General features: G+C 42.6%; 2 protein-coding genes across 9 annotated transcripts; both read left to right on the top strand.

Annotated features, from left to right (window-relative positions):
• Positions 1-5,192: 5,192 nt before the first annotated feature.
• On the top strand, positions 5,193-64,956 carry Fktn (fukutin). Of its 8 annotated transcripts, none has more exons than XM_057790555.1 (11): positions 7,120-7,236; positions 11,113-11,179; positions 11,288-11,425; positions 16,333-16,392; positions 17,905-18,108; positions 21,931-22,208; positions 24,199-24,331; positions 30,664-30,793; positions 33,216-33,349; positions 34,638-34,765; positions 63,125-64,956. In XM_057790555.1, the coding sequence occupies exons 5-11, from the start codon at positions 17,926-17,928 to the stop codon at positions 63,459-63,461; spliced, it is 1,323 nt and encodes a 440-aa protein (XP_057646538.1). In that variant the 5' UTR covers positions 7,120-7,236; positions 11,113-11,179; positions 11,288-11,425; positions 16,333-16,392; positions 17,905-17,925; the 3' UTR covers positions 63,462-64,956. The 8 variants fall into 8 exon arrangements, with proteins under 8 accessions (XP_057646536.1, XP_057646535.1, XP_057646537.1 ...); XM_057790556.1 differs by lacking the exon at positions 7,120-7,236 and adding an exon at positions 8,091-8,155; XM_057790553.1 differs by lacking the exons at positions 11,113-11,179; positions 11,288-11,425 and adding an exon at positions 5,193-5,241 and having other exon boundaries at positions 7,029-7,236.
• A 16,646-nt stretch (positions 64,957-81,602) lies between these two features.
• On the top strand, positions 81,603-111,979 carry Tmem38b (transmembrane protein 38B). Its single transcript, XM_057790588.1, has 6 exons — positions 81,603-81,828; positions 95,246-95,402; positions 101,592-101,776; positions 102,541-102,628; positions 105,580-105,697; positions 110,040-111,979. Exons 1-6 carry the CDS (start codon positions 81,717-81,719, stop codon positions 110,250-110,252), a joined length of 873 nt encoding a protein of 290 aa, XP_057646571.1. The 5' UTR covers positions 81,603-81,716; the 3' UTR covers positions 110,253-111,979.
• The last annotated feature ends 13,268 nt before the right edge of the window (positions 111,980-125,247 follow it).

Raw genomic sequence — 125,247 nt, 5'->3', positions numbered from 1 at the left:
ATGTACTAGTCAACTGAGATTTTAAATTTGTGTTAATGTAGAAGTGAATACATGTCACTGGTAGCTGTTGTTTTATACATTGAAGATGCAGTAGTTAGTGCATCACAGCCTAAGGTGCATTTTGATAGGGGCTCACTAAAAGAGTCAGACTCAGAACTCAGTCCTGGTACCAGTTTGTTCTCTAACCTGAAACAAATTGAAGGGGAAACAAAATAATAATGTCAGAATGACTGTGTTTAGGCTGTAGTTCCTGTACTTAAGAGTCTTGGTCACCAAGAGAAAGATAAAAGGGAAACATTGTACCATGAGGAGGAGTGTATGGCAGAGGTCTGCAGGGGCGGGCAGTCCTCTCGAGTGGAAAGACGGCCTATAGATGGGTGCAACTTAACAGTTTTAACAGAATCGAGATTTTTAAATGCACTTACCCTTGAAAAGTTAGGTTATTCTCTTGCATACATAGACACAGATGAAACAGTACTAACTGTAGCATTTGGGTATTAAAATAGAAGGTAACTGAAGAAAGGCAAACATGGATCCTTCATTCTTTTCTTTCTTGGTTGCTATGCAAAGAACTGGCCTCCACAGTTAAAAGTTAATTCAATAAAATCAGCTGTCAGAATTTTGAAGGTTCAGCCGGGCGGTGGTGGCGCACGCCTTTAATCCCAGCACTCGGGAGGCAGAGGCAGGCGGATCTCTGGAAGTTCGAGGCCAGCCTGGTCTACAAGAGCTAGTTCCAGGACAGACTCCAAAACTACAGAGAAACCCTGTCTCAAAAGACCAAAAAAAAAAAAATAATAATTTTGAAGGTTCATCTTTCTAACTTCTAACTGCAAACTAGTATTTGTGTATGATGGTGTATATACATTCTTCATATCCCTCCCTGCGGGTGATACTATACATATGTAGGCTGTTAGTTTTGTCACTATGACCAAATACCTGACAAGTAGCTTAAGGGAAGAAATATGTATTTTGAGGGGATAGAAATCTGTCATGTATGGGAAGGCATGGTGACTGAACTGGCATGCTGGTAGTGACAGGCATCTGAAAGGAAAAGGAATTGCTTTCTCACATCCTGGCAGATCAGGGAAAGAGACTGGTCCAGTCACAGACAGGTTGGTTGTGACCTTTAAGACCTGTCCTCAAACAACACACTCCCAGCAACTGTAGGTTCCACAGACTAAAGCAGCACCGCTATTGAATGGAAGAACCTGGAGGAAGGAGCATTTCACTGTCCAGCCATAACATAACCCTCATGGCAGTTGGCTTCCCCCAAATTTGGGTCTTTTCCTTAGTAAATTGTGTGCAGCTTCTGTTGACGTTCCCTGTATTAAACAGAGTTTTACACTTAACATTGCTTGGCACTAGTTGCTTCTACCCACTTTGCCCAAGGTCAGCACCAAAGGGATTGGTTTTATTACTGTGTTTCCATGTAACTGCACTAGTGATAAAGTATATGGTATTAAGGGGAGGGATGAATATATAAATATATATTCTATTATGGAACTTCAGTCCCAGGGTATCCAATGCCCTTTTCTGGCCTTTGAAGGTACCTGCTCTTATGTGACAGAAAATACATATATATAATCTGTAAAATGCTTAGTTAACTCTGCTTCATATGGCATCTTGAAACGTCATGGTGGAGATAAGCTAACAGCTTCACCCAGTGGAACTCCCTAAGGGTGTCTGGTGATTGGCTTTAATTGTCTATGTGACCCAAGTCAGTATAGAATCACATGAGAAGGGAGTCTCAGTGAGAGATTGTCTCAGTCAGGTTAATCTGTGGCCATGCCTAAGGAGGGGCTACCTTTGAATTAATGGTGGTGAGCAGACATACCCTGAATGTGGACAGCGCCATTTCCGCAGCTGGGTCCTGGACAACAGAAGAGAGCTAACTCTCACACATTAATTCTGCTCTTATGGTTTGGGATGTGATGTAACCAGCTCCTTCAAGCTTTTGCCTCTTAGACCCTAATGTGATAGGCTGTAATCTGGGACTGAGCCCAAATAAGCTCTTCCCTCTAAGCTGCTGTCAGGAGTGTTTGATTACAGCAACATGAAAGGAAACTAGAGTGAGATTCCTCAGGCTTCCACTGACACACCCAAGTTTAGATTACTATTCAACAGATGGCCAGTACCCCAGAAATCCCTTCCTAGTCATCCCTATGTTTGCCTTGAGAGCCTCTAAAGACCTGTTCCCAAGGTCCACTCAGAAAAGATTGAACCATAGGTATTTATATCACCATGGGTGGCACCTGTGGAGACTGGATGGTGCTTGGATGTGCCAACTGGAGTGTCTGCACGCATGTATACCAGGTCATATGGTGCTCATGCTGTCATGGTGTTGTTCGAGGAATCTGAGACTTCCATATTTGAATCTGGATTTATTTTCCTTAAGAAACATTACCTGTCCAGATGGATATTACAGTTTTTTAAATTTATTTTTATTTAGGTTTATGTACGTGTATATAAGTACGTCACATAAGTGCAGGTCCCTTCAGAGGCCAGAAAAGGGCACTGAATACCCTGGGACTGAGGTTCCATAATAGAATTTGGGTTCTCCAGGAGAACACTGAGTGCTCCTCACTGCAGAGCCATCTGTTGAGCCTGAGGAGAAGGCATTTTGATGGCTAAGCTCTTGGCTACTTAAGTTTGTTGGGGCTGCTACTTTATGCTGTTGCCTTAGAATACCACAAATGTTACAGGCTAGGATGTGTATACACATACTCCTGGATGACTCTCGAAAGATGAATGTTTACTTCTAACAAAGGCTATTTTTATTCATCTTTGTATCCTTTTTAACGGCTTTAAATTTAGTTAACCAGATTAAACCACTTTTATGGTGAACTAAAATCACACAAGTGTCTCGCTGACATTCTTGAGAAGTGCTATTTTTAATTCTCTGACAATATCTGATGGCAGTAACTTAGGGGGATAAACGTTCCCTTTGGCTCATAGTTGAAGAGGTTAAAGTCCATCATGGGAGGTAGGGCATGGCAGGGTTTATGGCAGCTGCGGCAGGTGGCTGAGTCTACCCACATCTAGATGGGCTGGACCTGGAAGTAGAGAGCAGACTAAAAGCAGGACTGGGCTAGAAACCTTAGTGCCTGTCCCCCCAAATGGCCCACTTCCTCCAGGGTTTTAGAGCCCTGCCTCTCCGTGGTTCTAAAACTGCCAGTAGCTGGAGAGACCAACAGAAGCCTTTGGGAGAGCGGTTCACATTTAGGCTACTAACAAGTACCATTGTGACTGGTTAAATTGTGTTTATCTTCTTATTTTACAACTTCCAGTGGTATATGGGGCTTTTACTTTTCAAAATTGTGTTGAAAAGAAAAAAGTTACTTGTAAGTGGGGGAAACTTTAAAGGTAAACTGCCAAAAAAATGTTCCTGACAAGTTATGTCTAAGGTAACCAAATGAAAAAGAATACCAATTTTCTTTTAGGGGTTCCAGAATCTTTCTTTGGCATATATCTTTAAATTCTGATCCATTTTACAGTAGCAGAAACTTGAAAATGCAGATGACACATTATGACTGTGTTTATGTAGGAAACACAATGAGATCTATACTTAAATTTAAATTAGAAAACTGGCTAGTTCTTTGCTTCTTTTCAAGGTTTATGCAGGACAAGATGTGGTACTGTAGGGTAAAAAGGCCAAGGAAAAACATTCTGATCCCAACTTGACCCCAAACCCAAGACCAGGGGCAAGAAAAAAAATGACATCAATTCCTCAGTTTGCTTGAAGATCAGGCCACAGAATCCTACCAATCCCTGGGTCTGCCAATGATCAGTACACAGAATCCCACTAATCCTAGGCCACCCTGGAAAGCTCCCTGCCTACCCACCCAAGAAACCCTATATAAACTCTGCGTTCTGCTCAACTGAGCTATCTTCTGCAGCTACCTTCCTGTATCTTCTTTTTCCCCTTGCAACAAACCTCTGTGTGAGGTTTGTTGTACTGGGACTTTGTGGTATTTGGACTCCAGGATACCTCCTGGAGCAGGAGCAGAGCTCTAACACCTCTGCTCCGGAAACCTTCCCCGCACTGCTGGAGCGGAGGTCTAACACTTGCACTGGGGAAGCCTTTCCCTTCAGAGCTACACTTACAGCTATGCACTTGAAAAGCACTCACTTGTAAAAACCCGACAGCTCTTCTTACTTATAATTTCCGCACATTGTTTAGCATAATAAACACTGCTCATTTCTTTTTAAATACCACCTCTTGTCACTCCAGTATGCATCAATTTTAACTTTCGTTGTTAAAAGATAAGGCCTGACTCCTGACCCTCCTACCTTGATGTCCCGAATGCTTGAATCATAGGCATCCAGGCTTAATAGTGACTTTTTGAAACGGTCACATTCCATCACAATTTTTAGGAACGTTCTGTTTTAAGCCAAGCATGACAGTGCAAATTTGTAATCCCTGCACCTGAGATGTGGAAGTACTAGGATCCATTGAAGGCCAACCTGGGCTACATGGAGAGTTTAAGACCAGCTTGAATTACACAATACAGAACGGGATGTGGAGGGTAAACTATTTTATCTTTTTCTATGGACCCTTAGTAATTTTCGTACAGAGAATTTAAAACTACAATAATTTGTTTGGTGCCTTTAATTCTCAAAACTTCTTATCAAAATCCACATTTGATCCTTACCAATAACTCTTTAAACTACACCATTAAAAGCAAAAGATGCCAGTCCCCAGAACTGTATGTTTGTTCTGAGCCCTAGACTGGAAGTCAGCTCTAGACCTGGATGTCAATTAGGCAGCCCAACCTCGTGAGCTTGTTCATCAATACACAACGATCTTTCCCACTCCAGCCCCAATCGCAAGCAATGGCATCCAAAGCAGAACCTAAGGAGTTATTCTGAATCTGCTTGCTTAGTGTGTGTGCTTACAGAAGGGCGGGGGTGGAGGGAGAACGAAGGGAAGAAATCCTATCCTCCCGAAGTTTGCACGTAACCAGCTTTCTGTACTGATGACCCAGCACACCAGGGGAGGCAGTTCTGATTTGTTCGCCAGAGTTTCTCCTACATTTTGAAGCAGCCTCGGTTCACTGCTGAAGGGATGGCTGCCTGCGGCTTTCTAAAGGCCAAACAAACAGCAGAGTTCCAAGAACTTAGACAACTGGCAGAAGACGAGGACGGTCCCCGGGCCAACGTGTGCGACTACGCGCCTGACGGCCCCTTTGCGACGACTGTGACTGCCGTAAAGCAAGGTCGCCGCCGCTGCTGTAGAGTGAGGTAAGATGAAGGCACCCGGGCTGGGTCGCTGGTCCAGGGCGGGCGTCCTCAGGCACCTGTCGCTGGTCGCCAGGTCCAGCCACCTTTGCAGTGCTACCCTACGGCGGTGGGGAGGAGGCCGAGGTCGGTCCGCCGGCGTGCTGCGGCCGTCCCGGTTGCAGATCTTCCCTGCATGCCGATGCTGTCCACTGATCGTCCTGACCCGGCTTCGAGTTTGGAGGTTGACGGAGACGCTCGTGGAAGCCGGGTCGGGGCGGTGTCGTTTGATCTGGGTGGTGAGAGCGGAGGATGCGGGGACAAGGATCTGATGTGAGGACCCGGGCACGGCACGATGCCTCGGCAGGGGAGGAACTGCTGCTCTGTACACCCGAAGGAGTGGCTGGAGGCGTGAACCACAGGGAAAGCGACCACGGCAGGGCGACTAGCCAGGGAGGGGCCAGCTCGGAAGGAGTTGGGTGCCCCGTGAAGGACTTGAGAAGTTCTGTATGCATGGGCCAGCGCACAGTATTCAAACGACATCAAAAAGTTTTCTACAAAGAAATCTTTATAAGTTGAGAGACTATGCAAAGGCCAAGGAAAAATGAATATATAGTAATCGCTGTCACTATATAGTCTAGGTCAATAAGGTAGGGAAATGTGTGATCCATTAAAACAAATCGTATTCCCTGTAGCTGGTGCTGTGGAATTGAATGTCAACCAAGAGAAAATTTAGCATTGCAGAGTATAGCTATAAACCCTGTACCTTCTCAGGGGAAGTAAAGTGTGACCTCACAGCCAAACTCTCCCGACACCTGTGTTTAAACAGCGCAAACAGTGAAAGTAAGCAGCGCTATTAGGTTCTTTTTTATAGAGCGGGCAGTGGGTATATAAGGTCATTGTGGGACACTGTACAAATAAGAGTAAAAGAACATAGTTATTGGACAGAATAAAATAACCAAGTAGAAATAAGTAGGGAAAGGAAAGAAGACAGAAGGTGGCATAGTTTGCCAGTTTCTCCTTACAACCAGAAAACCTAAGTCAGAAAACTTAGGTTATTAAGTAAAAGAGGTATTAGTATTCTTGAAGACCTAAAGCTAAACACTAGAGGACATTTAAAAATATTTAACCAAGATCATATATTGGAGAGGAGTTAGGGAGTACATACTAAATTTCTTATTCTGAAGAAATAATTGGAGGTGGTCGATACCCAGGATGAAAGACTAAAATGTTTACTAAGTTGTTCGCTACCCTTGCCGATACCAAGATCATTTATTCCTATATTACATGTGCATGTGCGCACACACACACACACACCCTCACCAAACAAACAGATACTGTGCTTCTTGACTAAAAACTTCTTTCTCACTTATGCCCCAGAAGTCGTTCTCATTACGGTCAGAAGTCTTGTCTGACATACATTCTGAGATCCAAAGGTCCCAGGCCTGGTCTGTTGACTCAGAAACATTGTAGAAGCCCCTCCCCTGCATTCCTCTTGGCCAAAGTGTTCTGTAGAACTGCAGATAGCCTTTTCTCTTCCAGTTTTGCTTTTGTTGTTTGTTTATTTGTTTGTCTGTTTGAGAAAGGGTCTTTCTAGGTCGCTCAACTGGTCTAGGACTCACTGTGTAGCCCAGACTGGCCTTGTACTTGTTATTCCCCTGCCTCAACATACCAAATCATAGCCATGTACTGCTATGCTTGGCTAAGTAACTTGTGTGTGTGTGTGCTATCAATGATTATTGAAGCTAATTTAAATTTTTTTCTTTTTTTTTTTTTTGCCAAATTGACCTTTTTTTTTTTTTCCTTTTCAGAAGTACCTCTTTGTTCACAGAAAACAAGATTATCTTCCTGTTTCATGAAGAAGATGATAACAGCTGGGTTAATGTTAAAGATCTGTGAGAACACCACAGACCAATGAGTAGAATCAATAAGAACGTGATCCTGGCCCTCCTAACACTGACAAGTTCTGCGTTCCTGTTGTTTCAGCTCTACTACTACAAGCACTATCTGTCAGCCAAGGTAATTCCGTGTTTTTCTTATTAGACGTCATTGTGGTTGCCTGCTTTCTTAACATGTAAATTACAGTACACCCAATTAATATAATATTTAACTTCTGTGGAAACATTTCTCACAGGGGTTCTCAACTTTGTAGGATGTAGCAGACAGTTCAAAATTACAATTAAATGCTTCTTTAATTATGCAATTAAACCAAAAGTAATGTTTAAATAATATTTAATCTATTCACATTTTCTGATAAATAAAAATTACTATTCCACAAAATAATATCACTTAAATTAAGTCACTGATAGGTAATTTTGACAACCTATCCAACTTATTTTATCTTACAGTGTATATTTTGATTCCGAATCTACAGAAGAGTTATAGTATAGCTTACCTCTTTTGCTGTTTATGGGACTGAAGGTGTAGCGATACTGATTTGGAGTCCAGGAGTAGTAAATGCCTGTAGCACCATGCTGGGATGACTGCACAGCTTTCCAGGCTCTCAGCGGAGAGGACTAAGTCGGCCATTGTCTTAGAGTAAAGAAGGCCTACTTCTGCTTATGTTTGAGCTTTACTGACTTTACTGTAGATGTTCTCTGGCCCTAGACGCTTAATTAGATGAGTTCATGTTTTCTGTGATCTACAAATGAAATCAATTCAGTTATCTAATAATTAAAGATAAGGAACAAATATACTATATTTCGTAGAGGGCTAGGCTTGTCTTTTCAGATTTAGGACTATCATTCAGGTTTTCAAAATGCAAACTTGATTTGTTCGGATGTTCTGTCAGAGAGCTCAGCTCCTCATATACCCTTGGTTGAAGAACAGTCTTCTTTGACAGACTCAGTGCTCAGCTTCAAGAGGGAAAAACTTGGAGCAGTGAGGGAAGAAGAGGACGCCTGCCTGGCCAGCCAAATTAGCCCTGACAGTCAGTAGGGTAGCAGATACCACAGTGTGATCCCCTCATACAAACTCTAGTAGAATGGTAGCTTTTTTTTTTTTTTAAATATTTATTTATTATGTATACAATATTCTGTCTGTGTGTATGCCTTCAGGCCAGAAGAGGGCACCAGACCCCATTACAGATGGTTGTGAGCCACCATGTGGTTGCTGGGAATTGAACTCAGGACCTTTGGAAGAGCAGGCAATGCTCTTAACCTCTGAGCCATCTCTCCAGCCCCTAGAATGGTAGCTTTGTGAGCATCTATGAACTCTAATTTTCAAGTGCAGATATTTTTCAACTTACAGTAAGGTTACATCCTGATAAACACATTTCATGATACAAATATTGTAAGTAAATATAATATGCCTTGCCTACCAAACACCATAGCTTGGCATAATGCGCTATGAAGTATGGGTACCTTCATCATCATGTGGCTGGTAGCTCCACAGCACCATGAGTGTTGAATAGCCTGTTGCTTGCTCAGGAAAAGATTAAAATTCAAAACTTAATGCATCATTCCTATTCAGGGTGTAATACTTTCACATCATTGTAAACTCAGAACATTGTGAGTCCACCTATTGTAAGTTGGGATCCATTCATAATTTGCTTACAGTTCACACCACAAAGGATATGTCATGTCTCTAGGGATTATTTTCTTCTCATTAATAACAGGTTAATGTGGTTTTAATTAGATGTGCTTGTCTGAGTTGTATTTATGATTACCTGTTAAGACACGGTATATTAGAAGGGCAAAGGTCTTACTCTCAATTTGATAGTTGTAGCAGTAATGGTGATTCGTGTGTGTGTGCGTGCGCGTGTGTATGTATGTGTGAGGGGGCTTCTGGCTGTCCTGGAACTAGCTCTGTACCTCAGGCTAGCCTCGAACTCACAGAGCTCCCCTCCCTGTGCCTGCTGAGTGCTGGGATTAAGGTCATGTGCCACACTGCCCGGCAGTGGTAGTAATCCTTGAGAATGGCTTCAGTGGTCAGGTCAAGCATTAGTCCAGTCATCTGCCTTTCAGCACGTCACTTCTTTGAGCTTTGATTTCTTTGACTGAAACTCTTAGCAGCACCGCCAGCTGAACTGAGTAGTCTAGTTGATGTGATACATCAACTACATCTCAGTGTTTTCTACATGTCTGTGCTCAAAGATGATAGCTTTAGTAGCTTGTTTCCCACTGAAGGCTTACATTACCACTTTAAAAATAAAGTGGAGAGGCTCGAGAGATGGCTCAGTGGTGAGGTCACTTGCCTGCAAGCTGGACAGTCTGAGTTCAGTTCCTGGAACCCACATCCTAGAAAGAGAACCAACTCCTGAAAGTTGTCCTCTGACCTCCACACATGTGACATGGCCCACCTCCTACCTCTTAATAGACAAACAAATAAACAAATAAATAAAAATGAAGTTGAAGTAAGTTACTATAGAGTCCTTGTGTGTCTATCTCTCACTGTTTAACAGGGATCTAGAGTGAGTGTTTCTTGCTCATGATTAACATGTTCAGGACCTAAAACTTGTGTCTTTACTTGAGCGTCTCTGGTGTAGAAATAACTCTGTCTGAATAGACTGTGTTCAGATTGGCAGGCATGAGGTGAAATGGCTTTCAGAATGCTGAAGACATTGAAGACGGTGGGGTTGATAGCTAAATAAAAGACAGAACAATAACTGGAGCAAGCTTTCTATGGTGCCTTGTAGCCAGACTAGCCACACCAGTGCCTTCAGCAATTGACTGTTCTCATTACCTCAAAGGCTGCGCACAGGCTCTTATTCCGCGCTAGCTTCTTGTATGTTCAGTAATTTGCTTTCTGTTAAAGAGAGAGATAGCAGAGAAGAATGGTGGCGATTATTCACAGTGAACGATTTCCCTGCCGTCATTAGAGATGGGAATTAGCCTTAGGCATGTAGGACATACATAGCAAAGGCTTCTGGAATAGTGTTGAGTTGGTTGCTTGATAAAATTGTGTAAAGATTTTCACTTGGTCTTTGACTTTTGGCTTGCTTTGTTTTGCTCTGAAGGCAAGCATGTTATTGCTGGAGGAAAAGTAGTTTTTGACAGTCCGGTGTAATATGGCAAATTTTAATAAATGTCACCCCCTTATTCTGCCACCCCTCCATTTTTCCATTATTCAGGAAAAAAAGTGAATTTCTTTTATTACAGTTAAAGGATGCTTTTTCATTCTTTCCTATATTCCCAGGCTATAGACTATAGGTTTTCAAACCAGATGAGCGATTAATTAATACAAATAGCTTTCTTTCCCTTGCTGACTTTTAACCCCGAGGAGTGCAGTCCATGGAGAACTGAGGAGTGACGGCCCAAGCTGCAGAAGAGTGCAGCACTCGGTTGGGGACTCACCACAGTGAGGTCTCTCAGCCTCAGGTGCACAGGTTTATAAACAACTGGAGAAAAAGCTGATATTGAAGACTTTATTTTTTTTTAAAACAAAGAATTAACCATTTGACTCTATTGCCATGTTAAATAGTCATACAAATTAAGAATTTGGATTTTGAGTTCCTGTAAGAACTTGATTATTGAATACTATGCTTGAGAAATAATAAGGTTTTTCTTTCAATCTTGGCATCCTATTTTTGGAATGCCTGTTCTTTAATGACTTATTATAATGGAGTCAGTGGAGTTCAATAGCCACCAATTATTTTTCTATCAGTCCTTTTTAGGATCTGATTCTGCCTGTCCATATATTTATGCCCCTCAAGTTTTCAATACAGCTTTCCAATAGGAAGTAGTTTGAAATATCTTTAGTTTTTTTTAAATTTTGTTGAAAATTATTTAAGCCAAGCATAGTAATAGGGTATAGAACAGAGGGATCAATCAAGTTCAGTCCTGACTTTCTAGAATCTCACAATATGATGAGCTTTGGAATTAAAGATTGAGAAACTTGTAAGGAAATAGGTAAATAATTTAATAATTATTAATAATTTAATATTTGTTTCTTCAGGCTTCATTCTGAATGCTTCACTAAAGAATTCTTCTGTCCCTTCCTGTTTAGACTCTGTAATCCTTAGGTACTGTACACACATTTTTTTGTAATTAGAATTCTAATCAAATTATTTGCATAGCATACCTAAACTACATAGCATAGTATGCAGGATCTTCTCTGTTTGCCTCTCCAGATCTCTCTTCACCATACTCTAAGCCTTGGAGGCTGACCTCTGGACTGCATTAGCTGAGCTCCCTTGCCTTTTGGGTTCCAGTTGGGTTCAACCAATGGGAAGCATCAGCTGGAGAGTGGAGACTAGGAAGAAAAAGAGGTCAGGTTATTTATTTCTTGATTCTCTATTTCTCCAGTTATTGGCTGGCAGTGGCTGTGTTCTTATTCATTTTCAACTGTAGCCACTGGGTGCCAGCAGCTGTTCCCATAGGTAGAGTAACTATTCAGATAATGAAATTTAAACTCTAGGACTCTTTGCTTTATAGGTCCATGGGGATATTTGCAAGACTGCATGTGTTTGTGACGTTTGCAGACTGTGCCTTTGCATCCCTTTTCTTATGAGACACCATTAAAATGGTATGATCTTTAAGCCTTAAAAAGCTAGACTCCCAGTGTTCTTATCTTTGACTCTTCAAGCTAAGTTTTCAGGGATAAAAAAATATGAAGAATAACATACTTGGGGGTCCTGGATTACTGGATATTTTATGGAGGCATAATATTTTAAGTTGGTCTTACGGGCTTAATAGGAGTTTTCCAGATGAACATGAATAGTGTAGAAGGTCATTATAAATAAAAGTTTATTCCAGCAGAGTGAATTATGTCCATGTCTATTGGAGGAGAGTCCTGTGTAGAAACCAAAGGAAATATAGTACAAAAACCTTGATGGATTAATTTGGATATTGATGTGTCTGGAGAGGCGTGAGAGATAAGAGGAGTAGGTAAGACCAAACAGTTATGTGCTGGTGAGAGTCTTCTAGACCATTATAAGAACTTCGGCTCTTAGTAGGTAAGATTGTGAGCCATAGGAAGATTTTGAGCTGCTAACATGGCATAATTGTGACTAATCTATCTGGCTCTTTTAAGAATAGATTATAGGAGCACAGACTGGAAGAAAAAAACTAGCTAAAAGGTTATTGTAATTTACACAAGAGGTGGCCATGATGTAGACAAGGGAGTGAGTAAGAAATGGAAAGCAGAGCTGCAAGGGTTTGTTGATCATTGGATGCAGGGTCTGAAAGGCAGAAGAGAGTCGAAAGTTACCGTGTTTTGACCTAGGCAATAGAAGGGTGAAATCGCAGTTTATTGAGATGAGAAGAACTGGAAAGCACAAATCTGAAACAGGATGAGTGGAAGGTGCCTATTTGATACTCACGCCAGCTGAAGGTGCCTATTTGATACCCATGAAGAACAGACAACTGGATAGATAAGTGTACTGTTAACGAAGCACATGGATGGTATATCAAGTCATAAGACTGGGGGAAGCAGCTTGTCCCTCTGAACCCACATGGTGGAAGGAAGGAACAAACTCCTACAAGTTGACCTGAGACCTCTAAATGCACAGCATGGTACATGCGCCCTCTCTAAAATAAGGAAATAAATATTCAAAAAGAGAGAAAGCTATGAACTGGAGACAGGTTAATAGTTAAGAGCATTTGCTGTTCTTCAAGAGGACCCAGGTTTGGTTCCCAGCACCCACGTAACTCCAGTTCCAGGAAATGTAGTGCTCTCTTTTGGCTTCTGCAGGCACTTCACACATATGACACATTTGTATGGGTAAAACACTTATAAACATATAGTAAGTAAATTTTAATAAAAAGCCACAACTCCTGCCAGGCAATAGTGGCTCACACCTTTAATCTCAGCACTCAGGAGGCAGAAGCAGGTAGACCTCTGAGTTCCAGAACAGCCAGAACTACATAGAGAAACTTTGTCTTAAAACACCAAAAACAAAACAAAAACAAAAACAAAGGCTACAAGACTCGATGAGACATCAAATATCAAATAAGTGTCTTGAGATCTGCTTTGGCCCCTTAAGCTCATTTCAGCCTTCACTCACTAGGCTGAGAAGGAATAGCCAGAGAGACATGGCAGGAGACCGAAGTATAGACTCCCGAGAGCCTAGGAAATGAAGGCTTGCAGTGAGGCAGACGTTACCACATCTTGTGATGAAATGAGATAAGAACTAACAACCAATGGAGCTAGCATTGTGGAGGTCAGTGGTAGCTGTGAGCGTTTGGCAGAGTGGGTTTGAGCTCAAGTGACTGATAGGAAAAAAATTTAGTCATTGAGACCAACATTGGGAGTTTTGCATAAAGGAGAAGAAGAAATTGTTGGAGGAAAAGAGCTGTAAAGAGGTTTTTGTTTCTTGTTTTAGTTATTTTTAGTGGAAAAAGTAATTTTGTGTTTCTATACTAATAGGAATGGTCCAACAGAGTGGTGTCTGGCCAAGCAGAGGGCATGCGATTTAGAAAGTAGAGAAGCGGTTATAAAGGAATGTAGCAGTTCATCTCTTAGGAGAAGAAGACTGTATGAATGTAATTTCACTAGGTAGTAAAGTAATTGGGAAGGCTTGAAAGTTCTCTGATTCCTCTTATGTTGATAGATATGATACAGAAAATGTGTTAAAAAGAGAAAGGAGCAGAAAAGGTCACCTAAGAGAGTGAGAGGATTAATGGTCAAGGGAATGAATGTAGCATTGCTCAGCAGAATGAAGGCCCTGCCCAGCATTCCTTAGAACCGGCTGGGACACTGGTGAGCAGTCACAGTTAGCTGTGTACCTGCTTTCGCAGACAAGTGAGGACTTGGGTTCCTCCTGCTTTGTTGTGCTTTGTCTTCAGATGAAGAGTCTCACTGTGTGGTCCAGGTTGGCCTAGAACCCACTAATGATCTTCTGGCCTCAGCCTCCCAAATGCTAGGATTATAAGTATGTTCCTCCATGCCCAGCTGTGAACGTGAACTGTTTGGTGGGTTTTGTTTTGTGGGATTTGTTTGTTTGGTTTTGGTTTTGGCAAAGCAAGTAAAATAGAGGCAAATTATGAGCGTGTAGGAGGCATGCGTGACAAAACATGGTGTTTATGAGAGTGTTGCTCAAAATGGTGGCACAGAGGGAGGAGATTGGGGGTGTAGTTTTGACATGGTGGAGTGTTCTAGGTGGAGGTGATAGTAACACTACTGTAACTACGTTTACTGCTCTAGTTAGAGGCTGGATGGGAGAGCAGGGCTAAAAATGAGGCGGATTAAAGTCTCATTCAGTAGCCACCTTTATTCAGAGCATCAGACAGTTTATACTCTGAGTGTGTAAATTGTACAATCACCTGAGTTATGAGTACAATTACAGGGACAAGCCATGCATGGCAAAAGCTTGTTTTCCCATCGAGGTACATGAGTGACGACAGCTGGAACAAATGCACTCCTCTCTGCTACACCTGGGAGGCGAACACATGCCAAGAATAATTCTGTGTTTTGAAAAAACAAGGTCATAAGACTCTTGCTTTCTTGGGGTCTTCTCAGAAACACTCAGAATTCCCCTCGAATGACTCCAATTTTTAGACTGTTCCGACACAGTTAACTATACATTGTAAAAGGGTAGAATTTACAATATATAATCTTAATTCCAATAAAACTACTATAAAAACAATCTACCAGCTCACTAGAAATTTACTTATTCCAAATTCAACCAATTCAGCAGCTTAAAACGCAGGTTCCACCTGGCGGTGGTGGCGCACACCTTTAATCCCAGCACTTGGGAGGCAGAGGCAGGCAGATCTCTGTGAGTTTCAGGCCAGCCTGGTCTACAAGAGCTAGTTCCAGGACAGGCTCCAAAGCTACAGAGAAACCCTGTCTCGAAAAATCTAATAATAATAATAATGCAGGTTTCTCTCCTAGTATAGGGCTGGAGTGAAAAACAAATGACTGTCTAGTTTCCATCACTTGTCAGGACTGAGGATCACAAAGTTACCTCTTTTTATTTTTTGTTGCCTGTTTCTCTCAAATAACTGCGATCATCTAAGTTAGAGATCTGTCGAGAGACTGAATCTGGCTCTCCCTTCATTACTCTTCCTCCCTTCTGTTCTCCTCCAGTTAACAAATTCTTACTAACATCTGTTTAACCAAGCACTAGGCCAGACATGGTAACACAAAGGCAGATTGGCCTTGGCACCTGCCCTTGAGTGCAGTTTAATAAGAGGACGAGCCTCCTTTGTAGGAATGTTGAGCCCATTGTGTTTGTAGGATGAGGCGATTCTCATTGTCCGTCAGCATCCTCTGTTATTTATATCTCGTAGATAGAAAACATTGGAAGCTTACGGAGTTGTCAGAGTTCTTTGAGCCTGAAAGCTTCTTCTTATCTCTAGACCATCCAGCATTCTTTCTCCTATTTAGTTTCCGATTAATCGGGGGCTTATCATATGAACAATATGACAATATTGCTTTCTTCCTTCTAACATTTCAAACCTGAACATTTAAAAAGAACTGTTAACTTACAAGTAATCTAAAACATTTGAAATAATAGTGCACATTATGAAAAGTGTGAGTGTTGGGGCCATCTCTCAACCAGAAATAATTACTTTGCTTTACAGTGTTGTTCTGTAAGAGTATGGGGGGTTGAGATATTTCATTTGGGACTGTCAAGCAGAGCCTGACACTTGTTATCTGCTCATTATTATACTTTTTTTGTTTGGTTTGTTTTTTGTTTCTTGTTGCCCTGCTTATATTTCCTGCCTGGCTAGTGGCCAGTCGGCGTTTTATTAAAACAATACAAGTGATAAATCTTTACAAAGTACAAGACCATTGTCCCACAGTGGCAGGGGGAGGGGGGTGACAGACAGGCATAGGAGTGTGAGTGCAGATGCTATTTCTTGATGGACATTAATCAGCTCAGAAATGCTAACCAGGTGCTGAAGAGATGGCTCAGAAGTTAAGAGCCTGATTGCTCTTCCAGAGGTCCTGAGTTCAATGCCCAGCACTCACAACCATCTGTAATGAGATATGGTGTCCTGTTCTGTTGTGCAGGCAGTACATTGTATACATAATAATAATATATAGAAATGCTGGGCATACCATTGATTAATATCAGTAACTTACTATATTCTGTCAATGTTCTGTATCTTGGATTATTGTATTATAAAATATATGATTTTTTTTTCTTGCTTCTGAGAATGAAATAAGCACATGGATAGTGAGTGCTTGGCTGTGAGTTTACCAAAATATTCTTCTGTTCTCTTCCAGAATGGAACTGGCTCATCAAAATCCAAGGGAAACCGAATTGGATTTGATAGCACACAGTGGGTATGTACTTATATCTCAGTTACAATGTCTGTGCTGTCTTTAGCTCATTCATTGATATACTCCTCAAGTATTTGTTGATTGATGGCAAGGACAATAACAACCTTGGACATGAGTAGACCTTATGCCCAGAGCTTTACATGGCTATCTCATTCTGTCCTTGTGGAAACCTTAGAAGTGTCAGTATGTCTGTTCTCGGTTTAGCTCGTCAGGGAGATTAAGGTAGTTGGTTAGTAAATATCTGAATCCAGATTTTAGCTTTCCGTCTCTAGAATTCTTGACTGCTGAACTGTAGTGCTTCCCCAAATGCGGGAATATATGAATCAGAATTGAGCTATGAATGTAAAGGGAAATCAATAGTCAGCAATACAAATCTCAGTGCTTCCTTTGTAAGATGAGGGGAACAGATAATATAATATATTCATTAGATTTTTTGTTTTGTAAAGTTTCAGAACCTCTATGTTTTAAAAATACATTTTCTTTTTTTCCTACCTAACTAAAAATAAAAACAGAGCTGAGAGGGCAGAGCTCAGATGTAGCTCAGTTGGTACAGTGTTTGCCTAGCATACAGGAGGCCCTGGGTTCAATCTCCGGCACTGGCACTGTGTAATCTGGATATGGTAGGTGTCAGGGACTAGAAGCTCAAAGTCATCCTCAGCTACACAGAGGCCAGCCTGCCTTCTTGAGACCCTGTGTCAACAGCAGTTTTAAAAATTTGAAGATAGTGCTGGTTTACTAATAAAAAACGGTGCAGCCATGTTATATGAGAACCTGTGTTGTGGAAAATGAGCAGATAGTCTTTATGAATGCTTAGATTTTTTTGCTCCTTAGTTTTGTTTTGTTTATGCTGTTATTTTGAGAACAGGATCTCACTGGTGTAGCCCTGGTTAGCCTGGAACTTTCTACGCATACCCTGGATTGCCTCAAACCTTGTGTCTTCTCCATTCTCTACCTCTGGAGTGCTAAAGTCCCAAGCATTCATCCACATGTCTGGCCATTCTTGGCTTCCTGCTTTTGCACTGGGTCGTTTGCATTTTGTGGAGCATATTTCATCTTGAACTGTAGCGTTTTGTTTAATTCCTTAGTAGACTGTGCTCCTCTTGAGGACAGAACCGTGTGTGTTATTCATTTGCGTATTCCTAGTGCAGTGATAAGCATGGTGTCTATTGGGTAGACACTCTGTAAATTCTTAGAAAATTAATTGATCAAAAATTTAATAAAAATAAGTTGTAATGAGGTAAGCCTAGTGGCCCAAGCCTTTTAATCACGCCTATAGGGAATCTTAGGCAGGAGGAATACAAGGTCAAAGCCTGCCTGGGCTTCATAGTGAGTCTAAGGCCAGCCTGGGTGACTTAATGAGATCTTCTCTCAAAATGAAAGCTACAGAAGGAAGGGTTAGAGCTCAGTGACAGAGCACTGTCCTAACATGGGTGAGGTCCTGGATTCAGTTCCCCAGTACTGGGGGGAAATGATGTTGACTTAGTGATATCAAAGAGATTCTTTTCCTCTCAACAGCGTGCAGTTAAGAAATTTGTTATGCTGACATCCAGCCAAAATGTGCCAGTGTTCCTTATCGACCCTTGGATTCTGGAATTGATTAATAAAAACTTTGAACAAGTGAAAAATACTTCTCAGGGCCCCGCTTCAGACTGCAGGTTCTTCTGTGTTCCGCGAGACTTCACTGCGTTTGCGCTGCAGTATCACCTGTGGAAGAACGAGGTGAGTCGGCCGCCGCAGCTAATGGAGACAATTACACCACTTAAAATGCAGAACACGAAAGTTCTTTGTGCAAGTTGTATCGGGAATATTTTTAGCTATAAATAACTGGATACAGCCTAGAGCAAATAAGGCACTCATTCTTTTCTAGTAAGAAGCTGAAATAATGGTTGGCATTGGTGTTTGCTTGTCTTCCCACTGATACCAGGGCTGGAGTTCTTGGTCCATTTCCATCCTCATTCCAGTGTAGCTCTCCTAGTGCCCCAGGACCGTCACATCCGTGCTCAGGGTGGGAGAATGGGAGGAAGGAATGGGACATCCATGTTTTCAAGGAAAAATTTTCTCAGAGCTTCTAGTAAATGGTTGTTCCTGTATTACTGTCTTCACTATAATTGTGGCCTTGAAAGGGTCAACATGAGTTCAACATCTGTCAGTGTAGGCAAGCTAAGAAGAGTCTTCTACTGAATTTCCACTCTGTTGCATAAGGTCCACCTCAACGTAGGATTTTGTCTATAGTACTGTTCTTCCATATCGCATTACACAGTATTAGTTTACTGATCACATGAAGTATATTTTTAAATGTGTCCACAAACTTGGACTTAAATTTCTTAACCACTGAACCATCTCTCCAGCCCTTTGAACTTATATTCTAATCTTGGTTTATGGTTTTAAGATGAGAGGCAGACTGGAATAAGGCGAGGAGGGTTCCAAACATGCCAAAATTTTGCTTACTTTATTTAGAATATTTGTCTTGATATTCATGTAGTTCAGATGTCCCCCAAGGCTTGTGTGTTGTAGACCTGACAACAGTGGGTGCAGCAATGTAGGGTGTGGGCACGAGTGCCCTCCTGTCATCACCCATCTTGTGGTTACGTGAGTGGGCAGCTCACCTGTTCTGAGTAAACACTCACGTGAAAGCACACCACTTTGCTCATGCTCCATTTCTCACAGTGACTCTCCTTTTTTCATATACTTGGAAACACTGCATCTGTGAACTCTGACCCACAACATAAAAGCTCAGGGGATCTAATTAATACACACAGTTTTTCTGCTCTTTGTTCCTTTGTTGGATTTATGGGTCTTCGATTTTGTGTTTTGTCTTTTTTCTGGTCCTTTGTTCTATTATAAGAAGATCATTATGTTTTTTATTTTTGTTCTGTGATTTTTTTTCTTCTCTTTTTTCAACCGTTCCATTTAAAAAAATAAAAAACTTTAACAATGCTATTGATTTAATAGTTTTGTCTGGTTGTTTTGTGTGTTTTCTTAAAGTCCTTGCACTCTTTTGTTCATGGCAATGGTTTTGCCTTTGTCTCTAAAGGCCATTAAGTTTTGATTTTTTTTTCCTTAAATGTTTACTCCCTGATATGTTGTGTTTTGCTGAAGTTTTAAATGACATATTCATTTTCTTTGACTTTTGTATTTTTCTGATGCAGGTTTTTAGCAATATGTTCTGACCCCGAAATAACCACACAAAAACTGTATTAATTAAATCACTGCTTGGTCCATTAGCTCTCACTTCTTATTGGCTAACTCTTACATCTTAATTTAACTCATTTCTAGTAATCTGTGTATCGCCATGTGGTTGTGGCTTACCGGATAAAGATCTGTCTGGCTCTGCGGGGCTACATGGGTTCCCCTGACTCTGCCCTTTTCCCAACGTTCAGTTTAGTTTTCCTCGCCTGCTTAAGTTCTGCCCTATCTACAGGCCAAGGCAGTTTTCTTTATTCCTTAATGGTAATCACAGCACACAGAGGGAAGTCTCACATCGAGTATGTGAGTTCTCAAAATAACCAGTAGGAGAAAGGAAATTCAGCAGTCTGGAGGCTGTAGTAGGAAGATTACATGTCAGCCTGGCTATACAACAAGACCCTTTTCCAATAACAATGTAATATAAAACTGTGTCTTCATTAATATGGTTGTTTTGTCTTGGGGGTAAGGGCTGAGATCATTGTAAACAGGGTTTTCACTGTTCTCATCTGATAGGATACTTTGAATTATGTAAGAAACAGTACAGATTTTCATATTTTAGGCTATAAAACACCCAGATGTTGCTAACATTACTTTCCAGAAGGAGACATAAATAATGGCTGCACCCATGGCTATCCCTGAGGCATGATCCCACCAAAGTTCCCCCTGGGAAGCCAGTGAGTTTCTTGGCTAATTTACAGATGAAGGGTTACTTTCAGGGTGTGGGTGATCCCCCACAGCAGGCCTTACCTGGAAAGCCTTTACCTGGTAGTGATCTAGCCCATGGTTCCACACATGGAGCCTCCTTCTCCTAGTTTCCCTGGCCTCTGTACTCCAGCACTCCCTGGAGGTGTCCCCTGGTGCAGGTAAGGCAGAGTCGCATACAGTAGGTTGCGGAGCTGTTGGATACTCAGTTCTTGAGGCCCTCCCGAGCCCTCCACAAGGGCTGTAAGCAGTCAACAGTCCCAACTGGGATGACCTTTTGCAAAAGGGCACAGCTTGACTTCCCAAGATGGTGATCTCTTGGCTCTGATGGTCACTCATAACACCAGTGTTCTGGCCTCGACCTCTAAATACCAGTATATTGTCATGGTAAGAAATATTCCTCCACATTTCCAAAGTGTCCCTTGAGTGCACTCTTCTTGCTATTTTAGAAGAAAGGAATGTGCACTGTTGGCAAGACTAATGTGACCAGAGTCCATGGGAGGAGCTAGGGAGCAGTGAGATGGCTCAGCAGGTGAGCTTGCTTAGCACCAAGCCTCACAGTCTCGGTGTGATCCTCAATATTTGTTTCTGAATTCTGTGGCCAGTGAAACACACTTTCTTAAAGCGTTTTATGTTCCAGAACTATAGGCTAGACATAAATAATACCTTCCTTGCTGGCCTCACATAGTTCCTGTGGGTAGCAAAGGAGCTATCAGTGTTCTTGTACTTGGTACACATTAAGTGGCTCTCTGTATTATTCCCTGTGTTTCAAAAGTTGTCTTTAAGTATGCTTCCTTATCTATAATACTTATGCTACTTCTTTTATAGGGTGAGTATCATATCCAAATGCAAATGTGAAAGCTCTTAGGAGATTATAAGTTCCTGTGAAATACAAGACCTTTAAGAATCAGAAGTTCACTGTAGCTGAGGCTGGCCTCAAGTTTACAGACTTTCTGCACAGGCCACTGTATCCAGCAGATAGTCTTTTTTTTTTTTCTTAATTTTTTAAATCAAAACAAAATTGCATCAACCATTTCTTTCTCAGCAGGTTTCCTGGTATGCCGGCTTTTACTGTCTTTTGGGCCTTCCTTCTGCAGTGTTCCCTGAAGCATAGATGCTTGAGTTGTAATGTGGACACATCTATTGGGCCAGCAGATACTCATAATAATATTTAATCATCAAATTCTCTATATCGGATAATCTTGATAAACGAGATTTAAATTCTAATGATCTTGAAAATGTTCATTGTGTACAGTATGTTGCAGTCTGTCTCCTGGTGTTTGCTCTGTGGTGGGAGTTCTGTTAGAGCATTTTGAAAGTGTTAGGAGATAAACATTGTCAGTTTGCTTTTCTGTTCCTACTACTAACATCGACTTCATAGAAACTAACGGGAGAGCACTAAGTGAGCTTCCTCATCCTAGGGGAGAAGTTCGCGTTAGTCTTCAGAGACCTTAGAGATATTCCTCACACCTTTGTTTGCTACTTCATTCTTTCAGCACTGCCTTCTGTTTACTACTCTCAGTTTTTAAAACATTCTGACAAAAAAGCAAATTAAGACAAAAATATGTCTTAACTAATGGTATAGCAATTGCTTTAGTTTTGTTACTAGCATTTGGTTTTAAATATTCAGACTTGATCTTTGTCTTACTCTAGGATGGCTGGTTTCGGATAGCTGAGAATATGGGATTTCAGTGCCTAAAGATTGAAAGCAAAGATCCTCGGCTAGATGGAATAGACTCACTTTCTGGAACTGAGATCCCCCTGCACTATGTGTGTAAGCTGGCCACTCACGCCATCCACTTGGTGGTCTTTCATGAGCGGAGTGGCAACTACCTCTGGCATGGTCACCTACGACTCAGAGGACACATGGACAGAAAGTTTGTTCCTTTTCGAAAGTTACAGTTTGGTCGTTATCCTGGAGCTTTTGACAGGTAAGTCTAAAACAAAGAACAATAATGAATGATAATATCATGTGTTTTGTATTTATATATATGCGTATATACTCATGCAATGAAGTATTGTACCTCAGGAAACCCCGCTGCAAGTCTGCAACAGCATGAATGAGTCCTGCAATACTGAGTGTCTCAAACACGGCAGAAAAGAATGATAGTATATAGTCATGCTGTGTTCATGGACATATTTAAAATTGAATAAAGGTACTAACAAGATAGAATGTGTCCCTAGAGAGTAGAGAAGGAGTCACTGAGTGGGGTACACAGAGACCTCCAGGGGAGCTGATAAGATGCAGTGTCTGTGATGAAGATGCAAACACAAATGCTTGTAACTCATTACTTTGTGCCTTTATGTCTTACATGCGTGTGCGTGTGTGTGTGTGCGCGTGTGTGCGTGCGTGTGCGTGTGTGTGTGTGCGTGTGTGTGTGTGCGTGTGTATGTGTGTGTGCGCGCGCGCGCGTGCGTGCGTGCGTGCGTGTGTGTGTGTGTGTGTGTGTGTGTGTGTGTATTTTCCCTGGGTCCTGAGGTGGTGACTCAGACAGGTAAATCCTAGCGCTGCAGGAGAGCTGCAGGTGAGGCTGAGCTAGCTAATGAGTTGCAGGGCAGCCTGGCTGTCATCGTGAAACCCTGCCTCAGAAAGCTAAGACAAATCACAGGACTAAAATTAATACTCCGTGTAGATGTCTGTCCTCAACTATCGCAGTAATAAACACTGCTGGCGAGAACAGGCACTTTAGGAGACGCGTGTGACACAGAACAGTGAACATCAGCTTTCTGACCCCGAGTTGTACTTTTCTCTCTCCTTGGAAGTCATTAATGTTGATGCTGTAATCTGCCTGGAACACTGGAACCTGACGTGAATATAGACTGAATGTTTGCCTTAAAGTTTATCATGCTTCTAAGAGTTTTCATGCCAAAGCCTTTTGAGAGCACTTTCGGGGAAATACTGCTTGTTGTCACGCTTTAGACCTGTAAGGCGTGCTTATTTTTGTTTCCTTATAGTGTTTAGTTTCACACGTGTGAGAAACGGCTGAAAGGATGTTCACAGCTGGAGTGACCAGGGGTGATCAGTGGGCTCTGAGAGACAGTCCTTGTCAGTGTTGCGTCCGTCATTTTTGTCAAAAATCTTAGCTGTTATTCATGTTTATGCACTTTTTTCCTAATTTTGTGTTTCAAAGGGTTTTTTTAAGGAAGTTATTTAGTTCTTTAAGGTATTAAAAGTCTATATCAAAGTTTAGTTAATAAGTTAGTTAAGTTCAAAATCACCAACCAGCCAATAGCTTGTAGGCATCATGTGTGCTAGTAGATAAAGCCTCTTGTACATTTTCAGCTTTACACAGAGGACTAGAACGTTCTTGAGAAATAATCATAGAAGGTGGGTTCCAGGTAGCTTTGCCGTCAATGAGGCTTCCAAGTTTCTGCAGTTTACTTGGTATTTCTTAGCTATAAGAACTATTTTCTCTAAAATTAAACTGATAACTGAAAATGATGATGTTGTTCAACTTTCACATCTACTTAAAATGTCAAAGTATCTATAAAACTATTTTAGATGCATTAAGCCAGGACTGGTGGCAGAAGCCTGTAATCCAGCTACATGGAAGACTGAAGCAGGAGGATTGCAAATTCAGTGCCATCCTTGGCAACTTAGGGAGACCTTGTCTCAAAAAAAAAAAAAAAAAGAGGAATGGGGTATGGCTCAGTGGTAGCGTGCAGAAGGCCCTAGATTCAGTCCATAGAGCCATTCCTCCCTCATCCCCAAATTTAGCTGCATTAGTGAAAAATATTTAAAACTAAGGTTCTGTGTTGCTATTGGGTGTTGGATTTTCAAGGCCCTAATAAAGCTACTGATTGGCACCTGAAGCATTGAAGAAAATTCACTTGATGGTTAGCTCCTTTGCTGATGTTCACTGTATTAAAAGTCTGCCTGTGTTCTGGATTAAATCTTGATAGTAAATCTTTTGTTTCTAGGCCAGAGTTGCAGCAGGTCACTATTGATGGGCTAGACGTGCTTATTCCGAAAGACCCAGGACACTTTCTAGAAGAAGTGACACGCTCCAGATTTATCGAGTGCAGGTATAAAGAAGCTCGGGCGTTCCTTCAGGTTAGAGACAACCAAATAATTACTTTTAAATTAAATTAATGAGAATATTACGCCTCGTTTAGTGTGTAAGAGGAAATGAAGATGGCTTATGCAAAACAGGCTAAATTGTCTTGTAAGTTGATCTTTCTTCATCCTGCCTTTTTTCTTTTCATTTAAAGTTAAAACCTTCATTTTCCCCCTTGTGCTTGACATGCACAAGGCTTGAGTTTTGATTTCCACTGCCACATAGATCAAGCGTGGTAGCAGGTGCCTATAATCCCAGCACTTGGGAGAAAGGGGCAGAGGGTTGAAGGTGATATTCCACTACAGAGTGAGTTCAGAGGCAGCCTGGGCCAACAAGACCCTATCTCAAAAAGGAAAATTATAAGTTCTATGGCTATTATGGTAGGTATGAAACCCAGCCTCAGCCAGCAAAGACCAAAGCTCTCAATTAGAAAGCAATCCCTGGGCTTCATACACACACAGAGACACACACAGACAAACACACACACACACACACACACACTTTTCCTTCCCTGAATGGGGAGTGGCCATGTATTTATTGCTTTGTTTTATTAGATCCTGATAGAATTAACACTGGCCTTATTCCACAGTTATGATAGCTCATAGGCTTTATTTTAAAAGTGGCTTTTTTTTTTTTTTTTTTAGAAATGACTTAGGATATAACCACAGAAGAGAAACCATGTGGCTTTAGAAAGACTTAATGAAAATAGGGATTTTTTTTTTTTTGGTCAGACATTTGGCACTAATTATGAGTATGTGAGTGTGTTTGGCAAAAATGTTAAACAAGTGCTCTACAAAGACCAGCTGAATTCTCAGCTTTTCCTCTGCTGTTCTAGCTTTCTGCCTTCTGACTGTAGTGATACACAAACCATTTTGATGGGTATAAACGTCCAGCTGTAGCAGTTACATGAAATCAGAGATCCTGTGAAAACAGTGTTTGACTGTGGGGATTTGGTTCCCTAATTCTTCTACTTGCCCTTTAATTTCTGGAGTTCCCTGGCCAAAGACTGGTCTGTAGGAGAGTCTATCGGGCATTTTCTTCACTAATGATCAATGTGGGAGGGTCCAGCCCACTGGGGGCAGTGCCGCACCTGCGCAAATGACTCTGGGTTGTATAAGAGTTAGATCTAAGCAAGTCAGTAAGTAGCATTCCTTCATGGTTTCGGCTTCAGTCCTTTTTGGTTTTGGTTTTGGTTTGAGTTTGGGGTTTTTTGTTTGTTTATTTGTTTGGTTTGGTTTGGTTTGGATTTTTTTTTTAAGACAGGGTTTCTTTGCCTAACCCTGGCTGGAACTTGCTCTGTAGACCAGGCAGACCTCGAACTCAGTGATCCGCCTGCCTCTCCCTCCCAAGTGTAGCATTAAAGATGTGAGCCGCCACCCAACTCTGTGTCTCAGTTCTTACCTTGAGTTTCTGTCCTGACTGCCCTCAGGGAGGGGCTGTGACTGGGAGCTGTGAGGTGAATTAAACCCCTCCCCAAGTTGCTTTTTGATCATAGTGCTTATCACAGCGGTTAGGACGCAAATTAGGACAAATCGAATGAGAAGTTGAGTATTAGCTTCTTTATTGCTGCCCAGTATCCAAGACTGAAATACAAGGACTCTCAGATGCTATACACTGAAGCCCAGGACCTAAGCCTGGCAGCCCAAAAGTGGTCCTTCTCTTCCTTAGAATTAGTTACTATAGGACTGTCAAGTCTCCTGAGCTTCCTGGGCGAGAAGGCAGAAAGCATCACTTGTGGACAGGCCTGTTCTGTAGTCAAATGCTGCCTCCACCACAGCGTAATAAGAAGTAGAAGTGATGGGGTTTGCTGCTTCCTGCCCCAAGGGCATTACCCACCTCTGCCATAGCAGTTACCACAGTGAACCGTTAGTGTCTCTCACCCTGTGAGACACCCTTAAATTTTGTGAGCTTAATATCAGGCCCCTTATTTTATGCATGGCAGTCAATTGCTCCCGTGCCATTGTGATGCCCAGCTTGTTTCTCCCTCCTGCCATGGTGCTGATATTACTGATGGGGATCACCTAAAGGCTTGGGAATGTTGTTTTTATCTTTATCCTATTACTAGATTCATTCTTTGTTTCTTATGTTAGAACCATAAGTAAATTTTCAAATTAAAGTTAACTTACACTCGTTTAAACACTTGATGGCGCCAAACAGTCTAAAATGAAATGAAATGCATGGTATGGTTATAGCAATGAATTTAATCCAATTTTTAAAATAAAACTGGTAATGTAGCCCCTAGCTTTCTCATTTACCTTAATAATATTTTTTTAAAAGCAGTATCAGACTTACATAACAGTTCCAATACACGGGTTTTGTTTTGTTTTGTTTCGTGGCACAATTGAGTGTGAGCTATAAAACAGCATCCTGAAACCTCAAATAGCTTAGTATTTTCTAAAAACCAGAGTATTCTCTATATCTGAATATAAAAATCAAAAATTAACATATATTGCTTTTCATCTCAATCTAACTATATGTGGTAGCACATGCCTGTAATTTCTACATTTGGGAAATCAGGGCAGGAGAATTACCAAAAGTCCAAGACTTGCTAAGGCATCTAGCAAGACCAGTTTTAAGCATCATCAAGAAGCTCATCCCTGTGTGAGTGACACTCAGAAAAGCTGACTAGCAGGAGCTCTTACACAGCTCCCAGGGAGCACCAGCAGTGCCCCACCCTGATAGCCTTGGGGCAAAGTCTGTGAATCTTGCAGCTTTGGGGATTTTCTGCATCCTTTAGGTTTCATTTACTTCCTGAGTCCCGTGGCCTCCATTTTCCCTCTGGTGGCAGTGTTTAAGTCCAGAGCACTGTTGGAGTTCACCTCATCCATTTAATCAAGTCGTAGATGCTTTTGCGACTTTGCATTTTCCCCTTTGTAACTAGAAGTGTTTATTTGCAAGTTACTTTGCAGCTATGTAAATACTACCATTCCTCATCAAATTTATTATTTAAATAAGAAACTCACGGCTTCCTGTTTTAATGAGTTATAGCCCCTTATTTTATTCTTATTTTAACCTTCAGACTGTTGCATGTTTGGCTGGTAGAAAACACTTCACCACAGCTTCTGTGTCTTCTGCTTATCTCCAGCTTTCTTCATTTTAGCAGAATATAGATACTCTACGTTCATCTTGTGATTTTCTTGTCCCAGCCATTTGTTCAGGCATTTCTCTGAGTCATGATCCTTGTAGAAACCAAGGTCTGGACAGTAGGTAGGATACCCATTACTGTTTGGGTTTTGCTATACGCAGGCCCTCTCTTAACAGGGACCTGTTTGCTGAAATCTATAAATTTTAATCATTCTCCCCAGCCCGATTAAGTTGTAAGATCTAACTAAACAAACTGGATACCCTATCAGGGGACCCACTACTGGAGAAAATGAATGGTCTCCCTCTTAGCAGCTATTAGCTGCCTGTAGCTCTTCATCTAGGAGCTGAGGCCTTGTAGAATTTCCCCCATCCACACTGTAATGTCGGCTGGTGCTGTCATTGTACAGGACTTGTTTATATGATCATATCATTAAGATTTGTAGATGCATATTCCTGCTATCTATAGAGGATTCTATCATAGCAGACATCCTGGTCCTTTCACCTTTAGCATCTTTCTGCCTTTCCATCATGTTTCCTGAGACTTTGATAGAAAGATTGTGTTGTAGATGTATTAACTAGAGATAGGCACCCCATGATCAGGTGTTCATTTCTAGCTTGATTCTGCTAAACCCCGTGTCTGAAGTGTATAGAGTCTTCAGCAATAAGGTCTTACTTACCTTCATGTTCTGGAACACAACCGAAGACGATATCTTATATTGTTTTGGGAGCTTCTTGACTCCTGACCAACAGCTTGAAGGGAGGTTTCCATAAGGCAAATATTCTTTAACAGAGGGGAAACTGTAGCTTTAAGATGCTTTTGAACACTGACAATCATTACTGACAGGCTTAGCATTTGGTCTAAGACCTAAGTCTAGGTCTCTACACGTTTAGCGCTAGGCATTCTCTCTTCCAGCAGGCAAAGGGTATGGCCCTCTCTTTCCATCGTGTCCTCTAGAAGTAGTGACTAACGAAAGGGATGTTTTATGTCCTGTACAGTTTATTTATCCGTAAAAGCCACTTTCCTACAGGGAACTTTCTGTCACAGGACACTCTTTCCTCAAGATCCATACGGCGATTCTGTTCCTTACAGTCCCAGGGACATATATTCTCTCCTGCTGTATTGGGGAAAAAAAAAAAGCAGTCACGCAATCTTTTGGGATACTGTTGGAATTAGTCATTTCTTCATTTAGCCACTCAACAGTATTTGTTGCTTGCCTACTGTGTATTGGGGGGGGGGCATTCCAAAGCTATAGATTCAAGGAGGGTGAATGCAGTACCGCTCACAAGTTTACAGCCTCACTCAGGAAACTGAAGCACAGCCAGCAGTTACAACTAAACACAAGAATTAAAAAGTGCTAGAGAGATAGCCCAGTGGTTCAGAGCACTGGCTGCTCTTCCAGAGGACCTAGGTTTGATTCCCTGCACCCACATGGCAGTTCACAACCGTCTATAACTCTATTCTCATGATATCTGATGTCCTCTTCTTCCCTTCATGGCTACCAGGCATGTGCACGGTGCATAGTGCACAGACATGCGTGCAGGCAAAATACCCATATACATAAAATATAAAAAAATTTAAAGACTTTAAAAATCTATGTAGGTGGTAACCATTGTAGGTTCCTGGAGGAGCTGATTTGCTTGGCTTTTTGTATTATAAATGTATAAATTAGCAAATGTTGAATGGAAACACTGGGAAAACAAACTCATCTGCCTTTTTAGGGAAACCAGGATATTTCTCAGAGGGTGGGGCTGAAACATGACTTTGTTAATCAGAGGCATACTGGGAAAAAAAGGAACATATACGGTCACAAAATGTAGGAAGGTTGTAGCATGTTAGAGAAGTTTAATTTTATTACTATAACTGGGCATGTAGAAAGAGGCTAGTGATGAGGTCAGACCGGTAGCCAGAGACCCTGGTCTCCTAGGCCAAGTAGTTTCTATTTCGTTCCATAGCGAAATATCACCGAGGAATTCATGATGTTTCTTCAGTTACAGAATAGAAGGTAGTAAATCAGGAAAGTAAAATGACTAAGTAAAAGATAACATTAGTATAAATCCTTATACTTTATAAAAGGGCTTTGATTCTGATCTGTGAAGTAGTTCTATGAAGCCTAGCTGTCACCTTTAAGTTACAAATGAGGACACTGACTATGGTGAATGTCGTTTCTTCCATCCTCTTGTTCATTTGTCAGGTGTAGAGACGCTGCTCTAGATGCTGGGGTATTTTATACAGTACCCCAAACAAACGTCCCCTCCTCATAGAGCTTACCTGCTTGTGAAATGGCCTGCCCATCTAAAAGGAAATGGACCTCGAGCCCAACACAGATGCTCTGATTCAGAACGCATCTTCCTGCTTTACCCAGTCTTTAAAGACAAGTGTATGGCTGTGCATCTAAAACATCATTTCATCTGTTTTGCTTAGAGAATGTTTCGAGCTCTGTAGTTAGCTCTTCCTTTCTCCCAGCTGCCCATCCGCTCAATTCTGATGGTCAGAGGAAAAGCATAGCAGTTTCAGAAGTCTCAGCATTGGGGAAACCTAGCTCTTGATATTTCTTCCTTTAAACTGGCTTCTCCTAGAGTCTGTTTGAGTTATCTGAATGTGTGACTAAGAAGTAACTAACTATAAACTTTGATTTCAGGGTTTGTGGGGTATATGCATGTGTGCCTGTGTGTAGATATCTGGGCACATTTGTGCACTGTGTCTGTGAAGCCACAGGGTGGAACTAGGTGTCTTCCCACTCCTGGGTCCCCTGTACTCCTGCCCAATATACCCCTCTCCATTTTCATGTCTTCTTCCGTCTTATATCCCACAGACGCTCATTAGTGCTTCCTACATGCACATGGTGTGGGGACATCCTCCAGAGTTTGAGCAAGTTAGCCACAGCCCACAATTTCTTCACCTTAGTATTTGAGACAGGCAGGGTCTCTCCCTGAACTTGGAACTGGTGGATTGGCTAGACTGGCTGGCGAGAGAGCTCCAGATCTGTCTGTCTCCGTCCTCTCCCACCCATGTAGCAACACCAACACCTCCAGACTTTACATGGGTGTTGGGAATCCACATCCAGACCTCATGCTCACATAGCAAGCACTTGACCCGCTGACCCACCCAAGCCCCCGAAATTTGGATTTTTTTGCAATAGAAAAAAGATATAATGTTAATAGCCAAGTTTAATTAAGATATCAGGGAAATGTTTCTAGCAGTTTAGGGATTGTTTTAATAGATAACTGTTTGTTCAACTTGCAGCAGTACCTTGAGGATAACACTGTGGATGCTATGGCCTTTCGGAAGAGGGCGAAGGAGTTACTGCAACTAGCAGCCAGAACGTTGAAGGAATTGGGAGTGCCCTTCTGGCTGAGCAGTGGAACCTGTCTAGGTAAAGATGCTTTGACGTGTATCTCTATCTCATCCTTGGCTTTAGGAGTGAATGTTTGAAGTGATCAAGCATCAGTAATATTGGAAGTATAATATTTATAAGCAGAATAGATATTATTAATGTATGAAGCAAAGATGTGTTGATTCCTTTAAAGAAAGTAATTGATGAAATACAAAATAAAATTTAAGACTTATTTATTTATGTTCTTGTATATATGAGTGCTCTATTTGCATGTACTCATTTGCATGTCAGAAGAAGGCATCAGATCCCATTATAGATGCTTGTGAGCTGCACTCAGTGCTCTTAACCTCTGAGCCATCTCTCCAGCCCTATAAAATAGAATCGTAAGGCCACTTGTTAAAAGTTATAATAATGTGTACAAATTTACATCAGACATGTAGATTGTATTTGGCTTTTAGGTAATCTTTCAATTAGCATTTTGCGATTACTGTCTCAGAGATTATGACTGCTTTAAATTAAATATTGCAGGAAACATTTCCAGTGAGAGGAAGATTGACAGGCTTGCTTAAGATCGTCCATAAGTTTTCCACGTCATTGAGAGCAGCTCTAGTTAGGCATCACTGTTTACCTGAGAGGGGAAAAGACACTTTTTGTAGTTTGAAGCAGCCAGCTCCTAGAATCTGAACAAGGTTTCTGGATTCATTACATCAGATTCTTGGACTTTAGAATTACTTAGATCCTTAAGATTGTTATTTTTTTTCTGTTCCTTCTCAATTATTATTATAGTTGATTATAATTGTATCTGGGTTTTTTTTTTCTGGTTGTGACTGTATTTGTACAAAAGTTAATTCCAGTTAGTAAAACTTTTAAAAAGTTACTGTAGAATTTATTTTCCAGTTGAGGATACTTTAGACTGAGAGGAAACACTTTCAATAAGTATGCATGTGCAACAGGTGCAGCCTGGGACTCGTGGCTGTCCTGTATGCTGGGCTGTGTGAAGATTAGGTGCTTAGACTTGGTGAGGCACAGGAGGAAGAAGAGGTAGGAGGGAGGCTCACAAGTTTAAGGTCATAGCAGCCTAGCAGATTCAAATCCTGACTGGGAACTGTGACACCCTGTCTCAACAACCAAACAGTAAAAGCATGAAAAAATACATGGTAATCTCTTGTGAATGCTTATTGGCTTTTAAACTGTTTTTTAGGAGCATGTTTGTTTCTATAGTCAGTAACCAAAACTGTGTAGTCATTTGTCGTGAGTTGAGTTTTTAACCTTGTGCTTTATTTCATTTACAAAATAAGAGAGTTAGCCGGGCGGTGGTGGCGCACGCCTTTAATCCCAGCACTCGGGAGGCAGAGGCAGGTGGATCTCTGTGAGTTCGAGACCAGCCTGGTCTACAGAGCTAGTTCCAGGACAGGCTCCAAAGCCACAGAGAAACCCTGTCTCAAAAAACCAAAAAAAAAAAAAAAAAGACTAAATAATCAAATACAAAATAAGAGAGTTATATTTGATACTGTATATTAACTGATGTTTAAAGACCCCTTTATTTTTAGGTTTTGATAGGGTTTTTATCTTTTTTTTTAATTTTTGTTTTTTGTATTTTAAGCAAGGTCTTACTATTTAGCCCTGGCTGGTCTAGAATTCTTTATGTAGATCAGGCTGGCCTTAGGCTTACAGAGATCTCCCTGTCTCTGTCTCCTAAGTGTTGAGTTGAGAGCTGCAACACCCAGCAAACCCTTCATTTTTATAATAGCGGTGCCTATTGGGATGACTATAAACACTTACATATTTTCAAACCCATCGGAATTGAAAGATTAGAAGCTAGTTGGGAAGACTTGGGAGTTAGTAATGTTCAGGAGTAAGCTTTCTTAGAACACTTTTGGGGCACCTAAACGGGATGTCGATACACAGGAAGCACAGTGTTGGGTGTGCACTGAATATCACACCTTAACCAGATCGTTTATGTGCCCCGTCAGTTAGGAGCTGTGGGAGCTCTTAAGTGTTATAGATTATGGACTCAGGAAAGTGTATTAACAGAATTAAATGTTCTTAGCACATATTTAAGCAATCTCAATCATTAAACGTTAATGATTAAACACTGAACAGCAATTGTTTAAGTGGATGGCTTAATTAACATATTATTAAAGCTAATGATCTATTCGGAAATTATTTTGTATCCTGAAAACGTGGTTTTTTTTTATGCGGGATCTCACTGTGTAGCTCTGGCTCTTCTGAAATTCACTGTGTACTAAAGGTGTCCGCCACCATGTCTGACTTCATCAAAACTGTTGAGGAAGCTGAGCACTCAGACAGGGGTGGGGGTGGGAGGTTGTGGAGGAGGGAATTGACTCTTCAAGGTAACTACTATAACCAAGTTCTTTAGTATAGCCGTTACTGTAAAGTTAGCTCATGGTGATAGCCAAGTTTCCAAATATAATCTAAACATGTTTGTCCCCCCCTTTAGGATGGTACCGGCAATGCAGTATAATCCCTTATAGCAAAGATGTCGACCTAGGGATTTTCATACAAGATTACAAACCTGATATTATTTTGGCATTTCAGAACGCGGGACTTCCACTCAAACACAAGTTCGGGAAGGTTGGTGACAACCCACTTAGTTTCATTAATAACGTGTCTCAGTTGTAAAGTTTACCTTAGCTTATATGTAATTCAAGGTGTGTGGCAAACAGTTTTATGACCCAGCAGCACTTCCCAGGATGGGCTGGGGAAGCTTGTCATCCCTTAACATTTCTGTACTACTAAGTGAAAGTTCAGAAACATGGCATTTTTTTTTAATTAATAATGATGAAAAGAGAATCGGGGTTTTTTGTTTGTTTGGTTTGGTTTGGTTTTTTTATCCCCCCCTTGAGGCAGGGTCAGGCTGACCTTGAGCTCACAGAGTTCTTCCCCTACTTCCCCGCCACCGCCGCCTGGCAGACTTGGGTTCTTAGTAAGTGACTGTATTACCATTCTGTTATGTCATAGTATGGTATAAAATTAATATAAAGATAGAATCCCACCCACTCTATTTGAAGTTACATTTTTTTCTGAGTCATCTAGTTAAATGCTCACTTCGGATTAGATGTCATACTAATCATGAGCACAGGTGTCCCATTGATCGCTAAGGACAGAGATACAGAGCCACGTGTAACAAGTGCTGGAGTTTCTTGTTTGGCTCCTGTGTGCCGAGGTGAACAACTTCTCAGAGGCTGACGTGGGCGAGGGCACCGTGGCTGAGATGAGCCTGACAGTTCGAGTGCCCTTCTGAAAGCGCACGATCCTTTGTGATAACCCTGCTCTTCGTTTGTCCCCAGGGAGGCAGCAACCTACAGAGCAAGCTAAAATCTTTTCCATTCCCGGAAAATTATTTTTTTCCCATCAGAAGTAGTCTTTCTAATTTATTAAAAAGAGTTTTCTGAGGCCGACGCAGTGGGACAGCCAGACGGGTGCTTTAGCCTTCGTCCCCTTGAGGGTCACAAAAGTGACTGTGTGGTGCTGTTGAAGACACGTGCGCCAGTCCGATGTCAACTTTACTTTTACGCTAAGTTTCCTTTCCTTTCCTCATTTAGTTAGAAGGGGGCTCTGGAATATGGTGCTTCAGTATCCCCCTCAGAGGGACAGTGTTAGCTACCATGAGGCGTTTACTCATGCATTGTCATCATGAATGTTTAAGAAACATGATTTTATATGCACTTAAGAAAAGCTACTGTAGTATCCCACTTTCACGGGGATTTAGGTTTAAAAAGCATGCATCCTAAAATTAATACTCACTATATAAAACATTTTTCCTTATTAAGTATGAAAATGAATTTCTGCTGTTTCAGGCTGTGATATGACAATATGTTCTCGTTGTTTCAGGCTGTGAAGGTTTTCTTTTTCCCTGCAGGTGGAAGACAGCTTGGAGCTCTCCTTCCAGGGACAGGATGACGTAAAGCTTGACATTTTTTTCTTCTATGAAGAGACTGACCATATGTGGAATGGAGGCACTCAGGCCAAAACAGGAAAAAAGTTTAAGTATGAATCAGATAAGTACTTACTAAACGGGGCGATGGGAGCAGTTTCAGAAAGGAGAAAGTCCCCCAAGGCTCCATCAGCAGCTGACATGCTCTCAGCTTACCCGGAATCCAGCTATCCTGGGAGGTTCTGAGGAGCGCTCGCTCTGAGCTGGTCTGAGAAAAGGGAGTCTCACCAAGGCTGTCAATCAAAGGCATCATGATCAAGGCCCTGAGTTACCATGGCAAACTGACAATGCTGTTTCTCTTGGGTTCATCCCATCCTCCTACGGTCCCTGAGTCTTCATCTGAAGAGTGGAAAGTAAATTTGTTCTGGAGGTTTGGAAGTAATCCAAACCTTCTGGAAGTTATTAACTATCCCGTAGTTGACTCTGATCCTAGAACATACTCTTGAAACTTTTGTTAATTACAAAAACAACTTAGCTTTATGACAACACACTCTAGTGAGTAAAATCTGAATACAGGATACATAGAAATAACAATTCAAACAGAGAGAAATGGGCCAGTGAGGTGACTTAGCAGGTAAGACACTTGCTGCCAAGCCTAACAACCTGAGCTGGCTCATTGGGGACCTCCACGGTGGAAGGAGAGACTGACGCCCAGGAATGGCCCTCTGAGCTCCACACATGCAGCCTGCTGTACCCTACCCACCTACACGTGTGCGTACAGAAATAAATTAGAAGTAGTATAAGATCTTAAATATGCCTAGAAATAAGTACATCAGTGAGTCTATGTGTGTCTTAGTTTGGGTTGTGTTGCTATGGTGAAGAACCATGACAAAAATGCAAGCTGGGGAGGAAAGGGTTTATTGGCTTCCACCTCCACATTGTAGTCCATCATTGAAGGACTGGAACTTAAGAAGGACAGGAACCTGGAGGCAGGAGCTGATGCAGAGGCTGTAGAGGGTTTATAGAGGGTGCTCCTTACTGGCTTCCTTACTCAGCCCGCTTTTTCCTTGGTTCTCTCATACATTACATTCCTACTGCAGTTTTCTCCTCCTTCCCCTACTCCCATCCCCCCTCTCTCCCCCACCCCCTCTCTTTCCCCCATGTCTCTTTTCCTCCAAGACCACCCACATTCCATCTCCCGTCAGAACAGAGTAGGCCTCCCAGGGGCATCAACCAAACAGGACATAACAAACCACAGTAAGACCAGGCACATACCATCACATCAAAGCCGAACAAGGCTGACCTAGTAGGAGAAAAAGGGTCCCACAATTAGGCAAAAAAGTCAGAGATAACCCCACTCCCCCTTTTAAAAGGAATCCCACAAGAATACCAAGCTACTCGGCCATGACATATATGCAGAAGGCCTAGGTCAGGCCCCTACAGGCTCCCTGATCTCTGCAAGCCCCCGGGAGTCCTGGTCAGTTGACTCTGTGCACTGGTCTCTTTGATGAAGGTTCTACTAGGCTTCAGTTCCAGACCACTCTGTAGGCAGGACAAACTGTAGGTTGAAGGCTTTGTGACTGGATTGGTGTCCCAATCCTTCTATTTGAGGCCTTTCCTGGTTACAGAAGATGATTGGACTGGCTCAGGCTCTGTGTTCCCCATTACCAGGGGTCTCTCTTTGGTAGAGTTACTCTTGTAGATTCCGTGGAGTTTCCATTCTACTGTCTCTACCTCGCCCCCAACATGACCCCAATTGCACTCATTTCTCTTAAATATTCCCCCCACCCGCCCAACACACACACCTAATTCCTCCTCTTGCCAACCCCACCAACTCCAGTCCTCTTGTAAAATCTATTCTATTTCCCCTTCCCAGGGAGATTCTTCTGTCCTCTGTCTCACCCCCCCTCCCTTTAGGCCCTTCTTTTTACTTAGCCTGTCTGGGTCTGTGGACCATAGCGTGATTGTCTTTTACTTTACAGCTAACATAATATCTTCTTATAAACGAGTGTACACCATGTTTGTCTTTTTAGGTCTGGGTTACTTCATTCAGGATAATTTTTTTTTCTAGTTCCATCCATTTGCCTACAAATTTCTGGATGTTATTGTTTTTAACAGCCGAATAGCTCTCCATTGTGTAAATGTACCTCACTCTCTTTATCTATTCTTTGACTGAGGGACATCTAAGTTATTTCCAGTTTCTGGCTATTATGAATAAAGTTATTATGAACAGAGTTGAGCAAGTGTCCTTGTGATAGGATGGAGTATCCCTTGGGATATGCCCAGGAGTGGTATAGCTAGATCTTGAAATAGATTGATTCCCAATTTCCTGAGAAACCACCATAATGATTTCCAAAGTGGCTGTACATGTTTGCCCTCCCACCAGCAATGGAGGAGTGTTCCTTGCTCCACATCCTCTCCAGCATAAGCTCTTACTTATGTTTTTGATCTTAGCCGGTCTGACAGGTGTTAGATGGACTCTCAGAGTAGTTTTGATTTGTGTGTCCCTGATGACTAAGGTTGTTTAACTTTTCTTTAGCTGTTTCTGTCATTTGAAATTCCTCTGTTAAGAATTCTCTGTTTAGATCTCTACCCTACTTTTTATTTGGATTATTTGATTTGTTTCTTGAGTTCTTTATATATTTTGGATACTTCTCCTCTGTCAGATGTGGAGTTGGTGAAAATCTTTTCCCATTCTGTGGGCTTCAATTTTGTCCTATTGATGGTGTCCTTTGCCTTACAGAAGCTTCTCAATATCAAGAGGCCCCATTTATTAATTGTTGATCTTGGTACCTACACTATTGACGTTCTGTTCAGGAAGTTGTCCCCCGTGCCAATGCATTCAAGGCTATTCCCCACTCTTTCTCCTATCAGGTTCAGTGTATCCACACAAAAATTCACAAAGAGAATTATAGACCAATGTCCCTCATGAGCACTGATGCAGAAATACTCAATAGAAAACTCACAGACAGAATCCAAGAACATATCAAAAAGAACATCTACCATAATCGAGTAGGTTTCATCCCAAAGATGCAAGAAAGGTTCAACAAATGAAAATCTGTCAATGTAATCAATCATATAAGCAATATGAAAGGAAGAAAAAAACAACACATGATCATCTCATTAGATGCTGAAAACCCTCTGACAAATCCAACACCACTTCATGTTAAGGTACTGGAAAAATCAGGGATACAAGGGACATACCTAAGCATAATAAAGGCAGTTTACAGTCAGTCGACTTTCTTTCAGAACACAGGACCTCCTGCCCAGGGATGGCTCCACCCACAATGGGCCTGGCCCTCCCCCATAATCACTAATTAAGAAAATGCCCTACAGCCGGGCGGTGGTGGCAGGGGCAGGTGGATCGCTGTCAGTTTGAGGCCAGCCTGGTCTACAAGAACTAGTTCCAGGACAGGGCCAAAGCTACAGAGAACCCCTATCTCAAAAAACAAAGAGAAAAAGAGAGAGAATGAGAGAGTGCTCTATAGGTTTACCTATAACCTGATCTTGTGGAGGAACTTTCTTAATTGAGGTTCCCTGCTCAGATGACTTAGGCTTGTGTCAAGTTGACATAAGACTATCCAGCACAGTAAGTAACAGTTGCTGTTGAAAATGTTTACAGCTTATTTATTTAAAATATGATAGAAATTCCAGAATTAATGTATAATGAGTTTTTTCTTTGTAAGATAGCATGCCATAGAAATTAAGATCATACAGACCCAGAAACACAAATATCATATGTACTCACTCATAAGTGGCCTTTAGACATAAAGAAAACTAGCCTACAAATCACAATCTCAGATAACCTAGACAACAATAAGGACCCTAAGAGAGATGGATCTCATCTACATGGGAAGTAGAAAAAGACAAGATCTCCTGAGTAAATGGGAGCATGGGGATCATGGGAGAAGGTAGAAGGGGAGAGGAAAGGAAGGGAGGGGAGCAGAGAAAAAATATATAGCTCAATAAAAACAATTTTAAAAAAAGATCAAAATAAGGCAAAATGAAAACAATATGCCTTTAGAATATTATTTATAAAAAGCACATGAATTTAGAAAACAAAGTAGATGGGCACTTAATGGACAAAGGAAACAGGAAGAAGTCTAAGGAAGGTGTGTGAGTCTAAGTATGTTTTCCTGATTCAGTTCTAAAATTCTTAGCAATCCCCAGTTTGTTTCAGTTAAATGGTGGTATCACACACACACACAAAAAAAAAAAAAAAAAAAGAAAGAAAAAAAAAAAGAAAAAAAATTAAGATCCTAGAGCCAGCTTTTACATCGCACTTGTACATGTTACAAGTGCTGTCTTCAGCAATTTTTAGTTAAGTTCTCTACAGTTTCTCCATTTCAGAGTGGAAACACTGTTAGACATTGTCGTGCAGCCTTCTTCTAAGGATTAAAGATAGTATTGTATGAAAAGGATTTTAAGGGTGTCAAGATGTCCAGAACGCTATTAAGCTGGTGTTAGTACCAGCACAGTAATAGAAAAAGTGATCCTTTTCATAGTCTTGTGAGAAATTCAGATTAGGTGCTGTCCTTAGCTCGGTATGAAGTCGCTACATCTGTTTTTCGGGAAGTCATGTCAAAGTGCCAGTCTTTTGTCTTAGGTCTCCTGTCAAGGGTGAATGTCTCTTCTCATTGGTGTGATCTAAGAACACAGCCCTCAGAAGAAGTGTTCATCTTAGCGGCGCGTTCTGGGTAGAGACCACTTGCGTTCACTCCCGCTGCTCTTTATAGTACATTGTTGGGAGGTGTGAAGTTCTCTGACTAGCGGAGAAGTGAGCAGTGAGGGAACTGTCTGGACAGATGGTGTGCGTCCCAGATTTTCTGTCGTGTTACTGTGACCTTAAAAGGCAGAGAAAAGAACAGGGGAAGGCTGTGCGGAGCCATTTCTTTGGAAGACTCCCCAGCCATATGTCACTGTCAGCACTACTTACTTTCAGGAAATACAGGCTGTGTCACACTGCCATTTCTAAAGGGGAGGACCTGAAACTTAAAACTAGTGTGAGAGTTTTCAAATTTTATAATACTGGCTTTTTTTGCTGTTGTTGTTTTTGTGGTTTTTTTTTTAAACCTATAAGTTATTCATATCTAATTTATCTTTTATCATAACCAAGGAAAGCTATAATTATAACTTCCTAGTCTTTGATTCCATCAAAGACCCTAGAAGGATATAATATCCTAAGTAAACAGGAAGTACATTATAAGCAACTTCCAAAGTTCTAGAATTGACAGAGACATCTTGCTGTCTGGACAGTCACCCCAAGTTCTTTTGTAACACTGGGGCATCCATCTTCAGCCTACGGGCCCATAGTGTCTGGCAGACTTTCCCATGAAGCAGGAGATTTGAAGATCTGTTCTACCTTGTACTGGCAAAGTTTATCAGTTGCTTTCTTCTGTGTCCTGCAGAATGTCTGGCATTTTCCTCTGTGAAGCAGGAACCCTAAAGGACCATACCATCTTTTGGAAAGTTAAAATAGCAGTCACTTTTCTGTGGGTCCTGCATGTCGAGTTCACACAACATACCATTAAACAGTCCAGGAAAGAGCAGTTTCTTGCCCAAATGGCTAGCCTTGTCACATTGAAGGCAAATTCCATAACAAATTTCTTCAGTGTCCATCAACCTGTCTGAAGTAATTGGTGCTGCCAGAAGCAGATATATCTCACTGTCAAGAAAATTCTAAATTCTAAATTCGTAAAACATTTTAAATGTTTTAAATATTTAAATGGAGGCTGGAGAGATGGCTCAGCAGTTAAGAGCATTGCCTGCTCTTCCAAAGGTCCTGAGTTCAATTCCCAGCAACCACATGGTGGCTCACAACCATCTGTAATGAGGTCTGGTGCCCTCTTCTGGCCTGCAGGCATATACGCAGATAGAATATTGTGTGCATAATAAAATAAATTTTTTTTTTTAAAAAAAAGCTCTTTAGCCTCTTTTATCCCCTTCATTTTGGGAATTATCTCAGAGAGGTCTTAGGTATTTGCTTGACTCTGCTGTGAGCATTGAAGTAGAGATTTCTGGGCAGAAGAAGGTTTATTTCATCTTGACTTTTATGTTTGAGTTATTTTTAATATTTTCCTGTAAATATTTTGTAATATTTTACTTGTAGTGAAACAGATTACAATGCCATTTCCTATTTTAAAGCAGAATATGTGGAAGGAAAATGTACAATTCTCAGATTAAAGTTATTTGCCATGGGGGAAATATTTAAGTGTTTTAAATATTCTGTAGGTCTTTGAAGTGTTGAAGATCATTTATCTAACTGAAATATATCTCTATATGTCTAGAAAGCTTAACTAACATGACTACAAGTTTAACTATTATAAATGACTACCTGTTAATCTGCAATTTTGAATTATACATTACATTTTTTTTTTTAGATTTATTTATTATGTATACAACATTCTGCCTCAATGTACACCCACATGCCATGTGGTTGCTGGGAATGGAACTCAGGACCTCTGGAAGAGCAGCCAGTGCTCTTAACCTCTGAGCCAGAGGTCCTGGAAGAGATATTAAGGAACTACTAAATATTTAATGAATTCAGCCTTGTGGTGCTGACTAAGGTCATCCACCAGGACAATTCTTGCCAGCAAATATCACTTACTCAAATACTTTTTTAAAGATAACAAGACTCGGTCCAGCAGGGTCTTATAAATTACCCCCATTCCTGATGGTGTCGTTTGCTGTTAATCTCTTAGGGAAAAAAAGCCTGAACCAAGGGGGTTAGCAACAAATGTATGGGCGCCATTTTGTAGGTGGAGACCGCTCATTTGTTTCCCAGCTGCCCAGACCTGAATAATCACACAGAAACTGTATTAGTTACAACATTGTTTGGTCAATGACTGTGGCATATTTCTAGCTAGATCTTGCATCTTAAATTAACCCATTTCTATTATTTTGTATTTTACCACAAGGCTCATGGTTTGTTACCTCTTGCTTCTTGGGCAGCTCCATGGTGTTTCTAACTCCACCTACTCTATCTCTCCTACTCTATCTCTCCTCTCTCTCTCTCTCTCTCTCTCTCTCTCTCTCTCTCTCTCTCTCTCTTTGTATGTGTGTATGTATGTGTGTGTGTGTGTGTTTGGATTTCCCACCTGGCTATACTCTGCTAAGACATTGGCCAGAACTGCTTATTCAGTAGCCAATAAAACAACACATAAACAGAAGGACGTCACTATAGGATATAAAGAAGTAAATATAAATGTATAGCCTTGAAAAAATACTCGTAGAACTGGGGTCGGGAGAGATGCTTCGTGATTAAGAGCACTTGCTGCTCTTCTAGAGAAGGACATGAGTTCCATTCCCGGAACCTGATTGGGTAGCTCACAACTGCCTGCAACTTCACTTCAAGGGATCTGACCTCCTCTAGGTTCTGTGGGCACCTCCCACGTGCATATACATATACATAAAGATAATTTTTAATACTTGTATAACATAAGGATTCGCATGAAGATAAGTATAAATGATCAATGAGATCACCTGGGGAAAATAAAGAAAGCAAGTCAAAAGAAATTAATAAATAAATAAAAAATATAAAAGATCAGTTCCACGTGCTGATCTGTTTAAAACTTAATTTTATCTAGACCAGCTCAGCCAGGGCTATATAAAGAAACCCTATCTTGAAAAACCAAAATAAATAAATATAAAAATTAATTTTAAAATTTATAGAACTAACAACTTTAGCATGATTGATCAAGGTGGAGAGAAGAAATGGATTAAATAAAAATAATATTTATTTCCCAAGCCCAAGATGTATGTATGACCTTTCATACTTCTCACTGTGTTGTACTGCCAATAAAAAGAAAATGCTGTGGGTGACCTTAGATCAACCAGTATAGCCACTGCGGGAAGATATGAAAATGGTAAAAATGTAGAAAAAGATCAATAAGAATCAACTCAGGAAGATCCCGACAGCCTATACCCAGTGAAGAAGCTGAACTAATACCAGAAAGCCTTTCTCTTCCCTTCCAGAAGTTACTAAGACATACATGGTTTATAGAGAGTAAACTGTCCTTCATGCCTTCACACGTAAGTTACCAGGCTTACGTGTAGACCCAGGAAGAGAGCAACTGAGTCACTCACTGCGTGAGACTCAGAAAGCCTGGACATGGAAGGAAATGACACGGTGAACATGTTAAACATGCCAAAAGCATAGCTCCACAGCACACGGGCAGTAGTGTGATCCTTGACCTTAGCGGATTGAAGCGAACACTTCCCAGGGCGCAGGGCCTCACAGTCCATCTCTAGCACTGCCGCAAGGGGGACAGGAGGGAAAGTGGCGGCTGAATTGATGACACAAATTCTCATAGTTAGCCAAAGATCTTTTAAGGAAATTTGAATTAAAGGGGATATGGGATTGCCTTGATTTCATGAAGGGGAGATGGTGGAAACCTAGCGTGAGCATCACGTTCAATGGTGAGACTCGAGAAGCTTTTCCACTGCAATCAGAAAAGCAGCGTGTGTTGGGTGCTTCTATTAAACAGTATGCTAGCGTTTAGGCCCTGGAATAGCAGATAAATTGGGAGGTTAAGCCAATATAAGATGCTAATGGGAATAAACTGTGTTTAGAGAGAAATTCGGGGGTGGGGCTAGGGAGTTTGGCTGTGCTCTTGCTACTGCAGTGTAGAAAGGGCAGGTCAGCTGTAGATGGCTTCTGTCTCGCTTAGCCTCTTGAATTAGCACCAGTAAACACACTGCGCTAGAGTGCCGGGGACCCTTCCTTCTCATTTAGCAATTATGTTCAAAGATTAGGCAGTTGAGCTGATCAAATTGTTCTAACCACTCCAAAGTGGCTCTATTTGTTTTAAAATTTTTGGAAGAAAATAAAAACATCCTGCTCTAGCCCCCTCTTCAATCTAGCCACTGTTCTAACTACTGCTTTCCGCAACAGTGGAATGGAGTGAAGTGGTTCAAGTTAGGAGACAGATGGGAGAAGTTTTTGCAATAGTAACAACTCTTAAATTTGTATCCTGATTTAGAGTGCCTTAGTCTAAATTTAAATCTGTTCGAATTTTGAGTCTCCCCCTAAGGCTTTAAAGTACAGACTGCTCTGTGCCAGATTTCATCATAGCTTTTAAATCCAAGGTAACACTGAGAGATTTAGTATCGGTCTTATTTACTGGTAACCCAGGCATAGTCCACACATGCCATGCGCCGTTCTGTGTGACTTTCTGCCCCCTTCCTCTTAATGGTCTGACTTTACAATTACCACATTTTATGGATTGTTTATCTTTCCTGTTCTCCTGGGAAGCCAAGGCACTCTTTTGCTGAATGGATTGAAAATGAGTAGAGAAATGAAAACCACAGCCTAGGGATTTGGTTAGGAACAGAAGTTAGCATTAGAGTTGGGTTGTTGGTTTTCACGTTGTTTCTATATTTTAAGTGTTTTGGGTTTGCTCTTAGGTTCTTCACTGTTCCAAGCTCTGCTTTTGTAATCTGTAGTATTCTACTGCGTGTGTCCTCAAGCTGTTGCTCTTCTCTGGGCTCTTAGATGAGACTAAAGGCTGATATTTAAGGGCGAAGCTTCCTGGTGGCTGTTACTAGGTACATCGTGTCTGTCTAAATTTGGGTTCATTGTGTCAACCTGATAGTGTGGGGCAGGTGGACATTCTGCTGACCAGCAAGCGGTTGTGGGGGTTGGAGGCTGAAGATGGATAGCTGTGCCTCCTGACAAAAAAGTCATTCCGTGGGTATGAGTGTGCACGGGGAAACTGGGCCCAGCAGGTGGTGGCTCTAAGCAGGATCTGATTTCTTTCTCGGCAATGAGATTTGCTATGGCTGTCTTTTCATAGATGCCAGCTGGCACTGCCCGCTAACTGTCGGTACCTACTGGCTTTTGTGGTGGACTTGTTGCTTTCTTTAGAATGTATTCAGACACACTTTCATGTATGGCTTTGTGTTTGCTTCATGGTGAAACAAGGTATTCAAAAGTAGAATTCATTCTTGGGGTTCACCTGGTGGTAAAACATGACAACCAAATGCAGTCAAACCCCTTTTCTCCAGTTCTTTACTCTCTCTTTAATTCTCTGGTATATTAAACTTTTGATCCCCATTATTGCCATTTCAGGTTTGATTACTGAAAGTTCTTTCTGAGTTATAAAGAAAAAAAGTTTCTCATTGAGAATCCAGCCCAGAATATAGAGCTATGTAACTAGAAACAGGCCGCTGCTTTTAACTTTCCTTTGTAATATGTCATATATAATTTACTTAATCCAAAGAATCTATTTAAATATTTTGTTTTTTGAGACAGTGTCTTATGTAGACCAGGCTGCCATAGAACTCATTAAATGACTGGAGCTGGACTTGAACTCCTGATCTTCGTTCCTTCCCCTCCCAAGAGGTTTAGAGATGTTCTTTAGAATTTAAGAGGAAAGAGGGGTAGAAAGTACCGTTTGATTGTGTCTAGAGCAGAGGAAAAACCTAGGGGATGCTGTTGGGATCAGTCCTTGTCCCTTGGAACACCAGATTGTGTGAGAGAAGAAAATAACCGCTTCCTCCCATTCTGTGGAAACGTTGTGACACCTCTTTCCCAAGGTTTCCTTAAAAAGTCCCAGGTCTGACTTCGATTTGCCTAATTTTGGTGTATTCCCATCTCTAAAGCGATCATCGTAACTTACTAACCAGGCCTGGGTTCTGTTTACGTTGGTTGGTTTGTATTTTTTCTCATCTCTGGAACTTATGGATGGGATTAGCTCCCCTTCAGATGGATGCAGAACTGAAGAGGAAGATCAGAGTGTAAACCCCGAAAGAAGAAAGGAGTGCTGAGAAGATAGAAAATAAATGCCAACTCTCTCCCCAAATCTGCTTAATAGGAAAGGGCTGACCCTCTGCCAAGAAGGCATGCACAGCAGTTGGTTGTTTGGCCTAATGCTCCCTGCTTGCCCTTGTTTTGCCGCAGGTACCTGTTTCCCAAGTTCACGCTGTGTTGGACTGAGTTTGCAGACATGAAAGTCCACGTACCCTGTGAAACAGTTGACTACATTGAAGCCAACTATGGTAAGACCTGGAAGATTCCTATGAAGACATGGGACTGGAAAAGCTCACCCCCAAATGTTCAGCCCAATGGGATCTGGCCTATTTCTGAGTGGGACGAGGTTATCCAGTTGTACTGAGAATACAAAGTTAAGGAGGGAGATTTCCCAACAAGAAGATGGGTAACTCTTCAAAGCACCTCTGTCTTTTTGCTGCATTTGAGAGCCAAAGAAGATAAATGACAAGTGGACCATCTAATCAGCTGTCATTCTACAATTTCTGAGGAGTTTCTACACCAGGTGAAATACTAGGTTCTGGTGGACAGGCAGAGATGAACGAGCAAATGCTGCCTCTCTCTTGTCATGTTGGTAAACACTTCAGTCTTCTTTTAAGGGAATGTCCCCCACCCTCTGAAGAGCTGGTGTACGTTACGATGTATTCCATAATGATTCTTAAAATGTTGAGTAATGTTTATGCTGGAAAGTGAGCTCATCATTCAAAGCTAAGGAGGAGTACATTAGTTAGGAATCATTCATTCTTGCCTGTCCTCTGGATTTAAGCTGCTGCGTTCATGCCACTTTTGAGATTGTAGAATATGAGTTAGTATTTCATGAGTGATCAGACTTTATGTCGCATAGAGAAAGATAGTGGCAGACTCATCTTACAAGCATTTCTACCACAGTTGGTTTAAAACACAGGAGGATGATTTAAAAAGGGAGATGAGAGCCAATTTCAAGCCTTGTCAGGATGCATAGCTTCATGTTTGAAGTGAGAAGTTGATGCCTACGTGAGGCTTATGTTTCTAACATCATAGGAACACCTCTGACCTGCAGCAGCACGTGCTGATGAGTCCCTCTATCTTGCCATCTGAAAGCTGTGATGTCCCAAGGCTTACTTTCCTTATTTCAGTATCACTCTTAGATTTGAAAAATAGGAGTAATTCATGAATATTTTTTATTTTCTGAACTTGGAACTCTTCTACCCTTTATTTTAATGTTGACACTAAATACTAATAGATACACCTCTGAGGTTTCTAAATAGACCCTTTATTTATTTATCAACCTTATCAACCATAACTCTGTTTCTTTAATATATAACCTACACACTAATTTATTTAAAATAAAGATACGACTGTTGTTCTCTCCGGTACTACTTCAGGTTTCCATAATGAAGGCTTAATGTGAACCTGGTAACTCTTCCTCGTTCCAGATCACGGCTTTTAAAGCCTGTGTCCATCCCTAGATTTTCCTTTTGTTGAACGTAATAGTACAAGGCTCAGACTTCCTTCCTACCAAGTACTACACCTGCTGGATCCTTGACCTCCTTCTTCTTCACAAAATACACTCGTGAGTAGGCTGGGTTAGCTGCACCCTTCTCTTTACCTGTACTTGAGCCATGTGCTCTAAGTGAGACATGCAGGGGAGTCTGTGTCGTAAATGCTGCCGCGAGAGAAGGGTCTCTACTCTCTGCTTAGGGATGCTTCCCATGGCAGCCTGACAGATTTCCCTTTGCAAAAATGAAAACCAGAATGTCTAAGGAAATGGGCTGGCAGAATTAAAAAAAAAAAAAAAAAACACCTTGGGAAGTCACTTGAAGCCACCCACTTTCAAATTTCAATCAAGGTGAAAAGTCTTTGATAGACAATAAGGAACAGTCTGTGAGGATGTGTTCTTTGTGCGGGGAACTGAGTCTCATCATAACCATCTTAATTAGATTTTCAGAGACCTTTATAATTATTAGCAAACGTATCCCCCAAATTACAGATCATAAACAGTTCTTTCCTAGAAAATAAGTCCACATTCTATGTACCCACATTTCAGATAGCCTACCCTGATTTCATTTTTTTGTTTGTTTGTTTTTTTTGTGCACCAGAAATACAGCATATAATAGTGTTCTTGAGAAACCCCCTGTCTGGAGAGGCCCACTGGGTTGTACTCAGTATCCAGAAGCAAGTGCGCTCACATTGTTTCTTGTGTTTCTTGAGAGCCCCCATCTCCTGCCAGGGGAGCTGGCCTAATCCTGTTCAAATTGCTTTGTTTGTATCCATCTTTGCAGTTCAAGGTTGGGAAGTGTCCAGAGTACAAGCTATCTTGGCCAAGGTCAGAGATTTCATATATTCTTTCCTACATGGAGGGCAGCTAAACATCTTGTCTTCCCTCTGATTGTCTTTAGTGTTGGGGGTTCCTTTCTACCTTGGAAAAAATGAAAGCCTTTCCCAGAATTTGAAGGTAAGTCCTACTTTAGAAAATGATCCCATGATTCAGTCACAGTGAAGCCTGTGCTTCTTACCCTTTTAACTCTGCTGAGTGTCCAGAGACCTTGGGTTAGGTGTGCTCACCCCCTGTACCTTCTCAGATCACTTTTCATTCCTCCCTGAATATGCCAACTGTTCTTCTGTATGACTACTTTCTGGTCTGATTGCCTGGTTTACTTGAAGATATCTCTTCTGTTAACTTGTTGGTAGTTATGTAACCAAGGATGTCTCCAGAGAGACCCTGAGAAGCAAACACTTTCTCAGTTTGCAACAGCCAGCTACTTTTCCAAACATGGAGCACATGCCCTGCTCTTGGCTGCCTTGTTGACATCTGGCCACCAAGATAAAATAATAGTAACCACAGCTGGCCGTCTAAGAATAGCTGAGCCGTTAGAGAACGGGCTTCTCAGGTTCCCTTGCTAGCCTGCAGTGTGGCCACTGTGTACTTAGTGAAGCATTCTTTCTGGCCCTCATTTCTCAGCTGGTCGGTAATCCCAGGAAGGAGCGAGCTGAGCAGAACAGCTGAGGCCAAGATGCAGCAAGCGTTCTGTGACTTCTGGTCTGCTGCTGTCTGCAGACCTGAGTTCAGCTCTCAGTGCGGCCTCGATGACACCTGACTCCAGTGTCTCGAGGAAGTGCCCCTTGGGGTGCTCCTGCCAGCCCCCGCTGAAGGCCTCAGGTGACAAAAGACGCTAGGGAGGAATGTCTCTTTCTTGTCCAGAATTCTTCAGCTGCCTTCTTACCTTTATCTGGGGGGGAAAAAAAGCCTTATCTACAAAAAATAGAACAGTTTATGTCTGAAGACATCAGCCTGTGTTTCCTGACTCTTGAAATGTTTTAAAGGGTTCTGAAACATAAGGTACTCCGGTTCAGGGCTAGGGTTAAGTACTTATGAAATGTACCGTTTCCTACTTCCTCTTTCCTTGGTAATCGTTTAAATTGTAGGTGAGGATACACTGCCTTCTCAGAAGGTTGCATGACAGAAGTTGCTTAGAAATAAAATTGGGGGTGGGGCACTGAGATGGCTTAGTGGGTAAAAGCCCTTGTCACCAAAGTTGACTTGAGCATGATCCCCAGGACCCATCCAGTGCAAGGAGAGAACTGATTTCCACAAGTTGCCTGTGACTCCTGTGTGTAGGCTACAGTGTGCTTGCATCTCCTCTCCAGCACACAGGTAAATGTAGTGGAACAGCCTATTGTGTCTGTGCAGTGCAGGTCAGATATGTCGTTTATGAACTGAGAGTCATTGCTGTATTACCTCCACCTGTAAACAGCTGCGTTTTCACTGAGCTGACCAAGCCGCTGTCTTCTGATAGTACCCATGTGCTACTGTTTTCTTCTAAGCCCGGCCAGTTTGCTCTCAGATTTGGTGCCTGATCTGCTATGGACTTGCTTTTCAGTATTCTAGTTTTGCGTGGCAAACATCACCGTATGTATAGATCTGCAGAATCACAGCTTTGGAGTGCTTAGTTATTCATTGCCTACCCTGGATGGAGATGTGGATAATGGAGACTTCTTGCCCAGCACGTGTGAGGCCAGGGTCAGTACAAATCACAAGAAATCTGAGCAGAAGGATTACCATGTTCAAGACCAGCCTGGGCTACACTGTGAAGACCCTGTATTGAGGGAGGAAGAAGGAGAGAAGAGAGACAGAGAAGATGAGAATATGCTCATGTCAATCATCTGTCCACAGATTTATATTTTTGTCTAAGCTAGGCAAGAAGCAGCATATGTCATGCTGTTTTAAGTTACTTCACGTTAGAGTAAAACACTAATTATAGTTAATTGTAGGCAAACAGACCAATTCAGTGTTTAGTCCTTTTGTATACAACCAGTAAGCAAATATAAATTTTCTGAGAATTTTTGTTTCTGTCCCCTCAGAACACCTAGGCTAGAATTTGCCCCTATAATTCCTAGACTCAACCTAATAGAATTTTTCTGAGGGCCCACACAGCTATCCGAACTTCTTCTGAGTAGCTTTCACAGAAGGGAATGTGTAGGAAAGCTTTGTCACATAAAGTATCCTGCCATGCACTTTAAACACTATAAGCTCTACAACCTCTGACAATTTGTTCAAAGCATGAAAATTAGTTCATGAGTTTATTGAATGCAAATCATGTGTAACTCTGTCAACATGTGTATGACTATGAAACATGTATGTGAATTTTCTAGACCATCTCATGTTTTAAACATGGGCTTCCAGTGTATGCATACCAGTTTCCTACTTGGTTTTTGTCTTCAGGTATAGCTCATGGTACTACTGAAAAGACTTTTAATATTATTACTCTGAGGATTTGTAATATATGATCTACTTTGGGATGATTAATAAAATTTTTTAATCTCTTGTGCTTTTTTGTGTTTTTGAAACTTGAGCTAGAAATTAAAACCACTTGTTGTACGGAGGCAGCACCCACCAGAAAGAGCTGAAAACCTTATTACAAGTGAATGGCCCTGGGCAAGCCTAGAATCCCTGCAAAAGCATAGAGACAGTGAGTGGAAGCTGAGCCAGGCTCACGGCAGATCGCTTCTATTAGTGTGAGTCTTCAGAATGGGTCTGAACCAGCAACTGGTAACCTTGATTTCAGACCATTTGCAAAGATGTCAAATCTTCAGTGCTTAAAAAGACAGATGAGTCTTGAAGAGGGCAGAAGTAGGCATTAATATCTGTTATTAAAGGCAGAGGTGAGAACCCTGCCGGGAAATCAAGGTTTCTTTGTCGATCTGTTTTCTTTGTGGTGTCTTCGAATTGGATTTAAAGAGATTTTCCTAAAACGCTTCCTGGAAACCTTGGCTGGATCGGAGGATAAGGAGGTGCTGCTGTCAGGGTCAGGCCCTGTGCGTGTGTTTGGTTTGGGATTTGTTAGTCTGGAAAGCTGGGGGTGGGGGGTGGGGTGGGGGCTGTGAGCAGCTTGAGCCTGGCAGATTTCCCCCACCTGCCTAAAATACAGCCCAGAGGGAGCTGAGAGCCCTCTTAGCTCAACCCTGCACCTCCACTCTTTGCCCCTGGAACTGTGGCGTTTATTTCAAGTCTGGTCCCCTGGGGACTGAGTGGGGAGTGAGGACAGCTGATAAGCCTGGCACTATTGACTTTATGTGGAATATTCAGTGTATTTACTTTCTACACATAAGCTGCACTCTTATCTGTGGCCCACAGAGCATCTAAATCCTGCTCAGGGAAACAGTTGATGAGTCATGGTCTTGTACAAAGACCAACGGATAACGAGGGGAAACATCCCACCCACACCTTTCTTCCCTCTAGAACCTGGTCCTGCCCACCCCACCCCATCTCCCTCCGTTTTCACCTCTGCTCTTGGGTTTATTGCTTTAAAAAAAAAAAAATAGAAGCATTCATTGCTCTAGGCCTATGGAGTCAAGGCCAAGCCAGCATTGTCCTGAGAGGTTGGTAGGCAGCTGGGCATACCCAGAGCAGTGTGCCCCTCTAATTGGTTACTATGGGGGTGCAGGGAAATGCCCATTCACTTGAGGCAGTTACATGCTCCTCTTTGTGTTTCAGTGGTGAACATTTGCTCCGGACAGAACTACCCAGAAGGCCTCCACATCAGACGTGTTAGAGAGGACGTGTGTGTGTGTGTGTGTGTGTGTGTGTGTGTGTGTGTGTGGAATGAACCAGATATCTTAGAGAGGATGTGTGTGTGTGTGTAGTGCAGGTGTTACCAAAGAGACATCAGCCTGGGTCCTGGAGAGTGAAAATGATTAATGAATTATAAAACAATGAATAAATAATGCTTGAGAGAAGCTTGCTTTCGTTACAGGCACCTCCCTCCTCTGGTTCGTCCACACTCTGCTTTCCAGCGACACTGTTCCAGGTCACTCAGAGGGGAGGGCAGGCCAGAACCCTGGGCTGAACAGATGAAAGGAGGCCCTTCAGAATGCACTTTGCAGAAAATTATGATCACGTAACTTACATTTCCCTATCCCTAAACTAAAAGAAAAGTATTTCAGTGTATATATATATATTTTTTGACAGTCTTACATAACCTATGGTTTCAAGCTCCCTGCGTAGCTAAGGATAAATCTGAACTTTGGATTCTCCTGTCTCCGCCCTGTTAGTATTGGGCTTACAGGACTCTAGCTCCACATGAAGTTTGTCAGTGTGGAGCTGAAAGGCAGGGGGCTAGGCAAGCCTGCTACTAGCTGAGCTATATCCTCAGCCCTCACACCATTGACTTCACATGCTTAACACATAATATAGCTCACGGAGGCTTCACGAAAGCTCATGAAGTTGATGTTTACAGTTTGTAGTTAAAAAAACTGGGGCCAGGGGAGTGAGCATTCTACCCATTGGTGCACACAATAGTGGTACATGCGTCAGTCTGCCTCTGAAGCCAGTGCTCCGATCTTCTCCTAGCTACCTCAGGAAGTTGCCTCACGTGTGCCATTTCTTGGTATCTTAAAGCAATGCCTATTTATTGCTCCCATTTTATAGGGGACACCTTTGGAGTGGTCTTCTACCTATCTGGTGTGTATGCAGACCCCATTTAGGATAGACTCTGTGTGTCAGAGATTGTTTGAAGATTCTAGCTTATCTTTTCTGTTCTAACTAAGAGATATCTAAAGGTAACAGTCAATCGACGAACCCCCTTCCACTGAGAGAGCAAACCAAAGCTCTCAACTCAACCCTCTCTGTTTCTGCTCCCCACACTCAGGCAGAGATGGGGGCCAGATCAAGGGATTTTCCCTTCTGTACAGCTTGGTTTGCTGTCTCACCTGCTTGCATCCTTAGCTACCCTTCTTATTTGGGTGGAGGGGGCTGTCGTGGTGAGGAAGCAGAAAGAGGCTCCGAAGATGGGAGCTCATCAATCAGATTGCACAGCGTGCCCCGTAAATGGAACACTCTGTACTAATGACGGCCTGCAGCGGCTGCCAGCTCAACTGAGTTGGCTCTGTGCCCAAAGCTTGTTTCTTTGAGTATATGTTTTGGACTTTAGCTTGGTTAGGTATAATATTTTGTTTTGTCTACAATTATAACTCGCCTGGTAACTTGTACACACACGCACATACATATGCTGTATATATATTGGTTATATATGCCTACCACACACTCATATGAATATTTATTATTTTTGAGAGAGCATACTAGTGAGAGAACTTGAGCAAAATGCTTGAAGTGACGCTAATGGGGGAGTTAAGTAATGGGCTTTTCTGAAGTTCACCGCATAACAAGTGACCGAAAATGAGATTTACTGTGAAGAACTCAGGATGGACATGCGGACACCTTTGTAGAAAGGGCACAAGGAATTTAAAGTTTACCAAGAGAGCTTCCCATGGCCAAGAGCCATGCTAGACCAAAAAATAAATAAATAAATAAATAAATAAACTAAGTGTAAAAGAATGAACACAGGGCCTGGGAAATGAGTCGGTGGGTAAAGCGTTAGGATAGGGCTTCAGATCTGTCTGACTGCCTGTACTCCCAACAATTTGAGGGTAGTTATGGGTCGTCAGATCAAGCTGGCTAGGAGACTAGACACGTGATCATTCTCTGGGCTCTGTGAGAAACCCTGACTGGTTATATAGAGTGACACTCAATGTCAACCCCACCACCACTGGCAAATACAGACGTACCATGCACCCACCCACACACGTGCACAAACATGTATGCACACATACACATGTGCACACCACACACATACACACAAAATTTTAAATTTAAATTAAAATGCACAGTTTAATTTGGAAATAAAAACTTAAAAACAAGAGTCATAACCTTAATAAAAAGCAAAATAGAATTTGTGGCAGAAAGCCTGACAAAGAGGACCATCTTTTATTGGTACAGGTACGTTCCTCTAAATCTTCTAAACTCCTATGTGTCTTTAGACCCCAAAAGAAGTTCATCAAAAGACTTATAAACCTAAAGCAAGTAGGGCTTGGTGTTACCTGCCTTTAATCCCAACACTTAGGAGTAAGAGTCAACAGAGGCCAGCCTGGTCTACAGAGCGACTTCCCAGTCAAAGCTACCTACTGAGACCCTTCTGGAAAAACAAAAGCAACACAATCATAAGACAGAGAATAAATACAAGACAGAGATGTTTTCACAGATCTACTGGGATACACCTCCAAGACTATAGAGTACTAACCTAATGGATGTATAGAAAAATGTGTTAACTTTCGAAGGAGCGTGTCTCCTCTCATAGTGACTATGAAAATTTTTTTAAAAATAGGTTATATGTTGTTCCAAAATTAAAGTTTCAAAAAGCTATATTAGAACAAAAAAAAATTACCCTACACATCTTTGAGTATATTACGATAACATAAGAAACTAATAGCAAGCCATTGTCAATAGCATCAATTATAATACAATACTTTTTTAAAAAAGCCATACTTTCTAAAAGAGAAAAAAAATAAGTCTTTAGAAGCAAATAGGAGTCAGATGTCATTGCACACATCTATGACAGAGTCAAGGTGACCTACCGTTCCAGACCAGCCTGGGCATCATAGCAAGACCCTGTCTCCGAAACTGAAATAAAATAAAAACTTAACCCTATTGATGAGTCTTAGGTCAAAATTTATACGGCAAGCTGCCAAAACTTATTTAAGAGGTAGAATACTTAAAAGAAAAATATGTGCCTAGCAGGATATGCTTGTAAATTCTGTCTGTATGAAGAACCAGCTAGTTCATATGACGAATAAATTGGAGATAAACAGGGATGAATAACTGGATGCAGAGAAAGACGACACACTGATGCCCGGAAACCAAGAACTGAGGTTGGAGAGAGGGGTTTAGCATGGGGAGTGGGTAGGAAAGGTTAAGACTGGCAGATGCTTAACCTCTAGTTAAAATGACTTTAGCCACCCATACCAAAGACCCCTCGTCCTTCCTGAAACTGACAACCCTGCATAGGGGGCTGGAAGGCCAGCACACACTGACCTATCCAGACAGATCAATTAAAGGAGCAGGACCAGGGAGTCCGACCGCACCAGGCTCTCCTAGGGACCTGCCCATCCCCCGGGCCCTCTCCAGCAGCTCCGCAGGTGCAGTCTCTCCAGGGGGCAGTGAGAGCCATGAATAGTAAGCATTTTAGCTCAAGCACATAGAGGCGTTTAGCTGCCTAAATTTAATCCCCCAATAATCGGATTATGTAAATTCCTACTCCAACCTCTTCCATGGCAGGACCTAGCCTCTAAATGCTCAACACTGGGAGAATGGGACCGGAGCGGACCCATCACTCTCAAGAGCCACTGTAGGGAACTGGTGTACCCAAACGGCTTCTAAAAGCATAAAGCCAACAGTAACATTTAAGAAGGTTCAGGAACAAAAGCCAGCCCTCTTCCAGGTTCCTTTCCCTGAGACTTTCCTCTTGGTCTGAGTTCCTAGCCACGTTGTCAGGTTTTATTTGGTAGCTTGTTACGCTAAGCATCCTCCATTGGATCTTGCCATCCAGTTGCCTCGATTCTTTTTCACAAATGGAAAATGGGCCACGGAGAAACTATATCACCTCACGGTTTTTGGCTAAGGTGAAGGATAGCAAACTTCTGTGCGGCCCGTCAGAACTGTAATATAATCGGACAGCGTGGGAAAAGCACAGACACCATAGGAACAACTTCTCTCCCACAGTGCACCGAAAGAGCAGGGGGCAGAAAGAGGAGCAAGCCAAGGGTGTTTTCTGCAAATATTAGGTTGTGTCTCTGTGCACAAATTAGCCAGCTCTTCTTATTCTTTGATCTACTGCATCCTCAAGTTACAACAGAAGGAGTCTTGGAGCGCCCAGCTGTAGTTACTGTTGGCATCTTTGCAGCACTCTTCTCTTCCTGATCTCTACCCTGGCCACCAAGATTCCAGGCACCCAGGACCCTGTCCTGGCTATTGTACATTCGAACCCTGCTCCTGGCCTTCTTTGTCGCTGTACCCGTGCTCCAACTTTTACACAACAATCTGGGCATTTGGGAACTCTGAATTGCTTGACAATAGGCCCAGAGCCCATTTTCAGTGTTGGTTTGGGGTTCTTTTCAAGTCTGTGTAGTCCTGGAGTCCACATACTACAGAAGGCCTTTCACTGAAATAGATTGAGCTCTGGGTAGGAAGAAATTAGAGAGAAGGGAATTAGGAGTCTCCATTTGTTTCCATATCTTAAGTTCCTCCGATGCCAGTGGGAGCTTTGCTTCAAGGCCTTGTTTAAACACCAGCCCCTCCCAGAGTAATGCCTGATTGTCCAACCAGAATCTTTTACCTCTTGTCGTAACTGTAATTTATGTTCTCTGCTACTCAGGACTGTCAATCTTGTATTGAATCTGCTTGTTATGCCTTTTTCCCCTTTCTGGCTCCACCCATATACCTGAGCTTTGTAATTCAGGCAGTATCTTTTCGATCTGTAATAAAATGATGAGTTTCCATGGGTGTCGGGTAAGGAGTCCTGGGTGTGACGAGCATCCTGAGGTCTCAGGGCCTCACCACATTGGCTTCTTTCCTGTCACATTAGGGTTATGATAGGTTTGGTGTTTGCTCCATGGTACCCAGGCTGCAGAAGCAACCTCAAACATGACTTTCTCACTGCTTCAGCTTGCAGCCATCCTGCTGGAGCTTCTGATCCATGGTCTATGTCAAATCTGTTCACATGCCATTAGCTGATACAAGGCACATGACCAAGCCTGACCCTGAGACAGGGATGTATATTCTTTTTACCTGCACACAGCTGCTGGTCACATGACAGTGGAAGGGTTTATATAACCCTCTCACAGGGAAGGGAACTAGAATGTAGCTGTAACAATAATATAATCAACTACAACAAAAATCTATTGATACTATACTATGTGCAGCTTGTGGTCCTAAATAGCTTGCCTGTTTTTCCTTCTTATTTGATTCCCATAGTTCCAGAATCTCACCCATTTTACAAATAAGGAAAATGAAGAAAACAGAAGTTGAATGATTTGCCTGGCATCATGCAAGTGAATAGATAAGAAATTTCAGCTTGGGTGACTACAACCCCAGAGTCATTTGCTCTTATTCACCAAAGTGCAATGTATTTGTGAATTTATTGTCTCAAATCCTAGGGCCTTCAGAGAGAGAAATACCTAGAGACTGATGGTTTAATCAGACACTAATCAAACAACATTTGGTGGACATCTATTCAATGCGGTAATGAGGGATATAGAAGAGATATAAGACAAGAAAAGTAAATATTACTAAGTGGGATGAAGCATTGAGAATACAGCAAAGGATGATGATGATGATGATGATGGTGTGTGTGTGTGTGTGGGTAGGCACAATCTTAGTAGCTAAGAAGCTCTTAGGTGATGACTGATGAGATGGGTCAGTGGGGAAAGCCACTTGCTGCCAAACCTGAGGTTCTGAATTTGATCCCTGGAAGGCACAGAGTGGAAGGAGAAAACCACCCCCCTCGAGTTGTTCCCTAACCTCCCCACACTCACCTTGGTGAACCTGAGGCAATAAATGCATAAGTACAATTATTAAAAATTTAAAGTTCATCACTGGGAAGGTGGCATCTGAGTAGAATGTCAGTGCCTTGAGGGCGGGGTTTTGTGCCTGGTTTTGTTTGGAGTTATACTCTCCACACCTGAACACGGCCTGAGCGGGGCTTAAGTTTCCAGTACTGACCTGACACACAGCAAAGGAGAGCGGAGGGGAGAGGAGGGGAAGAGGAAGGAAGGGGAAGGGAGGGAGAGGAAGGGAAGGAAAGGAAAGGGAAGGGAAGGACCTCCATGGGCAGCCTGTGAGAAGCAGAGGGATCTGTACAAAGGCTAGGAGGCAGCAGGGTGGGGGGTGGGGGGGTGGCGGGGTGGGGGTGTGTGTGACGTGTTTCTGAAAGGACAAACCAGAGTCTGGAGGGGGATGAACCACAGGGAAAGAAGAGACAGATCGATTAACGAGATAAAGAGATCTCAGGGACCATTTAAAGCCCGCAGTTCACTTTCCTTCTGTTGATTTGTTGTTTGGTTGGTTTTTTTGTTTGCTTGTTTGTTTTTGTTGTTCAGACAAGGTCTCTCTCACCACTTAGACCTGGACAGCCTCAAACGTCCCACCCTCTTGCCTTGGGGTTGCAGATGTGTGCCGCTGCACATCGAATGAAATGGAAAGCCACAAGAGAATTTAGATCTGAGAAGTGACAGAGGTCTGACTTGTGTTTTCTCAGACCATTCTGGGAGATGTAGGACAGAGGAAGGAGGCAGAGTCCCTCCATCCCTGAAATAACCACGCCCTGTGTTGACCAACAGGAAAAAGTAGATCAGACCCATAAATCCATCAATCTCTCCAGTGCAGTGCTTTTAAACTTCGTTGTGTGTCTTCATTTCCTGGCGATATTTGGTAAAATTGCAGGTTACAGGCCTCCCCCAAACTCATTTAGCGGGTCTGGAGCTGGGCATTGGGATCAGACGACGCTTGCGCTGGGATTTGAAGAAGCACTGGTGAGTTAGCAAGAGTTCTAAGCTTTCTGGTGCTTGGCTGGAAGAGGAGGTTGGAAGCAGTACCCCACCCCTAAAGCCTCGGACAAAGAGGGGTCCTCCTTCCAACATTGCTCCTTGGCCGCTTCACAAGCGAGGGTTGATGCGGCAAAACGGGGAGTAACTGGCGAAAAGCGCCCCCTCCTGCCGCAAGACAAAGGGCGGTGTCCTATAAAGGTCGTGACAGAGGCTCTGTGTCCAGGCGAGGGCGCACACGGACAGCCGACGTCCGCTGAGACAGACACCGTGACAGCGCGGGCTCCCAGCTCCTGGCCAGAAGTGCGTTGACCTAAGGGAGCAGGAGTGGGCAGAAGCAAGGGGCCACCGGGCAGACCAGAGAGAACAGAGAGAGATGTGGCCACTTGGTAGCAGCCACTGAAGGGACTCTTCAGGTGACCAGGGAACTTTAGAGGGGCAGAGGCAGCGGCGCGGTACTAGGGAGCCTGTCTAGCCTCCTAAGGCACGTGTGTTGTCCAAGCTGCTTTAGTTGGAACGCAGCGCCAGTCCCCTGCACCCCAGAGCATCTCCGGGGATCTTTAACCGCCGCCAGATCTCTCTTAGCGATCCCCCGATACTTTGCAGATGTGAAATTTCAACCTCTAGATGCTTTCCCAGACTCCTGGGCAGGTTTGCCACGGTGAGATGAGGTAACTTTTTTTTTTTTTTTTTTTTTTTTTTTTTTTTTTTTTTTTTTTTTTTTTTTTTTTTTTAAGAGTGGGGAAGGGATAGCTGGGAAATAGAGGGTTCGCAGACAAGCTGCAGATTGGACAGAAAGAGCAGAGACGTCAAGCGCGAGCAGGCTGCGAGGCACCGGTGTAAAGTGCGCCTTGGCCGTGATGGCCCCGGGACTCAAGAAAGTTGTTGAAGGGGACCGCCTCAGTCCGCTCGCCACAAAGAGGTATCCAATGCGCTTGGCTGACTCCAAGCTTTACGTGTGGTTGCCTAAGAGAGACAAACGCGATAGTCTATAGAGAGAGTTCTAAGATCTGAGTGTATGATTATGTGTGAATGAGCGTGAAGTGTACATCTCAGACTCGCAGTAGCTGGGGAATGGGATGGGAAATCTTCCTTGTACCGTTTACTTTTTAATTTTTTTAAACTGGTATAGAAAACTTTTAAAAATTAACATAAAGGCTTTCGATATCATTGTAATATTTTCAAATAACCTGTGATTTAGTCATTTCCTTCCCTCATCTCCCACCACCTGCTACCCTCATTACACCCCCTCCAACCGCCCACCTGTGTAAGTTTTGTTTGGTATTTCTTTTTTAACGGAGAGGAACTGTGCCTAGTGTTGGCTCTTAGACTCCATTCCCAACCTAGCTTTTCAAACGGCTGTCCAGCTTTCTTCCTATGGCATATCTGCACTTCCAAGAAAACGTTGTAGGAAAAGACAGATACACAGGATAGAGTTGCAGTAGAGAAAGGGACAATCTTAGGGGAATAATAATAATAACAATAAAAGACCTGTGTGAGCCTGCAGGCCTGAGGATAACCCTGCGGCATTGTTAGCTGTAGATGTTTGTACCTCTCCAGTTGGTCTGGGGGTTGTGTCCAGGAACTGTGGACCCGGAAGAGCACATTGTCTCTTTGCAACAGTGGACACCTTCCCGAGGAGCATAAGCAGTTTTCTTCTGTGAGTGTTACCTCCACTGGTGACAACAGAAAGAGGTTGTAAATTCTATCTTCATGGTGTATTTAACATAACGTCATTCAGGTGCTTTCTACAGCACCCATGCCATAGTGAAATAAGTTGTTCAGGCAGACCTTGAAATTTTTTTTTAATAAAAAATTTTTGTGTGTATGGGTATATATATGTGGTGTGTGTGTGTGTGTATACAACTCACATGCCTGGTACCCAGAAGAAGGGGTGGGATCCTCTGGAACTTGAGTTACAAACAAGTGCCATATGTGTTGTGGGAGTTGAACCCAGGTCCCATAGATGAAGTCAGTGATGGTAACCACTGAGTCATCCCTCCAGCACTTAAAGCTCATACTTGACTTGAGTCTATAACCCTCCTACCCAGGGATATGTGGCTAGAATTCGAAAGTTCTATGAACTTGAATAGGGAGATATTATATCTTTATTTTCGATTAACATTTATTCTAAATGTAGTATTTCATCTATTTACAAATATAGCTGATAAAGTACATTAATATTCACATGGTTCTAAATAAAAAAAAATTTTTTTATTCCTATCTCAGAATAATGATTTTAAATGCATTAAATACATAGACACAGACCATTCCATTCCCTGTGTCTATGTATTTAATGCATTTAAAATCATTTCTAGTAGCTGCTCAGATACTATGACTTAAAATATAATAATATAGTAGCAAAGATTTATTCTAAGACAAGACAGTAGGGGTACGCTTGTCACTAGTGTAAGTCCCAGATACTTGCATCTCACATCTCAAATGCTGTGGATCTTTAAAAAAAAAAATCAAATGTCATTTCTTAGAAATTATGGTAGTATGTGTAGTTTTTAATGTGTTAAAAATTAAGCGAATTATTACCACACTGCATTTTTAATTTCAGTATTTTAATAACTACTAAGTAGGACTCATTATTTTCTGTATTTTAATTTACACATGTAAAATTTTGACAGAGGAACCAATATCTATTTAAAGCCACTGTTCTGAGAGGACTGCAAACCTAGGCTTCCCTGGACCACCAAAAAGATTCGTGGTGCAAAAATGAAAAAAAAGAAAAGTTAATGAACCCCAGCCTAGCGGGAAGCCTCAGTTGTGACACTGATGTTTGCCCTTATTTCACCATCTACCCATGGCATCTGGTGTGAAATTTCCCCTCTCTTAGTTTGCTCTGAAATCAAAATTAGCGGCAATCAGTCCTTGCAACTGGGAAAAACACTAAATGCAATTTTCCTTTGATTTAAGAAGTATAGTGCAGCAATTTTCCAGTGGCCTCTATTTTGAGCTTTTCCAGCTTGTTAAGTTACTGATTTCTATTTCCCCCATGGAGAAGGAGAGTCAAACACTCAAGGCTAAATCAACAAGGAATTACCAAGCATCCCCCTGATGGCAGCCTGCATTTTAGAACAGTCTTTTTCTTTTTTCTTTCCCTTCCTTCCTTCCTTCCTTCCTTCCTTCCTTCCTTCCTTCCTTCCTTCCTTCCTTCCTTTCTTTTTTAACTGATCCTTCTGTCTGTCTAGTACAATAGACTCCAGCCGTCTTAGAAAAACACCACAACCAGTTAACCCTGCCTAATCTTCTTTGCTCCCAGCTTGAAAGGGACCCCTACTCCCCATGGGACTAGAGTTGAATTGGCAGTGAGCTAAATCCTCTTTTGATAAGACAACTTTGTCCCTCAGTTCTGGCCAGTTCCAGTGTGAACAACCCTAAGGGTTTCCTTTCTGTCGTCAAGTCCCCTTGATCTGGGTTTCTGTTTCAGGTATAGTTGGGGTAACGTTCTGGCAACATGCTTCTAATGTAGAACCAAAGGCCAAAATATTCAGAAATAACTCAGGCTAGATACAGGGTAATGGGGCAGTGCACATTTCTAAACAGGAAGAGACCTAGTCCACATGCCTGATTTACAGGGAGGTGTGGTCTCCTTGGAAGCCTGCTCTAGCATGTAAGTGTGCTGTTTCTCTGCTTCTACAGAATCTATTTTCTTCCCTCAGGTAAACAAAAGCAGCTTGCTCCGGAGGGTCCAGCTGTACAATAAAGCCATGCCTTGACTCGTGACGCAGTTCTGAGCCCTCCTCAAGCATCTGCCATAGGTTGAGAATACACATTGACAATGTATTTGACACACCTAACCTATAGAAGATCACTTAGACCAGCATCCCTTAAAAGTGCTCAAAACACTCACCTTAGCCTACAGTGGGCAAAATCACCAAAGCAAAGTCAATTTTATAAGAAAGTAGGACACGCCACATATAATTTATTGAACACCTCGGTCCATGAAACACTAGCAGCACAGCACTGCACACTATGGCTCACTCCACTTCCCTATGCTGTGAAGACTCATATAGACAGGTTTAGGAAGAGGCTGGGCTCGCTCTCTCTCTCTGTCTCTCTCTGTCTCTGTCTCTCTCTGTCTCTCTGTCTCTCTCGTTTTGGCTTTTTTGAGACAGGGTTTCTCTGTGTAGTCTTGACTGTCCTAGAACTCACTCTGTAGACCAGGTTGGCCTTGAGCTCACAGAGATCTGCCTGCCTCTGCCTCCCAAGTGCTGGGATTAAAGGCATGTGCCACTATGGCTCGGCACCTTTCCTCTATTCTGAAAAGCTCTTGACACACAGCACATTCACACCCAACACTTCCTGGGCTAAATATATACTTTATTCATGTGTGTGCTCAATTCCATACTGTTGGTGATTTTGATCAGCTGGGAGGGATAGGTTATAAAGGAAGTAGTGGGGTTGGAGATGCAGCTTAGTCAGTCAGTGCTACATGGCCAGCATGAGGCCCTGGGTTCAATCCCTAGCATGCAGAAACCAAAAAATGGTGACATATAACTGTCACCCTAGCATTCAGGAGGTGAAAGTAAGAGGAGTGGAAGTTCAAGGTTGTCATCGGCTAACCTGGAATATGTGAGATCCGACCTCACAAGAGGGGGGCAGGGACGAGACTAAACACAATTTTGCAATGGTGACTTCGAAACAGTCAGGAGGAAAAGATTACAGGGTTTTTTCTTTTGCCCTTTCTTCTGCCATCCTTTTTCTTCTTAAACAAGATATTTCTAAAACACTCAAAATGGATTTCTTAAAGCCTGACTTAAGAAGATCGAGCATTGCAGGCTCTTGGCAGAATATGTGATTGTAGGTCTTGACCACCAAAGTCCCTTTTTTTCTCCCATCTCAGGAACCTGGACATGACCAGAAAGATCTTCACAAACACGAGGGAGCGGTGGAGGCAGCAGAGTGTCAACAGCGCCTTCGCCAGGCTGAGGAAACTCATCCCCACTCACCCTCCAGACAAGAAGCTGAGCAAAAATGAAACGCTTCGCTTGGCAATGAGGTATATCAACTTCTTGGTCAAGGTCCTGGGAGAGCAAAGCCTACAGCAAGCAGGAGTAGCTGCTCAGGGAAACATTCTGGGGCTCTTTCCCCAAGAGCCCCACCTGCCAGACGTGGATGAAAGACTTCTACTCAAAGACTATGGAGTTGCTTCCCCTGGCCCCAGCCGTGAGGCTCCCTAGGGTGGCTGTGGCTGTCAGCCCCTGGGCAGTACCTAGTTGAAGAGTTCTGTGGTTGTGTGTGTGCTATGGAGAGGTGTGATGCAGGAAGTGATGGGGACAGAAGCCGAGAGCCGCAAGGGGACTTGAGGAATGTTGCTCTAGCCTCATTACCCCAGGACTTCAGGCAGAAGGACTTGCTCCGTGAGTCTGCATGAGACAATTGCAAAACAGCAAAACAGCCATTAAGTTTAAAACTGCCGCCTCGCTCATGGCTTCAGTAATGAGGATTTCCTTACACTGGATCTCAGAGGAATGAATGATGCTTGTTGCCCTCTGAATATATTTAAAAGTTTGCTTTGAAAAAGGAGATGTGTCTGATTGAGGGTAGATACAAGAAGTCTTAAGACTGATGAATGAAAAGGTAGCCACTGTGGAGAACCAACTCCAGAGAGGCATGGGTCATCTCTGGAGGGATGTCCCTTTGGGCAAAGCAGTGAGGATTCTGTGGGTGGAGAGGCTCCATGTCCTTCGACCTCTATAGAGTCATGGGCTACATAGTAAGTTTGAGGTCAACCTGGAATACATGAGATCCAGGCTCAAAAGAGGAGGAGGTCAGGGGAGGGACAAAACACAGATTTGTAATGTTGACTTCGAAGTTGAGCCTCTGAAACCAAATAGTGGATTTCATTCATTTGAAGAAAAACCCTGGTAATTTAGGACCTAGACTTCATAGTTTTCTTATTAAAATTTAGCTGGAATGATGGAGCAAACCCCTAAGTTTGATACATTGGGTACTAAAACTTTTAATGCAGCCTAAATTCCTGCTGACTTAAGTCCTGCACAAGTCAATAATTATGAAAAACCCAAATGTTGGCATTTCACATTTTGCTGCGAGCAGACAATAGAAATAAAGGACCAGATGCTAATGAACTTGCTAATGAACCAGTACATTGAAGGCCAGGGAGCACTGGCTGGGTCTTAAGCTGGGGCGGGGTAGCACCCTACAAACCAGTGGGACAGTGTGGATGCGCCAGTCCTCACTCCACACCATTCTGATCCTCATGGAACTTGGATTCAATGACGAATCCAGCAATTGAGCCGTCAAATGCAGATGTCTGTATCTGGGACATTTTATTTCCCCAGAGTTCTTTTGGCTTTGTGATCGTCCAATCATAGGTGGGACAGCTATGGATTGTGGTTAAGAATTTACAGTGTCTACACAATATAGAATTTAAATGTCCCTCTGGAAACCACGTCATTAAGGTCAATTTAGCCAATACACTTGTAACACAATGGGTTTCCCTCTAAGTCCTTTGTTTAACCTCACTTGGTTCATTTCCCCACAGAAACAGTTAGAGACAGGGAACCACAGAGGCTGCTGGAGTCCTTCCTTCCGCCCTAGAGTGTATATCATTCGCACCAGCTGCAGGAGGTTCAAGCTTGTCCCCGATTTCTAAGTTTTAATGGTAGTTGTCAGTTAAGTCCCACTGCCCTCTCATCTGGCATTAAATAAAGTACATTTGACAGTGACTTTGTTTTTAAGGACTTTTTTTTTTTTTTTTTTAATTTATTACATATCAGTGCTCTACCTGCATGCCAGAAGAGGGCACCAGATCTCATTACAGATAATTGTGAGCCACTGTGTGGTTGCTGGGACTTGAACACAGGACCTCTGGAAGAGAAACCAGTGCTTTTAATCTCTGAGCCACCTCTCCAGCCCCAGGGACTTTGCTTTTATTTAGATTCTTTGAACATGAAGAAAGCATGGGGGCCCTCGGTCCCTCTACACAGACCACAGTCAGTTTCCTGATTGCTGGAGCTTTTGTCTGTGCTCAGAGGCGGCCTCCCACTGAAATGCTGCAAGGACCCCCAAAAGATGTGAGGAGGTTGCATCATCAGTACAGTAAACGAGGGGGACACTTATTTAAAGAAATCCTAGAGGAAATCCATTTGTAGGCGAATAAACCTTTACAATGTTATTATATGGGATGCATTTATTCAGCTTTAATTTTCTGTATCAACTTGAATTAAATTAACACAACTATTAATAAATAAAACCAAAACAAACAACAAAGAAACAAAAAGCCAACTCTAATCACATGTGGTCCCAAACCTAGTCATGATATGTGTGAGACCGGAAGCTAATTCAAAACTCCCTCTATGGTTTTCTTTTATGGATCTAGTAATAAGACTTCATAGTTCAAACACATTATCATCTGCTAGATGCTACATCTGTTTATGGGCCATTTGGACAGAACTACACTTCTCTGTTCTTTGAACTAGAGTGAGTATTTGGTCTGCTTTGGACAGTAGTGGAAATGTTTAGAAACCACATTTAAGCAGGACTTTGTTTTATATAGACAAAGAAAACAGGTTTGTCTCAAGGTCTGTCAGCACAGGACACAAGACGCCTGTCTCCTGACCCTCTCTCTAGCCCATCCACGGCGCTGGTCAGTCACCATGTACTTGGAACTGAAAATGAGCAAGCACCTTATCGGTATGTTAACCTTTCCCAAAAGTATTTAGTCATCTTCATATGCTTTTTTTTTTCTGTGATATGACATTACCACTTGCTATAGAGTGTGAGTAGCTGTGTCAACCAAAGATTTTATCTGTTGATGTGTTGTGTCATTTCTTAACCATTGATCCTGATTTGCTATTTAACTGTTAACTTATTACAAATAAATTATTTAAAAAATAATTGTCTTTTTATTTTTAGGAACAATTTTATAAACTTACAAAGAATATCCACCCCATCTTCCCCTTTCAAGGTCACTGTCCCGATGTGGAACAAAACCCTTTCCACACTCTTTGTCCTTAGTCTAGAAAAGAAATTATCACCAGCTGACATCTCTCCCCTCTCCCCATGTCCTCACAGCAGCGTGTTGTCTTATTTCCCCTTTCTTTTCTTTTCTTTTTTCCCCTTTTAGACAGTTTTACCACATAAGACCCTGGTGGTCTTGAACTTATGATCCCTCTGTGTCAGCCTCTCTTAGGGTGGAATTACAGGCAGGTGCCACTACATCTGACTCATGCGGCTTCCTAATTCTCCTCAGGTCACAGCTGTGGTCACATCACTTCCCTGCTGCCAACCCCTCAGGGTGTCACCTACCATACAGACAGACACTGCCAGAGCAAGACCACCTGCAAACCTGGCCCATCATCCCTTCCTATCTATCCCCTTTCCACAGACCCTGCATGTGTTGCACCAACTTTTCTTACTTCTTCCTGTGGCCTTGTGATTTCAAATGTTTGCCCCATTCTCTTTCCTTCTACTTGCCTCTGTATCAGATCTCAGACACTAAATCTTTCATGATTGATCTTAATATGTAGCCCCCTTCTACCTTCCCTTACTTACCTTCTCCCCCTTTAGGGACGGCGTCTCCTCAACCTCCTGGCCATACCCCTTTCCTCAGTCTCTCCAGGGCTGGGGTTGCAGCCTGGCTACCTCTGCTTACATAGAGTCCTAAAGTTCTTCTCAATCTGCTCACTGTTTCCTCATCTCCCTTACCTGACTTACAACCTCTTTTCCTTTGCTGTGTATTATAGACACCTGTATATATCCTGTTCTTTCTGAAAAACAAAAATCCACTTGAGTACAGGGATAGACTCTGATGTTTAATCTTCACCATAGTCCTACAACTGGCCCCTACTTCTAAAATGTCAAAAAGATCCTAAGAGCCGGGCGGTGATGGCGCATGCCTTTAATCCCAGCACTCGGGAGGCAGAGGCAGGCGGATCTCTGTGAGTTCGAGACCAGCCTGGTCTACAGAGCTAGTTCCAGGACAGGCTCCAAAGCCACAGAGAAACCCTGTCTCGAAAAACCAAAAAAAAAAAAAAAAAAAAAAAAAAAAAAAATAATCCTAAGACTATCCATGCCAAGAATTACAGTTGACTTCCCCTGCGGGTGTTGGGGGAGAGAAGACATTAAAATAAAGCCACATGGGCTGGTTTTTCTTTTTTCTTTTCTCTCTGAGGCCCTCAGTCTAAGACCTTTCTTTAAAGTTCTCCATAATTACCATCCAAGTAAATACCCCTTACGGCACCTGCCTTGTGACTTTCATCACCTAAGAATGGCTTGTGATGGCCAAAGTAAGTATTAAGTTATGCATGTCTGGCATTGTCCTTAAAAAGGCAAAAGATGAAAGGGGCTGGGGATAATGGTCAGCTTAACTGATGACCTAGGCCAAAGGTTAGTCAAAAGTCACATCCTCGGCTAGAAAGGCTGATGATCTGGAGGGATCTGAAAGTCCAATAGCAATGCAAAGTGAGGGATTTGCAGCAGGTGTTCAGAAAGGAGCGGGAAGGCTAGAAGGTCCTCTAGGGTTGCAGGAGGCCAGGGGTGGCAAGGTCTCTCCAGCCCAGTGTCTTCTTGTGCCCTACTTGCAGCTGACTGGAAACAGACAGACGTGCATGGCTTCATTTTCTTTTCTCTTCTTCTCTAATAGATTATCACCAAGAAGTTTTAAAGACACCAGATTTATGCACGACCTTCAGTTAGGGTCATAATTTACCAAGTAACATTTATTATAAGAGTTTAAAACTTTCCACTCGAGAAATTTCCTTGGTAAACTAATGAAGGCCACTGCTAACGGTCATCATCAGAGAAGTTTTGCAAATGTGGACTAGAGTAACTGCAATCCCATTCTTTGTTCTAAGTAATCATAAAAAAGAACTATGGAAAGACATAATCAGAATTCTGGTCAAAGAAGTATGTCCACGAACTTGGTGTAATGACACTCCAGTAGAGCTAGCTAGACCACAGGTAAGACAAAAGATTTCTTCAATTCCAGAATTCACAACCTGTGAAGCATAATGAGACCTTGTCTCTGGAATACAAAGTCTTTTTCAAAGACTTATAGAGATGAATATTTTAGCATTATATGTAAGGAGTATGTGAGTATAATATTAAGAATAAGGCTGACAAAGTTTTCACTCTCTGCCAAACACTGAGCCCAAGAACTTCTAGTATACCGACTTACCTAATTTTCATAATAATATTATATTTTCTAATACAGCATTAATTGTAGTCTTTTTGTGGTCCTGGGAGTGAACCTGGGTGCTTGGACATGTCTGTCAAGCACTCCACTACTGAGCCATATCCCCAGTCCTAATTACATGCACATATTATATCAATATTATTGTTGCCATTTCACAAGATATCTAAGAAAATATAATTGTGGGGTCACACTGCTGAATCAGAATGCTACTCAGAGCTGTTTCTACAAGGAAGAACTGCATCACATAAAACCAGGGTGACTTGTCACACTGTTTTATTTACATTCGGGCCAGACACACTGTTAGATAAATAAGCACCGAAGTCCCTTGGAAGAGGAAGCTTCTGTCCCAGAAGCACCAGACCAGGGTGAACACCAATAAACCTCTGAAATCAGACAGCTGTACCAAACGCCATGCCTTTGGTACCACAGGTGGCTCACAGTGTGCAACTGTTGGGCTCCAGCAGGAGACGGTTTGCTGGTTTTTTTGTCCAGTCCCTGCCAATAGATCTGTTCTGCCTCTTCTTGCCTTCCTGCTCCATAATGGCAAGCAGGCCAGCTCAGCCCACTTCAAACACTGGCTGTATCCCCTTCCCCATGCTGGCCCCTCCACCTCTCCCGCTCTCCTGGTCTCAACTCTCCAGAGTTGGAGAGAAGGGAGGACTTCCGGTCCTGCACAAAAACGCTTTTCTTCACTGCACACGTAAGCTACATTCTTGCTCTCTGTAAATCTTTGTATCGATTTTTGTTAGCTAACCATGTACATGTGTTAGATCTGAAGGGACTCTAGCCATGGTGGGAGAGATGACCCAGTGGTTAAGAGCACTTGCTGGGTCTTACAGAGGACTCAGGTTTAGTTCCCAGCACCCACATGACAGCTCACAGCCATCTATAACTCTAGTGATCTCTGTTGGCACTAGGTTTTCATGTAGTGCATATATATATATATATATATATATATATATATATATATATATATGAGGGCAAACACGCAAAACAAAAGTAAATAAATATTTTCTTTCTTCAAAAAAATGTCTAAGAATGATCATAGAATTAGACTTCTTGGGTTCAGCAAAACTTTCTTGTATATAATCACATGACCACTGTGACCAGATTCTATTTTGAGGTAAACAGAGTGCTGTGTTGAAATAACTTGCATCTACTCCAGAAGTCAAATAATAACTTCAGTATAGATATATTTTAATATTTCACTAAATAAGTCAAGATTTAATTCTACCTTATGCATGTACATGTATGTGAATATATGTTGTCTATGTGGCCTTGTGCTGTTTTCTCCCTGCACACAGTGTATCTGCAAGGGTTCAATTACACCAGAAACTGGAATATTTGGACCCCCTCGAATCCCGTCTTGGGACAGCACAGAGAGCGGATTTTGAAAGTGTTGTCTGCAATGAGACAAGGTTCTGGGGAAACCCCTGGAATGATGAGATATCTGTGACCTGAGCTGTGTAGTGTCTAGGTGGTGCTGAGGTGGGCGTGCGGGTGTCATATCAGTGAAAGCTGGAAGCAATCTATCCTTCCATTGGCACCAACGAGTAACAAGGTTAGAGGATCAGGTAGCTTTGCTTCCCTAAGTTACATTTCAGCTAAAACTGTGGTGATCATGCAAGGCTTTGAAAATATTTCTGAGGATCTAATTCACTCGTACAAAATTGTGCTGAGGCTGGGAGATAGCTCAATGAAGGAGCACATGGTCCCTACTCTAAGTCCTAAGTTCAATTCCCAGGTCCTAAAATAAACAAACAAAAATCCCCATTCTGTTGATTGTGGAACAGCCATTCACTTACCGTATCCATCCATCCTACTTCTTCTACCCAATTACATCAGTGGGCATGTACAAATAAAGCTGTGTGCTCTTTTTTTCTCCCTCATTCTTAATCTCTTATCCCACAGTCATGCAAGTCATAAAGCATCTTTTTAATGTTCTTTTTAACATCTGCATATATAACATTGTACAAATATTCCAGTTATCCAGTCCTCCAGTGAGGGATACTGGGGTGTCTCCAGTTTTGCTGCTACGAACAATTGTGCAACGAACACCATCGACACATGTCTATTTCCGAGCTTGCAGATCCGTCGCATCTGCAGGACAATGAAGTTTTAGCAGAGACACCAGTGTTTTTATTTCACGTGTGTCACCTGCAGACCATGTTGACAGCTGCTGACATACTTGCCAACCTGTCAGAAAAATATTTTCTCAATGTGGTTTCATTTGCAATTTTCATCATGAGTAAGGTGACGTTATATGTCTATGGGTCACTTGGGTCATTTCTTTTTCTGTTTCTGCAGAATGTTTTAGTGGTCACTGCCTTCTTTTCTATTGATTTGTTCATCTTTTTCTTCCCAATTTTTGAAAGATATTTATATATGAAAGAGGTTAACCCTTTTTCTATGGTGTGAGTGATAAATATTTTCCCCAATAGTTCGTTTATGTTACAGCTTGGTTTATAGCGTTTGTTTGTCTAAGAATTTGATTATAGCCAAGCAGTGGTGGCACATACCTTAAATCCCAGCATTTGAGAGGAAGAGGCAGAGGCAGAGGCAGGTTTCGTTCCCTGCCTTCCCACACTAGAGATTTTGAAAGCAACTCTCAACATATTCTTTGTTTCTCCCTGAGAGGATGTAGGCTCTGATTTCAAGAGGAGAGACACTTGAGCAGGGAAACTGAGCCGGACACATGGACTGGAAAAATGACAGAGAAGGCAAAATGCAGGAGGGGTAACAGCTGGGACTGCACTACTAGGCACTCTGCTCATGGGCATCATATACACCTCGTGGACACATGATACAAATGTATCTAAACACTCAGGTTTGGCTTGAGAAGGAGTCAAAGTAGAAACACCTGCTTGCTCTAAATGTTAGCCACTCTCATTGCATGTAGCCAAGGCCAAGGCTATTATAAATGTTGTTTTGAATCCTTCTAACCACTATTTAAAGGCTATTTCTCCAGCTACAGTTGCAGGAAACTTTGACTTAGGAGAGTCTAGGGGGCGAACATGAGATCAGGCTGGTAGTGAACAGGAAGTCAAGGCTCTGAACCAGGTCAGATTTTCGGCAAAGGTCAAATTTCTTTTACTTTTTCTTCTGCCTTTTAGAATAGAAATTGGCACAATGAGTTGGTTCAGCAGTTTAAGGTGCTTGCCAAGTAAGCCTGGGCACCTGAGTTCAATTCTCAGAACACACAGACTCTACAAAGTTGTTTTCCAATTCCACGTTCATTCCCAGCATGAGTGCCTACCCACCTCCTCCTACCTCCCCCACAACCCGCCACCGATGAAGCCATGCACACATAAAATAAGGAAATAATAGAAACCCTAGCTAGGCTGGCCAGTGGACTACAGGGATCCCCTGTCTCTGTCAGCACTAAGACTACAGATGTTAGCCGCCACATCTCCTTTTCCTGTGGATGCTGGAGCCAGTGAGACAAGTTTAGTGGGTGAAATGCCTGATACATAAGCATGAGGACCCGAGTTCGGATCCCCAGCACCCACGTTGAAGGCAGGGGACAGGGCAGCATGCATCTGTAACTCCAGTAGAGGAGGGCAGAGACAGATCCCTGGAGCTTACAGGCTGATGGTTCTAGACTAGCCAATCAGTAGCTCTGACGTCAGTAAGAGCCCATTTCTAAATACTGAATAAACCAATAAAAAAGGTGGGTGCTAGCTGAAGACACTTAACATTGAGCTCTGGTCTCAACAGGCAGGCATGGGTACAGGCACCTCCCCCCTCCACACACACAAGCACAAACATACACACACAGAGATCACTTGATTGAGACTCAAGGTATATTCACATGAACATGGGATCCTTTTTATGTTTCAAAAAGAAGAAAAAGAAAAGAAAAAGAAAGCTGGGCAGTGGTGGCACACACCTTTAATCCCAGCACTCGGAAGGCAGAGGCAGGTGAATCTTTGTGAGTTTGAGGCCAGCCTGGTCTACAAGACCTAGTTCCAGGAAAAGAAAAAGAAAAACCTGATCATAGCCCCTAATTGTAGAGAAAAATAGTATCAATTTCCCTGACTTTGTCTGTTAAAAGCATTGGATAGTTCAGTATGTCTACTGTGGTTTTAAACACAAGTTACCCAACAGCCGAAGATGACTCCCACCATCTGTACCACTGCATAGCTTTTTATTCTTTCTTTTTCTGTTTTTGTCTTATCCTTAAGCAGAGGGAGGATGCAGACGTCCAAATTCAGAACCGACTAACCCCCGCCCCCTCACTGAACCTTATTCCCTTCTGGAATAGAGTCAACCCCTTATCAGTCTCTGGTAGAGATTCTCAGATGTTATCTCCATAGGCCAGATTAGGAGGCTCACATGCTCTGCGCCGAGTAGGAGTGAGCCAGGCATTCTCCTCTGTCAGCAGCCCTTGCTCCAGCAATCCAGATAAATCAATTAATAGGATGCAGAACTGCCGTCTTGCCTTTCTCTACCCCACGCCTAGCTCCCCCGGGCTCCCCAGACCCCTCCGTCCCCTGTCTAATACCATCTGAGAGTCCTTATTTACGAGAGGGTTTGTGCAGGTGCAAGCATTCAGGCCGCCTGCAGCACAGAGGGCAGTGGCCTCCTCTCCCTTCCTATCCTCCAGGCTCCCCCTCTTTGTTAAACATTTTTCTTCTTTCTGGCTTTTCAGACCAAAGGCCCCCTTCGCTGGCTAATCTAATCGGATTATGCTAATTTGTACTTCACGAACCTAAACAGCATAACGGGACTCTGCAGAGGGTTAAGGCTAAGAAGAGAGAGGGACAATGACTTCGGCAGTAAAGCTACCCCCTTAGAGTGCAGGGAGAATGCAGAGTCTGTGTTCAACCTCACAAAGCCGCTCCTCTGGGAGAGCCCACAGTGCTCTCGACAATTTAGAGTGTCCAGGGGCCCCAGCGCTAGGGTCGGAGCGCGGCACACAGCAGGTACGAACAGGACCAGACTGAAGGTGTTTCTCTGGTGGACAGGAAGCCTCCTCTTTCCATTTGGTCACAATTCCTCACTCGGTTAATCAATACCTAACTGATAGCTGAAGCTATGACGTAATCCCACACTCTACCTGTGATGGATGCTCTGGGATGTGCAAAGTTGTTTGAGACTTGGTGCACTTAAGGATTCCAGCTCTGGTTGGAAAAGGTATTTTAGGGACAGAAACTGGCAAACACCTCCACGGGATAATCCTTAAACTATTTTAGGAGAGAGAAACAAGCAGAGAGGCACTCTCCCATGGTAATTTTGATAGCAAGTAGAGGACTCAAACATCTGGCTTCAGCACTTACTTCCTAATCTCTGTATCTCAAGAAAATTTCTGTTATGTAGCATTAGTGGTATGAAAGGAGGAGAGGAACTTCTAAATTCCCTCTACGGCCGATACTGTGCCAAGAAGTGCGTTATCCACGCTGAAACAGAAATCAATGCTGTGATTTCTATGTTAAGGGCCAAGACAGGCTTCTAGAGATTGACCAACAGCCTTCTGTAATAGAACACAGGGAGTGGCTGGTCTGCCTGCGACAGAGCCCTGTGTTCTGTGCTATTACCAGGCTACAAGAGATGAGACATTTTGTCCACGTCCTTTGGTAGTCAAGGATGAAATTGATACCCTGCTAATTGCAGGGTAGTGCCAACAGGGAGCCAAAGAGTAGAGGGTGGCTTCCCTGTTATGATCTGCTGGGCCCCATCTTCTGAAAAATGAGATACATATTTATTAGGTGAGTGAACACTATAACTAACCTGATTTTCACCTGAAATAATGGAAATCAGAAAAACTTAAGTAGTATTTTGAAAGCTATATTCCAGTTTAATAAATTGCTTAGGGGGTGGGTGGGCGGGCATGGATTTTCCAAGTTTAAATAAGTTTGGGAATTGTCCCTTTCTGTAAGAAACTTTGCTATTAAAATAGTCTCCCTAGTTTTTATTTATTTACTTACGTGTTTATTCATTTATTTAGATTTAGACAAGTCCCAGAGCCCACCAGCCTCCCGAGCTGCCATCACAGTAAGCTTCTTAGCTATATCTTTAAGCTAAGGCAACTTACTACCAGCTTTTAAAACAAGACCTTGAGACGGATCCAGCTTTGTGAACAATTTACTACTAATAGACTCTCACATTTTTCAGATTTTATGTTTCACAAGACTTACAGAGACTTAAAGAGCATGTAGTGATTGAAGTGGTCCTTGGAATATATATTCCACCCATCTATACGTTACGATTATGCTAACTGAACACAGAGTTGAACGTAGACTTAGGAAATGTGTGATGTATACATATGTATTCTATAAGAAAGCTACGCTGCTTTGGTCTCAAGCAATGGGGTATGTATTTGTGGACACTCATCACATGGTCAGTTTACAATGGAATGATTTTCTTCTGTAACTAGTAGGGGTCAGAACCCCCTTGCAATTTCCCAGGATCTATTTCTGGACCCCATTGACTCTGATACCCTCTTCTCCTAGGGGGAACATAAGAGGTCTGTCTCTGTCTGCTTTCATACTACTGCTATGTAAGGGGGATTGTTTTCTTCTGTTTTGAGCACAGTTGTTAAGAAGCAGGTGTTGAAGGGCTGGGCTTGAAGGTGCATGCCTCAAATCGCAGCACTCAAAAGGAAGAGGCAGGTGCATATCAGTGAATTCCAGGCTAGCCTGATCTACATGGTGCTACCCTGTCTCTAAGACAAAACAAAACAGGAAGCAGGTACTGCAGCCAGACGTCCTGACTTCTCCGTTGCCTGGAGGAATTACCTGTATTCAGACACCTTGATGAATTCCTATGTAGGATTCTGTTTATTTGTCCAAGCAGTAAGTATTCGTTTTGTTCAGGTTGCTGATGTGCTGAGCAAATAAAGCCACCTACACAAATCATAGGCACTCGGGGGTACTCAGTTGTTTGTGTATGGATTTTCTTCCCAACCTCTTCTGTCATCTCCATCCTTTTCCCGTTTTCTGGAGCAGAAGCTATTCACTGGGACTCATTTCCTCAGCATTCTCCTGGGGGGCCTAAGACAAAAGTTGCTGCTTCTGCATTCTAAAATGAGAAGCTAGCTTGTCTGTGTAGGATGAGTAAAAGCCAACAACTGGTCCTGGGATCTTCACGACCAACAGTCTAAGCAGCAGGGGAGCTAAAGGGAAATTTGTGGAAGGGAATTCAGAGAGTTTCTCTATGAAGAAAGATGCATGTCCCTTCCCCCATCCAGACTCTCTGTAAACAGATAAAGGATTATTTTGTCTCTCACAACAAAAGGTCACAGGGGCATAACTGACATATATAATTGCCTGCTTTTTTTCCCTCATGGTCATACTCAAGGCTGAAGACAGTCCAAGACAAGGGCGTAGGTCTTTCTTATCAGGGTGACTGTATTTCTCCTCTTCATTGGTCTACTTTTCTATTCTTTCATTATTATTATTTGTTTCGATTCCTGTAGCTTTAGAGCAGATCTTGAGAGTGGACAGTATCAGTCTTTCCTCTTGTTCTTCTTCTTTTTGTTTCAGAAGGTAATAACAGAATTCACCTTTTCTTTAATTTGCCAATATTTTAATAAATATACCCCTTACTGAGAAGCTGGGCAAGCCACGTTTTGTTTCTAATCAAATACGCAAAGGATACACATGTTGGATTCATCAGGTGTGGTGTCTGTTCTAACTGTGGACAGGAAGAAACCTTGGTACATGGAGGTCTATGACATCAACAGCAAACACACAAATAGACCCTGTGACTGAGTTATAGCATTGGGGCCAACCTAAGAAAAATCTCAACAACTGAAAACCCAAACCAAACCCATAACAACATTTATCAGCTGGGAAGTTGTCTTAGTTAGGGTTTCTTATTTCTGTGAAAAGACAACATGACCAGGGCAACTCTTATAAAGGAAAACATTTAATTGGGGTGACTCGCTTACAATTTCAGAGGTGCAGTCAATTATCACCAGAGCAGGGAGCATGGTGGTATACAGGCAGATGTGATGTCAGAGCTGGCATCAGAAAACAACCGAGACACTGGGCAGTATCCTGAGTATATGAACCCTCAAAGTCTGCCTACACAGTGACATGCTTCCTCTAACAAGGCCATACCCACTCCAGCAAAGCCACACCTAATAGTGCCACTTCCCATGATATTATGAAGACCAATTACATCCATACTAACACAGAAATCTTATTATCTTATTATTCCTTCTCCCTAACTGTGCCCTCCATCTACCCAATGAGTGTCCAGACCACAGAGGAACAGGAGATGGGAGGGCAGAAGAGAAGCTGGGAGACAATGGAGTCATCCAAACTTCCTTCCTTCATTGATTGTCTTGGACAGGTACCTCTGAGCTGTTGGGAGGGGAGCATTGATACTTTTACCTATAATGGATTTTTTCTTTAGCATCTTAAATGAGAGGAAGTGATGGGACCTGCTGGATAATGTTAAAGGACAGGATGAGTTACTAATGCTTCTTCAAAGGTCTTCTTGGCTTGCATCTGGCCTTTCCACTGCTATAACATCAATCAGGAAAAGAGAACCTTAGTAGTGTTCAAGGCTTTGTCCAACAGGAGAAAAAAATAGTGCTTACAGTGCCCTTAAGAGAGACTGGTGGTAAGAGAATAAAAACCACCTTTGTAGCCTCTCTCTAGCACTCGCTTAAAATAAATGGGTTAAAGAAAATGATAATGTAGGCTAGGGTTGTAGGATAATTAGTGGAGGACTTGCTAACATGCAGTGATGCCCTGGGCTTGATTCCCAACATCACAGAAAAACAGACATCAATACTAGAAGCTTAATAATAATAATAATTAATAATAATATAATAGCTTAGAAGTTCAAGGCTATCCTCAGCTACATAGTGAGTTTTCAAGTCCAATTTCTGTTATGTAAAATGCTATAGTACAAAAAAAAAAAAAGAAAGAAAGAAGAGAGACAGAGAGGGAAGGAAAAAGAAAGAGACTAGGCCATGCATATTGGGCTGGCTGGCTCTCCTTTCCTCCCTCTCTCCCTCTTTCTCTCCCTCTCTCCCTCCTTCCCTCCCTCGTTCTCTCCCTCTCTCTGTGTCTCCCTCCAAGAGATCTCCTTCGGTATATAGCTGTGTCAGGCACCTGAACCATGTGATCTACCCTCTCCTCCACCGCAGAGCGTATTAACCAGGGGAGGACATCTTTCTTTCCCATGCCAGGCAGGCTACCTTGCTTGGCAATGTTGACTGTGAGGAGGAGCACAGGCCGAAGCATGTTGGCCCTGAGTATGGTCAGCAGCTGAGGGAAGGCCCTCCACCCTCTGTTATTGTGGGGCCAAGAAATGGCCTGCTTTTCTTCTTCTTCTTGGATCTGATGTTCAACTTGTCCTCACTTTCATGGGGTTCAGTAACTTCCTCCCTTTGTTTAACCTTCCCAGAATGACTAATTATCTGTGCTGGAAATTCCTTAGAAATTTTATTTTATGTATCATCCTCACCATTAGTTGTCTTAGACAAAGCTTTGTTGCTGTGAAGAGACACCATGGCTATGGCAACTCTTCTAAAGGAAAACATTTAATTGGGGCTGGCTCACAGTTCAGGGGTTTAGTCCATTATTGTCATATCACCATGCATGGTGGCACACAGTCAGACATGATGCTGGAGAGGTAGCTGAGGTTCTATATCTGCATCAGCACGCAGCAGGAAGAGAGAGTGACACTGGGCCTGGCTTGAGCATCTAAAACCTCAAAGCCCACCCCCAGTGACATACTTCCTCCAAAAAGGCCATTTCGACTCCAACAAGGCCATACCTCCTAAATGCCACTCTCTATGGGTTTATAAGGGACCCTTTTCATTCAAACTACCAAATTATTATTATTATTATTATTTTAATATTTATTTATTTATTATGTGTACAATATTCTTTCTGCGTGTATGCCTGAAGGCCAGAAGAGGGCACCAGACCCCATTACAGATGGTTGTGAGCCACCATGTGGTTGCCGGGAATTGAACTCAGGACCTTTGGAAGAGCAGGCAATGCTCTTAACCACTGAGCCATCTCTCCAACCCCTTATTATTATTATTATTATTATTATTATTATTATTATTATATTTATGGGGGCCATGCACACAGGCACATGCCTGCTAAGGCAGCCATGTGGAGGTTAGAGGAAACTTCATGTGGGAATTGATTCTTTTTTATCACTGTGGGTTCTGGGGACTGAACTCAGGTCATCGGGTTTGTGCATCACGGCCTTTTACCCACTGATCCATCATTCGAGCCCCAAAATACTTCTATTTTTTTCAAGAGTCTAGTCCATGTCCTAATTTTAACAATCTATGAACTTAATGGTTCCTATTACTCTTGACCAGAGATAGATGGCTACAATTGTTGTGAACCACAAACTGGCAGTTACTGTACTGGTGACTAACTGGCAGTTTAGCTTTGATGAAAATTATATGCTTTTTTTTTGGTGACATCAGGTTTTTACTTAACATCAGGTAAGTTTGCACTTGGAGAATATTTTTAGTCCAATAGTTTAGATTTTCTGGAAGCATAAATGATACTGATACTTAGAGAAACAGACTTTCATTTCAAGTGTAAGAATATATTTTCCCATATATAATGCCACAGGTATTACCTAATACATACTGAGGAGAGTTAAGTGGATTCTCAGATCAACTTAATCACTGAAACCTCATTGTGCTGACTGAGAGTGGTAGGCATTTTGAGTGTGACCAACATTCTCTAATTAATTCTCCTTTATAATTCTGAACGTTAATAAGGTTAAATTCAAAGTATTTGTCATATCATATCTTATTATAATTGATACAGAGCAGTTATTAAGTGGCTGTTAAAATAACTTCAGGTGAGGTAGTGAGATGGCTTAAATGAGTAAAGGCATCTGCTACCAATCCTGATGTGTGTGTGTGTGTGTGTGTGTGTGTATGTGTGTATGGATTCCTCAAAGTGAAAGGCATGCCACTCAGTGGCTAGGAAGCAGTATTGCAGGAGAGAAAGGAAATGCTGTTTGTGATGCTGAGTGTGGAGACATTGAACCAGGAAGAAACAAGAGCAAGCTGAGACTGAAATGGGTTATGACAGTAGTTCCAGAATTAACCTACCGGTTAATTTTATGGCATGACCACAATGTTGGTATTAATAGAAGCACATTCTGCCAATGGATCTCTATTCATTTACCACTGTAGTTCAGGACTGTGCATGATTTTATAATCCTCCCTGCCCTGGGAACATTTTGAAATGTCTAGAGATATTTTTGATCATCATAACAGGTGTGTGTGTGTGTGTGTGTGTGCGCGTGCACACCAGGGATACTAATAAATATCCTATAGTGCCTTGAGCAGTCTCAAATAAGAAAGAATCATGTAGTTCAAATGCCAATGATGCTATTGTTGAGAAACCTGCTTTAGAAAATACTAGTTTCACATGTTTCTGAGCTGAAAAATGCGTTGAAGAGCTTGAATCAAAATCCCTTAGATGATAGTGTGATTAGAGCACCTTCATTTTCTATGGTCTATACTTTGTTTGGATTTATTTTATTAGAAACTTTTGTGAATCACTTTTAAATGTCAGGAAAGATCTGGGTGCTCTCAGGCAAACTTTTCCAAACCTTGCCTTTCTTCTGTTCTATTCTTTGTCTTCCCTCCTTCCATTCTGTTTTCCTCAACTATACAGCATTTCATTAGTCTACCTAATCTATGGAGCGACCAGAAGCAAATACAACAGGCACATAAAAAATCTGGATAGACCGCTGTCTGTCTGTGTGTGTGATATTATGAATTCATTTCCTTTAGATCTTAAAAGCACTGTCTTTAGGTACTAGGGAGATGTGGCCAAGCTTACTTTTACACGTGTATGGCGAAACAAATGCTGGGCAACCTCTAAAACATATGAACTATTAAAATCTTGAGTATTTCTTATGTTGTTATAACAAAGCGTGCCAGAGGTTAAAAAAAAAATTTCCGTATAGAAGGTGTTTGCTTAGAAAAGCAAATAGAAAAGTATTTTAACAAGGCTGCTGCTTCTTGATAGGTTATGAAATGTGAAGGTTATTACCATTTTCTTACGTTTTAAGCACCTAGTGTAGGACAGCGCCTCTGGCGTCCAGTGCTTGGTACAAAGCATGTGTGTAGATAACATTTGTGTAGAGTCAATATCAAAAGTTAAATTCAGGGAAACAAGGTGAATTGCCCTTTGCAGCAATACTTAGAGCAGTCATTTGCCTTTTCCTTCAATAGCTCCTGAGTTTGCAAGTTTACAGGTAACACTCAATCTGTTGGCGTGTCAAAGAAAAAGGTGCCGAACTCACTTTTTTTTCCTTACCCAGACTTAGTTCTTTTCCTTTATTCCTAGTTCTTTTTGCAACCAATTTTCTTCCCAGATTGCTCCTTTACTTGTTTTTGCAAACAAGGCTCTTTTTGCTGCTTTACATGTGGAGTTTGCATTCATCTCTGCCCTTAAGACCCACATTGACTACTTTTTTGTTTTGGACCAGGAATTTCCCTTGCCTGTTCCCATAAACCTTTGGTGTTGGGTTGCAATTTCAGCGCCCTGCCCATCTTCTTCACCAGAATGACGAACTCCATTTAGCACAATCGTGTGGCTTTTGGTAAACAAGGTTGAGTACGATGTAGCGATTGGTCGATTGATCAAGAGCTTAAACCACCTTGGTTTTATTGTGAAACACTTCACTCTTACTTCCATTTTTTAAAAACTTCTTTTCTAACTTCATTTTCAGTCTACAGTCTAGGCAAAATATCTTTTAGCATTTGCAGACCAGCTCTTAATAATACTTCATGCATTTCCCTGCAATGGACTTCCTTAACGAACTGCCTTGACATAGCATCCATACATTTTATGCTTTGTGAAATTCTGTGTGTCTTTTAGAAAAAGTTCTTCCTGGGAAAACTCAAATTTCATGAGGCTATGGATAAAACATTACTGCTTTATTTTTCACATTTTCAGTAGGTAAAAAAGTGAGTTACATCGTGGTTGTTTAATAAAAGGCGAACGGCATTTGCTTACATAAAGGAATTTGACTCTGAGAGTCACCCCTTGGATCAGCTGGCACCAACCTCCACGGAGAAGATGCCACATCTTTAACAGGAGAACTAGAGCCAAGCCCTACCCAAGGCCGGTGATCCGATGGCCCCGCCTCTCGTCCCAGCTACGGCCGCGCCCCCATCAGGACCCCGCCTCTCGGCCGCCCCCTGGGCTCCAGAGCGCACGCGCAGGACTGGAGGCGGCTTGGCCGTCCCCCTCCCCCAACCCCGCCGCGGGAGGGGAACCGGCAGCCGCGGCTGCTCGGGTCTCCGGGGTCGGTAGTCGTCATGGATTACCCGTGGGATGATCTGACCCTGTCCTTCTCCCGCACGTCCATGTTCCCCTTTTTTGACATCGCCCACTACCTGGTGTCGGTGATGGCGCTGAAGCAGCAGCCAGGTGAGTGAAGGGGCCCGACGTGCTCCGGGTTCCGCGGAGTCCCTGCTGGGATGGCCGAGGACAGGGACGCCCGAATCCCGGGCGGCCCACCTCTTGGCCCAGACCACCCGACGCTGACCTCGGCTTAGGGAAATGATACAGACCCCTGAACAGACCGTCTCAGGTGGGACCTAGCACCTTCCTCGCGTGTTAAACTATACGAGTGAGTGGCTTTGCGTTTTCTGTCACTAGAGACGAGGTACAGGTAACAGTCACTTGCCATAGTTTAGCGTCTGTGAACCGTATGGGGACGTGATGTGCTTTTCACAACCTTGAGTTTCATGAACCATGTGACCAAAGAGCAATGTTTGATTTCCTGTCTTTCACTGCCTTTCCTTTTTTTTTTTTTTTTTAAAGTCACCCCACTTTTCCATCGTTTTCTGAGTCTGTTGTTGAGGTCAAGCATTTAACCGCCTTCCTGTTCTCTGCTGCCTTTCCTTGTCCCGCAGGTGAAGTGTGAAGGCTTAAGGATGATTGTCTTACTTCTTTTTTTTTTTTTTTTTTTTGGTTTTTCGAGACAGGGTTTCTCTGTGGTTTTGGAGCCTGTCCTGGAGATTGTCTTACTTCTTACACGCTACTGATTTTCTAAGTCCTTGACTCTCCTCCGATTTTGAGAGTTTCAAAGTCCAACTCTTGTTTGAAGGACAGAGCATCTGCATGGGATACTGTTTCTCTGATTAAAAAGAAACAACGTTTTAGTGACTGCCGCATATCCGAGATCTGGTATTATATTGTATTGATTAAATCAGATAGTCTCAAAGTATGGTTCCTTTTTCTTCTCTTCCCTGTCACAGATGTAAAAATTCATTATTTTCATAATGATATTCAGCGGTTATTCTTGTTCATTGCCTTTACGAGTGTACAGTTTATGAATGTAACTTTTCCAGCGGCTACCTGACTTACGATGCTGTAAGAGATTGAGACACTCTCTGGTGAGTTCAGCCAGATGTTTGTGTCTGAAGGTAGACATTATGGAAATTGCTCAGATACCTAGCAGTGTGCCTTCTTTAATCACGAATAGTTTTTACTTTGGAAAGTACAGTTATTTTTAGTAAAGAACACATTAACATTTAATGCCTTATTTTAAGATGGGTATGTAATAACTTGAAAAACTGTTGACATTTCTAAATGCTAACTGTAAACAAAAGCTCTAGGCCTTTTGTTGTTGCTAGAGATGATTCTAGAGAAATGTTCTCCCACTGAGATAGCCCCCGGCTGAGCAATTTTTAAAGTAATTTTTTAAAGGGTATTATTTCATAAGTATATTCACTATTTTTTTTTGTCACAAAGTTACATGATTTTTGGATAAAAAGCCATGGAACCATGGTCATGATTAAAATTTAATGTATGTTTCTCTCTACTCCAAATCCCCTTTACCCCTTTGTAGTCTCTTTCTCTAAACCCTGACAAGCCTTACATGCCCTCTTTACATTTCGGGGTCTATAGAGGTCTGAAATTTGAGACTCCAAAATTTGAGAATCATTTGGCTAATTAAATGCTAACGAACATGGAGGGAAACATGCTCTTCTCCCAGTACTAGTAAGTGGTAGCATTTGCAGGAGAACGGCCGGCCCGTAAGTGGGGAGTGCGCTAGCATGCCTGTTAGCTTTAACCGTAGTGATTCTTTTCGGCCCCCACCATCTTGTTATTTTCATAGTCAGAAAACAGCTTTCATTTGCATTTTCCATGGTTATTAATGTGTGTGCTTCCTTGGTTTGTTAGTCATTGGTGTTAAATTCCCGTAGGAGCCTAGGATCTTTTGCCTGTTCTACTGGGATGTAGATTGTTTTACTTTATGGGTTCTCTTCATGCATCATGGATATTCTGTTGTAAGTGCCGAAGCTTTTTATTTTTTTTCTCTCTCATTAAATTTTAGCTTTTAGTGCAGAAGTTTTAAAAGTTTCATGGTTAAATCTACTTACTTTTTTCTAGACAGACCTGTTTTTTTTTTTTAAGATTTATTTATTTATTATATATACAGTGTTCTGTCTGTCTGCTTGCTGGCCAGAAGAGGGCACCAGATCTCATTACAGATGGCTGTGAGCCACCATGTGGTTGCTGGGAATTGAACTCAGGACCTCTGGAAGAGCAGTCAGTGCTCTTAACCTCTGAGCTCTCTCTCCAGCCCCAGACCTTTTTTTATTAATTAATTAATTTATTTTTTTGTTTTTTCGAGACAGGGTTTCTCTGTAGCTTTTGGTGCCTGTCCCGGAACTAGCTCTTGTAGACCAGACTGGCCTCGAACTCCCAGAGATCTGCCTGCCTCTGCCTCCCGAGTGCTGGGATTAAAGGCGTGCGCCACCACCGACTGGCTCCCAGACCTGTTTTTATAGACAGATCTTTATATATATAGTAAGTCTCTGAATCTCAGTGATGAGCCATTGTCAGGGGCACTTGGAACTCTGTGATCTCGGCAGAATGGCTAACCGAATGGGCTTGCCCTGTTCCAGAGACCATTCTTCTGCGTGCCCCTTTGCAGGTGCCTCGTATTTACTTGCTTTCTTCAGCCTTGCATTTCTTATGAGAAGCATCAGTTCTGGTCCAGAGTGACAGACAGTGATGCTGAGAGCAGGTCCACCTCTCCTGATTTTAGTGAGGATGTTTCTAATGGTCAATGAAATGGGATGCTTTCCTTAGGCTTTTCGGAGGCCCTGGTGTGTGTGCCGAAGCTCACCTTGATCATGACAGTAGATCCACGCTTTACGGGTTGACAGTGCTGTTTCCATGGTTGAGGGAAACTCCATTTTGGGCTAGGCACCCATGGTAGTAGCCATTCCTCTCTGACCTGAATTCCTGAGAGATGAGTCCCCAGCAACTCTGCCTCTTTGCCTCCTCCCCAGAATTGTGAAACTGTTATCAAATGACTAGCTTCTTGCTCTGGCTTCTGTATGATTATTTATTACTGTGTGCAAGGGGACTAAGGCAGTTCCTCACGGAGCTGTAAATTCCCCAGAAATGAAGTGCTTGTCGGTGTCACCTTTCAAAGCTCTTCCTTCACGGGCGGCACTGCTACCCTCTGCAGCCCTGCCAGCAGTTTCAACAAATTTGGCTAATTACAATCTGACTTGAATCTGGTGGTCTTTTCTGGGTGGTCTCGAACTCTGTAACACTTTCACGCTTCCAATGACCAGTTCTCCAGAGCTCTAGAACCCATAGTACAGTAAGGCCTACAGTCCATGTGTGTGCAGATAGCAGAGACCTTCCCCACCCACAACAGGGCCCTAAGAATTTAAGGCTAGCCGGAACTATATGTCAGTGTCCGCAAGAAGTCCCATTAAAGACCACCGGCCTCATATGCAGTAAGCAAGAGTGTTTTATTAAAATTCCAGTCAGAGAGGCCTGAAGGTTCCTTTTAAGCAAAACTGAGGGCATTCCAGGGAAGGGATGCTAGTCTGGGGACTGATTGGTGGGGTTAAACCAACAGTTTCCGGGTTGCTGTGGGATTGGTTGGTGGGTCAGTGATTAGGGCTCTTCGGCTGCAGGGCCGGAGAAGCTGTCTCTAGTTCTTTTAAGTTTGCACAAGGTTGTGGGGCACCATCTGATTGGTAGCCTCTGGGCTGCGGCTTTCCCAAGGACTGCTTGCTCACTCTAGCTGGTTCCAGTAAAATGAACTAAGACCTGGTCCGTGTCAGGGGCTATTAGAAACCTGTCCTGACTCTGATCTCGCTCTGGCCCTCTCACTCTATACAGTGAGTTCAAAGCCAGCCTGGGCAACAAGAGGTCCTGTCTCAACACCCCGGCCCCAGCAAACTCTGAAACTAGCTCCTCTGTGACATTACAGGATTATTGGGTAGCTGTTGCCTGTCTAATTTCTCCCCAGCCATTCAAATAATTCAGGCACTTTTTAAAATTACACTTACCATCGTTAGAATATAGTCAGCAGAGCACAGACACACAGTCCACCTTAACAATGTGCTGTCAAAGCACACACACACACACACACCCACACACACACACACACACACACACGTCAACCTTAAGAATGTGCTGCCAAAATGTGTGACTTCACGAGGCAGGGAGCGTGGGTGGTTTTAATTCTGTTACCACTGTTCTTTCTAGCTTGACCATCTCCTGCCAGAGGAAGATGTGACAGGCTCCTGTTGGTGTGTATCTGGCAGGTGTTAGGTTCTACTTTACACTCAGGGCGACAGCTGTGTGCAGCCCACACCGCAGGCAGACCTCCAGCCTACCCAGAGATGGCTCAGGGGTAGCCATTAGCTGTGTTTGTGAACTGAGAGGTTCAAGAGAGCTAAGGAAAGACTTGGAGGAGAGAAGCAAAGAAGGTTTCGTGTTCCCCATGTCAGCAGTTAGTAAGGGGGATGCTAAAGGGGAAAGAGTTTAGGCTGGTGTTCTAAGGAAAGTCATTTTAATAACAACTGGTCAGCTGTTTGCAGAATTGCCCACTGAATTATAGCCAGTGTTAAAATATCATTGGTTCAGGATGATATAGAAGAGTTTCAGGAGTCAAAGACATGAATAGGATGATTTTCTAGCTGGTGATTAACAAACCTGGGGCTGGGGGAGGGGGTTTGGTAGTAGAGTACTTGTCCCAGGGAAACTCCAGGTTCCCTGGAACTAGACTTATTGACAGTTGTGAGCCACCCAACATGGATGCTGGGAATTGAACTTGGGTCCTCTGCAAGGACACTTGTGTGTTCTTAGCCATTGAGCCATCTCTGCAGTCCCTTAGCTGTAGTTATTTAAGCCCAAGGAAAGAAAGGAGCATCCTTCTCTTTTTAGATTACCTTTGCTTCATAATCAAAGACACAACTGCCTGAGTTCAGCTGCCAGCACAGAAAAATAAGCAACAAACAGACCAGCCAGCAGACTTCCTCAAGGCTGGAGAAGGTGTGCTGGATCTGGCCAGCATAGGTTCCTGTAGGATCTGGTCTGTGTGGGTTCCTGTGGGATCTAGTCTGTGTGGGTTCCTGTGGGATCTGGTCTGTGTGGGTTCCTGTGGGATCTGGCCACCATGGGTTCCTGTGGGATCTGGCCAGCGTGGGTTCCTGTGGGATCTGGCCAGTGTGGGTTTCTATGGGATCTGGCCAGCGTGGGTTCCTGTGGAATCTGGCCCCATGGGTTCCTGTGGGATCTGGCCAGTGTAGGTTTCTGTGGGATCTGTTCCATGTGGGTTCCTGTGGGATCTGGCCAGCGTGGGTTCCTGTGGGATCTAGGCTTCCTCACAGAGAAGACACAGTGAGACTTTGCTCCTTTGCCCAGTGCATTTCTTTTTGAGACAGGGTCTCGTGTACTCCAGGCTAACTTTGAACTTGCTATGTAGCTAAGGATGACCTTAAATTTTTCTTTCTCCTGCCTCCACCTCCCGAGTGAGTGCTGGGATTACAGGTTTGTGTCACCACACCTAGTTTTATGTGGCACTAGGTATCAAATTCAGGGATTCATGATGCCTGCTGAACAAACTCCAGCAGCTGAGGTCGGTCCCTCAGGTTCTTCTTCTTTTCTCCCTTTTCAAACCTGTATTTCCTTAAGATCCTGGTTTTATTTTCCATCTCTGCCAACACATCCCTCCTCGGAATCCTCCCTTGTGTATCCTTTTATTTGGAATCTCTGTGTAGGTTTTACGAATGGTTAGAGAATAAAAGAGGTTTTGTGAGAAACTGTTTTTCTGTCAAGCATGGCCAGCCTGCCAAGGGTCAACAGCATTTATACCTTCTCCAGCTTGTTAAACTTTTATGTCAAGGAATCCAAATCTTTTCCTATCCCTCCATTGTAAAACTTTTATGCAAATCTTTAATCTCTCTCATCTGATAAAACTTTTGTCAAAGGAGGCCCACTGTGTTCCCAGAATTTGGCTGTCCAGACTGGCAGATCCCTTTCTTCTTGGCTTCAGTTGTTTTACAGCTAGCCAACCTGGAAGGGAGCGAGGATGTGGCCAGCCAGCTGGGAGAGGTCTTACCGCCCGTGTGTGAGGAACAAAATGTGCCAGATTTCCTGCCTGGTGTGCTTGTGTGCCTCCTAAAAAGAAACTGCCTTGCTGGGTTGCTTCTGTATTGTTCCTGTGTTTCTTTGTGTAGCAATAAGAATATTCTTTTCCAACAGTTTAGAGAACTACCTCTTATATCTATCTGACTAAGGTTGTAGGGGTTTTTTCTTTAGATTTATTTTTATTATATTTTAGTTATGTATATGAATGTCTGTCTATAGGGGTATGTATACACGATTGCAGGTGTCAGGGGGAAGCCAGAGGTCCCAGGGGAACTCCAGGTTCCCTGGAACTAGACTTATTGACAGTTGTGAGCCACCCAACATCAATGCTGGGAATTGAACTTGGGTCCTCTGCAAGGACACTTGTGTGTTCTTAGCCATTGAGCCATCTTTGCAGCCCCTTAGCTGTAGTTATATAAACCCAAGGAAAGAAAGGAGCATCCTTCTCCTCTTTTTAGATTACCTTTGCTTCATAATCAAAGACACAAAATCATCAGCCTATTTAATGTGAATTGAATCTTTCCCCAGTTACTTCCATTTGTCTCCTAATTAAATCTAGTTTCTTCTAAGTCTTTGCATCTTATTGTCTAAAGTTTTTGTCTTGGGTTAGTAGAGTAAGGTTTTGTTGTTGGTTTGTTTTGAGACAGGGTTTTTCTGTGTAGGCCTGAATGTCCTTGTCTGTAGACCAAGTTGGCCTTGAACTCACTTCCTGTGCCTCCTTAGAGTTGGGTCAAAGGCGTGCACAACCACGCCCTGCCGTTCTGTTTTTCCTTTTCAATTTTATTTATTTATTTATTTGGAGACAGGGTCTCACTGTGTAACCGCGACTGTCTAGGAACTCCTCTATAGACCAGGTTAGCCTTGGATTCTCAGAGATGAGCCTCTCAGATGCTGGGATTAAGGTGAGCCCCACTATTTTTGGCTAAACCATGAGTCTATCTTATTCTCTTCTTTTGTATTTAAAATCTTCTCTCTTTCAGACCTTTTCTGTTTCTGTGGTTTGTTTTGTTTTGAGAAAGAGAGTCATATGACTCAGGGTAGCTTTGAGCTTCTCTCAGAGTTGTGGTTTTTGACCTGTGGGTCTTGACTCCTTTGGCAAACCTCTATCTCCCAAAATCTTTACATTATGATCCATAACAGCAAAATTACAATTATAAAGTAGCAATGCAATAATTTTGTGGTTGGGGTCACCGCAACATGAGGAACTGTATTAAAGTGTTGAAGCATCAAGTAGGCTGAGAACAAACCTTAGGGGTTCCCCTGAGTGCTAGGGTTAGGGCTGTGCCATTGTTTTTCTTTCTTAAATCTTAATAAACTAATTAAATTAAAATACTTTGGCTGTGGTGGCATGTGCTGAGATGAAAGTCTGAAGTCCCAGTACTCAGGAGCTTGACAAGGGATGATCATGAGTTCCAGGCCAACCTAGGCTGCATAACGAGACGCTCTTTCAAAATAGAAAACAAAAATAGTCAGTCCCCACTATCCCTCAAACCCCACTTCGAACATATTTATTTAAGTCTATGTCCACATTCAGTTGTCTTTTCTCTAAGAGCCCCCACCCAAGCTTTCGTGTAACCCAGGGTAGCTTTGAACTAGATGATAGCCTTGACTTTCAGGTCCTCTTTTCTCCACCTCCCGAGTGCTGGCACCACAGGCAGGCATCACTGCGCTCAATGCTGCCTGCTAAGCAAGCACTTCAGCAACCGAGCAACATCCCAGTTTCCTGAGAACTCAGTCGACAATTATTTCTCCTATCTCATCTATTATTTTAGTCTGCAGTCTTTTACAACTCTGTTGCTAACTTCCCAATCATGTGCCGTTCATTAAACCAAATTGTTACTGAACTTCATGCTCTTTCAGACACTATTTTAGATATTGAGGATCCCCAAACAAAAGATACTGTTACAGCCTAACTAAGTCAGCTCCTTTTCTTTTTTAGTGGTGTCTCATATGGCAGCTCCATTCTTCTTACCGAGTAATAGTAGTTATTGAACTCAGCTCCATGAAGACTGTTTCAGCTGGATAATTACAGTCCCTGCAGGCTCCTGTATTAGTGCACTCATTTGACAAGGGTGGAGTTTGGGAGAATGAAGTGTCCTTCCTAAGGCACGTGGGTAGTAAATTATAGAGCTTGTTCTTGACTCCAGAGTTTGCTAGTTCCAGTTCTTACTGTTCACTGGTCGCTTTTGCTTTGCAGCCCATTTAGTGTTCTTGGCTTCTCAATATGTATGAGTCTCAATAAGTTGTCATTTGTTATGTTTTTTCTCCATGATTTTTGTCTTTTCCACACCCCAAAAGCAATTTCTTCATTGTTTTTTTTTTTTTATAATTAAATACAGAAATAAAGATTGCCATTTTTCTTCATCTCTTTTTTGGGAGATGAAAGGGTTAATAGATTAAGAATTTATTAACCTTGGTGTTGTAGACAGGTGGAAAGTGATGACAGGATATCTTGCAGTTTTTTTTTTAAAGAGTTAGTGCTTTAGCTGCATGTGTGTATGTCTTTATGCCAGAAGAAGGCCTCAGATCCCATTATAGATGGTTGTGAGCCCACCATGTGGTTGCTGGGAATTGAACTCAAGACCTCTAGAAGAGCAGCCAGTGAGTGCTCTTAACCCCTGCGCCACCTCTCTAGCCCCATATCTTGCAGTTTTGTGAATATGAATATAAAAAGGGCAAAAGGCATAAATGTATGGCCTATGAGTGTTCAAAATGTATTTATCCATGTAACAAATATCTAGATATGAAGACAGCACCTGTGGTTTTCAACAGCAGCTTTTGTTGTATGATTTTATTTTATTTTATTTATTTTTTATTTTATTTTATTTTTATTTTTTTTGGTTTTTCGAGACAGGGTTTCTCTGTAGCTTTGGAGCCTGTCCTGGAACTAGCTCTTGTAGACCAGGCTGGCCTCGAACTCCCAGAGATCCACCTGCCTCTGCCTCCCGAGTGCTGGGATTAAAGGCGTGCGCCACCACCGCCCGGCCTGTTGTATGATTTTAAAACTAGAATAGGCTCTATGTAGTGTGGAGTGAGAAAGGATGCATTAGAAATGATTGTTCAAGGACTGGGTCTGGGGCTTATCCGTGTTCCAGCCCTCATAAACCAGGTTCAGAAGCTCTGAGCTGTGGCACGCACATGTGCCACATGCTGGGATTTCTGGCTAGCCAGTCTAGCTGAACTGGTGAGCTTTCGGGTCAGTAAGAGACCCTGTCTCAAAAAAAATCTCAATTGAGGGGAATACTGAGCTTCTACCTCTGCTTCCACATGTACACACATTTATATGTCTCACTATACATGTCTATATATTGATACGCATGTACTCACACACGGTAATCTATAATTGACTTCTCTGAGTTTAGAGAGTTAGAGTTCTTTTTTTTTTTAAATATTTATTTATTTATTATGTATACAATATTCTGTCTGCATGTATTCCTGCAGGCCAGAAGAGGGTACCAGACCTCATTACAGATGGCTGTGAGCTACCATGTGGTTGCCGGGAATTGAACTCAGGACCTTTGGAAGAGCAGGTGATGCTCTTAACCACTGAGCCATCTCTCCAGCCCGAGAGTTAGAGTTCTTGCTTGAACATATTTACTTTCCCCCTTTTCTTAGTGGATTGGAACAATCTTTGACCAGACAATAGATACTAGGTAGAGAGTGATGAGGTAGAAAGTGTGCGCATAGGGTCGGTAGACCAGGGTCTCCCACTAATGGGTTGGGTAGCATGGGGTGACAGCTTCAGACTGAGGGTTCTGTTTGTGTAACGAGTGGCTGGACTGAGCGCCAGCTAGAGTTTCTCCTCCTCAGGGGTCCTAGTCTGGGCTCTAAAGAGCTTTTCTCTGAGCTTCTGAGTTTTCATAATTTGAGCTTATCCTTTGTTCCCCAGAAGAGTAGCCGCTTTCTGAAGCCCACACCTCTGTCACATCGCATTTACCCTTGCTTCTCCGCTGTCTGGTCGCAGCTCTGTATGTATTTAGTTCTTTACATTAAATGCTCTGTTAAAATAACTTTGTTTTCAGTCATCTGACTAGACGCTTAACCGATAAAAGAAACCCAAGGGTAGAGTTTAATTTCACATTCTGGTTTATATGCATCTTCTTTTTTGTTTGTTTGTTTTAATTTTTTTTGAGACGGGGTTTTTCTGTGTATCTCTGATTGTCCTGGAACTTACTCTGTAGACCAGGCTGGCCTCAGACTCAGAGAGATCTGCCTGCCTCTGCTTCCCAAGTCCTGGGCTTAAAAGCGTGGTAATGCCACGCCTAGTGGTTTTTGTTTGTCTGTTATGTTTTTTGTTTGTTTTCAAAAATGAAAACAAGTGTCTTTATGTAAATCTGGCTGTTTTGGAACTCCCTATGTGTATGCCATGCTGGCCTTGAACTCACAGAAATCTAACTGCTTCTTCTTTCTCAGTGCTGGGATGTAGTTGGTTTTTAACTCTTTTGCTCTTTGGGAGGCCTACCACCTAACTCCCCAGTAATCATACAGAGGCTTATTCTTATGAATGTCCAGCCTTAGCTTGGCTTGTTTCTAGCCAGCTTTTCTTAAATTATCTTGTCTACTTTTTACCTCTGGGCTTTTACCTTTCTCTATTTCTGTATATCTTTTCTATCCCTCTCGTTTCGTGTTTGGCTGTGTGGCTGGCACCTTCTTTTCTCAATCCTCTGATCTTCCTTTTTTCTCCTTCTGTTTATTCTCTCAGCCTGGCAACACCATCTCTTCCTCTCCTGCATAACTATTGGCCGCTCAACTCTTTATTAATCAGGTGTTTTGGACAGGCAAAGTAACACAGCTTCACAAATGCAACAGAAAAGAATACAACACATCTTGCATCATTAATCAAATGTTCCGCAGCATTAACAAATGTAACACATCTTCAACTAATGTTCTACACACTGGGGTAAAAGGCTTGTATCACCACCCATGCGCGTGTCTTCTTAAGACATACTCTGGGCTGCTGGAGAGATGACTCAGAGGTTAAGAGCACTGGTTGCTCTTCCAAAGGTAATGGAGGTCTTTTTTTTTTTTTTTTTTTTTGATTTTTAGAGACAGGGTTTCTCCGTAGCTTTTGGTTCCTGTCCTGGAACTAGCTCTTGTAGACCAGGCTGGCCTTGATATCACATAGATCCGCCTGCCTCTGCCTCCTGAGTGCTGGGATTAAAGGCGTGCGCCACCACCGCCTGGCTGGTAATGGAGGTCTTAAAGGTTCTAGCCGTTAATACTCCCTTTCCGGGTTCAATTAAAGATGCCACAGACAGCTCAAGGGGTAAAAGGCTTGTATCTGAGGGTGAAGATCTGAGAGGTAAGAAATCTACTCACAACTGGTTCTGTCTAGCCATAATTCTTTATTCTTCTCTCTTCAATCATTTCTTATTGTTCTCCCTTTTTCTACATTGTTCTTAGTTCTACACTGTCTTTGTCCTGTGTTCTTAGTTCTACCCGTTACAAACGTACCAATCATATATACTCTTAAAACCAGCAATTCCTCAACCCTAGCATGTTGTTTGGCTTTTTTGTTTGTTTGTTTGTTTTTGAGACTGAGCCTCTCAGTGACCCGGAACTTGTCAAGTGTGGTAGGCTGTCCCTGCCATTGGGTCCCATGAATCTACCTGTTGCCACCTCACCAGTGCTGGGATTATATACCCTACCACTGGGTTTTTTTTTTTATACATGGTTTTGAGATCAATTTCAGCTGTTGGTGCTCACAAGGTGGGTACTTCACAAACTAAGCCATTTCCCCAGCTTCCTTTTTTTTTTTTGCTTCCCCGTATGTGTGTGTGTGTGTGTGTGTGTGTGTAAGTCAGTGGTAGGCATCAGGTGTGGTTTCTCAAGATGCTTCTGCTTTTTTTTGAAACAGTCTCACTTTTGCTTGGAGCTCACTGATTCGGAAAGACTGGCTGGCCAGAGATCTGCTTGATCTGCTTGTCTCCAACACAGGTCATCATTACCCTGGGCCTTTTTTTTTTTTAAGGTGACTCTGGGGATCAAACTCAGGTCCTTATCGTTGCACAAAGAACATTATATTGACAAAGCTATCTCCCCGCTTCCCCATTTTTTTTTGAAAAGGAGAACTATATGAGAAACACCAAAATAAAAACATATTAGTATTCACACAAATACCACCTCAAGTGGAAGGTTTAAGAAAGCCAGTAATCCCATGCTCCTTTCTGGGTGTCATAGCAACCGCTTGCCAGCCTGATGTTAACTGTTGTGAAAATATCTTCAGTGTAGTGGTTTCTACCAGGAGGAGGAGGAAGAAAACAGAGAAAAAGGAAGTCTGAGGGAAATATGCCCAATATAAATATGTACTTGTTTGAAAAATTTAAAAATACAAAACAAAGCTACAGTCTAGGGGTTCTTAAAAATAGGTACACACGACTGACCTAAATTTAGATTGAGTACAAGATAGACAGGTCATGTTCGCCTACACCGAAGAGTCCGTTCAGGCTTTGTTGTAACATAGGCAGTGGAACGGTCTAGGTGGTCTGGTGCGTCATCATGTCAGGTGAGTTCCTGAGGTGGATTATGATCTTATGTGGAGAGTTCATTCTCAGTCTCATTGGGATGTAGCAGGCTCACTCGTCACACGTCCCCTATGATTGCTGCTTGCCAAGTTGGAGCTGGGTGATTGAACAGACACCTTATAGCCCACGGTGTCTCAAACATTTACATCTAATCAGTATGAACAGTTTGCCAGCTCCTGGTTTCGTCGGTTGGATGACAGCGCAGGCTCTTCCTGTGACCCACAAGGGGCTCTCTGTCACCACGGGGCATGTGGCTCTCTTCATGTTGCTGACCACTGCCCTTTCCAGCACAGCCGCTCCCTCGTGCCTCTCCAGCTCCAGGGGGCTCTGTGGGGGCCTGCCCCGTCTTCCTCCAGCTCTCTGTCACAGCTCGCTCGCAGTATCCGTTACTAACGTTCATATAAGATTATTTGTGTTTCAGCCCCTGTACTTTCAATTTAGCTGCAGTGTGACAGCTCCTTCAGAGAGTTTTTTGGAAAATAATTCTGTTGGTAGCATATTTGAAGCACTGGGGTCTGGAGACTGCAGGTCTGGGGGCTCACTAGCCAGGCAGTCTAACTGCAGAGCAGGCTTCAGGTACAGGAGAGTCCCTGTTTCAGAAATAATGCGGAGACATGATCAAGAAGAGCCACCCTGACGTCACCATGGCTTCCCTGTGCCGGCACTGGAGAATCACCCCTCAACGTACCCACATATACATGGACCCACGTTCACCCACCCCACCACACCCCACACAGTACAGTCACTGACGGAAAAAGAATATTGTTTAAATTATCATGATTAGCTCACTCATGAAAATAATTTGTTAGAAGTTACAAATTTGGTTTATTAGAGAATATAACGGGTCCTGGGAGCTTTCTTGTAAATATACAGCTATCTCGGAGCATGTTGGTCCTCTGTCATTTCAGGATCTGTGACAGTGGCGTGGAATAACCCCTTGTCCAGCTGGCTGAGTGCTATGCTCCACTGCTTCGGAGGAGGGATTTTATCCTGTATACTGCTTGCTGAGCCTCCACTGAAATTTCTTACAAACCACACTAATATTTTACTGGCTTCTTCTATCTGGTAAGTTGCCCTCATATTGCACTATGAGGTGTTTTAAGAATTCTTTTATAGATTGTAATAAATGGCTCCTTTTCCTTTAAAGTTTTTTTTGATATCCTTAATGCGTGTGCAGTGAACCCAAATGGTGCCGAAGGTTTTGAGTGCAAAGTCTATGTCTTGCCCTTTCCCCCTTGTCTTCTCCCAGTGGCACTTGTTCTTTCAGGTTGTTGTTGCTTTTTTTTTTCTAATGGGAACATTTTATCACAAGATAATGTCAAATATTCATCCAAATATTTTATTGTTAGAGTTGTGAAACAAACTCTTAACATTTAGCACTGACACGATAAAAAAGCATACATGTGAAAAACCGAACAAAAAGTCCAAGTGATAATGGCGTATATATAGTTTTTCTTGTCTTTCTCTTTGTTGGATTGGCTATTTATTTATTTATTTGCTTGTTTGTTTGTTGATAGATTGATTAATTCAAAGTCTCATTGGATAGCGCTGACTGCTCTGAAACTCAGTATGTAGACCAGGTTGTCCTTGAACTCATAGAGATCCACCTGCCTCTGCCTCCTGAGTGCTGGAGACAAAGGTGTGTGTCACCACTGCCAGCTTAGACTTCATCTTTGCTGGGGCTGTGAATGGCTCGGTGGGTAAAGGAACTTGCCACACAAGCCTGGCAACCAGAGTTCTAGCCCAGCACTCAACAGAAAGGCAGAAGGGGAGGATCAGCTACACAGAGTAATCCTCTTGACTTCCACATACATGTCCATTGTGGCACACAGCCCCCTCCCATCATACACACAACCAATAATAAAAATAATTAAAAAATTTTTATTATAATAATTTAAAAATTATTGAGTACTTATAAACAGGGATATGATATAACATAGTGGTAATGGTAACGTAGTGGTGGGAACCCATGGCTGTGGGAAGTAGGTGAGGTGGAATTATTTGCTTGCTAGTAATTATTGAGTTAGTATTATATTATCAGCTAAAATTCATTTTCATATTTAATCATGAGCCCTGTGAAGTAGCTACTCTAATTATTTTTTTCCTGACAAAATCTTTTACTGGTGACATTAAGAGAAAAATATTACTTAAATGCTATGAAACACTATATTACTTCTCTCTAATCTGTAACTAAATGATGAATTCATCTATTGCTGTTTGAAATATCCACTAGATACGTAAGCAGTCTGTTCAGATATGGAATGACTGAGTGCATCGGATTATTCTGCAGAATAACCCGTCTTCATATGAGCAGGATTCCATGTTTTACTGTGGTTTTTTTTTTTTGATTTTTTTTTATTCTTTTTTAATTAAAATTTCCACCTGCTCCCCGTTTCCCATTTCCCTCCCCTCCTCCCAAATATTGCCTCCTCCCCCCAGTCCCCTCCCCCTATCCCCACTCCTCTTCTCCTCCCCCCACACCATTCCCCCTCCCTCTCGATACTGGAGAGCAGTCCAAATTCTCTGCCCTGCGGGAAGACGAAGGTCTTCTATCTATGTCCAGGAAGGTGAGCGTCTAAACAGGCTAAGCACCCACAAAGCCAGTTCATGTATTAGGATCGAAACCTAGTGCCATTGTCCTTGGCTTCTCATCAGCCTTCATTGTCCGCCATGCTCAGAGAGTCCAGTTTCAACCCATGCTTATTCAGTCCCAGACCAGCTGGCCTTGGTGGGCTCACAATAAATCAGTTCCACTGTCACAGTGGGTGGGTGCATCCCTCGTGGTCCTGATTTCCTTGCTCATGTTCTCCCTCCTTCTGCTCCTCATTTGGACCTTAAGAGCTCAGACCGTTGCTCCAAATTGAGTCTCTGTCTCTACCTCGATCCATCGCCAGATGAAGGTTCTAAGGTGATATGTAAGATATTTATCAGTATAGGATAGGGTCATTTCAGGTTCCCTCTCCTCAGTTGCCCAAGGTACCAGCTGGGGACATCTCCCTGGACACCTGCGAACCCCTCAAGAGTCAAGTCTCTTGCCAACCCTAAGATGGCTCCCTTAGATAGGATATATACTTCGCTGCTCCCGTATCCTCCCTTCCTATATCCCAACCATCCCAATCCCCCGAGCTCCTCCCATCCTCCCCTTCTCATGTTTCTCATCCCATTTCCCCTTTGCCCCATGCCACCTCACCCGCAAGTTCCCAGTTTTTGCCCTGCAATCTTGTCTACTTCCCCTCTCCAGGCGGATGACTATATGATTTTCTTTGGGTTCACTTTCTTATTTAGCTTCTCTAGGATCACAAATTATATGCTCAATGTCCTTTATGTGTTTTTGTTTTTTAAAATGCAGTATAGTCTGTGGAATTAGGACTTTTTTTTTTTTTACTAACGATGATTACAAACAAGTTTCTCTCTCAGGTTGCTGATACCGAAGAGCACGACTCAAGCTATCAAATGAGAAAGATGAGAATATACTATTTTAAATTCAAACAGAAAAGTCTTACAATGATTTTACTGAAAGCTACAGTTTGCTTTCATTAAAAAGCACTATTTTCTTCTTTAATAGTTTATATGTTTTCAGGAGGAGGTGTGGAATTACTTACTTGATAGCTAGTATGTATTTAATTAGTATTATATATTAGGTAAATTATTTTCATACTTACGATGAGTTCTCTGAAGTAGCCATTGGATTAGTTTGTTAAAGATTTATTTTTATTTTATGTGTATGGGTGTTTTGCTTGAATGTATTCCTTCTGTCCTGTTTCTAGTCTTAAATACTGAGCCTCCATGTCTGGGCCTGGACTTGTAGTAATTTCCTATGTGGGCTAGTTGCTTCTTACATTACCCCTAAATCTTTTTGTCACATAATGACGAATGGTTGTCTTAGAATGTGTTATAGTATGTTACTATGGTGTGAATAATCAGGAACAAGATCCCGAATTTGCCGTGACCTGTACATCCCGACAGTCTCTCCTCTGTCCTCTCTGCTGTTAGGCATCACCAGTCTGCTCCTCCTGCTCCTTCCCAGCCATTCTGAGCCTGCTGCTGCCTGAACACAGAAGGGAGTCCACCCCGTGACTTTGTTCTCACTTCATTTCTCCCTGTCCCCTGCAGCCCCAGACAGAAGCCTTCTGTGACTGTCACCTCCTCTCCTCCTCTATTTTTCTTCTCAGATTCATTAACGTCCGATATCTTATCAGTTGGCTTTTTAAAAACACTGCTTTGTCTCACTTCTAGACCAGCATCCTATCAATGCAGAAACTTCCCCTTGTTAATGGAGCCACTAAGTACTGTTCAGAGTGAGGAGATAGACTTAGAAAAGAACGGATTGCTCTGTGCTCTGATTTCTGGATTTGAGTAGCAAGGAATTACAGATCTTGATTAGATGATCCAATGAATGAAATACACTTTCATGCCTGTAAATGTATGCCCCTACATTTAAAAGGTATGTTAGGAGCAGAGACGGAAGAGTGTATTTTTGAGCACACACGTACAGGTGTCTGGAAGGACACTTCTGACTCCCTGGTCTTTGGTGAACCCGTCCTGCTACTCACAGGAAAGCAGGAAGGGAGGTGGCTTGGCTCTTTGACTTGCTGGTCACCCTGCAAAGATGGTCAGTCTTTTAAAAGGATGTTTTGTGAGATTCTACAGATTTCAGTTTTTGTCATTTTTTGAAACTAATTGTGAATCTTTGGCCAGCGGGAGACTTTTCAGGAGTTCCTCCTCCCTCTCCCCTGAATTAGGGCCACGACAAAGAAAATGACTCGTTCATGTTGCTACGCGTTTCTCTTTCAAACCCAGGACTATGAGGTTTTTATTTATCTCTGCTACATATGTGATACTTAATTTACTACACAAAGAATTCTGTTTCGTATTGGGCAGAGGATATAAGAAAATTAGAATATTCTGACGTTCATAATTTTATTCTGTCCTCTGCTCATGCACATTTGGTCTTACCCATCTCTAAACCTGGGGTGTGGTTTACACTGCTGTGGTGTCGCTGGGGTGTGTTACACTGCTGTGGTGTCGCTGGGGTGTGTTACACTGCTGTGGTGTCGCTGGGGTGTGGTTTACACTGCTGTGGTGTCGCTGGGGTGTGGTTTACACTGCTGTGGTGTCACAGCCATTCAGTCTTAGTTTGTGCTCAGTGTATACCTGGTGCATATCTCCAGTTCTTATGCCTGGTCTCTAATGTTGACTCTGAAACTCTGGTAAATCCCATGAGGTGAGTACTGTTTTATCCTTAACAGGTCATGAAGGTGAGTCATGGAGAGGTTAGTGACTTATCTAGGGTATCAGTGATATTGAGTAGCTGCATCCCAGATTGAAACCTTGGCTATTTAATCTTTCAGTTGGCTCATAAGCAGTGAATTGCTTTGAACTCTGGAAATAGGAATATTGTTCTTACAGTTCCTTAAATATGAAAAATGATGCTGGCTGCCAGACAGTATATTTTACTCTTTTAATAATAAAAGTTTTAATATTTAGAATAATTTTTTGTCCGTGTCTTCTGAATTTAAGAGTCAGATGATTTGGGGACTCAGATAGCAAGGTCATCTTTAGCACACACACACACACACACACACACACTCACACACACATACACACGGCTCACATCTGAAGGTTAGCGCCATCTACTGGTAAAGACAAGCAAGAACTTGGTTCTGCCAGTGTATATCCACTGTCCGAACAACAGCATATACTTTTGTTCAAGTTTTCTTTTTAAAAAAATATATTTATGGGAACAGTACCTACTTTATAATTTTCTGTGTATTGTTTTTATGCCTCAGAATTTTTCTTTAAACTCCCAAGCATACTGCAGTGAGATTTAGATGACGGTCTATGTAAGAGCTGTCGTTTTATAGTCGTTTTTAAGACATACCGATGGGTTCCTAACTGTTGGGGTGCTAGCTGCAGGGCAGAGCAGAGCTGTCGTTTTATAGTCATTTTCAAGACATACCGAGGGTTCCTAACTGTTGGGGTGCTAGCTGCAGGGCAGAGCAGAGCTGTTGCATTAGCCTAACATGGCTGTGGCTTGTGTTGATTGGCTCAGTTAAGTGATACTAACTTGGATGGAAAAGAAAATAAACAAAGCACTGTTCTTGATGACTAGCCTTCCTCTCTGCCCAGCCCCTGGTTTTAACCTAAATTGTGCTCCCATCTTAAACCCTGTTTAAACTGGTTTAGCTTACATTGTTGGTTGTATCCTGTTGTAGACTGGTGTCTACTCTCTGTCACTTGTCTTCCTGTTACTGTGATCTACATGGCTTTACAGCGTGTGGGAATCTGTTATTATCTTCTCTTTTCATTTCCTTTCCCTTCTCTGTGTTCTCTCTGGGCGCTTACAAGGTAAAGGTATTTTAGGTGTTACAACTTAAGGTGTAATCATGGTCTTTACAGAGGAGACATGCTGTTCAACTAATGACTGTTGGTCCAGTGACTCATCAGAGGGACATCACCTAGCTGCCGTAGGTTACAGAGCAAGTGGAGTCGTCTGTCTGCCGTGCTTCTGTGTAAGCCTGTTGAGCATGACAGTGGGTGGCTCCCTTACTCCATGGCAACTCAGCTGGGCACAGGGTTTTTGTTAATATGTGAGATTATTGTATCTGTACTTTAGAAAAATAGGGTGAAACTTAGGACTCAGAAGTAGCAATGATTATATATTATAGACTGTATGTTATAGTGTCACATAGTTGAATATAAAAGTCCCAAACTGCTGTTGTAATAGATTTTTAGCACATATTAAAAGATAGAATTAAGGAATACAAACAGAGTCGTTGTAGTATGGTTGTTGTTCTTCTTGTGAGTGTTTTTTTTTTCTTAGCATGAATTAAAACTAGTGTCTTCTTAATGTAACGTCTAATAGATAACAAAGTATTGTTTACTTTTATTAAGAGTATATATACAACTTATTATTTAAGTGTATAGGCCTTTTCTGTCCATTGCCTGACTTCCTGTAAATCACTTCTACATTTAAAGACTTTCCAAAACTGCATGGGTAAATTAAAAACTGTGTGAAGTATTGCAAAGTATATGACTTCATTTTCTCATCACGACATAGACAGATTATATATGTTTTGTGTGGATTAAAAAGCAACCTAGTGTCCAGTCTGCTTTTCGTGAAATCATGTTCCAAGCTTTTATGGATAATTGCCTTCTTTGTGTTATGCCATGCTATTAGTGATGGTGGTTTCAATTTTACTTCTGTTCTTCTCATATTATTTACATATTAAGATATTTTAATTTTAATTTCAGGTATATTGTATTTTTTTGCCCGCGTGACCTAGTTTCCCAGGGCTATTCATATCAACCTATTCAAATGCTGGCTGCGGGAATGAAGGAAGTGACCAGAACTTGGAAAATAGTAAACGGAGTCACACACGCTAGTAGCTATTACCGAAATGGCTGGATAGTCATGATAACTATTGGATGGGCCCGAGGTAATATTAATATGTTCATAAGTATCCTGTTATTGATGTACTGTAGCTCCTGAATACTTCTCTGCTTCCCCCCTCCCTCCCTCCCTCCCTCCCTCCCTCCCTCCCTCCCTCCCTCCCTCCCTCCCTCTCTTCATTTTTTTCTTTCTTTCAACTGTGTTGACCATGTAGACTATGTAGACCATGTAATTGGGGATGACCTTGCACTTATGACCACACTGCCTCTACCTCCTGAGCGCCGTGATCACAGGAAAGCGCTACCATGCCTGGTTTATGCACTGTCGGGGACTGCTGCATGCTAGGCAGGAGCTTTTACCAGCCGAGCTGGGTCACTCATCCTGTTGCTTCATATGTAAGAATGAACAGATTTCTGTAACCTCTGTTACAATATGCTGCAGCTAAAACTAGCTGTTATCAAGGAAAGAAATAGAAAGAGAGGCCCTTACTTTTCACAAAACTATTGTGTGTGCATGCACATATATATATGTGTGTGTATGTGTGCGCGCGCGCGTGTGTGTGTGTCTGTGTGTCTGTGCTTGAGACCCCAGCGCTAACCTAGGTCACAGTGACACAGGTGGTTGTCATGCTGGGGAGAGAGAATGCTGCTGTCTCAGATGTCAATACACAGAAGACAACTTTTTCTTCCTCTCAAGAATTCTAATTTGGTAATCTTGGGTTTGAAACCAGGAGGGGAATTCTGACTTCCCCTGCTATGTGTTCTCTTAAGAAAATTGGTTGAATATCTTTGTTCGTGTGTCTCTTTTTAGGGGCAGGTGGTGCTATTATCACGTCTTGTGAACAGCTGCTGAAAGGAGAGTGGAAGCCAACAGGGGATGAGTGGCTGAAGATGTCCTTGTAAGTGTTTATATTATGCCGACATCTGGGCCAAAAGAGCATTTCTGGAACTGTGTTTGTGCCTGAAATATACCTGAGACATAAATGGCAATCGCAATGGGAAGAAACTAGCAGATTCCGTCTAAGAGTTTACTTTCCCAGATGAGATCTTAAAATAACATCACTTTTCTGTGGATTCCCCTCCTTCAGTAAAAAGCTTGGAGGCTGGAGAGCTGGCTCAGTGGTTAAGATCACTTGCTGCTCTTACAGAGGACCCAGGTTTAGTTCCTGGCACCCATGTGACATCTCAAAACATTTTGTAACTCCAGTTACAGTGGGTCTGATGTCCTCTTTTGGCCTCTGTGGGCACCAGGCACACTCGTGGTACACAGTATATACATGCATGCAAAGCGCTCATACACAGAAACAACAGAGAAGCCTACTTAGACACACCATGTGGGCTTGTTCTCCCTCATATGCAGATCCTAGCTTTTCGTGGATGAGACGTGTAGGTATGAGTAGGGAATAAGTCCTGAAACTGGGAAGGGGACCAAGGAAAGGGAAAAGTAGTTTGGAGGAAGGAGCGGGGAGCACGATAGGCCGGGCTCACAGGCTACAGTTGAAGTACAGAAGCCAGAGCCACACTGTGTAAAATTAGAACATGGTGCCTGCAGCCCACCCCTGGAATCCCAGTGGAACTTGATCTGCTGGATTTTATAGTGTCCTGGCGCCAGGGCTCTCTCCTTTCCCTTGGATGAGGAGTGCCTGTTGTCAGCCAGCATCTGATCCACGGTTGTGCTATGACAGAGAAACAATAGAATTTTCCAGTGTGTCTCAATCTTCATAGCAAATCTAATACTTTGATATAATCTTCCTTAAATCCTCCCCAGTGTTCTTTCTAAATTATCTACAAAACACTTATTTTTTAGTCTCTTTTTAAAAAAATATCATTCATAGTGGTCAGTGTCAAAGCCCTTTCCTTAATGAGCTACTTTAGCACAGGAACCAAATGATTAGAGAAACAAAATAACATCAAGAGAAATCTAATTCCATGTGGGGGGAATCTAATTCCATATGTATGTATGTGTGTATGTGTGTTCACATGGGTGGGCATATTTGTGTGCCCAGGGCTGATGTCATGTTTTCATTGACATGTCTCCACCTTGCATATTGAGCTGAGGCCTTTCATGCATATAGAGCTCACTGCTTCAGGAATCCTGAGTGACCAACCTGCTCCGGGGATTTCCATGTCTGCCTCCTGTGCACTGGGACTGCTGGGGCTTTTAGGTTCTAGGGACCCAATGTGGCCTCCACACTGGATAGCAAACACTTTACCCATTGAGCCATCTCCATAGCCCCTCATTTGCCTTTTATTTTATACTTTGAAATGTTCAATTTTATGTATGTGTTATAACATAGTTATATATATATTAGTAAATATATTAATAATTGTCTTAAAATATTAAAAAATAGAAATATGCAATAAAAGTTGAGGAATGACTGTTGTAAGGAATGATTCTTATTCAGTTAGATTGTTATGTGAAGTCTGGATCTTATACTGTTTTGAACCCAGTCCTTAGTTTATAATACTAAAATAACCTTTAAAAAATAAACTGGCTTATAAAAACCTTTTGTCATTGTTGTAGTGCAGCATTCTCATAGTTTATCAGAGATCTTTACTGGGATACTTTAAGTACATGATAAGTGTGTAAGATAAAAATTCTCCTGACTTGGTAGGTTAGCAGTATAATGGTTTCATACTTTCAGCACTAATACTTAAGATATTGGCTAAGACTGGCCTGCTGTGCTCAGGGTAGCAAAGTGATAGACTTGAGCTGGCTCGCAAAATCTCTCTGTGTAGCCTAGGCTGGCCTTGAACTGTTTTTGCCTCTGAAGTACTGGGATTAAAGGTGTGAGCTGGCCGGGCTCTCACTGCTTTCCGAGAGTGACTGCATGTGTCTCACTCGCCGTGTCTGCAGCATCCTGACACTGTCAGTGGTGCGTCTACATCATGCAACAGGAGAGGCTTTCCCACTTCTCTGTCTTTGGGAGCTTGTTTAAAATGGATGGTTTTCCAGGATTAATTCTAGATTTGTGATGGGGCAGGAAACCTTCAAGTCCTTTAAAAAAGTGTTAGATGGACAGATATGTTTCTGAAATACTGCACTGTGGAAACATATGGACATTTTAAAAAGGCCTTGGGCCTAAAGGGTTAGCTCAGCGGTCAGAAACACTTGGTGCTTGTCTTAGTTAGGGTTACCATTGCTGGTAAACACGATGACCAAGGAAAGCTGGGGAGGAAAGGGTTTATTTGACTTATATTTCCATAGTTATTTTCATAATCAAAGGAAGTCAGGACAGAGACTCAGACAGCAGGAATGTGAAGGCAGGAGCTGATGCCGAGGCCATGCAGGGGAGCTGCTTACTGGCTTGCTTTCCCTGGCTTGTTCAGCTTGTTTTCTTATAGAACCCAGGACCACCAGCCCCTGAGTGGGATCACCCACAGACCCACTGAGGTCTGAGCCCTCCTCCATCCATCACCAATTGAGGAAATGCCCTCCAGCTGGATCTCAAGGAGGCATTTTCTCAGCTGACGTCCCTTCCTTTCAGGTAGCTCTAGCTTGTATCAAGACATAGGGCAGGCCAGCATAGTGCTCAACAGAGGGGCTGAGTTTGGTTCCCAGCACCCACGTCAAGCAGCTTGCAAGTGCCTGCAGTTCTAATCCGATGTCCTCTTCTGACCTCTGCAAGTGTGTATACACACACACACACACAAGTCTGTAAACAAACAAACTCTTATTTATGCTATGAGAAAAGGTTTATATAGCTCAACATTTCTGAAACTCTATATTCACACAGCTCATTCTGTGTTAGCATCTGTTAACTGTTCACTAATGATGTTTACAGAGCATTCTGAGAAAATTGTAGACACAGTATGTTTGTCACTGACCTCAAATGTCATTTCCTTTCAGCCCTTCCAAGGTGACGCTGCTGGGGTCAGTCCTGTTCACGCTACAGCACACCCAGCACCTGGCGATGTCAAAGCACGACCTCATGTTCCTGTACACCATCTTTCTCCTGACGGTGAAGGTGAGGAGGCTCCCGTGCACCAGTTTGCATCACGAAGCTGTAGACGCCTTTCCCTTGGTGGGGTCCTTCAGGCTAAGCTAGTACCGAGAGCACTTGGTTTTTTACTGTTGAATACCAAAAGATGCATTTGGGAGTTTGCTCCATGCATCACAATTTTTGGAAGCTCTTCTGCGGATCTCCATTTGCCCTCGGGAGATGTTTGCAGTTGGATAGGATAGGCAGGTGGTTTATTGGAAGCCAGAGAGTAGTGGATGTTGGGAGGAAATCAGAGGCGGTACAGGTGGGCCTGCCTGGTTTGTGAGAATGGGGTATGGTTTAAGATGATACTACTTTTTGTTTTTGTGAAAAATAAGTATGTCTGAAGTTTGGAGGTGAGGGAGTCATGTGTATTTACAACTATGTTTGAATATATAAAAGCTAATTTTTTCCTACCTCCATCTGTGGTTCTCTTCTTTCTTGAAGGGAATATGTGAGATACCTTCTTTCCCCCCTTTACTTCTTCCGTCTCTCCTCTGCAATTTCCTTGTCTTCTTTTCGCTTAGAACTCAGGCTAGCTGAGCTCGTCCATGGTCAGCCCCTTTCCCGAAGAGGGAAACCACATACTTTTTTCAGATACTTCGTGACTGCTAAGACCCGAGCCACAGGGAAAGCAGATGAATGGGAAGCTCATCCACTGAGGGGAAAGCCCTCGAGCACTATAGGTCCACAGTCTCTGTTGAAATGGAGGCTTTGCAAGTTTGCACAAGTCTGCGTTTCTTGAACTAGGTTTACACATGTCCCAAGGGATATGTGACTTCTGGCATTTTCTGTATAAAGTCATATTGTAAGTGTGATCTATTTTCTACCATTAATGATGATCTCAGTGGTAGTTAATTTTAAACATGTTAAATAGGAAGGCATTATTGGGTAAAATTCACATAGGCTTAAAATTTTTTTATTATTTTATGTGTATGTGTTTGCCTGCATATATGTTTGTGCACCATGTATGAGTCTGGTGCCCGGTGAGGCCATAAGAGGATGACAGATTTCCCAGAACTGGAGTTACAGACAGTTGTGATCTGCCATGTGGGTGCTGGGAATTAAACCCGGGTCCCCTAGAAAAGGAGTCAGTGCTCTTAACCGCTGAGCCATCTCTCTAGCCCCCTGACACAAGATAGTTTTTAAGATAAAACTTTTGTCTGTTTTGAGCTAAGTCAAATTCGCATCCCTTCTCCATCAGAGAAGACTTGGAAGAAGTTTGAGAAACGTGGATTGCTTATCCCCCGCTTGCTAGAAGCTGCAGTGTAACAGTCCCTGTGAGACAGAGCCAGGGACTGCCCGGTAGATAAGGAAGCTCAGGGTTTTTTAATTAAGCCATGTATGATGATGGCCTTGGTGGAAGTGGTTTCAGAGACTGGCAGAATGGTAAAATGAGCTTAATTAATGGAAGTAAATAAAAGGAAATGAAGATGAGACATATAAAGTTTAAAGGGGCTTGGGGGAGTGTTAACGGGAGCCCTCCTGGGAGAGCAGTTTGGCAACAGTGGACTCTGCAGACTCAGCTCTCCTGTGGCCTGCTAATTCCACTGTAGGGACAGCCAGCAGTCATGTCCCAGGTGTGCAGACACCAGCTTTATCAAGGTCACTTAAATGACCACGTAACAAAGTACTGATTAATGTTTATTTACAAAATAATTACAAATGAGCACTTCAAATTTTTTTTTTTTTAAATTAGCTTTGTAGGAGTCTAATTTATATGTAGTAAGGTCTATTCAGTTCAGGGAGTACAGCTCACAGTGGCCTGCAATTCCAGTCCCACCGACTGTGCCCTCTTCTGGCCGCCTCAGGCATCAAGAACACACACACATGGTGCGCGGACACACATGCAGACAAAGCATCTGTGCACATAAATAAACTAAGATAAATAAATTGAATTTTTAAAAAGGAGATTATGGGAGTCTTAACAGTGGCTGCCCCACTGAGTACATTTCTCTCCTTTTCCAACACCCACGACCTACCTATAAATCCTCGGGGCGGTGGGGCATCAGAAACGCCTGCCTCCTCCATGGCAGGATGTTGGCAGGTCCAACCTGACCCAAATCTTCCTCAAGACTGCCACAGCTGTGTCACAGCTGGAAGTCACATTCCACACCACCGCCCCACTCACTCTGGCTCTTAACCTCTTCCTGACATTTCTTCCCTGATGTCTCCCTAAGTCTTAGAGGGAGGAAGATAGATGTCCCAAGTTTTGCTTTTGGTAAGATTTGCCATTTTTACTACATTGATCCTACCTATCTATGAGCATGCCAAGTCTTTCCATCTTCTGATGCCTTCTCCAATTCCTTTCTTCAAAGACTCGAAGTTCTTGTCATTCAGGTCTTTCACTTGCTTGGTTAGAGTCACACCAAGATATTTTATATTATTTGTGGCTATTGTAAAGGGTGGTGTTTCTCTGCTTTCTTTCTTAGCCAATTTATTATTTGTATATAAAAGGGTCACTGATTCTTTTTGAGTATATTTTATATTCAGCCACTTCACTGTAGTTCCCTAGTAGAATTTTTGGGGTCACTTATATATACTATCATATCATCTGCAAATAACAACACTTTGACTTCTTTCTTTCTGGTTTGTATCCCCTTGAGCTCCTTCAGTTGTCTTACTGCTCTGAGTAGAACTTCAAGAACTGTGTTAAATAGTCTTGTTCCTGATTTTAGTGGAATTGCTTTAAGTTTCTCTCCATTTAATTTGATGTTTGCTATTGGTTAGCAATGTCCCTTGTATCCCTGATCTCTCCAAGACTTTTATTATGAAGGGGTATTGGATTTTGTCAAAGGCTTTTTCAGGATCTAAGATGATCATGTGGTTGTTTTTCTTTCAGTTTGTTTATATGGTAGGTAGATCATATCTCCTCTGGGATGAAACCTACTTGATCATGGTAGATGATCTTTTTGATGTGTTTTTAGGCTCAGTTTGTGAGTTGGGCTTTTGCTGTTGTTTGCATCAATGTTCATGAGAGAAATTGGTCTGTAACTCTCTTTTCCTGCTAAGTCTTTGTGTGGTTTGGGTATCAGGGGGATTGTGGTCTCATAAAATGAGTTTGGCAATGTTCTTTCTGTTTCTAGTTTGTGTAATAATTTGAGGAGTATTGGTATTAGTGTTTGTTTAAAAGTCTGGAAGAATTCTGCACTAAAACCATCTGGCCGTGGGCTTTTTTTTTTTTTTTTTGTGGGGGGGGAGTCTTTTAATGACTGCTTCTATTTCCTTGGGAGTTATAGATCTATTTAAATTGTTTATCTGATCTTGATTTAACCATGGTAAGTGGTATCTATTGAGAAAATTGTCCATTTCTTTTAGATTTTCCAATTTTGTGGAGTGCAGGGTTTTGAAGTATGACCTAATGATTCTATCTGTTGTTATGCCCCCTTTTCATTTAAGATTTTGTTAATTTGGATTTACTCATTCTGTAACTTCCAGGGCCCTAAATTATGCCACGTTGAATGAGACTGTATTCTTGATTTCATACCCCAAGAAAGTGGATTGTATATGGACCTTTTAGGAATGTGATCTCAGAAGTTTCTGGTTTGATATCTGTGATCTGAAAGAATTGACTGTTAGACTGTATGTTGGGCCCCAGAGTTTTCTCAGCAGATCTATTTTGGGACTAGCCTAATTCAAATGTGGACATTTCTGGGTAGTATGATTTGCTAGATAAAGGATTGAAATCACTCTTTGGTCCACATTCTGTTCTCTGCGATCTGCATGCACATTATTGAAACAGAAGAGATGGGTGGAGGGAAGCCTCTGTAGCCTCTCTTCAGGAAATGGTCTGCATCCCCCGAGTCTGTGACAGTCGACAGTAGTGTGCTGTTGAGTAGGGATTGAACCCAAATCTGTATTGCATCCTGCTCCTCACTTAACTAGCCTTTCAGTGTGGGTCAAGTCAGCTGCCTGTCAGAGCCAGGACTCTGCTTCCCTCTACAGAAACTGCTGTGTTAAACTGAATGTGCAGAAGAGTATAAAGTATTTATCACAGTTTTGACTCAAGCCAGATGTATAGTAGCAGTGTTGGTTGCTGGTGTAGACTGTCGATAATATTCTCTCTCTCTTTTTCTTTCTCTCTTTGCCTCCCTCCCTCCTTCCCTCCTCTTTCTTTAGCAATGGTTATAGTTCATTTGGTGTACAAGGTACATCAATATGTACTTAATATTCTTTAAATTCATAGTTTGGAGATTTTCCCAGAATCAAATTTATTTTGTTTCCTATAGATTAAAAAAATACATTTTACTCTATTATTTATTTTTCTGACTCAGTTTTGAGAAACACAAAGTGTTTGTTCTGAGACTCAAAGTTCTTTTTCCCCTAGGTAAGAATGATGCTAACAAAGAGCATCCCCATGACTTTCGCTCCCGTTGAGGACATCTTGAGCCGGATGCTGTTTGGCTGGCAGCAGCAGTTTTTATGGGGTGAAAAGAAACCGGATGTGAAGCCGTCTTCCAATGGCACCGCCTCGTCAGTGTCCAAGCCCACCACAGAGGAGCCGGATGCAGCTAAGAGGCATGCCAAGAAAGAAGACTGACGGCCTGACCTGTGCTTAGGAGGCAGAAAGGGAGAGTTACTTTTCTATTAGCGTGTGGCGGATTTCTGTGTCAGTGACGTGAAGTAAGCTTATCTGTAAGGAGAGACGAGACAACATGGAAGAAATGCTTTGTGTCAGGGACACCGCTCTGCTGATTGTAACTCTTGGGGTCACGAGTGTATCATGTGAATTTATTTTTCTGTTATAAGAGATTCACCTAATTATTTGAACAGTTTTATATTGATAAAAGGATAATTTTTTAAATGTTAGAAAAAGTTCACTTGTTACTGCAAAATTCTAAGGCTTTCACACTTATAAAATTCAGTATTTTTTCAGTTTTTGAATGATTCTAATTGTGTTTTAATTCTGCAGAATTAAACCTTTACTTCATATTTACAGTGTAATTCCTGTATATAGAAGACAGCTCCTATTTAATTTTTAACATGGAGAATTTTCCTAAATAATTTTTAACTGAAAATAAATGGATAGTGTATATTTGGTGTATAAATTTGTTTTTATATTTCTTGCCCACGTTAAAAATACCTGAAATTTAATTTACTTTAGTTTCAAGTGTTATTTTTCAGTGAGACCACACTGTTAATTTGAGCCTCCGTTTGAAGTTTTTCTTAGGCTCTTGTTTTAAAAATGACTTTCTCCTCAGAAAAGCAGGGTTACAATTTGTGTGTATCTTTTTCTTTTTGCAAGGACAGTCTCACTCTATAGCCCAGGCTGGCCTCAAATCTCCTCCTACCTCGGCCTCCCAAATGCTGGGACTACGGGCACGGGCCACAATGCCAGGCTAGTGGTGAGGTTTTTCTTGTTATTTGTCCTGTGCTTTATCGTGTGTTTGGCACCTGGGCTATCTCTGTCCTTAGCTTGTTTCCACAGCTGGAGAGAGTCCCCGTGTCACATGTTCTCCTGACTCAGTTGTCAATGTGCTGGTGCGTGTCTCAGAGACTCAACAAAAATGGTGTCACGTCCGTACCTCTCCTCCAGTGCGCGCCACTTAAGGGCTTTCTTCGACTGTCTTGTGAGTTCGCACATGGGTATCTTTGTGTAATAGACATGTACACGTGTCGCAAGGTTTATCTTCACTGAACACCGCTTTCTGGTGAGACTTCTCAGCCTCATGAGAACTGCCTTCGCACATTTGCTCGCAGTCACGGAGCCTAACCTCGCGTGACCGACTCCTCCAATGCGGTAATACAGCAATAAGTCTGGTTTCTCATTGGCAAAGAAAAGAGCAGACAAGAAAATGTACTGCATGATAGATTTATTTGCTTTATTTGGTGTTAAAAGTCTGGTTATAATATTCAAATTCTGCGGTATGACTTTTTATACGAAGAACGGTACCTGCCTCTCTATTAGGTATTTGTGTTGGCTAAGAAGCGCTTCTGTGACGTTCAAGATGTGAAGTTTTCCTTTTTAGTTTTTAGCAAATACACACACCATCAGGTTCTATACTTTAACTTGCTTAAGAAGATTTTGTGTGGGACACTTTTGATAACCTTGCTATCAGAAAATGCTTATTTTTACTATTGTGACAGAGCACTAAATTGAACGCTGTATTATATATTTGATAATCTGTAGTCAAAGACTTTGTAAAATGAACTTGTTAATATTGGTCCGTCCTGAAGTTTGAATTTAGCTGTGGTTAAAACAGTAATGTTTTACATTGTGTTCAAAACAAATTCATTAAAATAAGTACTTTAACACCAGCGGAGCCTTCCTCGTTTTTCCTTGGTATTGTTGTGAGGAAGGAGCTCAGAGTCCGGCGTTGTTTGACTCTGTAAGGGCACTTAGTGACCCCAGTCCAGAGGGGACATTGCTACAGACTATCCTAGATCCCTCAGCTCTTCGCCCCACTGGAGATGTGGATTAGGCGTGGAACTGCCCACCCTGAATCTGCTCAGATGACTGTTGCCGACCCGGGAAGCATGACTGACCGTCCACAGGCCCAGTCAGAGGTGACCCTGAACGATGGCAGGATCTGGTAGGCCTTAAAATAAAAAGCTGAGAGACACAGAACACTACAAGAGTGTGTGCCCCTGACTGCCGTGATCCAGCCTCCAGCGGAATGTGCCGAAATAGCTTCAAACTGAGCCACCAGATTCTTCTTCTTCCTTGCTGACAGAGTTTCTAGTAAGGGAGAGAGAGAGCAGATACGTGGGGTAGGTGGAGACAGTGGGAGCCCTGACCAGTGTCTTTCCAGTGGTCATAACCTGAAAAAAAGGTGAGGGAAGTGAAGTGGGAAGACACTTGTGTGAGAAGCTTTTGTCTGTTTCAGCACAACAAAAATACTTAATGAAAAAATAAAGGAAAAAGTCTGCTTCAAACGGAAGTTGTTTGCCGTTGAGAGGAATGTTGGGAACTGAATCATACTTTCAAAACGTCTTGGGAAGCGGGGGCAGAAAGATTGTAAGAGTCAGATGGGACGGACCACACCAAGGAAACACCAGACAGAGCAGGACAGACGCACACGTGAATTCAGAGACTGGCAGCATGCATAGGGCCTGCGCAGTTTGACGCCACACGGAGTCCCAGTGCTGAGAGGGAGGAGACAGAAGCTCCAACCCCAACCCAGAAGCGATGGCCATTTGACAACCACTTGCAGAAGAAAACTTAGCTTTTGCCAGTGGAGTCTCACTGGATATAAATCATGTTTATTAAGGGCATGCCCCATGCCTAAAGTAAATGGGCCAATACAAACTCAATGGTATTGTGGGAGATTTTATTTTATTTTGTCTCATATTGTTTGCTACCTCTCCACCCCCCCCCCCTTTTTTTTGCCTTACTGGTCTTTTGCTTGTTTATTATGGTTTCTGATTTTGTGTTTTTAAGATTGTGTGTGTGTGTGTGTCTCTTGTGCTTTTTCTTTTTCTCGTTTTTTTTTTTTTTTTTTGCCTATTTGTTTTCTAAACACAAAGAAGATACATTGGAAGAGTGGTGATGAAGAGAGGATCTGGGAGGTGAGGGAGAGGAAACATCAGAATTTCTTACATGAAAAAAAACCTCATTTTCAATAAAAGTGCTCTCCTTCCCCCAACACAGAGCCCTGTGTGGTGTTTGCCCCAAATCTAAATCACATTTTGGTCATGTTTGTTTGCTCATTCAGCAAATATTTTATTTATTTATTTATTTATTTATTTATTTATTTATTTATTATGTATGCAATATTCTTTCTGCATGTATGCTTGAAGGCCAGAAGGGGGCACCAGATCTCATTACAGATGGTTGTGAGCCACCATGTGGTTGCTGGGAATTGAACTCAGGACCTTTGGAAGAGCAGGCAATGCTCTTAACCGCTGAGCCATCTCTCCAGCCCCCTCATTCAACAAATATTAAATGCCAGTTTAGGTCAAGACTCCTAGATCCGGAAGATACAGAGCACAAGAAGAATGCCTGCTGCCGTGGAGAGAGGAAACGTGTGTTCCTGCGGGAAAATGATCCCGAATGGATGCTAAGCAGGGCTTAGAAAGTGAGATTCAGCGTGTCTGCTAGATCGAAGCTCTTAGATCTGCTTCATGGCAGATTTGAGGGTACCATGGAGCTGTTTCTTCATTAACTTGATTTACTGAAATTATTATTTTTTTAATAAGACAATTCCTCTGTCATTTAAAATAGCTGATGCTTTCTTTTTTCTTTCTTTCTTTCTTTTCTTTCTTTCTTTCTTTCTTTCTTTCTTTCTTTCTTTCTTTCTTTCTTTCCTTCTTTCCTTCTTTCCTTCTTTCCTTCTTTCCTTCTTTCCTTCTTTCCTTCTTTCCTTCTTTTCTTTCTTTCTTTCTTTCTTTCTTTCTTTCTTTCTTTCTTTCTTTCTTTCTTTCTTTCTTTCTTTCTTTTCTTTTTTTTAAAGTAAGTATTTACTCATCCAGGCTGGCCAGAACTTGTGATGTGGTGCAGGCTGTCCTTAACTCCGGATCCTCCCATCCTTGTCTCTGGTACATCGTGGCAGCAGGCATGTGCAACTATGCTTAGCTAACACAACTTAATCTTACTGACCATTTTTAAAACAAAAGTTGCATACAATAAAATGCACAACTTGTAAGCACCCTCACACTGGGGCTTCTCCCGGAGTCTGTGTGGGTGTGCATGAGAGGGCGGGAGTCAGCGTTGGGGATCTTCCTCGGTTGTTTTCTGCCTTATTTTATTCAGTGTGTGCATGTGTGGGCGTGTGACTGCCATGGCCTGTGTATGAAGGGCAGAGCACAGCTTCCAGGAGTCTGCTCTCTCCTACCACATTGGTGACCTTTACCCCTGAGCTGCCTGGCTGCCCTAGTCCCCATTTTGACATAGAGTCTCTCACTTAACCTGGACCTCACTGGTGTTTACACTGTCCAGCGAGCCCCAGGGCTTCTCCTGTGGTCCCTGTGTAGACATGGCAGCTCCTTGCACAAGTGCTGGGGATCCAGAGTTCGGTTCTCACAGCCAACACTGTACCAGTCAAGCCGTCTCCCCAGCCTCATAAACTGAGTTTAAGCCAATGGCTATATACTCCTAACGAGAAAATGAGTATTACAAGGACCTAATTCATATCTGGTGCCATCCTCTGTTGGACATAATATAAATGAAATGTGCTAGGTTCTTTCATGCGGCTTTCTTAGAAACAACATGTGTTTTAGGTGGTTGTGTTGCATGGAGGAGCTGCTTGTTTGTCCCAGCCGCCCAGAAACAAAATAATCACACAGAAATTAAATTAATTAAATCACTTCTTGGCCCATTAGCTCTAGCTTCTTATTGGCTCTTACATATTAGTTTAACCCATCTCCATTAATCTGCGCATCACCATGAGGTCGTGGCCTACCAGCAAAGTTTCAGCATGTCTGTCTCTGGCGGTGGATCCATGGCATCCCCCTGACTCCACCTTCTTCCTCCCAGCATTCAGTTCCATCTTCCCTGCCTACCTAAGTTCTGCCCTATCAACAGGCCAAGGCAGTTTCTTTATTTATTGATGGAAATCACAGCACACAGAGGGGACTCCTACATCATGGTTGTACCTTGTGTTTGTCAGTAGTTCGTTCCCTTTTAGTTCCTTTATAGTGTTCTGCCAAACAGTGGGGTGGTCATCCTACTGATGTGTAGCAGGTGGTTTCTAACTTGGGATGTTTTAAATAAGTATGAACATTTTTTTGCATAACTCTTGTTCAATGAGGTTTTCTTTTTGATAAACAATTAGGAGGAATATGGTAGGTCATGTTTGGCTTTATTTAAACAAAACAGCTGTGTGTTTTTCCAAAGTGCTCACACCATTTAATGCTCCACAGCAGTGTCCTAGGGTCAGTGTGTCAACGTTTAATGCTATCTGTTTCCAGTGGACACGTCAGGGTTTAGAGCTTTCTTTGCCCTGATGATGAGCGATGTGGGACACTTAGTGTATATTGACCCCCAATTATCTGTTCTGATCACTGCCCATATAAATCAGAACTTTCTTCCTATTAACTTGTAGAAATCCATTATGTATCTCAGGGTAATCCTGTTTATACTGTCTTTCTGGTCTGTGACCTAACCTACTTATGTTTATATATTTTCATGAACAGATCTTTTTTTCTCTTCCTCTCCTTGTCTCTCTTTGGGACTGAATGGCTGGGGGACAGGGCAGGACAGAAAGCTGTCAACATGGCTGGGCAGTGACAATGGTGGGCAAGAATGCCCCTGCGGAGTGATCACACAAGGTGACCTTGTAAGTGTGAGCCACTTAACCCTTCTTTAATAATTTAATATTAGCCAAGTAAACTTTTCACAGCAATTTATTCCTTCTATACAGAGGCCTAAAGAAAGAAAACGAACCAGTTTTGCCAGTTTGCTAAGTGTTGATAGTAATAATCATAATTTAAAATTTTAATTGGTAAATTTGTAGACTGGTTTCATCAACTATCTTGGTTTGTGTAAGGCTAACTGTAAACGGGTTCAGTCAGATTTATAGGCCTGGAAGACTGAGAGGCATGCTTAAGACCATGATAAATTAATCATCCTAACACCACCTGTGAGGCCCACCGGGAACTAGGCCAGTCAGTCTCTCCTGGAAGCACTCTCTCCTGTGTGCGCATTTTCTGCAAAACTTCAGAAAATTCACCGTGATGATGTCTCCATCACCAGAGACCGCATAGCTCATCCTTTCATGGCGCTGTTTCTCCATACCTGTCCTTTGTAGGAAGTCATTGTGTGTAGAGGAGCAAAGAGATGTGTATTTCACACACTTCCTGGGTGACATTTTTCACTGGAGAAGTTTAGGAATCACACTAATTCCAGTTTCTCTTATCTCTCCTACCAAATGTTCTATCTTTATAAATTACTGTATTTCCGGGATCTCCTGACCCCAGTTATGTTTTATAAAATTGGCTTACATTAAGGTTCACTCTTTGTGCTGTAAGCTTGCATAGACTTAACAAATGCATAATGTTGTATGTTCACCATCATAACATCCCATAAAATAATCTTTCTGTCACCCCTCCTTCCCAAACTTCTGAGCTTCACTTATTCAACTCCCTTTGGCCGTGAATCCCTGACACCCTATAGTTGCTAGGATTCTGCTTTCCCCGTGAATCCCTGACACCCTGTAGTTGCTAGGATTCTGCTTTCCCCGTGAATCCCTGACACCCTGTAGTTGCTAGGATTCTGCTTTCCCTGCGGTTGGAGCAGTCATATGTGGTTTTTCTTGGCTGGCTTCTTTTGTTTAGCCAATACTCATTTCATAATAATTTGTGCCTTTTTTGTGGCTTCAGTGGCTCATCTCACCTCTCAATACTGTTCTGGTGTTTAGACATTAAACCACAGCTTTTTGCCCGTTCTCTTCTTGGAAGACATTTTGGTTGAGCATGAATAAACCTGCTAGAGATGTTGATGTGCAGGTTTTTATGCAGGCTGCGCATTCCCAGGTCCATCGGGTAAACACCTGCTAACTGCTGTACTGTATAGCAGGACTAGGCTTTGCTTTGTGAGAGACTGCCACACACGCAGTCTTCTAAAGTGCCCTTAACTATTTTTTCCAGCCCATCAGCAAGAAATGAAGGTTCTGCATGCTCTTCATTCTCAGCAACAGTTGGTGTCGTCTGGTTTTGGATGAAGACCATTCCAACAGGTGTGTATTGGTAACTTGTTTTAATTTGTAATTCCTTAACAACAAAAGATACCAGCCATTTCACAGGCTTTCCTCTTATGCGCCAAGTCTAAACATGAGCCCTTTTCTTAGCTGTTAATTTTAAAACTTTATATACATGTTTTGGATGGATATGGTTAGTGTCAATTGCCAATCGGATACAATCTTGAATCATGTGGGAGATGGGTCTTGGGGTGTGCCTTGCTTTTCTTTTTAAAAATTTATTTATCTATTTTTTTTTTTTAAAAAAATGTTCTTTTCTCATTTTACATACCAATCCCAGTTCCCACCCTTTCCCCTCCTGCTTCCTTCACCTTCCCCCACACCCCACGCCCCATCCACTCCTCAGAGAAGTCAAGGCCTCCTATGAGAAGCCACCAAAGTCTAGCACATTGCTTTGAGGCAGGACCAAGCCCCTCCCTACTATATCAAAGACGAGCAAGGTATCTCCCCGAAGACAATGGGCTCCAAAAAGTCAGTACAAACAGTAGGAATAAATCCTGGTCTTATTGCCAGTGGCCCCTCAGTCTGCCCCAGCCATTCAACTGTCACCCACATTCAGAGGGCCTAGTTTGGTCTCATGCTAGCTCCCCGCTGTCAGCCCAGAGTCAGTGGGCTCCCATTAGCTCAGGTGAGCTGTTTCAGCGATTATCTCCACCATGATCTTGACTCCTTTGCTTGTATTCTTGCTTCTACCTCTTTTCTTTTCTTTTCTTTTCTTTTCTTTTTTTTTTTGGTTTTTCGAGACAGGGTTTCTCTGTGGCTTTGGAGCCTGTCCTGGAACTAGCTCTGTAGACCAGGCTGGTCTCGAACTCACAGAGATCTGCCTGCCTCTGCCTCCCGAGGGCTGGGATTAAAGGCGTGTGCCACCACTGCCTGGCTTTTTTTTTTTGTACCCCATTTTTAAATTGGATTATTTGGTATTTTAATGTCTAATGTTTTGAGTTCTTTTTATATTTTGGAGATCAGTCCTCTGTCTGATGTGGGGTTGGTGAAGATCTTTTCCCATTCTGTACGATGCCTTTTGGTTTTATTGACTGTATCCTTTGCTTTACAGAAGCTTCTCCATTTCAGGAGGTCCCATTTATTTATTGTTGCTCTCAGAGTCTGTGATACTGGGGTTATATTTAGGAAGTGGTCTTCTGTGCCCATGTGATTAATTTACTTTCCACTTTCTCTTCTATCAGGTTCAGTGTGGTAGGATTTATATTGAGTTCTTTGATCCATTTGAACTTGAGTTGAGCTTTGTGCCTTATGCCATCATGGTATTCTCTCTAGCACTGTTTCTGATCAAGGAACTCACATCACAAAGAATCCAGCATAGCAATAAGCCATGGTCATGGAATGTATGTTCCATGTTCCTCTCATGTCCTCTCTATTGCCTTCAGCTGGTTCTCACTAATATTTATTTATTTATTTATTTATTTATTTATTTTGTATACAATATTTTGACTGCGTGTATGCCTGAAGGCCAGAAGAGGGCACCAGACCTCATTACAGATGGTTGTGAGCCACCATGTGGTTGCTGGGAATTGAACTGAGGACCTTTGGAAGAGCAGGCAATGCTCTTAACCTCTGAGCCATCTCTCCAGCCCCGGTTCTCACTAATCTTGTAGGAAGAGCACACATCAGACAGGACCCAGGACACTCTATATTACATTTTAAACCTGGGTTAACAGAGGTTCTGTCTAGTTACCTGCATTTCTAATTGCTGTAATAAGGCAACTTCCACATCTTTTCACAAGAATCAATTTAAAAATCTACAAAAGCAAGGAAGGTCATTAGTATAACAGTGAGAATTTTTCTTGACAGCTGCACTTGATTCCAAGTCCCTTCTGCTGCTGAGCGTAGGCCTGTTTGGGTCAAGGATGGCTCAGGGATAATTTGGGGATGTTTCTCTTGATAATTTTTTTTTAAAATTCCCAAATTTCATAGAGGATATGCCATCCTGTGTCTCATAGAGCTTATTCTTGCCGAAGTGGAGTTGGGGAGTGGGCAAGTAGGCTTTTGGTACCTGGATCTTCCTCAGGCAACTGTAGCCACATTTCACAGCTTTTAGGTAGGACTCTACATTAAACGGGGTTAGGATACAGGTCATAATGTCTAACATCCTGTGCTCTCATAGGATGCACTCCATTTCAGGCATGTAACTAGGGGCTGATTAACTATCAGTAGGTTGTATAGAGAGAGTTGGATCATAATTACATATTTTGTTTGCTTCTCTCTTTGGAGGTAGCCAAAAAAAAAAAATCCTTAACAATTGTTTCGGGCTTTCTGAAAATTGTCTTTTAAGGATGATACTGCATGTACTATCTGGAGATGTTGTTGGAACAGATGTTATGAGGCTCTTACATGCTCCTATGCCAAGAATGCCCATGTATCCCCCTGGCATTATCGCAGAAAATCCTCGCACACGTTCATAGCACTACAGGGCGTTGCCTTCCACTTGACCCTTCCGTTCTCCTGATGGTTCAATGCACAAGGGTTATTAAGAAGCTGAAAGATGATTGTTATGCTCCACTGTGGATGCCAGCAATGTGCTGGCAGATTTTTGCAAACAGATTCAGGAAATTATCGTAGGTTAACGATATAATAGGATGAGGGAGATTTTAGTCTTTGAATACACGAGGCTGTTTTATAGAGAGAGACCTGGGATGCTAAAAGGGAGAGTGTGTTACAGAACTTGAGCACAGCCTGTGTGGAAAGCTTCCATTCACGGGCAACTTGACCTTGACTTTTCGGTTTTTCCTGAGACAGGGTCTCTCTAAAAGACCTAGCTGTCCTGAAACTCTCTCTGTAGACCAGGCTGGCCTCTAACTCAGAGATCCATCTGCCTCTGCCTCCCAAGTGCTGGGATTACAGATGTGTGCCGCCGTGCCTGGACCTTGACTTACTTTAACTGCTTTGCGCTTCAGTCTCCTCATATGAAAAATGGAGATGAAAGTAGCGTTCACTTCCATAGGATTAGTGATGGAATTCAGAAAGAAGGGCAAGGTACTTAGCAAAAGTGCCTGGCACCTACATTTATAGGCTTAGGATTTAATATGTATATATATTTGCTTTTTCAAGACAGGGTTTTTCTGCGTAGCCTTGGCTGCTCTGGACTTCCTCTGTAGACTAGGCTAGCCTCGAACTCAGAGATCCACCTGCCTCTGCCTCCCAAGTGCTGGGGTTAAAGGCGTGGGCTACCATCACCTGGCTCCAAAATACTTTTAAAGTTTCATTTATTTTGTGCGTGTGTTGCGCTCAGAGGACAGCTTCGAGAGTCAGTTCTCTCCTTCCTTCACATGGGACCTGGGAACTGAACTTAGGCCATTAGGTTTGGTGACAAGCACCTTTGTTTGCTAAGCCAGCTCATCACTCATCTTAGGCTTTTTTAAACCTGTCGTTGGATTCAAACACTTGTTCTTAATGATTAGAACAGATCCCTTGCAAGCTGCTCGCAAGGGAGTTCTGTTGGTCTCCCTCAGCGTTCACCCTTTAGCCAATCACCATGAAGAAACTCGGTTCACGAGCGAAGGAAATGGCTCAACTCGTGTCACTGTGCTCCAACTCCATCCTGTCATCAGGGAACTTGCTAGAACTACCCAGACTGACTGAATAGACAGTGATGATCAGGAAGGCTCAGAAGCCCTCCAGTGGTCCAGCGCCACCAAGCTGTGGTCTGAGGTCACTGCAGAGCATGCGTGGAAGCTCATGCTCCAGTACCGCATCTTCAGTTGCTGTCTGGAGCCTCTGTCCCTCCTTCCCTCCACGCTGCCTCCTCCTGCGCTATCTTGTTTAGTCTCATCATCCTGTCCTCTAGCTTCTTCTCCTTTCTCACCAAGAACCTGCTAGTTCCGTTCCACGGTGCTTATGTCTGTCAGCGCTTCGTTTCCTCAGTTTGTCTGCTCTCTCCCCGCAGCGACAATGGAGGGGGACAGGCAGTGGAAGGTCAGTTGTTCCACTCACCTCTCTAAAGCCACACTCTGCTGTAGACATATCCCTGCCCAAGGTGTTTCAGGTATGCGCCAACCTCTTTGTGGAAGACGCCTCGAGCCTCCCGCCTCTTAACCCACTCTTCTGTAGCTGCCCTCTGCTTTGATGTTCTTCCCTGTCTCCATTTTTTTTGAATTCTGTTTACACCTCAGCTGCAACATCTCAAGCCCTGGGAAGCTTGTTAGAATTTCTCACTATTTTCCAGACTTGCTCATGTGTTTGTGTGTGTGTGTGTGTGTGTGTGTGTGAGAAAGTCACAGGACAGCCTCAGCTGTCATTCCTCAGGTGTCTTACACTTTCGTTTTCTGAGTCTCTCATTGGCCTGGGGTTTCCTGCCTGCGTGTTCCAGGAATCTGCGTGGTCTCTGTTTCCCCTGTGCTGGGATTACAAGTGTGTGTCTTTGTTTCTGGTCTAATTATTATTATTATTATTATTAATTATTTTAATGTGAATTCCAGGGGATGGAACTCTTATGCTCGGCAAGTACTTTACCAACTGAGCCTTCACCTCGCGCCCTCCCAGTGCCTTATTTTAAAAAGCATTTACTGCTCTTGCCGGTGGCTTTCCTACTAGTCTGAGCATCCCAAGGGCCCCAAATAGGCTGTCTTGCTTATTTATCTTTGCATGTCCGACACAGTGCTTAGCATGTGTTAAGTAGGTGCTTAACAAACATTTGCCGAAGGAATTAAGAGTATACAAAAGGGTTTTCCTTGCGAGGAGCAAAACCTCAGCTGCTGGGGCATAGCATACCGCCTGTGAGAGAGTATTTATGTTCTGGACCATAGCAACTGTGGAAGAGGAACAGGCCTCTGAGGGAAACCACAGGAGGGTTTGGACAGGTGAAATGTAATTATCCACGCTGGCCCCTGGCCAAGGATTTGCAGAGCCACCTCAGGCCAGGGCTAACCATGAATGGGGATGATCTTCAGTTCGCATCTCTTCTGAAGATTGGCTTCTCTGTCAGTGCAGAGCCCCCGAACAGCTTGCTAGGGCCTGGGGTCACTCACAGGAAAGAGGGAGGCGGCAAGGCCCGGTGACCTGGCCGAGCTGTCTAGTTGACCCTCTGTCCCCTTTGGTTTAAACATACGGCCGGGTGCTGGAGAAGCAGCCTGTGATCTTTCAGTCTCTTTGTGCGGCTGCACTGCTGCTTTCCTTCCGGCTGAAGTTAGCAACACGCGGTCGCCTTTCAGAACAAGGACCCCAGCGTGTAAGGATCACTTGACATCATGTTACTGGCAGCCAGTTTCCTCTCTCTCTCTCTCTCTCTCTCTCTCTCTCTCTCTCTCTCTCTCTCTCTCTCTGTGTGTGTTTCTGTGTATGTGTGTGTTTATGCTTATGTCTAAAGCCAGTAAATCTCTCTACCAAAATTACAAAGCAATTCATGCATACATGCAGAGAATCCAAAAGCCTTTTTTGCAGCTGATCATAAATCCCTTTTTGGAAGAAAATGTAGGTTATATAAAAAAACGGCTGAGCTGAGACTTACACCAAAGAAGTGTGACTCCGGGGTGAGCTCCGAGACCCCTGACTTTACTGTGGGTTGGATTCCTGGAAGATCTACCTGGGACGGTTTAGGGGCAGCAGAGGCCAGCAAACATAGCAGGGACTCCCGAGGCCCCTGGTTTTTAATCTAACTAAAGCCACGGAGTCTCTGAGCTTCCACGAGCAAATGACCTTGGAGGTGGCCACAGGAGACAGGCGGGAAGACAGTGGAGAATCAGGCTGTCCTTTCTTCAAAGCAATCTTACATCTCGTCAGCACTGGGCCTTGCAAGCTTTCTCCAGGCAGGGCTATGCCCAGAGCACAACCATCCCCCTAAACAGCAATATTCCTATATGTTCTACTTTTCATTTTCCTGATTCTCCCTGTGAAGGTCTCCAAGCAATTTACAAACTGCAGGTTGTGTTTGCGATTCGGACCCTAGAAGTTTATCTTTCTCGCCGCTCTTCACTTGCCTTTTGTCTTTTACGATGGGGATGGAAAAGAGGAAGGAGGGTTGGGAGGCCAGAGCTCATGAATGTATATGAAACCATTATATCCGTAGGGCGAGGCGCAGGCGTGGGCAGTCTTTAAAATGCTTGTCACCTCATCACTAGAAATGCTTTGCCGCTTTCCCTCCAAATGCGCAAATTCATTATTTACTCCTTTACTGCAACTCTTTATAAGTCTGCATGGATCCTCTGGAACACACAGCTCGGGCTCCGAGCCCCTATAACAAAGCTCTGTCTCCTTCACTTTGATGTACCTTACTGCTACTGCTGCCTGGAGGATTGACAGTGTGCCCACCTCCTTTTTGGAAGGTCAGCTTGTCTGAGGACAAAGGATTTTAAATTGTGCTCTGTGGAATCCTGGGATCCAGAGTAGGCTGCCAAGAGTTCGAAGAAATAATAATAAAACTGGCCACAGATACACACACTGTCATCTTTCAAGACACTGTGGTTTTTGGTTTGGTTGTTTAACTTTCTCTGGGGTTAACAATCCATGTCTCCTGCAAGGAGATCACACTTCCTGAAGTTTCTCTTCAAAGTGGACCACAGACAGGTATGGAATGAGTAGGTTTGGAGGAGCTGGAGGAGAGCAGGCACTGGAGGAGACACGGCTGGAGATAGTGACTGAACGAATGATTCAGCTTACCTGGAGGTATAATTTCCCTCCAAATCTTACACTGATCTAGACCAAGGAAGGAGTTTTGTTTTTCCTTTTTGGTGCTGGGAATCAAACTCAGGATGTCCAACACGCCTCATCCTAACCCCAGCCCTAAGGGAGGAATTTTACCAACAGTGTGTGTGTTTAGGCCAGAAGCTAGCAGTGAATGTTTTCTCTAGTAATTCTTTTTTTTTTTTTTTTTTTTGTTTTTGTTTTTGTTTTTTCGAGACAGGGTTTCTCTGTGGCTTTGGAGCACGTCCTGGAACTAGCTCTTGTAGACCAGGCTGGTCTCGAACTCACAGAGATTCACCTGTCTCTGCCTCCCAAGTGCTGGGATTAAAGGCGTGCACTACCACCGCCCGGCTCTCTAGTAATTCTTCACCTTATTTTTTGAGACAGTCTCTCTCTCTCTCTCTCTCTCTCTCTCTCTCTCTCTCTCTCTCTCCTCCCTCCCTCCCTCCCTCTCTGTCTCTGTCTCTGTCTCTGTCTCTCTCTCTTCCCCACTCTCTCTGAACTCGAAGCTCATTGATTTGGCTAAGCCAAAGTTGGTCAGTGAGTCCCACCCATCTCTTCGTCCCCAGGACTAGGACTGCAGACATGTGTTATGGTGCTTTCAGCTTTCTCCATGGGGACTGGGGATCTGAACTGATCCTCACGCTTGCACGACAAACACTTTACCGACTGAGCCATCTTCCTGGTCCTTTATCAGCAGCTGTATATGACTCATATGATTAACATCAGAACCCTTGGGCCCAAACAAGGACAAGGGACACCTTTATGATCCCTTAGCTGACCCTACCATGCTGTGAGACTTCTTGGATATGTAACTCTGGATCCCTTACCCTTGGTTTTAAGTCTACTCTTTCCCTCTTAGTGATGGCTCCCAACCTCCTAACCTGGTTCAAGGGTAGGAGCTCTGAGGTCCTGTCACCTGTGATCTTTCCTCCAGATGAATGGCTACAGTGAGCTTCAAGTTAGTGATTAAGCCAGCAAGCAAGTGAACGAGAGAGAAAAGAGAGAGAGAAAGAGAGAGAGAGAGAGAGAGAAGCTGTCTAAAAAATAAGGTGGAGAATGAGTAGAGAAGATACCCATTGTTGGCCTACACACACACATTCACACACACACACTCACACACACACTCTCTCACACACATACACACAATCACATGCACACACTCACACACGCACAATACACTCACACCCACACACTCACTCACATACATGTAAATACACCCTGTTAATAAAATTTCTTCCTCTATATTACATATGCCAGAGTTAG

This window comes from Chionomys nivalis, chromosome 16, assembly GCF_950005125.1.
Source record: "Chionomys nivalis chromosome 16, mChiNiv1.1, whole genome shotgun sequence".
Classification (NCBI taxonomy): domain Eukaryota; kingdom Metazoa; phylum Chordata; class Mammalia; order Rodentia; family Cricetidae; genus Chionomys; species Chionomys nivalis.
The sequence above is the reverse complement of the archived record's forward strand: the minus strand, read 5'-3'. Positions and strand labels throughout refer to the sequence as shown.

What these genes read in the sequence shown, in the direction of transcription:
- Fktn (XM_057790553.1), top strand. Translation starts at nt 7,132, where the DNA reads ATGAGTAGAATCAATAAGAACGTGATCCTGGCCCTCCTAACACTGACA. An exon ending in TATCCTGGAGCTTTTGACAG is followed by an intron (nt 22,209 to 24,198) that starts GTAAGTCTAAAA and finishes TTTTGTTTCTAG; the next exon opens with GCCAGAGTTGCAGCAGGTCA. An exon ending in TCAAACACAAGTTCGGGAAG is followed by an intron (nt 33,350 to 34,637) that starts GTTGGTGACAAC and finishes TTTTCCCTGCAG; the next exon opens with GTGGAAGACAGCTTGGAGCT.
- Tmem38b (XM_057790588.1), top strand. Translation starts at nt 81,717, where the DNA reads ATGGATTACCCGTGGGATGATCTGACCCTGTCCTTCTCCCGCACGTCC. An exon ending in AACTATTGGATGGGCCCGAG is followed by an intron (nt 101,777 to 102,540) that starts GTAATATTAATA and finishes GTCTCTTTTTAG; the next exon opens with GGGCAGGTGGTGCTATTATC. An exon ending in TCTTTCTCCTGACGGTGAAG is followed by an intron (nt 105,698 to 110,039) that starts GTGAGGAGGCTC and finishes TTTTTCCCCTAG; the next exon opens with GTAAGAATGATGCTAACAAA.